This window comes from Callithrix jacchus, chromosome 10, assembly GCF_049354715.1.
Source record: "Callithrix jacchus isolate 240 chromosome 10, calJac240_pri, whole genome shotgun sequence".
Taxonomy (NCBI): domain Eukaryota; kingdom Metazoa; phylum Chordata; class Mammalia; order Primates; family Cebidae; genus Callithrix; species Callithrix jacchus.
The window spans coordinates 46,090,548-46,212,443 of record NC_133511.1 but is presented as its reverse complement, the minus strand read 5'-3'; the positions used below and the strand labels follow the sequence as shown (position 1 = coordinate 46,212,443).

The 121,896-nt window shown below is 41.9% G+C and overlaps 1 protein-coding gene across 1 annotated transcript; it reads left to right on the top strand.

Annotated features, from left to right (window-relative positions):
• The first annotated feature begins 954 nt into the window (after positions 1-954).
• Positions 955-65,053, top strand: PANX1 (pannexin 1). Its single transcript, XM_003734149.6, has 5 exons — positions 955-1,580; positions 38,129-38,268; positions 57,990-58,213; positions 59,169-59,827; positions 60,345-65,053. Exons 1-5 carry the CDS (start codon positions 1,400-1,402, stop codon positions 60,422-60,424), a joined length of 1,284 nt encoding a protein of 427 aa, XP_003734197.3. The 5' UTR covers positions 955-1,399; the 3' UTR covers positions 60,425-65,053.
• The last annotated feature ends 56,843 nt before the right edge of the window (positions 65,054-121,896 follow it).

Below are 121,896 nucleotides of genomic sequence, written 5' to 3'. Positions count from 1 at the left end.
TATCTGGCATTTCTCCCCATGCTATCTCTCCCCAACTCCCCACCCCGCACTGTCCCTCCCCTATTTCCCCCCGACAGATGTGTGATGCTCCCCTCCCTGTGTCCATGTGTTCTCATTGTTCAACACCCACCTATGAGTGAGAACATGCGGTGTTTGATTTTCTGTTCTTGTGTCAGTTTGCTGAGAATGATGGTTTCCAGGTTCATCCATGTCCCTACAAAGGAAACGAACTCATCATTTTTGATGGCTGCATAATATTCCACATTTTCTCTGTCCAGTCTATCATTGATGGGCATTTGAGTTGGTTCCAAGTCTTTGTTATTGTAAACAGTGCTATAATGAACTTACTTGTGCATGTGTCTTTATAATACAATGATTTATAATCCTTTGGATATATATCCAATAATGGGATTGCTGGGTCAAATGGAATTTCTATTTCTAGGTCCTTGAGGAATCGCCACACTGTCTTCCACAATGGTTGAACTAGTTTACACTCCCACCAACAGTGTAAAAGCATTCCTATTCCTCCACATCCTCTTCAGTATCTGTTTTGTCCAGATTTTTTGATGATCGCCATTCTAACTGGCTTGAGGTGGTATCTCAATGTGGTTTTGATTTGCATTTCTCTAATAATCCGTTATGATGAGCATTTTTTCAAATGTTTGTTAGCCTCATATATGTCTTCTTTTGAAAAGTGTTCATATCCTTCTCCCACTTTTGGATGGGTTGTTGGTTTTATTATTGCATATATGTTTTAGTTCTTTGTAGATTCTGGATGTTAGCCCTTTGTCAGATAGGTAGATTGCAAAAATGTTTTCCCATTCTCTTGGTTGCCGGTTCATTCTGTTGGAAAATCCCTGCGTCAGAGGGTGGGCCCGAGGGGCGCGGATGCAGCCGCGCCCACCCCGCCTCGCGTCACCGCGTCTTCCGGAAACTCCACGCCTCTGGGTACTCGGTTTCCCCGGATGGTTCCGGAAGAGCCCGCAGCCGCTGGCGGAGAGAGCACGGCTGGCCAGGAGTCCGCTATAGTCTGGGCGGCGCGGAGGGGCCGGGCCGGAGGTTCAAGCGCCTGCGGGCTCGCTGGAGAGCTCGCATCCGAGTGCCGCGCATCCCCGGGGACTTGCACGGGCTGAGCGCGCTTGGTGGGACGGCGGGAATCGCCGCGCCCAGGTCCCCGCCCCGCCGGCCGCGGAGGCAGCAAGCGCGAGAGCCCAGCAGAGTCCCTGCGACCCGGAGGCGCTGAGACACAAAGGCAGGCGGGATTTGGGCGCAGCCGGGGAGTGGGCAAAGGGAAAGCGAAAGCCGCGCCCCAGGCCGGTGACGGGGTGAAGGCGCCGCGGAGCTCGCCAGACGCCAGCGGTATCTGGACCTGCCTGGCTGACCCCGGCGCGCCGCAGCCATGGCCATCGCCCACCTGGCCACGGAGTACGTATTCTCGGATTTCTTGCTGAAGGAGCCCACCGAGCCCAAGTTCAAGGGGCTGCGACTGGAGCTGGCCGTGGACAAGATGGTCACGTGTATCGCCGTGGGGCTGCCCCTGCTGCTCATCTCCCTGGCCTTCGCCCAGGAGATCTCGATTGGTAAGCTTCGCCCAGGTCGGAGGGGAGGGCCGTCTGGGTCTGGCCGAGTGAGCTGTGATCTTACGATTTTACGGCTCATAGGCCCAAGTCTGGGCACGCCCAACTGTGATGGTCGTAAATGTCAGGTAGGATAGTGGCCCCGGTTTTATAGTCCAAAGTGTTCTTTGCTCAGGTGTTTCATTGGTACTCTTGTCTACCCAGCTTTCATCCCTACTCCTCAGTTTTCTTGTTCCCTGAGACCCACTGATGGGACTGTGGCTTACAGTTCATGTCCCACCTTTAAAACTAGCACCTTGCCACCAGATTTGCCAAGAATAGCCGTGTCCCCTCTTTTCTTCCCTGTCTCCTACATACCTGTCCAGCCGCCTAAAATATTGTACCAGAGAAGTTCCTGAGTGGCCACATGGAGAATGTGAAGAACGCTGTTTCATGAGAAGTGTGTTCTTTCACTGTCTTATATTTAATTGGTATTTGCTGAGATAGCTCTGCAGGGCTGTGAATAATAGGAAATATTTGCACTTGGCAGGCATTAGAGGGATCCTTCATTTGGACGGTCTTATGAATGTGAGATGAACAAGTCCCCTTCCTGTAAATTCTCATGTGAGCTTCATAGGTGTTGTTTGAGATTGGAAAGTCTTCGTGGCTGCTCTTCCTCATCAGCTGTTCTAACTTTCACACAGGAGAGAGTTTTAGGAATCAACAGGAAGGTAGTGCAGGAGGGTTAAATACAGTTCTGTGGCGGGGGAACTGCCTAGTGTGGCTGGACTTTGGGGAAACTTTTGTCAGAGGGTGGGTGGGATTTGGCTAAGCAGGAGTAAGACCTTTGTTAAGGTTTTGAGATGGCAGATAATGTTATATGTTCCTGGAAAGAGAGACACAGTGACTGTCCTAGCCGGCAGGAGGATAAGTCAAGAGTTCCTGGGATCTGAGAGTGAATATGGGCCTGGGTCAGCCTGGAATAGAAGAGTATAGATTGATGGTTTCAGAACTGTGAAGTTTATTGTTTGAGCAGAGGACAGAGTGGTTGAAAACAATAGCATTACGTAAATACTAGCCTGTTGGTGGCATATAGGGTTTGGGAAGGAGGAGAGGATGGGACCTGGAGGGCCAGGTGCCTTAAAGCAAGAAGTCTGTTGAAGTCTTGTGCACAGATGGTGTGAATGGAAGAAAATGGATGGGTGATTGCTGTAAGATCAAGGAGTAAATAAGCAGCACGTGAGTACCTAGTTTGTAATAGGCCATGAAGGGCAGTACTGGTCAAACTTGCTGTGAAGGCTGTATATCTGGGTGAGTGGAGTGTGGTGTTGAGGGTGATGGGAATAGTGAAGTTGAGGGAAGAGTTGGTTAGGAAAGAGTGACGACGAGTGTGATTGTGCAATCTGCAGCACTAAGTTGTTCAGTTTGGCAGGAAGCTGCCAAGTTCATCGTGGAAAGTTAGTTTCTAGTTTTCCTGCTCTTTGCATAGGCATAGTCATTGAGATTTTCATTCGCTTCCCATTTGACAGTGAATTGAGGCTTCCAGCTGAAAGGAAAACCACCAAATAGCGTGTGTCCTGGAGATAATCTCTCCCTTCAGTCAACTCCTCATTGAGTTCTGGCTGTGTGCTGAACTAAGTGCTGACCTCCAAGGACCTGGGAGTAAAAGAGGCCTGGACCCTGTCTTGGAGGTGCGAGTCTTGGGTCCCTGGTTGGAACAGAAAGGCAGGAAGGAGGAGTTGATCGCCCTCTGTGACCAGTCTCCACCTCTAGTGCATGTACTAGAGGGATCCCTAAGGAACCTGCACCTGTAATGCCTTAAGATACATCTAAATTGGTGGGCTGCCTGAGAGGTAATTTTGGGTGATTAGGGGTGGTTTTACCTAGCAAGGGTGTGAGCTCATGCTGTGTGCATAGCACTGTTGTGTGCTGAGGAAGACGGGAAAGGGTTTTGAGACCTTGTTCTCGCCCTGCCCTCCCTCTGGCCTGTGGCAGTTTACTATGCAGTTGGGGCACTAGAACATATCTGTTAGCAGGTAACATTGTTCAGCTGTGTGTAATTCAGCACCCAAACAGGTATTGAGCTATGAGCTCCGGCCTGGTGAAGGTTGGCAGGCACTTGGGTGAGGCGCTATCGAGCAGAGTCCCATGTTTTCTGAAGGGTTTTCAGGAGTTCCAAGGGAGGACATGTTGCATTGAACTTAGCACAGAAAATCAACACCAGAACAAAAGTATGCCAAATTGCAGGGTTTATTGCCGGCAACCACGGAGGACTCACGTCTCTCCAACCTGTGGCAGAGAAAGAAGAGTGACAAGACCTTTTTATACCCACAAAACTACCTTGGGAGTGGGGGTGAGGAGCGGAGATGGGAATGAAAGCTGTCAATCACCTCCTAGGCTGAGACGAGGGTGAGGGGGCTCCAGATATTCCAAGGGCCAGGGGACTTTTGTCATTCTGATTGCCACTTAAGTGGTTTACAGAGGTCAAGATAAACATTAGTTTATACATTATTTGGACAGTTGTGGGGTCCACATAATTTTAGGTTACTTGGCGCCAGAATGGAATTATCTGGGGGTGCTTACTTTGGTAAACAAAGGCCAGCAATTCTGGCAGTTACAGATAAGAGAAAGTATGCAGCTTTTCCTCTCTTTGCATTTTGCAAGGTAATCTTAGTAGTTTACAGAAGCCATGTCTAGCAGTCATTGTGAGGAGAATGGAAACAGTTTTCTCATTTTAAAATGGCATTGTACTGGTTCTAATTCTAGGCCAGCTATATCACATTCCCCCCTGTTCTTATAACATAAATTAAATCTTTAATAGGTGTCCTCTTTTTGACACAGAGGCCCATAGTTGGGTTTTAGAACTATTAATTTTACCGAATCTATTCTTTCCTGGATAAATTTGCAGAGCATGTTTAAAAGGCATGGTGTAAATGTTAATCTTAGGACCACTGACATCAAGGGTCCTGCTAACCCTGTGAGCAGGGATGTCAGCTAGGGGGACCAAGAGAACAGTTTTTGGACAGAAGCCATGGCTAGCAGTCATTGTGAGGAGAATGGAAACAGTTTTCCCATTTTAAAATGGCATTGTACTGGTTCTAATTCTAGGCCAGCTATATCACAGACAGACATGTGGGATGAAGTGAACAGAACCAGGGAAGATCTATTAGATCAGGTATACATTTAGATAAAACCAGAAGAAGGGCTTTCGAGAGGAGGGGAGAGGTACACAGATTAATATATGGAGTTGGTACAGTGGGAGGGATCATGTCCTGCAGCATTTAATTTTGTGTGGTTAGCAATGTGCACTTAGCCAAAAACAAACCAAAAAAGATAAGAACGACAATAAAGGGAAAGCGAAGTAATTGAAGCGGAGCTGGCACTTTGCCCACCATATTGGTCAATGAACACAGGCCCCAGGAAGACATTGAGATAAGGCCTGCAGACTTCAAACATGGCTTCATCCTCCCTCTGTTGATAATTACTCCCTCTCTCTCTGGTGCTTGCAATACTCTTTTGTTGAACTTCACACAGAGCATTATAACCTATCCATGCGTGTTTTGCATGGCCATTGAAACTACTCTAAACACGTGTTGAGTGAATGAATGAAAGGTGATAGCTTTGGCATCATCAGATGTTGTTTATTAATTCTGGTGTGCATGATACTATACTTGGCAATAGCATGTCAGATAGGACATAGAATCTGCCCCCTGGAAGCATGGTCTTGCAGAGAGGTTGAACGCCTAACCCTCCTAATGCAGGATTCATGGAATCTGGGCAGTGTCAAAGTGTGAACTAAAGCCTGGTGCTGTGGGAAAGCAGAAGGAGGGGTTTCTTCTGACTCAGGAATGGTGAGAGTTTCAGGGCAAAGTGGACCCCGGAGGCAGGATTCCAAGTGTGTGGAGCAGCACTGGCTGAAGCTGAGATGTGTGAGACAACATGTGGCCCCTGGAGCTTTAGCGGCACTGTCACCTGGAGAGGTGGAAGGCAAAGTTAAGTGTCCAGGGGCTCCACATGAAAGAGGACACAGCAAGTCCCATTGTTTTCCTGTTAGTGTTGGGCTGTGTGTGTATAAAATTAGAAACTAGAAAATCAACTGTAATTACATGTTTTTCCTTTTCCACCTGTATGATAAACTAGTATATATAAGAATTCAACTCTTGTGATAAAAATCCCCTTAAACATAAAATAAATTATATTTTCCAGTTACTTTCCAAAAACTAAATTTCCTGTCAAACGGTATTTTGTAAAATAGGATTCAAGTTGAAACTTTGTGGTGACTTTTCCTTTATAAGAAATTTCCTTTGTGCAGAACACGCATAGACAGGTTATAACGCTCTGTGTGAGGTTCAACAAAAGAGTATTCCAAGCACCAGAGACGGAGGGAGTCATTATCAACAGAGGGAGGATGAAGCCACATTTTAAATCTGCAGACCTTATCTCAATGTCTTTTTTACTTTAAAGAAAGGATTTTTTACTTTAAAGAAAACCCATTAAATCAAAAATGTGCATGGATTGTGTTTTAGATTTCAGAGCAGCTTCCCTGTTGGGTTGGGAGTGTTGCAGGTTAGAGGGAGGGAATGTCCTCATATGAGAAAATACTTGGCTTCATATTAAAGGCTTCCTGTTAGACTTTGGCCTGTTCTCTCACTAGATTCAGCCAGTCCTCGGAGGTTCTGGCTTCTTGCCTCCCACAGCAGCTCACACAGGTCCCACGTGGTAGGCACTGGTGTGGGGCTGCCTGGGCTGGTGGGACTCTGTTGGGGACAGAGAGCAGAAGGGAATCTGCCTTGTTCATTCACCAGATCTTCGTCTGCGTGCCCACAGGTTGAGGGTGACTGCAGAAGTGATGTGGTCTGGAGGGGCATGGTAGGACTGGTATCACAGTCATGGTGCAGGGCAACTTTGGTAGTCTTTGCAGCAGCCTGTGGCCTGCAGCCACTCATTGGTCCACATGTGCCCTGTGATAGTGAGAATTACAAGAAGAAACACTCTTGAGGGAGTGGCCAGGAGACTCTTCTGAGTTGTGCCTGGGAGCATTTTAAGGTTTTTGGACAGTGAGATACTAAGGGTTGAATATAAGAACTAAAGTGTGCACCTGTCTGGTTAGGCCTGATACTTCTACTCAGCCTTTCTAAAATACTGCAGGCCTGCCTCCCCTGAGGTTCAGTTGGGTAGGGGGAAAATAAGTGACACACAGCAGAAGACAGTTTAAATTCAATTGTGACTTTGGACTAGAAAGGCTGTGTGGTGGGAGCCAGAGAAGAGAGAATCTGTAGTTTCACCAGCCTTCATTTTTTCTTCCTCTCGCCATCTATCATGTCTTGCCCTCAACAAGTGTTCAATAGAAATTTAGTGAAGGAAGTGCCAGAGCTCACTAGGGAGCTCTCCCAGAATGGCTGGGCTGAGGGAATGGGGGGGACGTTCTGGCTAAGGGTCCCAGTTGCTTGGAAGTGAGCCCTCTGAGTGCCATTGAATGATACAAGTGCTGTCCGGGGTCAGGCGTGTCCTACCCCACTCCCAGGCACCTGGGAGTAAAGGATGTATGTCATCATGTTAGGTTAAGTGGTCCCACTTGATTTATAAGCTGAGGCTATATTGCAAGGCTACTTCATTTTTTTTTGTGTTATTTTTGTGATGAGGAAGAATCTGTGTTCAAAGTGCAGAATGGCTGTACTGTGGAAGAAGGATGTGTGTGATCTGTGAGGCTTGGGTACCCCGTGGGTGTTACTGTTGTGCAAGCTGCTGAGAGACAGTGCCTGGAGGCCCTTTTTGCAGGAGGAAAAATGGCTCCCTCAGCTACCACACCCTTCTGTGCTACTCATTTCTATCCTCCAGACCACAGTACCAGTTTGGGCCCTTGTTACTTCTCCTTTGCAAAACTTTGACAGCCTCACCTGGCCTCCCCCTGTCCACTCTGTGCATTCCAATCCATTCTACACATGGCTGGCAGATAAATCATCGTAAAGCACAATATGCTTCATATTCCAAACTGAGGGCAGTTTACACGTCTGCTGAAATTCTAGCACATCTGCTCTCAGATGTCACTAGAGGTGCAGCACATTTCATTGAGGGGGAGAGGTATAGGAATGTAAGCATGATAGCGTGGTGTGACTCTCAAGCTTTGAAATTCTAGAAGTATTTCTCTAAACTGTTGAAGAAACAAATTCCCTAAGTGTGCCGCAGTTATGGATTGAATGTTTGTGTCTTCCAACCCCAAAATTCATATGTTGAGGCCCTGATCCCCAATGTGATGATAATTAGAGAGCCCTTTGGGAGGTAATTCCATTTGGATGAGGTCAGCAGAGTGGGACCTTCATGATGGGATGCCCTTAGAAAAAGAGGAAGAAATCCCTCTTTCTTCTCCACCCTTCCTCTAACTCCCTCTCCCTCTCGCTACTCCCCCTTCCTCTCTTTTTCTGTCTTCCTCTCTCCGCAAATATGGCCACAAGGAAAGTTATGTGAGTACGGAAGGAGAACATGGCCATCTGCAAACGAGGGAAAGAGCTCTCCCCAGACACTGAATCTGCTGGCACTTTGATCTTGAACTTCCCAGAAGTGTGATAAAATAATTGTTGTTTAAGCTACCCAGTCTGTGGGATTTACTTATAGCAGCCTAGACTAAGACAAAACCGTCAACAGACCAGAGTTTGGATGGGATTCATCTTCGAGGGGTCTTTTGATAGGATCTCCTGTGCCCTGGGCTTAGGGCTGTACAAGGTCTGAGGCCTCGGGTTGCTTTGATTCCTTGGTGCCTAACACATACCCCCTAGGAAGGAGAGCCTGGAAAGGAAACGCCTCCTGCAAGGATGTTTCCTGCCCTGTATCTTGCTGGCTGGACCAGGTGGGCAGCTGGGGCAGCCAGTAGTCTACTAGGGAAAGGGTGTCTGGTCAACTGGGGACCCTGCCTCCCTCCTCAGCTGCCCTCCCGGTGGGCAGCCACAGTTCTGGGCATAGAGGGACTTGGTCTTTCTGAGTTAGTGTTGCTCTTTTGCTGTCATTACAGAGCAGGCATTGGGCCAGCCCCAGTGAGCCAAAGGACAGATAGAACTGCAGCTGCTTCCAATATCGTTCACTTGGAGTTCCCCTTTCACTTCCTGCAACTGAGTCAACAGCTGGGTGCCTTAAGTCATCTGCTCTGTTGCGGCTGAATTTAGGCCTGTTTTTGGGAATACCTTCAGGCTGCTTTTCAGCATGTACCAGCTGGCAGAGCAGATCGATTCTCTTCAGGGTCGTCTATTAGACTGGGCCAATATTTAGGGTTTCATGGCATGGGTCCTATAATAGCACATCTTCAACTCATACTTAGAACCAAAGAGCCAAGAGAGACTCCTAACCCCTCCAGAAGGATGCTTGCTATCCAGAGACTCTACTGTTGGATACATGTTTTACTTGGTTAATGTTTCTTGTACAAGTAGTACCTAAATACATTATCAAGGTAAAGGATTCATAAATCTCTTTCACCATGTGCTGGAGGTAGGTGGACACTTGGTGCAGCCTTATTGCTGCACTTTCTCTGCATTAATATAAAGTGTACACCTTATTTTTTAAAACAAACTGAGTCATACCATAATGGTTTGCTTTCTCTCACTTAGAATGTTTGGAGAGCTTTCTGTGCCAGTACATAGGTGTCACCTCATATCATAGAACAGTATTCCATAGCTTAGAATATTCTTATAATTTATCTAAGCAGTCCCCTAATGATGGACATTTGCATTCTTTCAAAATTTGTACTCACACATAAAGCTTGCTTGCATGAAAATCTTCATATTTCTTTCCTCTCAACAGTGAAAGGAAAGGAGACTGCAGTAGTATTGGTTTCCAGGAGGATGAAATCATTTTCCAGAATAGTTTTGCATTCCTGCGTTCCTATTTGAAATAAGTAGAAAGGAAACACTGCCCTGTACACCGTCCAGCTCTAACTCCCTCAAAATATGACCTCATTAGAAGTTTGGAAGAGGCATTTTGATGTGCCCTTGGTTTTAAGAAAGAAAGGGCCTCCTTCAAGGGGTAGAATTCCAACTTTAAGTTAAACTTCATGATACATATAACACTCTAAGTTTCCTTCCTAACATTTACCACAACTTGAAGTTAGGTAATTACTTGCATAATTATTTGTTGAATACTGTAAGTCCACTGAGGGCAGGATTATCCGTCCGTAAAACTTGATATATAGAAGTATTAGGCAGTTCTCACTTTGCTATGAAGAAATACCTGAGACTGAGTAATTTATAAAGAAAGGTTTATGTGGCTCAGGGTTCTGCAGGCTGTACAGGAAACCTAGAGGCTTCTGCTCAGCTTCTGGGGAGGCCTCAGGAAACACAGTCATGGTGGGAGGCAAACAGAGAGCAGGCATATCTTATATGGCAGAAGCAGGAGCAAGAGAGAGTGGGGGGAGGTGCTACACATTTTTTAACAACCAGATCTCATGAGAACTTGCTCACTGTATAGGACTGGTGTTGGTCCAAAACCATTAATGAGAAATCCACCCCTGTATTCCAGTCACCTCCTACCAGGCCCACTTGCAACATTGGGAACTTGACATGAGATTTGCTGGGGACACAGATCCAAACCAAATCAGCAGGCATTTGATAAAGTGTGTGTAAATAAACAAACAGGGATGTTGGTAAGATTTTAGTCTTTTTCAGATCCTCAGTATTATATTGTCTCTGAAATGGGATATTGTGTGTACTGAGTCAGTGTTGAAAAAGATTTCCATCAAAAATATTTGAAAACTCTATATAGTGGCCTTGGAGCTGACTAGAAAACTGTAATAGAGCAAGAAATATGAATTGACACATAATAAGCACACATTTAGTAATGAGAATAGTGATGAGAGTGGTTAAAAATATACTAATCTGTATATTATTTCAAAATAAATAGACAAATTACTTTGTGGGGAAAGAGTTTGTCTATTATTTTGAAATAATGGACAAATAGACAAACTCTTTTGTCTATTGTTTTGAAATAGACAAAACCTCACCACCCGTAACAAGACCTGAAAATAGGTCTTAGGACCTTCATGAACCCTAGGTTTGGATCAACAACATCCTTTTAAAAAACCATGCAAACACCTTTCTTCTGCAGCAGGTTGCTTCCTTGTCAAACCCCTAACTGAGGCAGTCAGAGCTTGGTCCAAAGTGGGGAAGGGGAGGCCATTTGGGGGCGTTTGGTCTGGCCGAACCTGGAACTTTGGGTGAGGCAGGCCCAGCTGCATGCCATGGAGTTTCTGGGGGCAGGAGGGAGACATGAGTTGCATGGGGAGAAGGGACCTAAAGAGAATCTGCCATCTGCTTGGTACTAGGCACACCTAGTTCTGTGGGGGATGAAAGGGGTGGTGGGGAGGGGACTCTTTTTTTGTTTAGTAAATTCTAAAGCTTGTGCTTCTTTTATATGTGTATATTATATAATTATAAAGATAAAACTTACTGTAGAAAATATGGAAAATACAAAAGAGAAAATAGCAGTAAATCTATAATACCACCACGGATAACCATTATTCTATCTTAGTATATTTTCCCCCAGGCTTTATGTGTATATATATACACACACACACACACACACACAGCCAGTAACTTTTTATATTTTTATTTATTTTTATTACACTTTAAGCTTTGGAGTACATGTGCAGATCGTGCAGGATTGTTACATAGGTATACACATGCCATGGTGGTTTGCTGCATCCATCCCCTGCTCACCTACATTAGATATTTCTCCTAATGTTATCCCTCCCCAATACCCCCACCCCCTACTATCCCTCCCCTAACCCCCTACCCTCAAACAGGCTCTGGTGTGAGATGTTCCCCTCCCTGTGTCCATGTGTTCTCATTGTTCAACACCCACTTATAAGTGAGAACATGCTGTGTTTGGTTTCCTGTTCTTGTGTCAGTTTGTCGAGAATGTTGGTTTCCAGCTTCATCCATGTCCCTGCAAAGGACAAACTCATCCTTTTTTTATGTCTGCATAGTATTCCATGGTGTATATGTGCCACTATTTTTTTATCCAGTCTATCCTTGATGGGCATTTGGGTTTGTTCCAAGTCTTTGCTATTGTAAACAGTGCTGCAATGAATATATGTGTGCATGTATCTTTATAAAAGAATGATTTATGATCCTTTGGGTATATATCCCTTAATGGGATTGCTGGGTCAAATGGTATTTCTATTTCTAGATCCTTGAGGAATCACCACACTGTCTTACACAATGCTTGAACTAATTTACACTCTTACCAACAGTGTAAAAGCATTTCTCTTTCTCCACATCCTCTCCAGCATCTGTTGTCTCCTGATTTTTTAATGATCACCATTCTAACTGGCGTGAGATGGTATCTCAATGTGGTTTTGATTTGCATTTCTTGAATGACCAGTGATGATGAGCATTTTTCCATATGTTTGTTGACTGCATAATTGTCTTCTTTTGAGAAGTGTCTGTTCATATCCTTTGCCCACTTTTTGAAGGGGTTGTTTTTTTTGTTGTATATTTTAGTTCTTTGTAGATTCTGGGGTATTAGCCCTTTGTCAGATGGGTAGATTGCAAAAATTTTTTCCCATTCTCTTGGTTGCCAGTTCACTCTAATGATAGTTTCTTTTGCTGTGCACATGCTCTTAATTAGATCCCTTTTGTCTATTTTGGCTTTTGTTACCAATGCTTTTGGTGTTTTAGTTGTGAAGTCCTTGCCTATGCCTATTTCCTGAATGGGATTGCCTCGGTTTTCTTCTAGGGTTTTTATGATGTTAGGTCTTACGTTTAAATCTTTAATCTATCTGGAGTTAATTTTTGTATAAGGTGTAAGGAAGAAGTCCAGTTGCAGTTTTCTGCACATGGATAGCTAGTTTTCCCAACACCATTTATTAAACAGGGAATCCTTTCCCCATTGCTTGTTTTTGTTCGGTTTGTCAAAGATCAGATGCTTGTAGGTGTGTGACATTGTGTCTGAGGCCTCTGTTCTGTTCCATTGGTCTGTATCTCTGTTTTGGTACTAGTACCCTGCTGTTTTGATTACTGTAGCCTTGTCGTATACTTTGAAGTCAGGTAGTGTGGTGTTTCTTGCTGCTTTTTTTTTTTTTTTTTTTTTTTTGCTTAGGATTGTCTTGTCTATGTGGGCTCTTTTTTGGTTCCATATGAAGTGTAAGGTGGTTTTTTTCCAGTTCTGGGAAGAAGGTCAATGGTAGTGTGATGAGGATAGCATTGAATCTATATCTTACTTTGGGCAGTATGGCCATATTCAGGATATTGATTCTTCATAACCATGAGCATGGAATGTTTTTCCATCTGTTTGTGTCCTCTCTTATTTCCTTGAGCAGTGGTTTGTAGTTCTCCTTGAAGAGGTTATTCATGTGCCTTGTTAGTTATATTCCTAGGTATCTTACTCTCTTTGTAGCAATTGTGAATGGGAGTCACTCATGATTTGGCTCTGTTTGTCTGTTTCTGATGTATAGGAATGCTTGATTTTTGCACATTGATTTTTTGTATCCTGAGACTTTGCTGAAGTTGCTTATCATCTTAAGGAGATTTTAGTCCACTAAATACACAGTCACATTGTCTGTAAATAGAGACAATTTGACTTCCTCTTTTCCTAATTGAATACCCTTTATTTCTTTTTCTTGCCGGATTGCTCTGGCCAGAACTTCCAATATTATGTTTAGTAGAAGTGATGAGAAAGGGCATCCTTGTCTAGTGCCAGATTTCAAAGGGAAAGCTTCCAGTTTTTACCCATTCAGTATGATATTGGCTGTGAGTTTGTCATAAGTAGCTCTTATTTTGAGATACATTCCCTTGGTACTAGTACCCTGCTAGTTTTATTGAGTTTTTAGCATAAAGGGCTGTTGAATTTTGTTGAAGGCCTTCTCTGCATCTATTGACATAATCATGTGGTTTTTGTCTTTGGTTCTGTTCATGTGATGGATTACGTTTGCATCAACAGATATGCATATGTTGAACTAGCCTTGCATCTCTGGGATGAAGCCGACTTGATCATGATGGATAAGCTTTTTGATGTGCTGTTGGATTTGGTTTGCCAGTATTTTATTGAAGATTTTTGCATTAATGTTTGTCATGGATATTGGCCTGAATTTTTTTTTATAGTTGTGTCTCTGCCAAGTTTTGGTATCTGGATGAGTTTGGTCTTATAAAATGAGTTAGGGAGGATTCCCTCTTTTTGTATTGTTTGGATTAGTTTCAGAAGGAATGGTACCAATTCCTTTTTGTACCTGTGGTAGAATTCAGCTGTGAACCTGTCTGGCCCTGGACTTTTTTTGGTTGGTAGGCTATTAATTGCTGCCTCAACTTCAGACCTTGTTATTGGTCTATTCTCGACTCAACTTCTTCCTGGTTTAGTTTTGGGAGGGTGTGAGTGTCCATGAATGTATCCATTTCTTCTAGATTTACTGGTTTATGTGCATAGAGGTGTTTGTAGTAATCTCTGATGGTAGTTTGTATTTCTGTAGGATTGGTGGTGATATCCCCTTTATCATTTTTTATTGCATCTATTGAATCCTTCTCTCTTTTCTTGTTTATTCGTCTGGCTAGTGGTCTGTTTTGTTGATGGTTTCAAAAAACCATCTCCTGGATTTATTGATTTTTTAGAAGGGTTTTTTGTGTCTCTGTCTCCTTCAGTTCTGCTCTGATCTTAGTTATTTCTTGTCTTCTGCTAGCTTTTGATCTTGCTCCTTAAGTTCTTTAAATTGTGACGTTAGGGTGTCTGTTTTAGATCGTTCCTCACTTCTCACGTGGGCGTTTATTGCTATAAATTTCCCTCTAGACTCTGCTTTAAATGTGTCCCAGAGATTCTAGTACGTTGTGTCTTCATTCTCATTGGTTTCCACGAAACCAATTTCTGCCTTCATTTCATTATTTATCCAGTAGTCATTCAGGAGCAGGTTGTTCAGTGTCCATGTAGTTGTGTGGTTTTGAGTGAGTTTCTTGACCCTGAGTTCTAATTTGATTGTGCTGTGGTATGAGAGACTGTTTGTTATGATTTCTGTTCTTTTGCATTTGCTGAGGAGTGATTTACTTCCTTAAAGTAAGTGCAGTGAGGTGCTGAGAATAATGTATATTCTGTGGATTGGAGGTGGAGAGTTCTGTAGATGTCTGTTACATACGCTTGGTCCAGATCTGAGTTCAAGTCCTGGGTATCCTTGTTATTTTCCCGTCTCGTTGATTTAATATTGACAGTAGAGTATTAAAGTCTCCCACTATTATTGTGTGGGAGTCTAAGTCTCTTTGTAGGTCAGTAAGAACTTGCTTATGTATCTGCATTGGATGCATATATATTTAGAATAGTTAGCTCTTCTTGTTGCATTGATGTAATGCCCTGCTTTGTCTCTTTTGATCTTTGCTGGTTTAAAGTCTGTTTCATCAGGGACTAGGATTGCAACTCCTGCTTTGTGCTATTTGTTTAGTAAATCTCTCAGCAATTGCTTGTCTGTAAAGGATTTTATTTCTCCTTCACTTATGAAGCTTAATTTAGCTGGATGTGAAATTCTGGGTTGAAAGATCTTTTCTTAATGGATGTTGCATATTGGCCCCCACTCTCTTGTAGGGTTTCTGCTGAAAGAGCTGTTGTGAGTCAGATGGGCTTCCCAACCTTTCTCTCTGTGGGTAACACAACCTTTCTCTCTGGCTGCATGTAGCATTTTTTTCCTTCATTTCAACCCTGGTATATCTGATGATTATGTGCCTTGGGGTTGATCTTCTTGAGGAATATCTTTGTGGTGTCCTCTGTATTTCCTGAATTTGAATGTTGGCCTGCCTTGCTAGGTTGGGAAAGTTCTCCTGGATAATATCCTGAAGAATGTTTTCCAACTTGGTTTCATTCTCCCCGTCACTTTCAGGTACACTGATCAAACGGAAATTAAGTCTTTTCACATAATCCTATATTTCTTGGAGGCTTTGTTCATTACTTTTCACTCTTTTTTCTCTGATCTTGCCTTCTCATTTTATTTCATTGAGTTGATCTTCAGTCTCTGATATCCTTTCTTCTGCTTGATCGATTCACCTAGTCAAACTTGTGTTTGCTTCGTGAAGTTCTCATGCTGTGTTTTTCAGCTCCATCAAGTCATTTATATTCTTCTCTAAGCTGATTATTCTAGTTAGCATTTTGTCTAACCTTTTTTCAAGGTTCTTAGTTTCTTTGCATTGGGTCAGAACGTGGTCCTTTAGCTCAGTGAAATTCGTTATTACCCACCTTCTGAAGCGAGCTTTTGTCAATTTGTCAAACTAATTCTCCATGCAGTTCTGTTCCCTTGCTGGTGAAGAGTTGTGATCCCTTGGAGGAGAAGAGACATTCTGGTTTTTGGTGATTTCAGCCCTTTTGTGCTGGTTTCTTCCCATCTTCATGGATTTATCTGCCTTTGGTCTTTGTAGTCGGTGACTTTTGGATGGGTTGCCGAGTGGACATCCTTTCTGTTGATGTTGAAGCTATTTCTTTCTTTTTCAATTTTGCCTTCTAGCAGGCCCGTGCTGCAGGACTGCTGGAAGTCCACTCCAGATCCTGCTTGCCTGAGAATCACCCACGGGGGCTGCAGAACAGCAAGGACTGCTGCCTGTTTCTTCCTCTGGTAGCTGCATCCTAGGAGGGTACCCACCAGATGTCAGCCAGAGCTCTCTTGTCTGAGGTGTCTCTTAGGATATACAGGGGTCACAGAGCCACTTGAGAAGGCAGTCAGTCCCTTTTCAGAGCTCAATTGCTGTGCTGGGAGCTCCATTGCTCCCTTCAGAGCTGCTGGGCAGAGAGATGTTTAATTCTGCTGAAGTGGAACTGACAACTTCCCCTTTTCCCAGGTGCTCTGTCCCGGGAAGCAGGGGCTTTATTTATAAACCCCTGATGGGCTGCTGCCTTTTTTTAGAGTTGCCCTGCCCAGCAAGGTGGGAGTTCAGTAACGGTCTACCTGCAGAGGCCTTGCTGAGCTGCCATGGGCTCCACCCAGCTGCTGTGTAAACTTCCTTGTTATTTTGTTTACACAGGCAAGGTTAGAACTGCCTCTGTAATGGCGGATGCCCCTCCCGGCACTGAGCTCGACAGTCCCAGGTTGAGCTCAAACTGCTGTGCTGGCTGAGAAAATCTCAAGTCAGTGGGACTCAGTTTGCTGGTCTTTGTTGGGGTGGGACTTGCCAAGCCAGATCACTTGACTCCTTGCCTTCAGACCACTTTTTTTTCAGGGGAATGGGTGGTTTTGTCTTGCAGTCGTTCCAGGCATGGGCTAAAACGGCACAGTTTTGTGCGGTAAACCTGTGGTGCTGGCTAAAATGGTGCCCTGTTTTGTGCTGGAAACCTGCCGCACTGGTGTTGGCACTGGGGGGAGTCTCCTGGTCTCTGAGCTACAAAGACCATGGGAGAAGTGCTGTATCTGAGCCACGGTGCTGGAGTGCCTGGAAAAGTCCCCGATGGCCTCCCTTGGGTAGGTGGGGGAGTTCTCTGGTCTCCTGTACTTGATTTGCCCTCCTTGGGCTACACCCACTGTCCAACCAGTCCCATTGAGATGAACTTGGTACCTGGGTTGTAGATGCTGAGATCACTTGCCTTCTGCTTCACTCTCGCTGGGAACTGTGCTTCAGAGCTGTTCCTATTCAGCCATCTTGGTGGAAGTCCTCCTAACCAGTAACTTTTTAAAAGTTTTTAAAAACCAAACACTAAGCAGTCCCCTATTATCTTTTGCATATTTTTCCAAGGGGATGTTGGTTTCTTAATGGGTTTTATTAACTGTTTCTATGTTTCAGATACTTTCTAGCTAGCCTTTATTGTAGGTGTTTTCTTTTCCAGTTGCCAAGGCCATGTCACCGTGTTCTTCAGTTGTTGTACACTTGATTTTTTTGTTGGCGGTGACATGGAGTGTTGTGCAAATGTGTCAAAATTTAACTGTTCACATTTTTTGTAATATAACCAGCATCGTGAAGAACATTCCTGTACATAATAAACCACCTTTCTAAAGATCTCAGCATTACATTGTATAATTGTAATTACAAGGTCAAAGTATACATAGACCTTTTTAAGACTTGACTGGTGTGGTTGGGTTGCTCTCTGGACAGACCCCAGTGACACTTCTTCCTGCAGCTGAAGAAGCAACTTTCCCCACAGATGGCAAAAGTTAGTGGATTATCGTCCACAGTTAAATAGGTGAACAAAGATGTGTCATTGTTTTAAATGACATTTATTCAGTTACAGCATTGAATTTTTTAATATGTATTTTTTCCATTTATATAATTCTGCAAGTTGTCAGTTCTTATTTTTCCAAGGGAATGTTGGTTTCTCAATGGGTTTTATTAACTATTTCTGTGTTTCAAATATTTTCTAGCTAGCCTTTATTGTAGATGTTTTCTTTTCCAGTTGTCAATCACCTTTGAATTCTGGTTAAGCATTTTTGTTTTTTAATTTTTTAATTAAATTTTTGTAAGTACATAAGGGTATAAATTTATTGGATATGTGAGATATTTTGACACAGGCATACAATGTCTAATAGTCGCATCAGGAGAAACTGGGTGTCCATCACCTCACGTATTTATCCGTGGTTACAAACAATCCAGTTATACTCTTTTAGTTATCTTAAAATGTAAAATTATTATTGACTACAGCCACCCTGTTGTGCTATCTTATTCATTCATTCTTATTCTTTCTATTTTTGTGACCATTAATCATGCCCATTTCCCCCGACAGCCGCCCCTCAGTAACCTTCACGGTATAAGATTTGATAAGCAGAAGTTATTTTGAATCAACAAAACCACCCATCTTTTAATTATTTCTTCAGTTCCATTATGATTAGACTGTCATAGCCTATCCTTAGATCTATCAGTTTAAAAAAATTATCTTTAATGATTTTATTTGAACACTTACCTCTACAGTGTGTTTTGTTCTTTTGATGCGGTAAGTCAAGACTCTAGCTGATAATCCCCCACTGTCATTTATTGAGGAACTCATTCCTTGCTCATTGATCTGTGATGATTTTCCAATCATATACTCAGCTCTTAAGTAAGTAAGCCCCTTTTGGGCTATTTATATTGTTCAGCTGGTCTATTAATTCTCATGAAAATAGCAGACCATTCATTTTGTCACTGCTTTCATACTGGCTTGTTTTTAGATGTGAGTAGATACCTAGGTAAAGTTATAAAATGGTTCTAATGAACCATGAGTAGGGAAACAGAAGCTCAGCAATCTAAGTGAGTGACTTGCTTGGCACCAATTGTCACAGCTCCTTAGCAGATTAATTTCTCATAACATATTAATATTTAAAGGGCTCTTGAGTTACAGGAAGAGCATCATTATCAGCAGGATACTTCCTGGAAACTTGGCAGGCTATCTCACTATTGGACTTTAAAAATATTATAGTTATGAGGAACACTCTTTTGATATATAAGAAATATTTATTTGGTCTTTGGTTTCCCAGCACTCTGCTAATTAGGTCACTGATGGCAGTGATCTCCTGGAGAGCCCTGGAAGCCAGGCTTGTTGCCAAGGGAGCCAACCATGTGTTAGAGGGTGGAGACTCTCAGTCCCAACACCTGACCTTACTGGAGAGGAGAGGGGCTGAAGCTTGAGTTGATCACTGGTGGCTAATGACCTAATCAACCATGCCTCCATAGAAACCCAGGGAGACGGTTCAGAGGGCATCCAGATTACACCCACGCTGGGAGGGTTGTGCATCCCAACTCCATGGGAACAGAAGCTCCTTCACTCAGGACCCTTCTGAACCTTGCTTTGGGTATCTCTTCACCTGTCTGTTCTTTTGTATGCTTTAAAAGATCCCTTATTTATAAATTGCCAATAGTAAGTAAAGGGTTTGCCTGAGTTTGTGAGTCACTCTAGCAAATGGATGAACCCTAGGAAGGGCTTGTGGGAATCCTCAATTTATAGCTTGTTGGTCAGAAGTTTTATTACTGCTGTTGTTGTCATTATGGGAAGCTGTAATAAATAATGGATGGGCTACATAGACTAGAAATGCTTTGAAAAAAATTACAACTTCCAGATCGGTTCAGAAAGTGGTGAATATTTTGGTATGAAGGATAAATAGGCTATACATGGACTTGGTGCTTCAGCTAACAAGACATCCGTTCATGGGTGTGGCATGGCTGTCCTGGGGTGCTCACCGCGTCAACCCCAGCAGGTCCCCCCCAACTCACTGCTGGTGTGGCAGTGGAGGGAATTTTCCAGATTAATTTTAATTTGCCAAATGTCTGTATATGTCTGTGTTAAAGTTCAGACAGTAAGAGGAAAAAGCCCTGCCCTTTTTTATGGACACAACTCAATCTCAGTTTCTTCCCCAAAGGTAACTACTGCTCCTGTTTAGTGCATGTTCTTTTACAGTGCTCATGTTTTTGCAATTTGCTCATTTATCTTTAATACGTCCCAGAGATACCTTCATGTTTGTGCATGCAGATTTGCCTCATCTTTTTAAATGTGCCATAATTTTCCATCATGTGACTACACCTCTGTTCATTTAACCGTCTGTTTATGGGCCAGTATGTTCATTCCACTTTTTCCTACTACAGACAGTGGTTCAGGGAATATCCTTACACGTGCTTCTTCATGCAGAATGTGTTTCTCTAGAGCTATGGTTCTCAAACGTTTTGATGTTAGCACCCCTTTACACCCTTAAAATGTCTTGAGGATTTCAAAAAGCTTTTGTTGTTGGGTTTTGTCTGTTGGCATTTATTATATTAGAAATTAAAACTGACAGATTTAAAAATGTTTATTAATTGATTTAAAGTAAACCCATTGCTCATGTTCAGGTGTAATATATTTTTGTGAAAAATAATTGTAAAACAAAAATGCAGTGATAAGAATGGCATTGTTTTCTATTTTTGAAAATCTACTTAATGTTTGGTTTCATAGTAGATGACTGGATTCTAGATTCTCATTCTTATGTTGTGATATCCCACAACCGTAGCCTCTAAAACTGCACTGCATACACCCATGAGAGAATGAGAGTAGAAAGGCAGATAACAACGCAGTATCATGAGTACAGTTTTAATGTCCTGAAGCTCCTGAAAGGGTCGCAGGTTTCAGGGTTTCCAGACCACATGTTTAGAACTATTGCTTTGGTGGGGTTTGAAGTCAGAGGGACAAAAGTTTTGCACATTTTAAATTTAAAAGGCACATTCAGCTGCTTTCCAGAATACCAATTTACACTCCCATCGCCAATGTAGGCCAGACCCCTTGCCCTGCTTCTTTACCAATGCTTAATACTTTCAGAGTTTTAAATTTGCCATTCTTAATGGTTAAAATGGCATCTCATTGTTTTACCTTGTAGTTCCCTATTTACGCTAGGATTTCATGAGATACGCATTTCTGGGCTCACTCTGACACTTGGCCATGTCTGGCTACTTCCCTTTCCTCCCCAGTGCCCACCTTTATCTTTGGCCTGGGACGTTTGATCCTAGAGAGACTGACAGGTCTCAGATTGTTTTCCTTGGCTTATGAAATCCCCGCTCTCCTCTGAATGAGATTGAGTTGTGTCCATAAAAAAGGGCAGGGCTTTTTCCTCTTACTGTCTGAACTTTAACACAGACGTATATAGACATTTGTCAAATTAAAATTAATCTGGAAAATTCCCTCCACTGCCACATCAGCAGTGAGTTGTGGGGACCTGCTGGGGTTGATGCGGTGATTAATAAATTAACTATTTATTAATCGATTTTTTTAAGCTAAAAGGTTAAAAAAAACCCTATTTGTTTCACTTCTGAGCCCTCTGTTTCCTGTTTAAATTTAGTCAACTATCACATACTATTTATTAGGAAATGTGAATTTGTCTGCTAAAAAGTCTTTCTTTTAAATGTTAACATCTGCTCTACATTTTATGATTTAATGTGAGGGTCCTTAAGTTTTCAAAAAGCACAGCTGCTCCCTTGTGGGGAAGTTATTTTTCAGAGAGAGACGTTCTTATTTGGCTGTACCCTCGGTTGGTGAGATTTACATCTCCTCCCTGACAACACCAGATGGTTCGTTTGCAGAAACCCTTTAAATAAGATAATATGTAGAAAGAGGCCTGACGCATACTTGGAATTCAGTAAATGTTGGTTGGCGCTGAACTCGTATAAATTAACCTCCTACAACCTGAAGGTGCTTTGCAAAATTGAGCCTCCAGCAAACCTGAGCCAGAGGCCTCATGCTTCTCTCCAGCTCCCACTCAGATTCAGGTGCCATTTGGTGGGCTCTGGACGCTCCGCTGGGATGATGTTAGCTGATAGTAACTAGGACTTGCCGTCTTCCTATCCCCAGCGTTCTAAGATAGGGAGAGTCCAGGGGCCGATGGTCTTGACATTCTTCTTCTAAATAAGGCTTCATTCCTTTTCAATAAACATCCTAAGCCTTTATGTTCCCAGTGTGTTTTCTTTGTTGCACACATTGACATGAATAGTGGAACAGAAAAATGATGCCCTTTTAAGGACTGAGGGTACGTTCTTAGGGTGCTTACTGCTTAACAGCAAGGAAGAGCTGCAAGGAGCTTGTGTGGCCAGAAGGCATCTCGCCTTGCGATCAAGGCCCCTTGTAGCATTGGAGGGCGTCATTATCAGATGTACTGCAGCACTTTTCTGACTTGGGCACTGCATACAGTTCATGCCTGCCTGATGGTAATGACTCTTTTTCCTGTTATCTCCATTCATTCATATACTTCATCGGAAATGTATTCATAGAGCATTCTCCTGTGCGCTAGGGTCCCATCATGAAGAATACAGACTTGGTCCTGGGGCCAAGTCTCCAGGGGAGATCGTTCCTCAGTCATTTCATAACTCTGGCTGTGATCAGAGCTTTGGAACAAGTGCCAAGGCAAGGGAGCCTCACCCAGATGGGGCCTTGCTGGTGGCTTGCTGAGGAAGCAACAGTTCATCTGTGTCATCCCTAGCATTGTGAAGCCTCTTGGGGAAAAATGAAAATGCCTTCTTGGAGAATCTGAAAGAGTATCGTGTTTCTGGAACCTCCTGGGTAGGAGGAAGAGTGAGTCGTATAAAGAGATTAGAGAGAGGGCCGGGGGTGTGATCAAGGAGGGCTTAGTGGGATTTGGATTTTAGAGTTATCCAGTGTGCAGTTGTAGGACTTCTGACTGTGAGTGACATGATCAAATACACATTTTTAAAAATCTCACCTCAGATACTTCGTGGAAGATGGATTAGACAGGACCAGAGCAGTTGTGGAGATGAATGAGGAGGTATTTCAATAAGTTCGGGCTTACTGACTTGTGCGAGCTTGGAGGATCGGCACTGTCATACACAGTCATGCATCTGTGATGGTTAATACTGTCAACTTGATTAGCTTCAAAGATACAAAGTATTTGTCCTGGGCATGTCTGTGAGGGTGTTGCCAAAGGAGACTAACATTTGAGTCAGTGGGCTGGGAAAGGCAGATCCACCCTTAATCTGGGTGGTCACAATCTAATCAGCCGCCAGCGTGGCTGGAATATAGGCAGGCCGAAAACTGTGAAGAGAGAGACTGGCCTAGCCTCCCAGCCTGCATGCTTCTCCCGTGCTGGATGCTTCCTGCCCTTGAACATCGGACTCCAATTTCTTCGGTTTTGGAACTCGGACTGGCTCTCCTTGCTCCTCAGCCTGCAGACAGCCTATTGTGGGACCCTGTGATCGTGTGAGTTAATAAACTCCCCTTTATATATGTATCTTTCCATTAGTTCTGTCCCTCTAGAGAACTCTGACTAGTACAGCATCCTTTAACAATGGGATACATTCTGAGAGGCATGTTCTGAGAGATGAATCATCTCGTAATTTCATTGTTGTGTGAACACCAAAGCAAACTCACAGAAACCTTGATGGTATAGTTTTTCTTTTAGACTGCAGACCTGTGAATACGGTACGCAGTTGTAACACAATGGTAAGTACCTAAATATAGAAAAGATAAAGTACAGATCTTCAGGACCACCATTGTATACGCAGTCCTTCATTGAAACACCTGTATGGGGCGGGTGTGACTGTATATGCCGAAATCCATCAGGGTACTTTGTTTCCTAAAAGTTTATCAGGACCCTTTGGTGGGAGCTCCATAGGCATGCCTGTTCCTCCGTCCTGTCCCAGGGATGCTGGTGCTGATTTTGGAGGGAACTGAGCTGGTCACATGAATGAGTCTGCTCTGAGGCGTCATGACAGTTTTTGAAGCCAGGCCAGCATGGTGGATGGTGAGGAGGAGGGCTGTGCCTGACAGCCATGGGTCAGGTCAGGTGTGGGTGCCTGGTCCTGGGTGGGTCCTAGCAGTTGGCCCTCAGTACCTGGCAGAGTACGAAATCCTGTCTGCTGAGGGCCTGTGAGAAGCTTAGCAACCCTAGAGGGCCTGGCCAGGGCCCAGGAGGTAGATAGCCAAAGTGGTGAGTATCCTAAGGGGAAACACTGCTGAGGCCCCAACTCACTCAGGCATTCACTCTTGGTGCCTTCCCCTGCTGTCCTTAGGACCAGCATTAACTAACAGCCACCCTATATTAGCCCCACTCAATGAATTACTATGTGGCTAGGTCCTTTACCCATCGTATATTTTCCCAGCAGCAATCCTTCAAAATAGATTTTTCACTTTTGAGAGACTCTGTGGAACAGTGATTAAGGCATGGGTTATAAGACCAGACTTCCTGGGTTCCAATTCTGGCATGGCACATAGTCACTGTGAGACCTTGGACAAGTTATGGAATTTCTCAGTGCCCAGCTTCTTTGTCAGTAAATGGGGCAGTAATAGAACCTGTCTCACAGGGTGAGAATTAAATAAATTAGCATGTGAAGCACTGGAATGGTGTCTGGTGCCTAGGAAGTCCTCTGCGTAGGTAGGTTAGCTACTGAACATCCCCTAATCCTGTTTTGACCCTTTGACAGGTGAGGACCTGGGTCTCATGGGGTTGGGGAATGTGTGGGGCACACAGTGGGGCTGGAGTGCATTGCTCTTTCCAGAGCCCGGTTCTCAGGCACTGGTGTGTGCTCTCTGCCGCTTTCCTGTTGTGTGTCTGAGGGACACGGGTCTGCATGGGGCAAGCTCACAGCCCAGCTCAGAAGCTGCCGGTTTATCCTGGGTCTCTGGCTGTGCTGCCCTGGGATATCTTCCCCACACCTTGGATTCCTGCTTGGGAGGATGCCTAGTCTGTTAAGCACCACCACCAACCCCACCGTCAGCTCAGCATCGCAGCCTCACTAGTCATTAGGAAAATGGGTGTATGGATTATAGCACCACTGTGGACTTGAAAACACAAAACACAGCTCCCCACCCTCACCTGCTGAACCCTCCTTGCCTTTACTCATAGATTTAAGTCTGAACTTGCCAGCATGTCACCCCAGGATGTCTTTATCTGACCCCAGCTTGACTGTGTGCTCCAGGCCCAGTGGTCTGCTGCTCCCTGTCCTAAATGGGCTGTCAGCTTTAAACTCAGTGTTTGCTTGTACTGTTTTCCCAGCCTGGACTCCCTCCTCTCCTCCTTTGAATATGAACATTTGTCATGGTTCAGCCATTACACTTAATGTGAGATTTTTATTTTTATTTTTATTTTTATTTTTATTTTTCAAGACGGAGTTTTGCTCGTTACCCAGGCTGGAGTACAATGGCGAGATCTCGGCTCACCGCAACCTCCGCCTCCTGGGTTCAGGCAATTCCCCTGCCTCAGCCTCCTGAGTAGCTGTGATTACAGGCACATACCACCATATCCAGCTAATTTTTTGTATTTTTAGTAGAGATGGGGTTTCACCTTGTTGACCAGGATGGTCTCGATCTCTTGACCTCATGATCCACCCACCTCAGCCTCCCAAAGTGCTGGGATTACAGGCGTGAGGCACCGCGCCTGGCCTGTGATTTGTTTTTATTTACAATAATTGGTGGTTTATATCCTTGGCTGCCTCCCCTGGACTGTAAGTCCTTGGAGGGCCGGGACCATGTCTTCCTTATCTTTGAATCCCTTGTGTTGCATGTACATAGCAGGTGCCCAGTGAATGCTTTTTGGGTTAAGCTCCACATCGTGGAGTTGAGTACCTTAGGGAGAATACCTGTGCTTTGTTGCCGCATGTAGAAAAGGGAAGAATGGAACGGGGGTGGGGGGGGGGAAGGGCATGCTGCTGGCACAAAGACTGTGTGGCATTAAAAACCCAGCTCTGATGAAAAAGGGTGGATGTCCCTTTTCATTTTTGAGGTTCCTTGAAAAAGCATTTGCCACTCTAGCATCTGCATCTGTCATGGGTTTTGTCTATTTAGAATGCCCTTGTTTGCAGAGAGGTCTCATGACCGGTTGTCTACATAATAGTAACAGTCATTGTAAGTCCTTTTCATTTTGCCAGAATCACCAATCTTTGATTCAGTACTAAATTTAAACACTCAAGGCCTTGTACTGCACAAAAGGGTTTCTTTGTTGCAAGAACTACAAAACTCAGCTTTTAAAAGGCATCTTTGAGGGAGAGATGATGCAGAAGGACTTAATGATCTCGTTTCAGGCTGTGTCCCCTTTAAATCTTAAGATCCGGGTTATTCAAGGAGTCCTGCTTTCATGATGTGTTTGCTGTAGTATTTTATGAGACAGATGAATAAATAAATAAATAGGAAATCAATGATAAGTGCACTGAAGTAAATAATAGTGATGCGGCAAGGGAGCCCTCCATTCTTCTGTCTCCAGTGCTTACCACAGTGCCTGACATAGAAATAAAAATACTGGTTCCCATTTACTGAATTCTTACTTTGTGCTGGTGCTATAGCAGGCCTTTTATTTAATCCTCTTAGGAATTCTATGAGGTTTTACAAATGAGAAGACCTCAGAGAGGTTAAGTAACTTGCTGGGAAGTAAAAGAAAACCAGATGTCTGTTGAATATAATGGGATCTTCTCTAAAGCAACACTCAGGTATAAAGACTCCAGATAACTTCTATTTATAGAAGACTTACCTAACTTTTCCCCTTAGTGCTAAAAATCCCTCCTCCATATCTCATTTTTTTTTTGGAGACAGTGTCTCACTGTATTGCTCAGGCTGGAGTATAGTGGCGTAAGCATGGCTCACTGCAGCCTTGACCTCTGGAGCTCAGGTGATCCTCCTGCCTCACACTCCCATGTAACTGGAACCACAGGCACATGCCACCATGGCTAGCTAATTTTTGTAGAGATTGGGGGTCTCACTTTATTGCCCAGACTGGTCTCAAATTTCTGGCCTCAAGTGATCTTCCCGAAGTACTAGGATTATAGGGGTGAGCCACTGTGCCCAGCCCCCCTCGCCATATCTAACTGGATTTCCACTTGTTTCATGCACATTAGGCCTTTGTGTCAGTGAAGACCAGCTGAAGAATCATTTTGTTCTAACCCTTCTTCTACTTGAAGAAGTCTGTTAAAGCTGCCCCTTGGCCTTAAATAGTCTGTTCCTTTAACATTTTTCTGAAGCCAATCTGTCTTCCTCCCCCTCCCCCATTTTTTCCGTCGTTCATTTCTTAAAATGGAAAAACCACGACCAAGCACATTTCCTCTAGTGGAAGTGTGACTAGTCTGGGGTTGCTTCCAGGATTCACTTCCCAGCTCTCACATGTCATATTCCTGTTGGGACATTTTTGATGATGATGTTTTTTTGATCTGGCTCTTTCCTTCCATGAATCCAGCTTCTGTCCCCACCAGGTGAACTCCCTGCTGCCAGTCCCCTCCACCCTGCCAGTGGTTTTTCTGACTCCACACAGAGTAGTCTTAGGTGCTCTGGGTAAGGTTCGCACATGCCAGCCATTGACTGCAGGTGGCTAGTCTTGTCGGCTCTGTGGTTTTTTATGCACTTGGGCCTAGAGCTCAGGACCAGGTTGCTGGGGAGATTGGTGCTGGCCCTTCCTGCTGCTGCTTGTGTTACAGACTTGCCTTCTATTCCATAGTGCTCATCCTTCTCCACTCTACCCAGACCCCATGGCCTGTCTACACCTTCTCTCCTCCTTGGCCATTCATCCTCAGGGTGTCATAGGTGTTGGGGAAAGAGTATGGCCACACACTCTTTCTGAATTGCAACTTGACCAAGTATTAGCTATCTCAGTTTACTTAATCTGTCTGAGCCTCTATTTCTCATCTATACAATGCGTATAATGATAGCTTGTTCACAGGTTTCTTTTACTAGGTTGAATAAGAGCATCTAATTCCTGTCTTATAGTAATGTTCAGTAAATGCCATCTTCTCTCCTGATTCTATGATGGGAAGGAGCTCATATGTGTGATGAGTACATAGGGGAATGATAGTAACATAATAACATATCAACGTAACTAATCACATTGGGTTGTACCTGATGTTTTCCAACATGTCAATGATTTGTGCCACCAAGTAAGAACATCTGGATGAAGCAAGCTAAATAAGACTGTAGCGGCCGGGTGCGGTGGCTCATGCCTATAATCCCAGCACTTTGGGAGGCTGAGGCGGGCAGATCACAAGACCATGCTGGCCAACATGGTGAAGCCCCGTCTCTACTAAAAAACACACACACAAAAAATAGCTGGACTTGGTGGCCTGCACCTATAGTCCCAGCTACTCGGGAGGCTGAGGCAGGAGAATTGCTTGAACCCAGGAGGCAGAGATTGCAGTGAGCCGAGATTGCGCCATTGCACTCTAGCCAGCGACAGCTCAAGACTCTGTCTCAAAAAGAAAAAAGACTATAGCGTGTACATGGTGACCCCCTTTCCCCTTGGCTCTGTTTGATCATGTGTTCCATCTTAGAAGTGCCATTATTACAATGCCCTCTGCTCTTTGCGCATTTAGTCTTTATGTTTGTAACACGGCAGCCTCAACCCTTCTTTATACACCCTTCGTTGTGCAAGTGTGTTTTGATTAGGATTCTAATTTTCTTGGTTAAAAAATAACAAAAAACTGCATAGATTTTTGAGTGATCTGCCCCAAACCTCTATGCTCCGTAAGCATGGTCATTTTCATGACTTTGCAGAACACATTTGTGAACGTGTCAGTAGTTGTATGGCAGGGATACTTGGTGTTCTTTTTTGCCTTCCATCTAGCTTTTTGCATTCTTTTTCATTTCATGGAACCAAAATCTTCAGCCTGTAACAGGCTGGGACCTAGAGGTGATAGAAGAGATTCCATGCAGACATGTGCTGTGACTGTGTCTGTCTTCATACCATCTCCTGAGTTACTGCAATAGATTCCTGTCTGGTCTCTGCTCTGTCAGTTATTGATGTAGTGTCCAGACAAAACCTTTTAAAATGAAAATCAGAAACTATCTTTGCTTTAAGAATTCTGAAATTATTTTATGTACAGTTTGGGATTGAGTAAATGAGTAACTGTATAGAGACTGTTGGGAACCAGGATTCTCACTGTGAAAGAAGAAAGAACAGACATGGGATGGGGGAAGATGAAGAAGAACCAAGTAGTAGTGGATTAGAAGTAAACATTTCCATTTCAACTTACAATTTTTAAAAAAAGATTTTCTAGTTTCTGCTAGAAAGGCCTAGTAACAATGACCTCTTAGTAACAGGGAACACATTGAGCACCCAACTAATGGTTTTAAAATGGTTTCTTTACCCACTGAAAGGAACCCAGAGCTCTTTGCAGAAATGGCCAATTGTGGAGTGGAAACAGCACAAGACAAGCCCAGAATGTTTTGTACTAGGATGCATGGGGACTGCTCAGGAACTGAGGGGAACATGTCAAAGGACACAGGTGGTAGTTTGATGGGAACCATTTGAACATCAGAGTGAATAACAGTAATGGATTATAAAATATTGAATAACGAAGGATTACATGAGTCCACGTTGATACTAAAAAATAAAGAGAAAGCTCCTCTTCATAATCCATTGCAACTAATACATGTAGAAGGAACAAATCAAATTGGAAAAAATCTTTATTTTGCAACCACATTTGAAGTATTTGATTCACCACTGGGTGAAATTGTGTTCTAGGACACAATATTGACCCTGTCTCTGAGGGAGTCTCCACAGACCACTTACCATTGCACAGGGGGAAAGGCACTTTTACAGCGGAAGAGACCTAGCAGACAGCACCTTGACTAAGTGACCACCATAGCTGACTGCACCCGGTGATGGGGGAAGGGTCATCACTGCTCCTGGGGTGCTATCCTGAGGACTCACAGCCCTTCCTCGGGATTCCTGCCGCAATGCAGAATCTGGATGGGAGCATGGAGACACAATCATACAAATGCAGTGGATTTAACAGGCAGTGCTCGCCACATACGTTAGGGTTGCAAATGACAGAGAAAGACTGTGGAACCGTTCCAGGATGAGGTGACTACAGAGTTGGGACAACTAATGCAGTGTGTTGGGCAGGACTAGATCCTGTTTGGATAAAAACTGTTGCTATCAAGGCACTTTGGGGAGATCTGACTATAGAAAATCGCTTGTATCTGGTATTTAAAAAATTTTGGTAATTGCACTAGATTATTCAAGAGCATGTCCTTGTTTTAGAAGATACACACTTTGGAGAGTAAAGGGTCATGATCTCTGCAACTAACTCTCAAAAGTTAGTTTCAGAAAAGTAAAGAATATATTATGTATGCATAGGGAGAGGGTGTGTGGTGGCAGAGTGTTAACAGTGGCTGAATCTGAGTGCTGGGTATATGAGATTTCATTGTAATAGTCTTGTAATCTTTTGGTAGATCTGAAAAGATTTTCAAAATAAAATATTTAATTTACAAAAAGAGATGAGGAAAATAGAGCAAAATGTCTGTATTGCTTTAAACTCTTAGGTGTCTGTTACATTATTTTCTGTATGTTTGAAAATCTGTATTTGTCATCTGTAATCTGATCACAAAAGTAAAATGTATATATTTACATACATTCAGTACTTCTTTTTCATCTTAATATACCAGTGAGTTCTTCTTATGCCTTTTTTCCCTGACATTCAGGTCATGAACTTCTTTTTCACTGGACAATGGTGACTTACATTGGAAGTATATTAGTTTTTTGTGTGGTTTAGACATTGTGGGTATGTGAGGGACTAGACTTGCTAACACAGGAAGGAAACGCCTCAACCTGCTACTTACTTTTCTTGTCTGTTCTTCTGGGTGTCATCCTGGCTTCGTGGTTGCTTGTGGCTGTCATCTCCAGCCCAGCCTCCTACTCATATCTGTTCCTGCATGTAGCAGGCTGCGTGGTTCACACCGTCTTTCCCTATTGAATTAGATAAGCCTTGTAGGTTCCCTTCTGAGGCCCAGCAGTGTGGTGGTTTGTTCTCTTTGGCTGTGGGGTTGCGTGGTCACACCTTCTGGACCATGTGTTTGGCAGGTATAGACTATTTATTCTTGCCTCCATCTGGCAAGGGCAGTGCTGTCTTGACAGTGCCATGTCTGATCTTTTGGACTCACAGGGGCAAACCATTCATTCTAAAATGCCCAGCAGTTATTTGTTGCTCTATTCAACAGGGATAGAGCGTAACGCTTCTGGGACTTCTTGGAATTCATTTAAAAGGAAACATTTGATGATGCCCATCTTTAGCTAAAGAGTGGGTGTTAGCCCTGATACGTTGTCTTTAAAAGCTAGGCTTAGCTGTGGGAAAGAAGGACCTGGTGAACCAACTTCGTTTAAGGAAAAAAAAAAAGGTATTTCAGTTCCATTATTTAGTTTGGACTGCAGATGGTACTTATATTTTCTCACTGGTTTAAAACGTGTGTGTGTCTTGGAGTCAGTTCCTACAGAGGAAAAGTGAAGGCAATAATGGACAATTCAGGACTTCCAGAATATATTTAATTTTATCTTTTTGAAGCTAAAGATGGGTTTGGATTTAAGTCTGCTGGAAATATGAAAGGAGAGGAATTCAGCTTGTTTTTACTAAGAGAAGTTATTCTGAGATTCTTATAACATTATTGGATTTTATGATAGTTGGAACTATAAGTATTGGGCAAGAATACCCTTTGGGGCAAACGTCATTTGGTCTTATTATGTTGGGGTCAGCGGTAATTTAAGCAAATTCAGACCTGTTTCATCCTTCTGAGTGCTCGTTGCTGTTCTCTGTGTGTTTTCAGAGCTGTCCTCTCTCCATCTCTTCTCTGTACTGTACATTCAGGATCCTCTTTGTATGATTGTTCTCACTGAGAATTTATAGTAGAGAGGTTTTCAGATCTTTTGGCAACCTTAAAATGTAGCCAGACCTTTCAAGTGTGATGCCTTATGGGTTTTAATGTAATCTACTTGGATCCCATATGTATGAGGTATGTGTGCCTATAAGGTGAATTAAACCAATTTTTTGTTTTGTAAGGTGAAAACATTTTGCAGACTTAATGTGTATATGCTAATGATTGTACTTGATATAATCATTATCATATTCTCTGTTTTCCCTGTGTGGCTCCCAGAACAGCAACCCCAGGATTTTCTGTCCCCCTCAAAGAAACTCTCCTGGCTCCTTCCTTCTCATCCCTCCATCTCTTACTTGATTTTCTTTAATAATCTATGCCTTTTGCCTCCTCTTCCTTGTGTTTAGAAGGTAAAGATAGAGAGCTGAGTTGATATCCCAGCTTCACAACCCACTAGCCACAAGATGACAGCGCCTCAGTTTCCTTATCTTTAAAATGGAGGTAAAAGTACACAGCAACTGTTAGTTCCCTTCTCCTGCCTAGGTGCAGGACCTAACCGCATGTTAGTAATGCATGAGCATGAAAGAAAGCATATTAAAAGAGAGGAACAACAACCAAAAAAGAATGGGGGACACAGATTATAGCAAAAGTAAGCCAAAGCTCCTGCTGCTGAAGTGGACAAGAAAGAGCCACCCCTTGTGGTGTCATTGAGAAACCTCTGGCTTGTTCACCCCAGCTCATGTCCTGTTTCTCTTTAGGCTATGTTACTCTCTAATCAGCTATAGGTGCAGGTCTAGGCTATACCAAGGGCCTCCTGCGCTGCTGCTCAGGCAGAAGGTATGACCAGCATCCTAGGCTCCAGGTCAAGGTACCTGGAGGAGGGTGGATGGGGAGATGTCCGTGGCATGGATTGCTTATTTAGTGGATGTTGTGGCTACCTCCTCTGGGCCTTGTGAGCACATGTTTTCTCCTTGTGATCTTTTACTATATTTGGCCGGATGCACATAAATGTAAAGCCCACAGCTGCCTCTGCACTCTCAGCCAAGTGGAAGTAGTGTTCTTTGTTGTTCTTGGCATAAACCGGAAACTTTTTTCTTTCTTTGCTGTAAAAGGCAGTGCATATCTTGCAAAATCTATTCCCTAGAAATTATAGCACACACTTGTTAAGCTGACACACGGTGGTGCAGAGCATTCAGCTGTGGCTGGGGATCACGTGGGACTCTGTTTTCTCAGCTATCAAGTTGGACAGTGATATCTTCAGGGGATACTTGAACATTAATTTAGATGGTATTTATGATAGCACTTTGAAACTTTCAAAGCACCGAACAGATGTTATTTGATACACAATGATCCATGAAGTTCAGAGACAGTATATCTTTCCTGTAAAACCTTGAACTAGTACTAGAGGAGATAGGATATATGTAGATGTCTATATGACATGCGTAAGAGTGATTTTCTGCACATCTCTGATTTAAAGGTGTGCAGGAAGGTGCTGTGGGAGGTCGGTGGGGAGGAAGCTTTGTAAAGATGGTGATACCTGATCAGGGCTTTGAAAAATGAGCCATTGAGTAAGACAGTGTGTATGGGGCATTGACTTAACAAGCGGGTACTAGCGAGAGGGCCTCCGGGCAGAGGGGATCACGTAATGTGTAGATCTGAGTGCATATCAGGCCTATACAAGCCACAGCCTTCATTGAGTTGGACTGAAGCATTGATCTGGATTTGTAACCCAGGCAGTGGGGAACCACTGAAAAATGTTGAGTCCTGGGAGTGGCAGGATAGAACTGAGCTCTAGGATGAATAACCTGGCAACAGTTTAAACAGGTGGAGAAGGGAGATACTAGAAGCTCTCCTGACTCCGAGACTACTTGGAAAACACACGAAGATCTAATCGGTTTACCTCCCAATAGTATTTTGAAAAGTAAATGAGATAGAGGACATGGAAGTACATTTGAAAAAATGAATTTGGATGTTCCCTGTCCCAAGCTTCCTGGCCCCCTGGCAGCAGCTGACCACCATGACCTGGTGCCTTTGGGAGCCTTTAGGCAGCCCGAGTGAAGGTGTGGGCTCAGAGTCCGGCTGTGCCGGACCCCCTGCACCCTCCTGCTTTGCCCCGCTCTTGACTCCTGCTCTTCACTTTCCATTTGTTGCCTGCCCCTCCCTGTCTGGCTCTTGATGTCCTTGACTTTGTTTCCCATTTCTGGCCTGGGAATACCCAATACCTGGAGCTTGATTTGTTTCTTTTTCTAAATTTGCCCTTGACCCTTCCCAAGAAGCTCTCCCCTTTCCTGCCACTTGGAGGAACCACCTACTTAGACTACCCCCATTCCAACAAAGCCCTCGTCCCCAGGAACTCCCCTAGGATGGCCTTGCAGGGGTGACTGGGTTGGAGAGGAGTGCTGAGAGAACCTGAGAGTTGGACACAGATTTAAATGAATGCTGCTACCATTCACTAGCTTGAGTAGGGGATTACTGAACCACTTGGAGCTTTGGTTACTCCAGGGAAGATAAGATCTGTCTCTCCATTTGTTGTGAGGCTTAAGTGAGGTAATGATTTAAAGGGCTGCTTGGCACTGCTCGAGGAAATAAGAGAGGATACAAACAGATAGAAAAACATTCCATGCTCATGGTTAGGAAGATTCAATATCATGAAAATGGCCATACTACCCAAAGTAATTTATAGATTCAGTGCTATCCCCATCAAGCTACCAATGACCTTCTTCACAGACTGGAAAAAACTACCTTAAACTTCATATGGAGCCAAAAGAGAGCCCTCATAGCCAAGACAATCCTAAGCAAAAAAGAACAAAGCCAGAGGCATCATGCTACCTGATTTCAAACTACACTACAAAGCTACAGTAATCAAAACAGCATGGCACTGGTACCAAAACAGAGATATAGACCAATAGAACAGAACAGAGGCCCTGGAGGCAATGCCACACATCTACAACCATCTGACCTTTGACAAACCTGACAAAAACAAGCAAAGGGGAAAGGATTCCCTGTTTAATAAATGGTGTTGGGAAAACTGGCTAGCAGAGTACAGAAAGCAGAAACTGGACCACTTCCTAACACCTTATACTAAAATTAACTCCAGATGGATTAAAGACTTAAACATAAGACCTAACATCATAAAAACCCTAGAAGGAAACCTAGGCAAAACCATTCAGGACATAGGCATAGGCAAGGACTTCATGACTAAAACACCAAAAGCATTGGCCACAAAAGCCAAAATAGAAAAATGAGACCTAATTAAACTCCAGAGCTTCTTTTGTACAGCAAAAGAAACAATCATCAGAGTGAACCGGCAACCAACAGAATGGGAAAAAAATTTTGCAATCTACCCATCTGACAAAGGGCTGATATCCAAATCTACAAAGAACTAAAACAGATCACAAGAAAAAAACAAACCCATCCAAAAGTGGGCAAAGGGTATGAACAGACACTTTTCAAAAGAAGACATATATGAGGCCAACAAACACATGAAAAAATGCTCATCATCACTGATTATTAGAGAAATGCTAATCAAAACCACATTGAGATACCACCTCATGCTAGTTAGAATGGCGATCATTAAAAAATCTGGAGACAACAGATGCTGGAGAGGATGTGGAGAAACAGAAACACTTTTACACTGTTGGTGGTGGTATAAACTAGTTCAACCACTGTGGAAGATAGTGTGGTGCTTACTTAAGGACCTAGAAATAGAAATTCCATTTGACCCAGCAGTCCCATTATTGGGTATATACCCAAAGGATTATAAATCATCCTACTATAAAGACACCTGCACCAAAAAAAAAAAAAAGAGACATGCACATGTATGTTCATAGCAGCACTGTGTACAATAGCAAAGACCTGGAACTAACCCAAATGCCTATTGACGATGTACTAGACAAGGAACAGGTGTCACATATGCACTGTGGAATACTATGCAGCCATAAAAAATGAGTTTGTGTCATTTGTAGGGACATGGATGAGTCTGGAAACCATCAGTCTCAGCAAACTGACCCAAGAACAGAAAAGCAAACAGCACATGTCCTCATTCATAGGCGGGTGTTGAACAATGAAAACACATGGACACAGAGGGGAGTATTACACACTGGGGTCTGTTGAGGGGGGCAAGGGAGGGACTGCGGGGATGGGTGTGAAGGTCGGGGAGGGATAACATGGGAAGAAATGCCAGATGTAAGTGACAGGGATGGAGGCAGTAAACCACATTGCCATGTGTGTACCTGTGCAACAATACTGCATGATCTGCACATGTACCCCAGAACCTAAAGTACAATAAAAAAAAATAAAATTAACAAAAAAAGGGCTGGTTGGTGTCCAGTGAATATGAGTTGGCCACTGCCTTTTCTTCTGAAATCTATTCCATATGAAGACCATTTCTTAAGAGCTTCACGTGTTTCTGCCCTCCTCTCTCTTATATTTTCCTTCTTCCTCTTTTGCAAAAACTTTGGTGTAAAAAGTTTAGTTATTTCTGCTCCAGGAGTTTCTACCACTACCTTGAGGGGGAAGTCCTTGAGATCCCAAGATAGAACTTGAGGCACTCTTTCTTACAGAAAGAATGTTAATAAATGTTGGATACTTACACTGTGAGACTTTGCCTAAGGAACATTCTGGGCCAGGCAGGCTTTCTTGAAATCGTAACTGCATTATTCATTTTCATGAGTAAGTACTTGGACAGATGTTCCCAAGTAAGCAGCTTATCAACAACCTTACCAGAAACTATCTGATTATAACCTGAGGACTGCCTGTCCCCTTGAATATTTGCTGTTGCTCTCATAAGCCTTGTTTGGTGGTTGGCTTAGGAAGCATTTGACAGTCACTTTGATGCGGGAGCTGTGTGAACTTAGCTCCAAGTCCTGTGCTGTCTCAACTATTCAATTTTCTATAAAATCTAAGATTTAAATTTAATGGGATAAGAGAGTCAGAAGGGACCTTGAAATATCTTACCTGTCCCCACGTCATATTTAAGCCATTCTTGCATGGCAAGAACTACCCCATTATAGAACACTTGCTGATGTTTGTGACTTTTCATGATGATTTCCTGCAAAGGCTCTTGCTGAGAAGTCCTTTCTGATGTCTGTGGGTGCAGAGGCCCCTGATGGGGAAGAAGTGCTCTGGGCCTTGTCATATACCGCTCCTACCACAAGACTGTGGTGACAACATCCTCATCACTTCTCTCTTGTACCATAAGTGTCAAGCCAACTCCCTCCCTAGGCAAAGATGACCATTGAGGCCTTTTATGTGCCAGAGATCAGGGAAGTCGAGCTCGGTGTCTTCCCACTGTCCCTATCCCCACTACATAGGGTGGAAAAGTAGAATGGTAGGCACTTCCCAGTCTTTAAGGCAATACGGGAATCTGCTTATTACTTCATCTAGAAAAATGTAACACTTAAATGGAGCAACTTCTGGGAACCAGGCACCCTAGCAAGTGCTGTGGCATGTTTTTATATTTTTAGTCACCACAACAAATCTCTAATGTGGATACACTGTTAATGTCATTCCCGTTTTAGAGATACCGGGCTTTGGAAAGCTAATAACTTTACCAGGTGTGACTCACCCAGCTGAGAGTGGCAGAGTCAAATTTAAGTATGACTCATCAGAGCCCAGGCACTGAGCACACTCCCAGGCTGTGTTGGATGTGCAAGACAGTGTGCCTATTGTGGAGCCTTAGCTCTGACCCCTATGCCTGTGACACACACACTCATATATGTGCCAGGTGGGGACAGGGGATCAGGGCTGGGTCAAGCAAGGCTTAGCATCAGCCCCTGTGATAATGGTGGAAAGGGGAGGACGTGGCTCTGACTGATCCTCACAGTCCTATTAATCAATTTCCCTCCGTGACCTGTGGGTGCCAGAAGCACAAAGAATCTTTCAGATGGTAGGTTTTACAGATGTAATGGTAGTGTCTGCAGGGACATGTAGTCTTCAGTTTGCAGAGGAGAAAACCAAGTCCCAGAGTGCCTTCCCAGAAGAGCGAGTTAACGACAGAGCCCCGAGAGGCCCCAAGTCTTCCCACTCCCCATCCAGTGCCCATCTGCTGTTGGAAGGTTTCGATCTTGAGCAATTCCCTTCCAGATATAAACCACTTGGGCTGCGGTTTGGGCCTGTTTGTCCTTTAGAGAAGGTGGAAAACTGCTGATTTCCCATCCAGTGGTCTATCGCCAAATGTTCCCTTCAGCTTTCTCTTCCTTAGGCTAAGCGTTCTATTATCCTTCTTTGTTCTAAGAGAACTTTTTTAGTCCCATTTTCTACATTCAGACACCTCACTGACCATCCCACATAACCTTTCCTTTTTCCCAATCCTTACTCCAAACTAAACCAGCTTTCTCTACTTGTCTTATGCATTTTGGGCTCTGGTTCTTTTCCTGCTTCCTTTTTCTTTTTATTGTAGTTCTTCTTCTTTTAAGAATTTTTCCCCAACTGAAGCCAAACCGCTATTATGACCAGTGTTGGCCAAAACCACTCTGTGATCCTTCGTTTTAGTATGAACTTGGGTGTTTTTCTGCCCTAACATCCCTACCTCCTGTCCTGGTGCTCCCTGTCTTAGACAAAATTAAAAACATGTGAGATGGGGACAAGGGTCCAGGTAGCTGTGTTTTCATTCATTGGAAACTATCTGTTTTTCTTCTCAGGTACACAGATAAGCTGTTTTTCTCCAAGTTCTTTCTCCTGGCGTCAGGCTGCCTTCGTGGATTCATATTGCTGGGCGGCCGTTCAACAGAAGAACTCGCTGCAGAGTGATTCTGGAAGCCTCCCACTGTGTCTGCATAAGGTAAAAGGAGACATTTTTCAAATGAAACCTACCTGCTTTATAGATAAGGAAACTGAGGCCCAGGGAGGCTGTGCCAAAGACCATACAGATATTCTAGCCAACCAGGGGTGCATCTCAGACTGTAAAACTATAGCACTTTATAGTCAAAAAGAACCTCAGAGATGACTTGATATAGGCAGCACTGTTTCACACAGTGGGGCAATGGAAGTATTCTGTGGGTTTTAGCTCTATAACAGCAGGCACCTTCTGTGTCTTGACACCTTTATGTCATTAATGCCCAGCAAGATGTCTGGTCCATAGTAGGTTCTTAGTACATTTGAGTGTCTGAATGAGCATAGCTAGACAATGGCAGAGCTAGGATTCATGCATAGCTTTCAGCTGGTGCCTTTTCTACCACATACAGGGTCTCTTGCAGAAAGTAAGGACTGACCTAGAGTTCAGTTACCTCTAGCTGATACGTTACTGGAGCATCGAAAAACCTAGTGATGAGGTCCTCTGGGGTGTTGGCTGTAGCACTGGTTTTGGAATAGATTTCTTTGCTTTTTGTTAGCTCCAGATACTGCGGGGAAGGGGAGATACTCCACAAGAGACACCAATGTCTGGGATCCACATCCCATAGAGAAGAGGTACAGTCAGGTGCTCTGTGGTCAGGGAAGTAGTGGTTTGCGTATGCATGTGGTGGGGGATGCAGTGAGGAACTTAGGCAGCACTTGACAAGTTTGTGCAGAAGAATGTTCTCTGACTTATGAAGTGACTGCATTAGGTCTTCTCTGTGCTTATGGAAGTAGGACTTTGTTTCAGCCTGTCATTAATTTCAATCACTGTTTCTTTTGTCCATTGTGAAAACAAATAGATGTGTATCTTCTGGTATTCTTATTTGCTGAAAAAAGTGTAGAATTTAGCTTCCAAAAGCCAAAAGCGAAAACTGGACTCTCTTCTGCTTTGACCTGCGGCCAGATACACCATCAGCATCCTTCTTTGTAAAAGGAGTGATTTAAGGGAGCGATGACTCAGGCTTGTTCTCCTCCTTGTTTGTTTACAGTTGATCCTTGAACAGTGTTGGGGGGCAGAGGCACTGGCTCCCTGCACAGTCAAAAACTTGTATGTAACGTTTGTCTCCCCAGAACTTAACTACAGATAGCTACTGTTGACTGGAAACCTTACTAATAACATAAACAGTCACTTAACACATATTTTATATGTTATATGTATTATATACCATATTCTTAAAATAAAATAAGGTAGCAAAAGAATGTTATTATCATAATGAAAAGAAAATATATTTACTATTTGGGTCATGCAAAAGTAATCATGGGTTTTACCATTAAAAGTAACAGCAAGGTGGGCAAGGTAGGTGGATCACTTGAATTCAGGAGTTTGAGACCAGCCTGACCAATATGGTAAAATCCCATCTCTACTAAAAATACAAAAATTAGCCAGGCATGGGCAGACACAGTTGCTCACGCCTGTAACCCCATCACTTTTTGAGGCCAAGGTGAGCAGCGGATCACTTGAGGTCAGGAGTTTGAGACCAGACTGACCAACAATGGTGAAACCCCGTCTTTACTAAAAATACAAAAGTTAGCTGGGTGTGGTGGCAGGTGCCTGTAATCTCAGCTACTCAGGAGGCTGAGGCAGGAGAATTGCTTGAGCCTGGGAGTAAGAGGTTGCAGTGAGCTCAGATCGCGCCATTGCACTCCAGACTGGGCAACAAGAGTGAAACTCCATCTCAAAAAAAAAATTACCCAAGTGTGGTGGCATGTGCCTGTAATCCCAGTTATTTGGGAAGCTGAGGCAGGAGAACATGGGCTTGAACATGGGAGGTGGAAGTTGCAGAGAGCAGAGATCACGCCACTGCACTCCAGCCTGGGCAACAGAGTGATAATAATAATATCACTCCAAAAAATAATAATAAAATAAATATATAAAAGTAATGGCAAAACCCGTGATTACTTTTGTCAACCTATTATTTATTAAGTGGAAGTAGATCATCATAAAGGTCTTCATCCTCATTGTCTTTTAGTTGAGTAGCTGAGGAGGAGGAGAAGTTGTTCATGCTGTATCAGGAATGGTAAAGGCAGAAGAAAAGCCCCATGAAAGTGGGCCCATGTAGTTCAAATTCATGTTGTTCAAGGGTCAGCTGGATTGCTTGCCATTTTTCATAGTGATGTCCTATACTGACTCCTTTCTTCATTTAGGTTTGGCTTTTCTCTTTATTCAGCTTTGCAAGGTTTAGTAGTCAAGGCAACAAAGAATAGGACTTGCAGTGTGAATGGTCACAGTGATGAAGTTTAACAGCTTGCTTTGTAAACCCAAAGTTTTGCTGTTGTGGTTTTAAGTTCATTTGTTACAGTGTTCTCATGAAAATGGAGAGTTTTAAAGAGTCACTGGACTGGCTTTCATGGATCCACAGAAGAATGTATAATCTAGGATTGTCTAGTGTAAGAATTGGAAGCGGTGTTAGTAATTATTTTAGAGCAAGAAGAATAAGCTGAAAGATTTTTTATCCAGATGCATTTTACATTTAAGGATAAGGGAACTTTGAGGGATCTAGCCTAAGAGTCTTAGGACCAGTTGTCCACCAACGGACTAGAGCTCAGATTTTCAGACTTCTAGCCCATTGCTCTTCTAGGCTAGGAAGGGGAAATCTGGGAACAGTATGAGTAGCCAAACCTTAAGTTACCTGGTACTGATGACAGTTTAAGAAGCTGTCTTTTTGGCAATGGAAGATTGCTTGTTTGAATGGAAGTACATCTGAGTGTCTCAGCAGAGCTCTTGCCAGATTCACAAGGACAGAGATTAAAGTCAGGACCGGCCACGTTGGAAGGACCCCGATTAGCACTCCTTGGCATTTGACTGGGAGTCTGAAAGGCTGTTCCTTGAGAATAAGGGGCAATCCAGAATTAATTCAGCTTGCATTAGGGACTAGAGTCCTGATTTAAATCACTGCAATAGCAGTTGAATGATGGAGATCAGGGATTGCCATTGTCTGGTCTACTTGCCTGCCAGTAGTAAAAACGAGTCCCTTTTGGAGTTTGGAGGAAGGTAATTATCATCTCTCTATATATTTTTAAAATTATTTTTCTCTTTTTTTTTTTTGAGACAGGTTCTCACTTTGTCATGCAGCCCAGAGTGCAGTGGCACAAACATGGCTCACTGCAGCCTCAGCCTCCTGGATGTAAGCAATCCTCCTGCCCTAGCCCCCCAAGCAGCTGGCACTATAGGCTTGCACCACCACACCTGGCTAATTTTTGTATTTTTTTGTAGAAATGTTCTCAAACTCCTGAGCTCAAGAGATCCACTCATCTTGGCCTTCCAGAGTATTGGATTACAGGCGTGAGCCACACCTGGCCTGTCTTTCTTATTTTTAATTTTTATGGTTACATAACAGTTGTACCGACTTGTGGAATACATGTGATATTTTGATATAAGCACACAATGTCTAATGATCAAATTGGGGTAACTGGGATACTCATCACCTTAAACATTTATCATTTCTTTGTGTTAGCAACATTCCAATTCCATTCATATAGTTATTTTGAAATATACAATAAATTATTAACGATAGTCACTTTGCTACCTAAACCTAAATTCTTTCTCTCTAACTGTATACTTGTACCCATTAAACATTCCCCCTTTCCACCACCCCTTCCTGCCTCTGGTAACCATCACTCTACTCTTTATGAGATCATTTTTTTAAAGCTCTTACATGTAAGTGTGAACATGGAGTACTTATCTGTGCCTGTCTTATTTCACTTTGCATGGCATTGTCTAGTTCCATTCATGCTCCCAAACATAACAGGATATCATGTTTTTTAATAGCTAAATAACAGTCCATTGTGTGTATATGTACCACATTTTCTCTATTCATTGGTTGATGGACACTGTCCATATAGCAAAGATTTCCATATCTTTGCTATTGTAAGTAGCTCTGCAGTAAACATGGGGGTACAAATAACTTTGATATTCTGATTTCCTTTCTTTTGGATATATACCCAGCAGTGGGATTGTGAGATCATATGGTAGCTCTATTTTTAGTTTTTTGAGGAACCTCCATATAGTTTCCTGTAGTGACTATACTAATTTATATTCCTACCAAGAGTATAGAATGTCCCTCTTTGTACACATCCTGACCAGCATTCATTATTTTTTGTCTTTTTGATAAAAGCCATTTTACCTGGAGTGAAGTGATATCTCATTGTGGTTTTCATTTGCATTTCCCTGCTCAATGTTGTTGAGCATTTTTTCATATACCTGTTTGCCATATGTATTTAGTCTTCTGAGAAGTGTCTATTCAGATCGTTTGCTCATTTAAAGTTTTTTTTAATACTGAGTTGTTTGAGTTTTTTATTTATTCTGGTTATTAATCCCTTGTCAGATGGATAGTTGGCAAATATTTTCTCCCATTCTGTGGATTGCCTCCTCATGTTGATTGTTTCCTTTGCTGCACAGAAGCTTTTTAACTTGATGTGATCCTTCTTTTTGCTGTGGTTGCTTGTGTTTTTGAGGTCTTACGTAAGACATTGCTTATCCAGACTCATGTCCTGGAGTGTTACTCCAGTGTTTTCTTCTAATAGTTTCAGGTTTTATATTTAAATCTTTAATCTATTTTGGTTAGATTTTTGTATATGATGAGAAGTAAGGATCTGGGTTTATTCTTCTGCATATGGATACTCAGTTTTCTCAGTACCATTTATTAAAGAGACTTTCATTTCTCTATTACATCTTTTTGGCACCTTTGTTGAAAATGAATTGACCATAAATAAATAGATTTATATCTGGGTTCTCTATTTTGTTTCCTTGGTCTGTGTGTCTGTTTTTATGCCAGTGTTATGCTATTTTGGTTGCTATAACTTTGTAGTATAATTTGCAGTTACATAAAATGATGCTTTGCTCTATTGTGGGTCTTTTGTAGTTCCATATAAATTTTAGGATTGTTTTCTCTGTTTCTGTGAAGAATGTCATTGATATCTTGATATATATTACATTAAATCAGTAGATTGCTCTGGGTAGTGTGAGCATTTTAACAATATTAATTCTTCCAATTCATGAACATGGAATATATTTTAATTCATTTGTGTCCTCTTCAATTTCTTTTATTAGTGTTTTATAGTTTTTATTGTAGAGATCTTTCACTTCTCTGGTGAGGTTTATTCCTAGGTATATTACTTGTAGCTATTGTAAATGGAATACTTTCTTTTCAGATTATTTGCCATTGGCATATAGAAATTCTTGTGATTATTTTTTTATGTGGGTTTTGTATCCTGAAACTTTAGTGAATTCATTTATCAGTTCTAATAGTGTATTGGTAAAGTCTAGATTTTTCTATATATAAGATCATAATGTCAGCTAGCAAGAATAATTTGATTTCTTTCTTTCCAATTTGGATGCCTTTTTTTTTAAATGTTTGAACTTTATTCTGTAAATTTTGAGCAATCTTTGACAATGTTTATGCAAGAAAGGCTAGAATCAGTTTTGCATTTTGGAAAGATAATTCTGGTTATAGTATGAAGGGCAGATTAATGAGTAGATACTGAAGGCAGTAGTCCATGTAAATAATTATAAAGGATTGTGCATTTTTAAAAATATATATTTTATTGCACTTTAGGTTCTGGGGTACATGTGAAGAACATGCAGGATTGTTGCATAGGTATATACATAGCAATGTGGTTTGCTGCCTCCATCCCCATCACCTATATCTGGCATTTCTCCCCAGCTCCCTACCCCCTACTGTCCCTACCCTAGTGCACCACAACAGACCTCAGTGTGTGATGCTCTTCTCCCTGTGTCCATGTGTTCTCACTGTTCAATACCCACTTACGAGTGAGAACATGCACTGTTTGATTTTCTGTTCTTATGTCAGTATGCTGAGAATGATGGTTTCCAGATTCATCCATATCCATACAAAGGACATGAACTCACCATTTTCTATGGCTGCATAGTATTCCATTGTGTATATGTGCCACATTTTCCCTGTCCAGTCTATCACTGAGGGGCATTTGAGTTGGTTCCAAGTCTTTGCTATTGTAAACAGTGCTGTAATGAACTTACATAGCACATGTGTCTTTATAATACAATGATTTATAATCCTTTGGATATATACCCAATAATGGGATTGCTGGGTCAAATGGAATTTCTATTTCTAGGTCCTTGAGGAATCGCCACACTGTCTTCTACAATGGTTGAACTAATTTACAATCCCACCAACAGTATAAAGGTGTTCCTATTTCTCCACATCCTCTCCAGTATCTGTTGTGTCCAGATTTTTTAATGATTGCCATTCTAACTGGCATGAGATGGTATCTCAGTGTAGTTTTGATTTGCATTTCTCTAATGACTGTTGATGAGCATTTTTTCATGTTTGTTGGCCTGATATAGGTCTTCTTTTGAAAAGTGTCTGTTCATGTCCTTTGCCCACGTTTGAATGAATTTGTTTTTTTCCTTATAAATCTATTTTAGTTCTTTGTGGATTCTGGATATAAGTCCTTTGTCAGATGGGTCGGTTGCAAAAATTTTTTCCCATTGTGTTGGTTGCCAGTTCACTCTAATGATTATTTCTTTTGCTGTGGAGTTTAATTAGATCACATTTTTTCTATTATGGCTTTTGTTGCCAGTGCTTTTTGTGTTTTAGTCATGAAGTCCTTGCCTATGCCTATGTCTTGGTGTTGCCTAGGTTTTCTTTTTGGGGTTTTATGGTGCCAGGTCTTATGTTTAAGTCTTTAATCCATCTGGAGTTAATTTTAGTGTAAGGTTTCAGAAAGGAGTCCAGTTTCTGCTTTCTGCACTTGGCTAGCCAGTTTTCCCAACACCATTTATTGAGCAGGGAATCCTTTCCCCATTGCTTGTTTTTGTCAGGTTTGTCAAATATCAGATGGTTGTAGATGTGTGGCATTGCCTTTGAGGCCTCTGATCTGTTCCATTGGTCTATATCTCTGTTTTGGTACCAGTACTATGCTGCTTTGATTACTTTAGCATTGTAAGTATAGTTTGAAGTCAGGTAGGGTAATGCCTCCAGCTTTGTTCTTTTTGCTTAGAATTCACTTGGTTATGCCAGCTCTCTTTTGGTTCCATATGAAGTTTAAGGTGGTTTTTTCCAGTTCTGTGAAGAGGGTCATAGGTAGCTTGATGGGGATAACATTGAATCTGTAATTACTTTGGGCAGTATTGCCATTTTCACAATATTGATTCTTCATAACAATAAGCATAGAATGTTTTTCCATCTGTTTGTATCCTCTCTTATTTCCTTGATCAGTGGTTTGTAGTTCTCCATGAAAAGATCTTTTACTTCCTTTGTTAGTTGTATTCCTAGGTATTTTATTCTCTTTGTAGCAATTGTGAATGGCAGTTCATTCTTGATTTGGCTGTCTTTAAGTCTATTATTGGTGTATAGGAATGCTTCTGATTTCTGCACATTGATTTTTGTATCCTGAGACTTTTCTGAAGTTGCCTATCAGTTTCAGGAGATTTTGAGGTGAGACGATGGGGTCTTCTAAATATACAATCACGTCACCTGCAAGTAGAGACAATTTGACTTCCTCCTTTCCCAATTGAATACCCTTTATTTATTTTTCTTGCCTGATTGCTCTGGCTAGAACTTTCAATACTATATTGAACAGGAGTGGTGAGAGGGGGCATCCTTGTCTAGTGCCAGATTTCAAAGGGAATGCTTCCAGTTTTTGCACATTCAGTATGACATTGGCTGTGGGTTTGTCGTAAATAGCTTTTATTATTTTTATTAAAATTATATAATATATATTTAAAGTTATTTTATAATTTCATTTGAGATACGTTTCATTGATACTTAGTTTATTGAGAGTTTTTAGCATAAAGGGCTGTTGAATTTTGTTGAAGGCCTTCTCTGCATTTGTTGAGATACTCATGTGGTTTTTGTCCTTGGTTGTGTTTATGTGGTGGATTACGTTTATAGACTTGCATATGTTGAACCAGCCTTGCATCCCCAGAATGAAGCTTACTTGATCGAGATGGATAAGCTTTTTGATGTGCTGTTGCAATCAGTTTGCCAGTATTTTATTAAAGATTTTTGCATCTATGTTCATCATGGATATTGGCCTGAAGTTTTCTTTTCTCGTTGGGTCTCTGCCGGGTTTTGGTATCAGGATGATGTTGGTCTCATAAAATGATTTGGGAAGGATTCCCTCTTTTTGTAGTGTTTGGAATAGTTTCAGAAGGAATGGTACCAGCTCCTCTTTGTATGTCTGGTAGAATTTGGCTGTGAACTCATCTGGACTTGGACTTTTTTTGGTTGGTAGGCCATTAATTGCTGCCTCGCTTCAGCCCTTGTTATTGGTCTATTCAGGGTTTCAACTTCTTCCTGGTTTAGTCGTGGGAGGGTGCAAGTGTCCAGGAATTTATCCATTTCTTCCAGGTTTACTGGTTTGTGTGCATAGAGTTGTTTGTAGTAAAACTGATGGTAGTTTGTGTTTTTGGGGTAATGGTGGTGATACCCCCTTTATTGTTTTTTAGTTCATCAATTTGATTCTTTTCTCTTTTCTTTTTTATTAATCTGCCTAGTGGTCTATTTTGTTGATCTTTTCAAAAACCAGCTCCTGGATTAATGATTTTTTGGAGGGTTTTTTTGTGTGTGTTTCTCTCTCTCCTTCAGTTCTGCTCTCATCTTAATTATTTCTGGTCTTCTGCTAGCTCTTGAGGTTTTTTTTTTTTTTATCTCGCTCCTTTAGCTCTTCCAATTTTGATGATACATGTCGATTTTAGACATTTCCTTCCTTCTCATGTGGGCATTTATTGCTATATATTTTCCTCTAGACACTGCTTTACATGTGTCCCAGAGATTCTGGTACGTGTGTCTTTGCTCATTGGTTTCAAAGAACATCTTTATTTCTGCCTTCATTTCATTGTTTATCCAGTCAACATTCAAGAGCCAGTTGTTCAGTTTCCATGAACTTGTGTGGTTCTGAGTTAGTTTCTTAATCCTGAGTTCTAATTTGATTGCACTGTGGTCTGAGAGACTGTTTCTTATGATTTCTGTTCTTTTGCATTTGCCGAGGAGTGATTTACTTCCAATTAGTGGTCAATTTTAGAGTAGGTGTGATGTGCTGAGAAGAATGTATATTCTGTGGATTTGGGGTGGAGAGTTACGTAAATGTCTGTTAGCTTTGCTTGGTCCAGATCTCAGTTCAAGTGCTGGATATCCTTGTTAATTTTCTGTCTCGTTGATCTAATATTGACAGTGGAGTGTTGAAGTCTCCCAGTATTATTGTGTGGGAGTCTAAGCCTCTTTGTTGGTCATTAAGAACTTGCTTTATGTATCTGGGTGCTCCTGTATTGGGAGCATATACATATTTAGGTATGTATTGGGTATATACATATTTAGGATCATTAGCTCTTCTTGTTGCATTGATCCTTTTACCATTATGTAATGCCCTTCTTTGTCTCCTTTTATCTTTGTTGGTTTCAAGTCTCTTTTCTCAGAGAGTAGGATTGCAACTCCAGCTTTTTTTTTTTTCTCTCCATTTGCTTGGTAAATCTTCCTCCATCCCTTTATTTTGAGCCTGTGTGTGTCCTTGCATGTGCAATGGGTTTACTGGATACTGAACACCCATGGGTTTTGACTTTTTATCCAATTTGCCAGTCTCTGTCTTTTGATTGGGGCATTTGGTTCATTTACATTTAAGGTTAATATTGTTATGTGTGAAATTGATCCTGCCATTTTGAAGCTAGCTGGGTGTTTTGCCCATTAGTTGACACAGTTTCTTCATTGTTGTCGATGGTCTTTACCATTTGGTACATTTTTGGAGTGGCTGGTACTGTTCGTTCCTTTCCATATTTAGTGCTTCTTTCAGGAACCCTTGTAAGGCAGTCCTGGTCGTGACGAAATCTCTCAGCAATTGCTTGTTCGTAAAGCATTTTATTTCTCCTTTGCTTATGAAGCTTGTTTTGGCTGGATATGAAATTCTAGGTTGAAAGTTCTTTTCTTTAAGAATATTGAATATTGGCCCCCACTCTCTTCTGGCTTGTAGGGTTTCTGCTGAGAGCTCTGCTGGGAGTCTGATGGGCTTCCCTTCATGGTAACCTGACCTTTCTCTCTGGCTCCCCTTAGCATTTTTTCTTTCATTTCAAACCTGGTGAATCTGATGATTATATGCCTTGGGGTTGCACTTCTTGTGGAAAATCTTTGTGGTGTTCTCTGTATTTCTTGGACTTGAATATTGGCCTGCCTTGATAGGTTGGGGAAGTTCTCCTGGATAGTATCCCAAAGAGTGTTTTCCAGCTTGGATTCATTTTCTCCATCACATTCAGGTACATCTAGCAAACATAGATTAGGTCTTTTCAGATAATCCCATATTTCTTGGAGGCTTTGTTCATTTCTTTTCACTTTTTTTCTCTCTGATCTTGCCTTGTTTTATTTTATTGAGTTGATCTTCAATCTCTGATATCCTTTCTTCTGCTTGGTCAATTTGGCTTTGAAACTTGTGTATGCTTTGCAAAGTTCTCGTGTTATGTTTTTCAGCTCCTTCAAGTAATTTATATTCTTCTCTAAGCTGTTTATTCTCTTTAGCATTTCATCTAACCTGTTTTCAAGGTTCTTAGTTTTTTTGCATTGGGTTAGAACATATTCTTTTAGCTCAGAGAAGTTTGTTGTTACCCACCTCCTCAAACCTGTTTCTGTCAATTTATCAGACTCATTCTCCATCCAGCTTTGTTCCTTTACTGGTGATTAGTTGTGAACCCTTGGAAGAGGAGAGGCATTCTGATTTTGTGTTTTCATCCTTTTTGCACTGGTTTCTTCCCATCTTTGTGGATTTATGTACCTGTGATCTTTGTAGTTGGTGACTTTCATATGGTGTTTCTGAGTGGACATCCTTTTTATTTCTTTCTGTTTTTTAGTTTTCCTTCTAACAGTCAGGCCCCTCTGGTATAGGACTGCTAGAGGTCCACTCCAGACCCTGCTTGCCTGGGGATCACCTGCTGCAGCTGCAGAACAGTAAGGTTTGCTGCCAGTTTCTTCTTCTGTTATCTTTGTCCCAGAAGGATACCAGCCAGATGTCAGCCTGAGCTCTCCGTTATGAGGTGTCTCATTGGATATACAGGGGTCAAGCACTTGATTGAAGAGACAGTCTGTCCCTTGTAGGAGTTCAGCTGCTGAGCTGTGATCTCTATTGTTCTGTTCAGAGCTGCTGGGCAGATATGTTTAAGTCTGCTGCAGCGGAACTCATAACTGCCTTTTTTCCCAGGTGCTCTGTCCTGGAAATATGGGGCTTTATTTATAAGTTCCTGACATGCTGCTGCCTTTTTCAGAGATGCCCTGCCCAGCGAGGAGGTAGCCTAGTCACAGTCCGCCAGCAGAAGCATTGCTGAGCTGCCATGGGCTCTGCCCAGCTGCTGTGTGAACTTCCTTGCGGTTTTGTTTATAGAGGTATAGTTAGAACTTCCTCAGCAATGGCGGTCTGCCTCTAATGGTGGACTGCCTCGGTAATGGCAGATGCCCTTTCCCAACAGAGCTGGACCGTACGGGTCCAGCTGCACTTGCTATGAAACACTCAATCCAGAGCGTTTCAGATTGCTGGTCTTTGTGGGGGTCCCAGGCATTCAAGGCGCCAGTTGAAACGGCTGCCCAGACTTGTGTGAATTTTTGTACAGAGACCCACTACACTCACTGAAACCTCCATGCTGGAAACTCGTGGTGCTTTTCAGCCCGAGAATCTCCTGGTCTGTGGGCAGTACATAACTCGTTTGGAAATGCGGTGTTCACTCATCCTCTGCATTGTTCTCACTGGGAACTGCACTCTAGAGCTGTTCCTATTCAGACATCTTGGATCGGAGATATTTAAGTACGGTTACACTGTTGTGAAACCATCACCATTATCTGTCTCCTGAATTGTTCATCTTCCAAACTGAGACCTACACCCATTAAGCAGTAACATTCCATTTCCCCAACCCCCCCAGCCCCTGGCAACCTTTATTCTGTTTTCTGTCTCTATGTATTTGCCTATTCTAGATACCTCATATAAGTGAAACTATGTAATATTTGTCCTTTTGTTTCTGGCTTATCTCACTTAAGGAAATGTTTTGGCTGCAGTATTGGTGGTAGAATATACTATAATATGGACCATCTCTATTTCTGTATTTATTTATTTCTAGACCTCAACCACAGTCTTTTTTCTCCTTTCACCTCTATTTGCTTGTAGGATGTACTGTATGTAGTCATGTGCTTTGTATTAACCTATTAGAAATCTACAGATCTGTTTTGAACTTTTTATACTGGTTGGATACTTATAATCAAAACTTTTACTAGGGTATTGAATAAATCTAGTCTTATTAGAAAATTTTAAAAATAAAATGTTTTCAAAGTTCATTCTTGTTGTAGCATACATCAAAATCGCCTTCCTTTTTCAGGCTGAATAACATCCCATTGTAAGTTTGTGTGAGACTTTTTTGTTTATCCATTCATCAGCAGACACTTGGGTTGCTTATACTTCTTGGCTGTTGTGAATATTGCTGCTGTGAACATCTGTTCGAGTCCTTGCTTTGTTTCTTTTGAATATGTACCCCAAAGTGGAATTACTGGGTTCTCTTTCAAGGATAGAAAGGTTTTCTTGTGGCTTCTCCATGCTGAGCAGACTTGGAACTGTTAAGCTGGGAGGGTCCTCTCATTCAGGCTCTGAGGACCAGAGTGGTCAATGCCTTTTCCAAGGTCCCACAGCCAGATGACAGGTAAGCCCACAGCCTCCTTCAAATTTCAGACATGTTTCCCATGTGGAAAGGTCCAGTTCTAACTTCTGTGGCTTCAGAACTCTAGTCTAGACTGTAGCCTGTGGGTGAAGGTCATTGGCTGATGAGCTGCAACTCAACACAAGGAGAGACTTTCTGGCAGAAGAGCTGACCAGCAAGGGAGCCTGCTTTTGACTCAGAAGGTCCTTAGGTCAGTGTGCTCATGGACTTGCATAGTGTCTTCCCTTCTCTGTATTCCTTACATTGTACTGTTTCTTCATGGAAAACTCGGTTCCTTAGCTGTTCTGTATACTGGCTGTGTCTTTCCCACGCCCTCCTCATTGCTGTCATTCTCACAATCACCCCTCATTCATTCAGGACTTGAGTCATGGCTCACCCTCCTTCACCACCCCAAAATGATTTCTGTGTCCTCCTGGATGGCATATCTGGCTTCAGTCTCTGTCTCATCTGCAAGAACTTTTACCTCCTTTCCACTTCTGTCATGAGTTCCTGTGGCCACCTCATTCTGAACTTGCTGTCACTTGAAACTAACTTCAGGCATCCCACTCCTGCCTTCCAAGGCCTTCCCCAGCCACTTTCAAATAAAATGGAAGCTTGACATGAGAATATCTTGCCATAATTCTGCTTAATTAATTCTTAATCTCTAAGACTGTAATTTTAAACAGGTAGAGACCATGCCCATATCTTGTTTATCCGTGTATTCCTGAGACAATGCATGGTCCATAGTGGGTGCTGGAAGAGTATGTGTGGAAGGGAAGAGGGCGGTGAGTGTAGCTTGGTGTGTCCTGTTCAGAACCAGACTTGGTTCTCCAGGAGCATACTGACAAAGGATGGTGGATTAGAGGCACAGGGTTTATTCAGCATTTCTCAATTTAATTCTGATGCGGAAGTTAGGAGAACTCAATTCCCCCAAAGTTGTTATTCAGTGTAATGTTTAAATTAGCACTGGTATGCTCAATGATGTCATTTCTCCCCCACCCACTTTCATTTCTCTTCCCTCTCCCACTCCATGCACTACTGATGGGCCCCTACGACTGTGAGGCTTTTGCTGGAGATGCAGGGGGCCGGTAGGGGGCACTCTAAGACTTCTTGAGAACGGGCTTTTTTTTTTTTGAGGGTTCTGTTGTGTTCAAGTTTAGAACGTAGGAGGCAACTGTTAGTAAGATTTCTCTCTGAAACAGCAAAGTCAGTTTTTGACTGAAAAAAACAGTAAGAAAAAAAATTAAGAGAATGGGCAAATCTTCATTTCTCTTAGGTAGATAGACTCATAGAAACCTGGTTGGAGGAATCCTCCAAGGCTTCCAGACCAGAGGCTTCCAAACCTTAGCTTTGCCAGAGTGGCCTTCTGAAAATGCAGGATCACGAGGTCATCCAGGCCATTAGGTTGGAGCCTCTGTGGTTAAGATCGGGAATGTGGTTTTTATCGGCTTCCCAGGAGATTCTGATGTGAGCCTGTCTTGCTGTGCATTGTGGGCACCAATCACCTAAACCATTTCTCAGATTCTCTCTGCATGCAGATCACCTGGGGATTTTGTTGAATTTTAGGCTCTGATTCAACAGGTCTGATGGGGACCTGCAATTCTGCATTTATAACAGACTTCCAGGTGATAACTGAGGTTTGTGGTCTATGGACCACACCACTCTGAGAAACAAGAATCCAGAGCCAGGGTTGGCAACCTATGGCACACATGCTTGAGCCAAATCAGGCCATACCTGTTTTTGTAAATAAAGTTTTACTGGAACACAGCTGTGCCCATTTGTTCACACATTATCTGTGGCTGCTTTTGCACTATAATGGCAGAGTTGAGCAGCTACAGTAGAGACCATGTGGCTTTCAAAGCCTGTAATATTTACTCTCTGGCCCTTTACAAGAAAACCCTATGGACCCTTAACGTGGAATACTCAAGCCCTCTCGGATGATCACAGACTACATTGAAAAGGGAGCTCCTTGCCTCACAGGACAATTCATTGAATTTCGTATAGATTCATGGGTAGGCTATTCCTTGTCACTTGGTTCTAATTATCTTGGTAGGCATCTCTTCCTCCTGTGAACAGATACTTCGTTCACTGTCTTCTCCAGGGCTCTCCCCATGATGGACTTACCCCAACTGCACTCCAGAATGTCACCCAGTGTAAGCCACTGCACCTTGGGTGCAGAATAGAAGCCCTGCCATCTTTATTTTCTTCCTTCTGTAAGCTTCTCCAGCAGTGCACATTAGCTTTTTGGGGTAGCCCTTCACTCTTGACTCCCCCTGTCAAGGATTGTCTATAATAAGTGTGGTATTATTTGAACACCATATAGCCAGAACAGACATCCTTCATGCATCTTTTCACTCCACTTCCCCAGTGCAGGATGTTCTTGGTTTACCTACTTCCTACTTTCTGACCATTTTCCTCCATTTCTTCCAAGATTCCCTTTTTGTCTAACCCTTAAATGTTAGAGGGTCTCAGGCCTGTCCATGGTCGTCTGGTTGTCTTCTACCCATTCTCCTTGGATGGTCTTAACCATACACTTGGCTTTGACCACATATGTGCTGCCAAATCCTGAATCATACAGCTAGATTCTTTTCCTATATTTTCAGTTATCTACTACACACCAGGGTGTTTTGACTGTAGGTATCTCATGTTGAAAATTTCTCATCTCAGGTTTGCCTCCCACCTCACTCCCGACTTCCCTCAATCTGGGCCTCTTCATTTATTTCACCTGATGGTTCCACAGCTCATGGCCTTGCATGAGCCACAAACTGGTGTGATCCTCAGTTCTCCTCCTTTTCCATCCCCCTCTTCTGTGGGACACTGAAGTACACTTTGTCTTCCCCATGTGTTGCTTCAGATCTGTCTTCCCTTCCTGCCTCTCTGCTGCAGCGACCTCCTGCCTGGTCTCTCTCCTTCCCATGTGTTTCTTCTTTACCTCTGCAGTGATTTTTCTGGAATACATTTGGTCATTCCCTCTACCAGTGGTATCCCATTGTGTATGGTGTGGGAATTTGGGGCCTTCTTAATTCGATCCCTGCTTACTCTTTGTGTGAGTTTCCTAGATCTGCTATAATAAATTACCACAACAGAAATGTATTTTCTCCTAATTCTGGAGGCCAGAATTCCACAATCAAGGAGTTGACAGAATTGACAGCTGCTGGCGGTTCTCTGTGTTCCAGAAGAAAGAGGATAGTAGATGCATCACTCCAGTCTCTGCCTCTGTCATCACAGGGCTTCTTCCTGTCTGTCTCTGTGTCTTCACTTGGCCTTCTGATAAAGACACAAGTCATTGGATTAGGGCCCACCTAATTTATCATGACCTTACCTTAATTTCACTAATTATATTTGCAAAGACCTATTTCCAAACTGTATCACACTCAGAGGTTCCAGGCAATCATGAGTTAGGGGTGGGGGATACTGTCAACCCAGCACGCCATTCCAGTCTCAGCTCTGTCTACCTCCTCACTTGCAGGGCTTGCTCACTTACCTTGGTGCTCTTGATGAGTGAGAATTCACCAGACAAACAAGGTGGAAAGGATTCCAAGCAGAGGAAAGAGGATTCCAAAGGGCCACAGAGGTGACATTATTGCTGAGCCATAACCTAAGGCTTTGTTTTATTTAATTGCCTCAGTGTACTTTAAGACATAGTTCAGGAGTTACCTCTTTGATGAAGCATCCCTGACCACTTCCACAGGGGCTTTTCTGTTTCCTCAGTACTTAGTACCTACATGGTTTGATGATTTAATTACTAGCTTGTGTTCCCACCTGTCCTGTGTGATCTGGAGCAGACTCTGTGCCTGGTCTGTGGGGGCCATGCATCCAGTCCACTGTGTGGCACATAGCAGGTGCCCAGATGTTTTGAGTAAATTTACCATCTGCACTTAACCCCATAAGATAAGGTAACATGCATTTCAGGGGAGGAATTGTCGCCTGCTAATTGGATGGTTCTTTGCCTTTGATGAGGTAGAGAGGATTTGAGTATGAAGGGAAGTTGTACTGGCTCACCCTCTGGGTTCTTTCCATCTGGAGGTTCCTGTTGTTCTAACTATAACCGCTTCCAGAAACAGCACACAGTTTTAAGGAAGACAGACTGAAAATTGTAGTTGGACAGCTGCTTGGTTCCACAATTATTTGAGTTTCCCTATTCTTGGAAGAGCTCAGTACTCACTTGAACATCATGCAGAATAGTGCCATGGTGGCTTCAAGAGAGGCTGAGCATCCCCGGCCTAATAGGGAGTTGATACAGCTTATGAACAAAGCTGTTTCCATCTGCAGATGCCCTCTCAGAGCACTGCAGCTTTTCCGTATTTCTTATTTGGTCAAAAGAATTTCCTGTTTTACTACATTTTTATAGAATCACTGAAAGTTGCCTTTTTATTTTTGATGGGAAAAAATAAAAAGAGGTTTAAGTATGGAGAAAACCAAGAGGTGGGGCATTAAATGATGATCAAGGTACAAGGATATTTTAGGGAAATTTACACCTAATATATAATTTGTTTTTGTAATTACAATAAGTTGAACTATTCATTGGCACAAATTATTGTACCACTTGGCCATGTTAAAAAAAGAAATGCCACAGACTGTAAAAAATTACTTTTTAATTTAAGGGAACAGTTTGAGGAAGAAATGTCATTATTCAAATAGCTATGAAACAAAAGTGACTTATACAAATATTTCACAAGCCCAAATTAGAAAAATTTTCTCCCTGTGGTTCCTAGATAGAATGCCTGACTTTCATGGTTATGGAAGCAGCAGAAACTCTGTGCCATGCAATTATGTTTTTAAACTAACGGGCACCCTTCTGACTGGGCAAGAATTAAATAAGCATTCCTTCTCCCCACAGCCAGCTATGAATTATTCAGCCAAAATTCAGCTAATCACATACTGCTCTGTGTGTATCATTGTGTAGCAGCCCTTTGCAAATTGGGTGAATAATTTTGAAACATCTCACCCCGTGCCAGAATGCAGAAGTAAAGCAGCTGTCTGGGTGAGAGGGCTTTGCAAAGTGTCAGGGCCATTTGTGCTTATTCTCTTCTTCCTCTGGGGCAGATATTCCTTATGTGGGTCTGTGATAGTGACAGGAGGCCTGCAAACTAGGATAGGAAAATATATGACAGCTTCATTTTTTACTTACTTCCAGCTAGAATTTAGCATTAAAAAAGATTTTATGTGGGCAACAATCCATAGTGATAATAGCAGTACCTAGGAGTTTGTCACCTACAGCAGTCACAGGTATCCTAGAATATTGTTTACTCTTCACTGCTTCAGAGTTTCAATAGCTGTTAGATCATCTGCCAGATCCTATTTTAAGTATGAATAAAGAAGATGCAAAATATTAATATTTTGATTTATATCAATGTAAATCTATTTCCTTTGTGAACCTATATGTATTATTTTGTGCATTTAAAAATATTCTGCATGAAAAACAAGACTGAAGAACTGTCACAAAACCAAGGAGTCTAGGGAGACATGGCAACTCAATGCATTAGGTACCCTGGATTGGATCTTGGAAGAGGACATTAGTGGAAAAACTTGAGAGCCAAATAAAAGTGTGAAGTTTAGTTTATGAGAATGTGTTAATCTTGGTTTCTTAGTCTTGAGAAGTGTTATCACGGACATATGAGTCATCAGCAATGGGGGAAGCTGAGTGAGGGGCTTATGGGAATGCTCTGTAATCTGAAATTACAGTGAGGGCCATGTTGTGGGGTCTGCCATCCACTCACAGAAGTGTTTCAGAGCATGGTTTCATGTCAACTTAAGGCCATCATGGCCTCTTCCATTACAACTCTGAGAAATGGTGCAGATAGATCCATCCAAAGGTAAGGAGAAGTTTTCCAGAGAAGTAAAGTAATTGAGAGTGTGTCAGATTGGGAAAAGCATTGCTCTGGAATCAGAAAGGTCAGCATCATAGTCTGATTCTTACTTACCAGCTTCGTGATCTGGGACCAGCGAGTACTCCCAGCTTTCTCTTCTCCTTTGTGGAATGGAGCCATCCGTAGTGTCCCTGCCATAGTGTGTCTATGTAGCTAACCATTTTCTGGTTACCTGGAGTGTTTGAGTGTGTATTCCCTGCCAGGCCCTTTGCTAAGCATTTTCCATCAGTTGTCTCCTTTAATCTTCATGACACTCTATTCCATGACCATTTCATAGATAGAGAAACTGAGGGTCAGAGACTCGGTGGCCTCACTGCCCAAGGCCACAGTGCTGAGCTTCAATTCAGCTGACTGCAGTTTACTGTCTTCCTAAGTCTTCTGCTGAGGCTAAGCCACCTCTCACCACCTGATGGTCCTGTTACTGCCATGCTCCTCACCCTCTCTGACATTCGAATCCCCTCCTGCTTGGTGTGTGTCTGTACCCTGATCTGGACGCTCTCCTCTTGATTTTCTTGCCTGTTGTGGATGGCTTCTGTGGGCCGCAGTTTATCCAACTATAAAAAGAGGGCATTGGACTGCCTTCAAAGTCTGTTCCACGTTCATTCTGTGAATTCAACTGCTTATTTCAGCTGTCTTATTGGGATGATTACTGAATCACTGAAGTCAAAGCTTTTCTAATTTGTTTTGGGAGAAGTTATATATTTCTTTGGCATTTTCCCAGATTCCAAAGGAGGGCAAAAATGGAGCTGTGTGCCTTAGTTGCTTTAAACCCACAAAAATTAACAACAAAAACCCCGCAGAAGCCTTTGTGATAGTTACAGGTTTCTTAATTGGGACGTTGTTCGCAGATTACTCTAAAGGAATGGGAGTAATTTTATTTTTTTCTTTTCCTTCTGTGATTAGAAAGTACACACCATGTGTCACCATACAGTTGCCAGTTACTTCAAATTAATACAAATGGAAGAAAAAAAAAGGTAGTTACCAGTGTCAGATATCACCTGGATAGGTGAATTTAGCCATAAGAAGTAGTTATTAGGTGATGAGCCCAATTTCCACAGTGTGCATTTGTCTCGATGTAAAAAAATGAGAGCATCATTTGGCACCATTAGGTTACTGCATGGGGGATCTGTTAAGCCTATGATTTGTTCTCTTGTTTTTCAGTTTTTCCCCTATATTCTGCTGCTCGTTGCAATCCTTCTATACCTGCCCCCACTGTTCTGGCGTTTCGCAGCTGCTCCTCACATTTGCTCAGACTTAAAGTTTATCATGGAAGAACTTGACAAAGTTTACAACCGTGCAATTAAGGCTGCAAAGAGTGTGTGTGACCTTGACCTGAGAGATGGAGCCTGCTCAGTTCCAGTTGTTACCGAGAACTTAGGGCAAAGGTAACTTAGCCCCAGCAGGCAGCTCATCAGGTTTTGTAGGAAAAATTCTCTGCCCTTCTACTGCCAGTCTGGGCCCAGAGTTCTCATTGCTAGGAGGCGGGGCAGGAGTGGAGGCAGGGGGACGTCATGCACCTAGTGATAGCCTGTAGGCTCCAGGCATGTCCACTCTTCCCAAATCTCACCCCCACCCATTTGTTTGTCCTTCCGTCAAGGCTCCTTCCCTTGATGAGTAAAACGTTACCATGTCATTTTAAAAATGCCGTTTTTGTAGGGGTAATAGATTGAGATACTATATGAAGCTTGCTTGCTTTATCTATTTAACTCCTAAATGGAGATGCACAGAGGATTTCAAGGCAGATAAGTCGTGTCTTGCCTTTTCACATTCTTTGGTTCTTGTTATTGACTAATTGGAATAATAATATTAAGAGCCATCGTTTTTTAATATTTCATATATCCCACACACTGTATTAAGTACATTATCTCCTTCAGCCCTCAGATCAACATTACTAAGTGCACTTGTTAACCTCCCCTCCCCTTTTATTCTGGATAAAAACACTCCCTTATAGCTGTAAGTGGGAGTGCTGGGACCTGAATCATGCCCCTTTGACCCCATAGTTTGTACCCATACCCCCTGAACTGTCCCAACCCCTCCTTGTAAGAGGCAGTGTTTACACGTATTTAGCATTTACCAGGTACCAGCCATCATTCTAAAAATTTCCATATATTAACTCATTTAACTAACTAGGCCTTATATTAAATATTAAGGGGAAAAGTCTTATTATTCCTTTTCTTCCTCTCCTTTTAAACTGATTTCTATTCTCTACTACTCTACCAAAGTTGCAGGTAGAGAAGTATGGGTGTTTGAAATCTTTAGTGTGACACTGTCTAATGTGTTTCTGCCTTTAATATTTGATGGTCTTGGTGAGTGTTTATTTTTGTTTCCTTTATTTTTTAGTTTGTGGGAGATATCTGAAAGCCACTTCAAGTACCCCATTGTGGAGCAGTACTTGAAGACAAAGAAAAATTCGAATAATTTAATCATCAAGTATATTAGCTGCCGGCTACTGACACTCACCATTATAGTCTTAGCGTGTATCTACTTGGGATATTACTTCAGCCTCTCTTCACTCTCAGATGAGTTTGTCTGCAGCATCAAATCAGGAATCCTGAGAAACGACAGCACTGTGCCTGATCAATTTCAATGCAAACTCATAGCCGTGGGCATATTCCAGTTGCTCAGTTTCATTAACCTTGTGGTTTATGTCCTGCTGGCTCCTGTAGTTGTGTACACGCTGTTTGTTCCATTCCGACAAAAGACAGACGTTCTCAAAGTATACGAAATCCTGCCTACTTTTGATGTTCTGCATTTCAAATCTGAAGGGTACAACGATTTGAGCCTCTACAATCTCTTCTTGGAGGAAAATATAAGTGAGGTCAAGTCATACAAGTGTCTTAAGGTACTGGAGAATATTAAGAGCAGTGGTCAGGGGATTGACCCAATGCTACTCCTGACAAACCTTGGCATGATCAAGATGGATGCTCTTGATGGCAAAACTCCCATGTCTGTGGAAACGAAGAGAGAGGAGCAGGGGAACCAGACAACAGAGCTCAAAGGTAGGGTTTGCTCTTGGCAGAAACTGCAGGAGCCCACCAAGAGCCTTTGAAGCAGCCTTGTGGGAATATTGACAGTCTTTACCCTGCCCATCATTTAAGCCATCTCCAGGCATTAAAAACCTTAATACCAAGGGGGAACCCCTCATTATTAGGAGAGAGAGGAAAATAATTGGAGCTGCTCCACATTTCCAAAGAAGGACAGCTTCTGTGCTTTTTCTGGTGTTTCTTTCTTGCTCAGCACTCTTCCTTGTCTTTCTTGCATATTTTTGTCTTATCTTACTGGCTTTCCTCCTGTATCTCTGATCCCCTTCTCTGTTACTCTCGGACTTTCTCTTTCAAAGAGGCCTGAAAGTTTATGGATTTGTTTTCTTGTCCTAACTTCACTGTGCTCTGAAGTTAGGCTAAGAAGCAAAACATGGTATAGATGGTGAGAGAAATTTTTTGGAAGAAGAAAAGTTGATTAGTATTGATAATTCCTGTTATTTCTGTTATAAATATTTCTTTTCAATTTTGACAGATATGAACATAGAGAGTGAGACTAAAGCAAATAATGGAGAGAAGAATGCCCGACAGAGACTTCTGGATTCTTCTTGCTGATGATTATTTTACTTGAACTGTAAATCTGTGACTTCTGTGACATGGGATTTAATTTGGCAAAAGCATCCCTGTTGGTTTTACAGCAGGTTTGTAATAAATGGTTCTTGGTGGAGATACTGAGCATGTCTTAGTCCCTAATGGAATTGTTGTTTAGTCCCAACAAAAAGCTATAGAAGAGTGGTTTATGAACTTCCCATAGGAAGCACCTCAGAGATTAGTAAACTGCAGCAAGTAACTATGTGTAAGTCCTCATCAAATGAAAAGCAGAAAGACAAGAACAATTAGTCAAGACCAGTAGCCTGTTACAGCCTTGGAACAATACCTTTCTGTACCTGTGGTGAGACACAACCTAGAGCTACTGGAAAACAAGCACTTTAGGAGATTTGTTTTCATGGAATAATAATATGTTTGGATATAATTTAACATGAGTTTCTTATGTGCCCTTAAGGACTGTCAAACCAGAAAAGCATTCACTGGCTAAGTAATGACCTATAGGTCGACCTGTGTCCTAAGTTAGGTGTAAGTCCAGTGCCTTGGCACAGACTCGAGCTCTCCTTACAGTGTTAGTTTTCAACCTTGGCTGATGGAAGTCCGGAACCACTATTTGTCGCACTGTGCCTTGAAGGGCAGCAGGTCCAAGTGCTGCTCTCTCTCAAAACCGAGTTAACAAGATGAAATCTAAAGGATATTCACAGTGACTTCAATTCAGCAAAGAATGCTTCCAAAAGAGCCCAGTGGGGATATCGGACACCACAGAAGACATTCATTCAGTCACTTTCAACGAGTTTGTCTACAGGATGTTTCTGTTATCAACGGCATTTGAAACAGGCTTTCACTTAATAATGGAACACAGGATTGTTTAAAGTGAAGAACACTTTGCCTAGATGTGACCAGGGCATGTTAGTGACATTAGCATGCTCCATATGGTGTGCTTGGAGCCAGAAAGATTTAGCAGTTTGTTTATATTTAAGCACAGCTTTAAAGAAATTCATTTTAGTTTATAGTGTCAGAATTGAGACCATTTGGGAAGAAAAGTCTAGCACTGGTAGAGAATTATAGCATAAAGATTACAAATGGTTGGATACGACAAATGCAGGCTTATTTCATAAATATGTAAAGCTTTACATATATATGTAAAGCTGATTCAGAACATGTTAAAAACTGTTCCCAGTTCCACTATGTAAATAGATCCTATGTTCACATTTCATACACACAGAAAAAATCTTTAACATCTGTGGACCTTCCAAGTTTTTTCTTAGAACGTTATCACATTGCATCAGCTGAGTAATCCTCAGGAACCTCCAAGTTTACTTTTGGCTCTTACAGACGGTTGTTTACGTAATCTCATTACTGTTTTCTGAAGAACGGAAGTTATATAAGCTGCTGTCTGCCTTTCAGAATATTCAGAAAAGCAGATTTTATTTGTGCTTCTATGATAGTTTCTGAACTGGAAAGCTAATGATACATATCAAAGTAGCAACCAGTGCTTTAAATTATTCTGTTACATGATATTTATTACTGTTGAATTATACTGTGACTTAGCAGTAACCTAAATAATTGAATTTGCCAAATTATTATATTGCCATATCTGAGATGTTTCATCACAAGTTTCTACACTGGTTTCTTTTGAAAATTTAAAAAGATTTTTGAGATATATTTTTCTAGAATATAATTTTTTTTTCCAGAGAGCTTCATCCTTTTTGTAGACTATCCTTAATTTGTATTTTAAAATGGTAAAAATTGATATTTTAGGAGACCAGGCAGTCTCCCAAGTCCTACCATGTGAAATCTTTTAATTAAGAGTTTGTGTAATTGGGGTCCTTGGCCTCTCTTTCAGTACATTTTCCCATTCCCACCAGGTTGGATGTACAGATATGCATAGGCAAGTCCCGTCCTTGAGGACTTCAGTCCACTAAAAGGCAGCAGACACCTGGTGCCTAAGAGGAGAAAGTATAGCCACGTTAAAGGCTATGCCAGAAGACGCCTAGCAAATGCTCTGTCTTCTTGGGAGAGGCTGCATTATTTTTTCTTTCCCACAGTTTAACTGCTAGTTTTGAGAATATAGTTGTCATTTTTCCCCAGAGGTAGATGACCATATTAAGGTTCTTTAGCTGCAAATCCTCTAGGTTGAATTTTGTGCAAAATAGTCACAGTGATTTTGAATAGTAAGGGGTCCAGTTGCACTTTTAACCTTCCCTCACAGGGATGAGAGAACAAGCCTCTGGAGGATATGCAGCTACTGGTGAACAACTGTCAGCGCCCCGGAAGACTGGAGGGGAAGCCTGGGGATACATTTCAGGTTGGACAGGGAAACTCATCCATCTGCTGTGAGCAGCTGGCTTGAAGGATGAGTTTTTAGGAGTCAGTTTCCTGAGGAGAAATGCTTTTATAAAGCACTCATTGCTTTGTAAAAGGGGACAAACAGATCCTAAATGACCACTCCAGGGTTGCTGATTTTGTTTCTGGCTCACATCTGCCTAGTAAGCTGCCAGGAAGCCGCTGAACCAGGCTGGAAATAACAGTGTTGCAGCTGGGAGTGACCAAGTACTCTGAAAGCAGCATTCCAACACATCTTTGTGAAGGGATGGGCAGAGACCTCCCATGTAGAGGTTCTTAAACTTCAAGGGGTTACAGCCCCCTTGCAGATATTTTTATGGCTACAGACCTTCTCCTCATAGCTACAGCCAACATTTTCAGTGCACCTTAGGAGGTCATTATAGTCCATGCCTCTGAGGGGAAGAAGCTGTGCTCCAATGGCTGAAGAGCAAGCTACACAGCAGAGAATGGGGCTCCCCCCAACACTGTAGCAAACTCAGCTATACGTTTGCTTAGTTCAGTCACATTTACGTTCTTGCAGGTGAACTGTACCTTTTGAGTACTTGCCTTCCTTTTCTAGAGTCAGATTTCACAAGGTCAGCAGAAGCTTGGACAGCAGCAGGCCTGGAAAGATCAGGCAGTGCACGAACTGCTCTCCTCTCCCTGGCCACAAGGCGTTATCTTCCTCCAGGTTCAAGTAATTGTTCCTGTTTCGCCTCACTGGAATGCGGGAAGGAAGACATAACACTATAAAATGCTGTGTCCTACCTTCCAGTTGTACTGTGAGAAAGCTGGAAACTTCCACCTGTACAGTGGGTCTGGTTTGCATGTTTATGTTTCATTTGTGGGAACTGCTTGTCCAAGAGTGAGCTCGAGTGAGCTCAGGTCAGGGCAGCAGGGCACTGACGCCTTTGTGCCTCTGAGAATTAGCTATCAGAGGTGGATTTTTTGGACACCTTTTAAAAATGTGCTAATGTTTGGTTCATTTTGTTTGTCAGTCCTGGGTCCATCAAAGGTTTGTGAGGGTGAGAATTTTTATGCACTGCTGTATTGCAAGTGCTTAAAACAGAGACTGGCCCAAATGAGGCATTCTGTAAATGTTTGTTAAAATGAATGGATAAATTCTTAGAATAAACCCTAGTTTGTTGACAACTGTGATTTGATTTTAGAAGGCAAACTGTGATTTTAGTTTAGAAAGGAGAAAGTGGGGGAGACTCATAGGAATATTTCTGCAAATGAATAGATTTCTACCTTAAGTAGTGACAGTCCTTAGCTTCTGATCATGGAGTGAGTCCTGACCACTTTCCAGGTTCAATACAAGTTCAAGATTGCCTCTCAATGATTAGGGAAATTGAAGCTTTTAAAGCTCCTGGTCTCAGTAATTCCCCAGAATAAACCTCTTAAAAGGGGATGTTGATGAAAATGTACAATTACCAGTAATTGAGGTTTTATCTGAGGGGATGGGGATGATGAAATGGCCCCTTCTGGGAGATAGTTGGCATTTTGGCCCTATTTTTCACAAGTAAAGTGAAACCATTTAAAACTATGGACAAAGATGATATTGTGTCATGTGGAATACAATAGATACTAATTTGTGGTTGGTTTTTCTGCCTGCTTTAAAGGAAATGTATTATGTTTCTGGGCTCCTCTTTTAGCTGTAAAAATACTTTGTCACTACAGCATGAAATTTAATCAGCAATTGTTTTTCAGGTTCCTGAAAGCTATAAAGGTTTCTCGTGACTTGAGTGGTTTTTTCCCTGCTCACCACAAGAGAAAACCCTTGTAGAACTTTGCATTGTTACAAGTGTTCCCTACAAAAACTGAAACCATCAGCTCCTCTTTAACAAGTTGGCTTTTTAAAAGCACATAATTACAATTTAATGGTATTCTGTAAAGCAGTGCTCAAGGCATAACTTAAATTCTTTTTAATGACTACATTTCTTCAAAACTTTGAGAGAAAAATATGTTCTTTTTGCTGCATCTTTTATAAGAAGACTGCCCACAGATGAAGAATGACTTTACAAATTAAGGGCGTCTTGGTTTCATTTCCACAAAGATGAGAACAAATCATGGTGTTAGGAAAGGATCCTTAGAAGAACACAAGAATCTTGAAAGCCCTTGGTGGTTATCACTATTATATTTTATATTTCCACAGAAGTCACTTAGCCAAGCTCTGCATTTTGAGCCTGCTGACTTTCATTTAAAGAGGGATGAAAGGTTGAAAATCCAGTCTGCTGTGTCTGTAAAGGTCAAACCATGTTTGAGTTCTTCACTGTTGTATTCACCTAAATAAAACTGTGTAAGTAATGAAAATGTCTTAATGTTTCTTGCCTTCCTTTTTGGGAGAGTCATTTCATGGAAAATGTAATTGGAGATGCATCCCAAAATGTCTTGAGGCTCATTCCTCTCTGCTGGAAACATAAAATTCAGTAGGCTTCATGCTACTTGCTAAAATCCAGCTGGCAGTAACTAAAGGAAGAAAGTCCTTGATTAAGGACCCACAGATTCTGGAATTTATAAAGCACAAATAACATGCTTTCTGATAGAGGATTGTTTGCCTGGGCTTGGGAATAAAAGATTAGCAACCATGTGCTGCTAAATGTGGGTTCGCCTGCTCACATCTCTCAAGAGGATGACTCTTGTACAATGGCCAATTAGTGCAGCTTACTATTGTGGGTAATCAGAGCCATGTGAAATTTTAGTGCCATTCCTCACATATCGCAAATACAGGAAATTCTAAGTGCTAGCTTTGACTATCTTGCTTACCAGCTGTTCTCAGGGTGGCAACCCCGATACCCTTGGATGTCATATTAGTTTTCTGTTGCTACATAACAAATTACTGCAAACTTAGCAGTTTAAAGCAATACACATTTATCATCTTGCAGTTTGCTGGGTCAGTAATCTGGACACAGTACAACTGGGTCCTGTGCTCAGGGATTCATAATGCTGTAACCCAGATGTGGAAGGTTGTGTTCTCATCTGGAAGCTTAGCTGGGGAAGGAGCTGCTTCAAAGCTGTCTTAGGCTGTTAGCAGGATTCATTTTGCCAAACTCAGAATCAACTGATTTGGGACCTTAATCACATCTGCTAAAACCCTCCACCTTTGCCATATTATCTTGGCTAGAATCAAGTCACTGTCCACACTCCAAGTGGGAGTCATGGAACCACCTTATGCTCTGTCTGCACAGATAACCTAAATCCTACCCTCTCTGTCTTAGAGAACTGTAGCTTTTCCCCCTCGACAATCTTCTGAGGCTGGCCTCTGTTCCCAGGCTCTTGTGTCTCCTGAATTCCTCTGATAGTCTTACTGTATCTAACCCAGCTAACATATTTCCTGTCTGTGAACTTTCTAGAATGCAGCTATGATCATGCAAACCCACCCTACCATCCCACCACAACTTTTAAATCCCTCCAGACTCTGTAGATCTCAGGACAAAGAATAACCTTGTTTCTTAGACCATACAAGGCCCCACCTCTTCAAGATCATCACACACCCACTACCCTCATCTCTGACACAGCCTCCTGCACTGTTTCTTAAAGGCCTCTCTGCTTTCTCAGATGCTGGCTGTCCTCACCTGCCTCATACCCTCTATTCAGAAGTCAGCTGGAATAGAAGGTATTCCAGCAGGAAGGTATTCCTCCCCAGCAGGAAGTATTAGTGACCTGCTCTCCCCTTGTCCTGACTTAGATGCCCTCTGTGCTCATTCTTGCCATTGCTCCTGGCCTCAGTGCTTAGCACTCTGCACTACCTTGATGCATTGGTCTGTCTCCCCTGCTTTGGAGGCCCGTGAAGCTAGTGGTGCCTTCTGTATCCCTGTGCTCCCAGCACCTGGCACACAGTCTGATGCCCACGTGCTGAGGGATTATTTAGACCCCCATCTGCCCCCATGAACGCCTTCTAAACATGTCCAGAGTGGATAACAGTATCGGTTAGAAGTGAATTCTTCTCCCAGGCCTTATCCACCTCTATCACAACTCCTCCAACTTTGCCCCAATTCAAAATGGCCAAATACAGCTCATCCTCTATTTCCTTCTCCCATTTTAGTGATTGAGGGCTTAACTTGAAGGCTTTTTGAAGCACTTCTAAGGAACTTTTCTTGGTGGTGGTTTCTCCCCTTTGTACTCAAGCTAATTTACTCGAAGTAGCCTCACTTTTGTAAGAGTTCTAACATTCACACCTTCATTTGAACTCCATAGTTGGGTATGTTATTGATTTGGGATACTTAATGCCATTGTAGTAAGAATGGTGATGCCTTTTCATAATTTGTATCCACCCAGGGAAGATGTTTATGAAATATTCCCTCACCCCACATCCCCCTCCTACTACCACCCAGTGCTGAGAGCAGGGCAGGACGGAGAGAAGCTGAGCTGGAGGCTACCGCCCTGTGTCCCCCTTGATAAAACCTAATTTCAGTAACTGAACTGCAGACTTGAGATAATTTGCCCATCAGATCCTACCTCTTCTCCCCTCATATAATGCTAGTGTTCTGAATTCCTGTCCTTGAAAGGGGAATGGAAAGAAAAGGCCCAAATGCTCCTGTATAGTATGCTCAAGACTGGGGAAGCCCCTCAGGGGAAGGAGAAGCACATCAAGCCCATGAATGAGGAAAACTCAAAATGGATCATCACCCTGAGAGCCCTGTTCCAGTATTGCAATGTGCCTTTTCTCAGACACGAGGAAACGGAAAGCAAAACCAAGGTGTTATCAAAAAATCACTTCCAAATTTCCAGAAATGAAATTCGCATTACCTCAGGAAGCAAAGATTCCAATAAGAAAACCCAAGCTTTCATGGAAGGTTCAGGAATTAAAAGGAAATGTTCTCATGGTAATTTCAGAGGTAGAGACCCATAAAGGGTCTCTTCTGTTCATCTTCAATATCATTTGTCTCATTTGTTCATCTTCAATATCAGAACTTACAAAGGAAGCATTTTTAAGTACAAAGGCTTTTGGAGTTTCTTATCATCTTTCTAAGTAACCCATAAGATAAGAGAAGCTTTTTTTTTAAGAGAAATTACCCAAAACTATGCCTGTGGCAAAGAAAGCAGGAAAAAAAAAGAGTAAACAGAAAAATAAGGATAGTCTAGACAGTCCATCCAGTTGAATATGAGAGACGTGTATAAGTAATTTTAAATTTTCTAATAGCCACATAAATGAAATGAGTGAAATTAATGGTTATTTTAACCTAAAATATCCAAAAGGTAACCTAATATATCCAACTTGTAATCAATATAAAAATCTTGAGATATTTTACATTTTTATACTTAGAGCACATCTCATTTCAGACTGGCATCATTTAAACAGCTCAATAGTGACATGTAGCTAGTGGCTACCATATTGGACAGAGTAGGCTGACCAGACTGTTTTATGCATCTGTTCCCACCTAATGAAGTGTTCTTTGCTGTCCCTCTGTCTTCGTCAATGTCGTTCCTTTGGCCTGGGATTCTCTTCCTTTGAGTTCTGTCTCCTTTCTGAAAGATTAAGTTGCCCTCTAAGCAGAATTGGTTAACTGGATGCATAGTCTCACCTCACAATGATGCAAACTACCTCCTCCCTTTGAAGCTTTTGAATCTGAAATAAACTAGTAAGAACTGGGCTACTTCCCCAATGCCCACACTATCTTGTCTTACTTGTCAATATTGATGTTTATTTTTTTGTTTTGTTTTGCTGCTTGTTCCTGTTCTCATAAAAGCTACAAGTCTGTTAAATTCAGGCGTCTTAGTGCCTTCTTAGTAGTCTTTGTTAAAGAAAAATTATTCGACGTGCTTGTGAAAGCACTGGACTGCAGACTGTATCCAGGCCCATTACAATAGGTGTAGGGACCACTGCAATGGGATTTCACCGCAGGAGAGATTGGGCTCAACTCTGGATACAGCATAGGCAATGAAAACATAACCAAGAAGTGGGGGGGGGGGGGGGGAGTGGTCAGTGGATGGAAAATCACTAAGAGGAACCATCAGAGGTTAATGAGATTCTGGCCAACTTGACCTAACAGTAGGAGCAAATAATCTGTCAGCTTTCCCACCTCAACCTCAGTCTAGCAACATGCTGAGCACACAGCAAGCTGAGGGGAGATGGATGGAAGCTGTAAGTCATTGTAGATGATGAAGTGTTTCACACCTCTGACAGCAAACTGTGTAGGTGCTCAGTCATTCTATATCCTGTGAAGTACAGAAAGAAAGATAGTAAGAGCACATGGTAGAGTCCCTCCAAAAGTTTTCTCCCATCAGATGAGCTTTCTAAGTAAGTCATAGACTCCCACTGCCTAAGTGGAGAAGATTCGTACCCTATTTGCTTCCAGCCTAGCGCTCCCTTCACTAGTGTGCCTTCCTCCAAGCCTGCAGTCTGTGCCAGGTGATTCATCTCCCACTTGGCCCACGGATGGTCTTTATGTAGCACATCAGCTGAGAAGCTGGGCTCCTAATCAAGCGAGTGAATCATCCCTGAGCATTGATCAGGTTGGGGCAGGGAACCAAGGGTTGCTGGCTTTTCCCTAGATAGGAAGCTCCCTATGAGGAGCTTGGCCTTCATGAGGAAATGGCCTTCATGACTTTAAACTCAATTGCAGAGTGAAATTGGTATTCATTTATTCAACAAAGGGTTTTTCAAACATCAACTATCTGGTATTGGGCATATTAAAGTGAAAACCCCAGCAAGCCTCTGGCCTCATGGAGTGTCCTGGGAATGATGGTGGCAGAAAGGGAGAGGAAGACCAAGAAAGGCTGATTCTTTGTTTCCATCTATAATTTCACTTCTCTGAGCTATTTGCCCAGTGAGGGGCTTGGACTACACAACCTCTAAAATCTAGTGGTCTGTGCCTCTGGGGTCTATGTCTTCTTTCTTCGTGTCCCACACTAGATCTCTAGGAATCCAGATGGAAGGAAGGAAGGAAATTAGCATTTGTTGAGTGACTATATGCCAGGCATTAAACAATGTATACTGGCTTATTAAGTCTTCACATTCCAATGAGGATGTTCCTTTAGTTTTGTGGTGAGGGACATAAGGGAATGGGTTCGCAAGATGAGCTGCCTGAGTTCTGGCCTGAGGCTGCCCACTGACCTGTGTGACCTGAGTTCCTGACTCCTCTCGGCCTAGGTTCCCTCCTCTATGACAGAAAGTCATGGGTTTTGATGAGGGCTGAAGTCGATTAAACAAAGGCACTAAACATAATGCTGGCACATAACAAACACTGAATCCCTCAATCTTTTTTCAGTCTAGCAGCATTTTCTTTATTCCCATCATAAGCCATGTTTGAAAGACAAGAAAATCCCTAACAATTGGGGCATTACAGAAAGCATATTGAAAAAGCTCAATTTGAGTTTTGTTATGAGAAAATCTAGCTTGGAGTCTTAGCTGTAATACTTACAAGGGGTGACCCTGTGAGTCAGCTAAAATGTTTTTCTCTGTACCAGTGTCTACTTTTCAGGGTTGTTGTGAGGATTCAATGAGAGTAATGTACACCTGGCACTCAACAGGAGCTCAACAAATAGTAGCTAGTCATCTCATCTAGAATAGAAACCCATTTACAATAGTTAAATGAAAAGACATCATTTGGAGCTGCTGCCTAGAACGCAATGGAGGTGAATGCAGCTGGGAAAGGATACTGGAAAGGCCGTTGCTAAAACAGAGAAAAACCACCTTTTCCACGAGCAGCAAGATGCCCTACCAGCAACCCCCAGGTTTTGTCACTGGGCGAGTGGCAGCAAAGATGGCAGAGTTGTGAAGGTGACTTGGGCATTTTCAGAATGACTTAAGAACATCTTTGACTCAGCACGGGCAGCAGCCAGATGGACCCTGTGGGAGTGAACCTCCTGAGCATTTGGAGCAGAGGCTGGAGAAGCTACCCGGGGAACCCCAGCCCCCAGGCCTATTGCACAAACCTGTGTGGGCCCTACAAGAGATGCACGCGCTGCCCAAGTCAGCACTCCTGTCCCCGGGCCAGGGCTGCCAGCTCATCATCCTGCCCCGCCTGGCTGGGGTGGCAGAAGGTGAATCCCAAAACAGGCCCCTGGCTCTTCTCATTTTCTACTCCCCCTTTCTCTTTTGTCATTTATTAGTTTTAGTTTTAATTTTAAAAGATGATGCAAGCTCTTGATGAGTACACATTCATTGCAAAAGAAAATCTGATAATAAAGAAATACAGTCATTCATTGCTTTACAATATAGACATAGTCCGAGAAATGCTTCTTTACGTGATTTCATCAACATGTGAACATCATGGAGAGAACTCACTACCCTAGCTACTGTAACTTAGTGAGTATAACACACCTACACCATAAGATGCAGCCTATTGCTCCTGGGCTACACACCTGTAACGCATGTTACTGAATTCTGTAGGCAATTGTAACCCAGTGTTAAGTATGTGTGCATCTCTCAATTCTAAACATAGAAAAGGTACAATAAAAATGAGGTATTATAGTCTTAGGAGGCCACTGTCGTATTTGCAGTTCATCCTTAACCAAAATGTCATCGCTATGCAGTGTGTGATTGTCTATGGAGTGAAGGTCCTCCATGCATTGCTGCCTTTCACAAGTTGAGTCTGGGCTGCCCAGTGGAGACAGCTTTCACCAGAGTGTCCACCTCTTTCCTCGTCTTGAGGTCTAATACCCTGCACCAAGCTGCCTTGCTCACCTGCTTAGTGATTTTAGGACTGAATTGTTTCAGAAGGCAAAGAGCATCATAATTTCACACACATATTTAAACATATTTTTCTATCAACATGTAACATTTCAGTCAAGTGCCACTGGTTTGAGGATTTCTTTTTCAAGTGGATTTAAAGAGGCTCAGAAGGCCAGCAGATGCAGTTTTGCTATACAACTTATGGAACTTCTTCGATCTTACAACACAACATTCAACCAAGAACTAATGATAATATCACCTACTTCAGAAGACTCTTGTGAGGGTTAAAAGAGGGAACAGATGTCAGCAGCTACAATGCCTGGCATAGGTGAAGTCTAGTGTTAGTCTGGTTATTTTATTAGAATCTGTTGTTTGCCTTACAGAACTCTCAGTAATTTTTTTTACTGTATTTTCATGTTCTTATTAATTAATTAATTTATTTTTGAGGTGGAGTTTCATTCTCGTCACCCAGGCTGGAGTGCAGTGGCGTGATCTTGGCTCACTGCAACCTCCACCTCCCAGGTTCAAGGGATTCTCCTGCCTCAGTCTCCCAAGTAGCGGGGATTACAAGTGCCTGCCACCATGCCAGGCTAATTTTTGTATTTTTAGTAGAGATGGGGTTTCACTAAGTTGGCCAAGCTGGTCTGGAACCCCTGACCTTAGGTGATCCACCCACCTCAGTCTCCCAAAGTGCTGGGATTATAGGCATGAGCCACTGCACCCAGCCTATTTTCATGTGTTTATTGGTCACCTCATAATAGGAATGCATCCAGTTGACAGTCTCCAAACGTGCCTGTAGAACTCAGGCTTGTGATAATCCAGAGTTTAAGTCCATAGGAGTCAGTTCCAGTGCACAGGACTTAACAATGGGTGTATACATTTTCCGGGTTATTCTCCCCTATGCGCTCATAGGGGAAAATTTGGAGAGTACACACAAATAATAAAAATCACTTGAAATCTGTATGGCTTGACCAGGCCATTTGACAGGCGTTATGGTGTTGGGGTTTTATTACACGTCAGACATGGTGCCAAATACTCTTCAGACATGGACTCCTGTGATACCCATAACCACTGTGTGAGATAGATACTGTCAACCCCAGTTGTACAAATGTGGAAAATGAAATTTATAGAGCTTAATTCAGACAAAAGCAAGCTGCTTTTAAGGGAAGAGGCAGAATTTGGATTCCAAAGCCTGTGCTCTTAACTGCCATTCCAGGATGATCTTTGAAATATGAGGACTCTGAGGTTCTTGTAGCAGAATCAGCTTAGTATCATCTGTTCACTTGAACAAACATGTTCAATAGAACAACATGTTGTACTTTACCTCTGTATCTAGCACTGTAACATACACGGGGGATGAGTCAGACCCAGTCCCTGCCCTTAAGGGCTCACAGGCACTCTGAACTTGGGCCTGGAAGTAAGAGGATAAAGGGGGAATTCCAGTACAATTTATTAAGTGCTTTCAAGAGGTATACACACCACCACTGGAATACTTAGGAACACAGAGAGGGGAAACTTCACAGAAGTGGTTACCTTTGGGTTGAGCCTAGAAACATGGCTTCTAACTTACCAGATTAAGAAGCCCAGACAGTGGTGGCATTCCAGGCAGGGGGCCTACTCAAGAACAGGCACGTAGGTGTGAAAGATGAGCGCATGTGGCCTGTGCGTCAGGGAAGAGTTAGAGGCCTCTTGATGAAAAGCAGCAAGGGCCAAGGCTAGCAAAGGGGTAGCTGGGAAGTCTCCCAGCCCTAGGAAAAGAGCTTCCTTCACTAAGCACCTGCTGCGGTAGGTGCTCTGCTAAAGCATGCAGTCTAAATAACTAGTTTACTCCTTACTACCTAATAATGCATAGGTTGGCACCCTCCCCAGAAGAGTAAACAGAAGCCTGGGAGCCTCCATGTCCTGCCCAAATCACACTGCCAGGCCCTAATCCTGGACCAGCCTGACTCCAAAACTCAAGTCATGTCAGTGTTAACCATGACCAGAGGACTGCTCACATCAGAACGTGGACATGCTAAAGGCAGATTCCTGTTAAAAAGGAATGTTAAAAGGCAGATTCCTGGGCCTCTACACAGACCCACTGAGTCAGGACCTCTGGGGCAGGGCCTGGGGATGTGCATTTATCACACCTTCCTGGTAACTCTGAAACATACCAAGATTTGAGAATATCTGCCCTGTGCTGTACTGCCTGTCTGTGCACTGAACCAGGGGGACCCAGCAGAAGACAGCTGGGAGAAGGGAAAGTTGTTCCAGAAGAATCAGAATCTGCTGACGTCTCTTTATTAGGAAGACCTAATGGAGCTTTTGGGAACCAAAGGAGCAATGAGGATCCCTGAGGACACCCCCACTCTAGGCCATGCTAGAGGCCTGGTACCCTGCACACATTTCTAGCTTCTTTCTCCAGTTCCAAGAAAAGACAGTGTTCTGAGAGGGCACATGTGTTCACAGAAGCCATAGCACCAGCTGTGGCCCACTGGACTATCTTGGCTGCCCACCCTGACCCAAGGGCTAGGCATCCCTGATGGCCCTGTGCACCCACCCCCACGACTATAGCCCACTCTGAACTAAGGCTAAGTGCTGCCAATGTGGTCGGCTCTCTGATAGGGTTTGGTTGTATCCCCACCCAAATCTCAACTTGAATTGTATCTCCCACAATTCCTACATGTTGTGAGAGGGACCCAGTGGGAGGTAAGTGAATCATGGGGGCCAGTCTTTCCTGTGCTAGTCTCATGATAATGATTAAGTCTCATGAGAACGGATGGGTTTATCAGGGTTTTCCGCTTTTGCTTCTTCCTCATTGTCTTTTGCCACTGCCAGGTAAGAAGTGCCTTTTGCCCTCTGCTATGATTGTGAGATCTCCCTAGCCACGCTGGACTGTAAGTCAAATTAAACCTCCTTTTCTTCCCAGTCTCGAGTACATCTTTATCATAGCATGAAAACCAACTAACACACCATCCTTAGTTGGAAGGGAGCCAGAGGGGTCAGAAACATCCTTTATGTTGGTTGTCTAAGTCAGTTTGGGCTGCTAGATCATGAACAGCATAGACCGGGTGGCTTAAACAACAGAAATGTATTCCTCACAGTATGAAGGCTGGGAAGTCCAAGATCAAAGTGCTCGCAGATTTGGTTCTTGGTGAGGGCTCACCTCCTCGTTTGCAGAGGGATGCCTTCTCACAGTATCCTCACGTGACTAAGAGCTAGCTCACTCCCTGGCTGCTTCTTAAAAGACACTCATCCCATTCATGAGGGCTATACCCTCATGATCTAATTACCCCCAAAAGGTCCAACCTTTAAACACTAACCCATTGGGGATTACAGCTTCAAACATAAATTTTGGTGAGACACATACATTGGCCCTAGCACTGATGTCATCTCATTTTGTATTCCAATAGCAGGAAAAAGAGAGTCAACTATTCCCATTTTACAGATGAGGAAGATGAGTGCCGAGACAGGGTAGGGAGGTAGAGTAGAGGGGGAAAGAAGTTGGATGACGGATGTCATATCCCCTAATTTGTCCTGAGGTAGGGAGGAGGAGAGCTGGTAGCTGTCACATGAGTGGTCACTACATGGATAGTGGGGTCCACTTCCAGGGAAGGACTCAGAAGCACTAGTGGAGGGTCCAGTCCAGAAAAGGGACTCCACAAATGATGCCACTGCAATTATTGTCTGATCATCTATTCATCGCACATTTTCTGAGAACATCCTCTGTGCCGAGCACTGCTCATATGTTCTTTATCCTCATGGACACAACACCCCACTTAGCCTGAGGTGGCTGGAGATCTGGGGAGGGGTCATATCATAGCTTCTAGACCCACCCTGGCATTAAGGTTAAATGCAACTTTAGGGCCAGCAAACTTGAGTACAAGCCTTATTCTGCCTCTTACTAGCTGCAGGGCCTGGTGCGGCACTTGGCCTCCCAAGGGAAGGTGCTCTTCTCCCCATTTTACAATTGAGAGGACAAAGTATGAGAGGTGAAAACAGACTTTCTTGACTAGAATTCATTCTCCCAACCACCATGCACACTAATGTTTCCCAGAGGAGGTCCCACAGACTTCAAGACTCCAAACACGTTTGTGGGCTGTTTGGAGAGTGCAGATTCCTGACCCCTCCTCTGACTCAATGAATCTTGGCAGTGAGGCCCAGAAATCTGAATTATCCACAAGCTCTGAAGGTGATTCCTATAGGTGTTGGGGCTTAAGAACTGACTCTTCTGCTCCCGCATTTCCAGACTTTAAACAGAGATCTGCATAACAGCAGGCAGCAGAAGTAGCCAGCGCTCTGGAAATACAGTTGGCAAAGGCTCTGTCCCTTAAAGCTAACAGGGAGAGAGCTACCTCCATGACTGGCATGACATCTATGGACAAAGGAAGTGCCAGGGCCACCAAGAACTGCTGTGGGCCATTTAGAGCAACAGAAGGCCAGGTCCTAGCCTTCCAGGCTGAGAATGTTATCCATTGCCTAGTGACAAGGAACTGGAGATGCCATCAGGGCTGCTGGTAGATTTCAATTTTTACAATGTATTAAATTCACCATTCCTTAGAGTATGTTTAATTATCCTTAGTCTTTGTTCTGCTTATAAAATCCCCATTTAAAAGGCAAAATAACATGTGCTTAAGAGCTCTTTAAAAAATACTTATGGTCAAGAACAGGGGAGGGCATAGCTTAGTCCCACCTAATCAGACCTGTCCACGTCCCAGCCATCTGAAATTTAAATTTAAGTAAAAGTCAGTATTCTTTCTAAATAAATGCAGTTTCACAACAAAACCTTTAGCCCACGCTCAAGCAACTCTATGGCTGCCCCTAATTCCTCCTCTATTGACATTCAGGAGCTGACAGTTTCTGTGAAAGAACCTGAACACAGTGGATCGACCAACTGTGGCTCTGGGGTTTAGAGTTTTGAGCAGCAGCGCAGAATGATGTCTATCTGCCTTTCTGAATCACAGTCAACTTCTGGCCTCTCTGCACAGATTTGGTGCAGGAAACTAGTCATACCCATACCCAAACCCACAGCTCGCCCTGTGCCTCCTTCATCTTCATAATTCTGCTCCCACCCTCTTCCCTCTTCCTTGCCCCTCAGTTGCAACACTGAGCTAAGTTTACAGATGATGCTCAACAATTTATTGTTGATTAACTGATTGACTCTGTGGCTATGGAAACCATCAGATTCTAGTGCAACAGTGGGATTCCTTCCTGACTTTATGCTTGGCAAAATTCTGACTCTCTGGGCTTGCTTCTCCCAGCTTGCCACCTCCATCTGGGTCAGAAGAAGCAACTGGAAGCAGAAGCTCCTAGAGAAAGGTGAGAATGTTAGTAAACTCAGCTGAAAAAAAGCAACGAGGAGGGTGTGTGGCCCTGAGATATGGAAAATTCCATCAGAAGCAGCCTACACAGTGATTATAGGTATCAGAGCTTTAAGATCAAGCTATATACCTGGGTTCAAAGCGCACTTTCTCCACTTATTAGGCTTAAGCTTAATTAAGCCTTTCCTCATTTGTTAAAATTGAAATACTGTGTCTTTAGGTTGCCTGGGGAAATTATGAAATGATGCAAGGAAGTTAGAAAGAAGAGTGCCTGGTACCTACAAGTGCCTTGCCCAGGCCAAGAGGGATGCAGGCCTCTCATTTTTTAAGGCTCTTAGATAGAAAATGAATAGCAACAATATTACATAAACCAGGGAAGAGCTTTATGTATACATTTTTGTGAATTACCACTCTTAGTACAAAAACAATGCAAGATTATAGGAATTCCAGAAAATAGTAATTCAAGGGTTCTAATGACTCTGTGTCTAGAAATTGGACACAAGAATGATGACTGTCTTCTCAGGAAATCTTTGTGATTTTATTTATAAAGTGTTTGAACATTACACCATAGTTGAAACTTGTGGTCCTTTGTGAATGAACTGTCCAGGTAACCATTCTGCCTCAACAAACCTCCCTGGGCACAGAGTAAGTGTTCATTTAGCACTGGCTGACACCTGTAATCCCAGCATTTCGGGTGGCCAAGGCAGGTGGATTACCTGACATCAGGAATTTGAAACCAAACTGGCCAACATGGTGAAACCCCATCTCTACTGAAAATACAAAAAAATTAGCCTGGCATGGTGGTGCATGCCTGTAATCCCAGCCACTTAGGAGGCTGAAGCCAGAGAATTGCTTGAAACTGGGAGGCAGAGGTTGCTGTGAGCCAAGATCATACCACTGCACTCTACCCTGGGCAACAGGAGCAAAGCTCCATTTAAAAAGAAAGAAAGAAAGAAAAAAAACATTAGTAATTTAAGCATCACCATAATGTCTCCAGTGAAACTGAAACCCCCATATATACTGCAGATGGAGTCTTACCAACACACACTGTACAATGATGGGGACCCCTAGGGCACTTCTGGACAGCATGAAGGGGAATGGTCTCCCAGTAGACTGACCTCCTAGACCCTGTGCATCAGTGTGACTAGTGTAAGGATTTCATGACTCAGTTCAAACAGCAGCTCCTCTTCTAACAGAACCCCAGCCGCCCACTCACAGTAACACCATTGCGTGTGCTCCCAGTGCAGCTGGTTTATACATCTATGCAATAATCACCAGCTGCTTCCAGTTTTCCCTTTGCCCCCTTGGAGTTAAATTCCTCCCAGACCTTTGGAGTTAAGTATGGCCAAGTGATTTTGATGAAGCAAACGTAAGTGAAAGTGATATGCTCCTTAAGAGCTAATGAACAGTGTGCTAGGTCCCTATCCCTCTGCCACAGCAATCAGCAACAGCTTCTAAGTCAGCCTGGACCCTAAAATCAAACTAATATGAGTGAAGGCCATGGACATGTAGGCCAAGCTTTGTTGATTAAAAACCTTGAAAGTGGTGGGTTGTTTGTTACTATAGTATTAACTGACCTATACTGATTGATACATTCTGTTTTAGAATATTCTGTAAAAATTGTTTATATATCTGTCCTCATAATGAAAAATTCTAGACTATATTGTAAAAATTCTGTTTATATGTCTGTCCTCATAATGAACAATTTTTTAAGGATACAAGCTGTGTCTTACTCATTTCTGATTCTGGAGCTCCCAGCACAGTGACAACATGCATTCATATATACATAATAGATGCTTATTAATATGTGTTTGCTAGACCAACTTTAAGTGCGGTCTGTTTGAGACATTGCTACATTCATTGATGGCTTCATGACACTGACATATATATGCTTTTTTGGAATAGGGTCTTCATATTCCATTTCTTTATCTATTCTCATGGTCTTTTTATATAAGAGGTTATCTGGCACCATATCATGGGTTATTCCCACATCTTTAGCAACTCTCCTGATAGTTTCAGACATCCATTCATCCATTCATCCATCCGTCCATTTATCCATCCATTCATCCATCTCTTTACTCATTTATATGTATATTCATTTCTTCATCAAATATTGTCTGAATGTCCACTGTGTGCCAGGTACTTGCCAGACTTGGAATATGGATATGTATAAAATGTTATTTGTCTCTCTCTTTCTCCTCCCCCTCTCCCCTTCCTTGTGAGGGCACAGCAAGAAGCTCCAAAAGAAAAGTGGAAATGATGGTAAATCTGAATGAAAAAAAATAAGGGGGAGGGCAAGGAGGTCACCTGTGATGTAGAAAATTCCATTAGAAACAGCCTATGCAGTGATTATGGGTATTGGTACTTTAGGTTCAACCTAGACCTGGGTTTAAATCTCAGTTCACTTATTAGGCTTACGTTTAGTTAAGTCTTTTAGTATCTATGTCCTCAATTGAAAAACTAGAATAGGCCGGGCACCGCGGCTCAAGCCTGTAATCCCAGCACTTTGGGAGGCCGAGCCGGGTGGATCACGAGATCGAGACCATCCTGGTCAACATGGTGAAACTCCGTCTTTACTAAAAATACAAAAAATTAGCTGGGCATGGTGGCATGTGCCTGTAATCCCAGCTACTCAGGAGGCTGAGGCAGGAGAATTGCCTGAACCCAGGAGGCGGAGGTTGCGGTGAGCCGAGATCGCGCCATTGCACTCCAGCCTGGGTAACAAGAGTGAAACTCTGGCTCAAAAAAAAAAAAAAAAAAAAAAGAAAAGAAAAACTGGAATAATACCTGCGTCTTTAGGTTGCTGGGAGAAATGAATGAAATGATGTGAGTAAGGTAGAAGGTAGAGCACTTTCTACAAGCCAAGAAGTGGCCCCTGACCAGATACCAAGCACTGGACCTCCTGGTGCCTTGGTTTTGGGCTTCCCAGCCTTTTCCAGAACTGTGAGAAAATAAGTTTGTTGTTTAAACCACCCAGTCTCTGGTATATTCGTTATGGCAACATGAACAGACTAAGGGGAAAAAAGACAAGCAAACAGATATGAAAAATGTATTATGTAACTAAAAATGTTTATTTCAATGCTAAGTCTAAATTGTTTTTATGAGCAAAACTTTTCAAGTTTGAAAAATACTTCCCTAGTCTAATCATCTTGTTTCTCAGACAAAGAAACTGAGGATTTGCTGGACCAGGGAAGCAACTCTTTGCTTAGAACTCTGCTAGGTGGCCTAGGGTGCTTAAGAAACATGAGGGTCCAACCCGACCCAAGAAAGAGGAGCAATTAGGACTAGATCTCAGCCTAAGCTTGTCAGTCTGGCTTTCCAGATCCTCTTCCATGATACAGCACTGATGTCTGTTTTCAGATGACATGATCATAATTAGAAACCCTAAAGATTCCATAAAAACTAATAAGCATATTCAGTATAACTGCAGGTTACAAGATCAATATATAAAAATTATGTTTCTATATACTACTATTCAAAAAAAGAAATTAAGAAAACAATCCTATTTAAAATAGCATGAAAAATAATGAAATACTTAGGAATATATTTAACCAAGAAAGTAAAAGACCTATAAACTACAAAACATTGATGAAAGAAATTGAAGATGACTCAAATAAATGGAAAGATACCCCATGTTCATGAATTAGAAGTATATGTCAAGTGTCCTTACTACACAAAGTAATCAATATAATCCTTATGAAAAATTCCAATGGCATTTTTCACAGAAATAGAAACTACAACCCTAAATTTCATATGGAAATACAAAAGACCCTAAATAGCCAAAAAAAAAAAAAAAAACACACACAAAGCTGGAGGCATTATACTATCTGACCAAAATATGTTAGAAAGTTATGGCGATCAACACAGCATGGTACTGGCGTGAAAACAGATGTAGAGACCAATGGACAGAGTGGAAAGCCCAGAAGTAAACCTATGCATATATGGTCAGCTAATTTTTGCTAAAGATGCAAGAAGTCACAATGGGGAAAAGACAGTCTCTTCAATAAATGGTGTTGGTAAAACTGGATATCCGAAGAAAGAGGTGAGGAGGGGACTCAAGATGGCGCTGTGAGAACAACCCAGGATTGGAGCCCGCATTGAATTCGCAAACGGTGAGTCAGTGCTGCATTTTCAGACTGATCTTTGTTGCCCACAGAACGGGGAAACTCCCAAGTATAAAAAGACACGGGACGCCAGGCAGTAGGTCTGCCTGGTGAAGCCGGCAGCCGGGGCGGCGGCGGCCGGCCCTACCCAGCAATCCCCACAGGGCGCGCTTGTCCGGGTGCCTTGTTGAACCGGCAACCTGAGACTTGAGAGGGCTGGACTTGAGACTGAACGAGACTTGCACAGTAGCCCAGCCCAGGGGATTGCAGGGACAGATCGCTTGGGATACCCAGTGGGACGAACAAAACTGCGATTTCAAACTATCCCGGGCAGACGATCCGAGACGCTCTGTGGGGGAGGGGCGTCCACCACTACGGAGGCAACCTGCCCCAACTGATATACACGCCCACTGCTGAGGCAGCCAGCCGTTGCCGAGGCAACCCGCCCCAACTGAGATACACGCCCACTGCTGACGCAGCCAGCCGTTGCCGAGGCAACCCGTCCCTACTGAGATATACGCCCACTGCTGACGCAGCCTGCCGTTGCTGAGGCAACACGCTACAATGAAGAGACTCCGCCGCAGGGCGTGGCGGAGACCACAGCAGAGCCGGCAGGAACAGCGCGAATCACACAACAGCAGGGCGGAGCCTCGGCAGCCAAACAGTGGCTAGTCTGCCTTCAAGCTGGGCAGGACACCTGATCGGACATCCAAAAATAAAGCCCAAACCCCTCAACACAGAGCATTTGAGGAAAAAAAAAGGGTTGTTTAATGAGCTGTGTTGCAGCAGAATCAAACATAGCAGCCTAACAGCCCTGAATGAACAACAGAGTGCACAGCTCAGCAATTAAACCCCTATAAAGTACAAACTGTCTCCTCAAGCAGCTCCCTGACCCCTCTATACCCAAAAGACTGTCATTAGGCAGGCATCATCCTGGGACAAAGAGAGCAGAAAAAGAAACTGGTAGCATCCCTCGCTGTGCCACGGCTACTAGAGGTGCACCCCAGACAAGCAGGGTCTGGAGCGGACCTCAACAGTCGTACAGCGAAGGGGCTAGACTGGTAGAAGGAAAACCAAGCAACAGAAATACTTCATCATCAACATTCTGGGTGTCCACTCAGAGACCCAAACGAAAAGTCAGCAACTACGCAGACGAGCAGCGGACAAATCCACAAAGATGGGAAGAAACCAGCGCAAAAAGGAGGAAAACACCCGAAACCAGAACACATCGCCTCCTAGAAAGGACCAAAACTCCTCACCAGCAAGGGAACAAAGCTGGATGGAGAATGACTGTGACAAAATGACGGAATTAGACTTCAGAAGATGGATAATGAGAAACTTTTGTGAGCTAAAAGATCATGTATTAAATCAATGCAAAGAAACTAAGAACCTTGAAAAAAGATTTGAAAAAAGATTCGAGGAAATGATAACAAGAATGGATACCTTAGAGAGGAATATGAATGAATTAAAGGAGCTGAAAAACACAATACGAGAACTTCGCGAAGCAAACGCAAGTTCCAATAGCCGAATTGACCAAGCAGAAGAAAGAATATCTGAAGTCGAAGACCAACTCAATGAAATAAAACGAGAAACCAAGATCAGAGAAAAAAGCGCAAAAAGGAATGAACAAAGTCTCCAAGAAATGTGGGACTATGTGGAAAGGCCTAACCTACGTTTGATAGGTGTACCAGAAGGGGACGAAGAGAATGAATCCAAGCTGGAAAATACTCTTCAGGACATCATCCAGGAAAATTTCCCCCACCTAGCAAGACAAGCCAACACTCAATTGCAGGAAATACAGAGAACACCACAAAGATATTCCGCAAGAAGAGCAACCCCAAGGCACATAATCGTCAGATTCAACAGGGTTGAAATAAAGGAGAGAATACTAAGGGCAGCCAGAGAGAAAGGTCGGGTCACCCACAAAGGGAAGCCCATCAGACTCACAGCAGATCTCTCGGCAGAAACACTACAAGCCAGAAGAGAGTGGGGGCCAATATTCAACATTCTTAAAGAAAAGAACTTTCAACCCAGAATTTCATATCCAGCCAAACTGAGCTTCAGAAGTGAAGGAAGAATAAAATCCTTTGCGAACAAGCAAGTACTCAGAGATTTTGTCACCACCAGGCCTGCTTTACAAGAGCTCCTAAAAGAGGCACTACACATAGAAAGGATCAACCAGTACCAGCCATTCCAAAATCACACTGAATGCTAAAGAGCTTCAACATAATGAAGAATCTACAACAACTAACAGGCAAAACAGCCACTTAGAATCAAAATGGCAGTATCAAATTCACACATAACAATATTAACCCTAAATGTAAATGGACTAAATGCACCAATCAAAAGACACAGACTGACAAATTGGATAAAAATCCAAAACCCATCAGTGTGCTGTATCCAGGAAACCCATCTCACATGCAAGGATACACAAAGGCTCAAAATAAAGGGATGGAGGAAGATTTACCAAGCTAATGGAAAGCAAAAAAAAGCAGGAGTTGCAATTCTCATCTCTGATAAAATAGACTTTAAAGCAACAAAGATCAAAAGAGACAAAGAAGGCCATTACATAATGGTAAAAGGATCGATACAACAAGAAGAGCTAACAATCCTAAACATATATGGACCCAACACAGGAGCACCCAGATACATAAGGCAAGTTCTTAATGACTTACAGAAGGACTTAGACTCCCACACAATAATAGTGGGAGACTTTAACACTCCACTGTCAATACTAGACAGATCAACCAGACAGAAAATCAACAAGGATACCCAGGGCTTGAACTCAGACCTGGAGCAAGCAAACCTGGTGGACATTTACAGAACTCTCCACCCCAAATCCACAGAATACACATTCTTCTCAGCACCACATCACACCTACTCTAAAATTGACCACATAATTGGAAGTAAAGCACTGCTCAACAAATGCAAAACAACTGAAATCATAACAAACAGCCTCTCAGACCATAGTGCAATCAAGTTAGAACTCAGAATTCAGAAACCGACCCAGAACCGCACAGCTTCATGGAAACTGAACAACTGGCTCTTGAATGTTGACTGGGTAAACAACGAAATTAAGGCAGAAATAAAGAAGTTCTTCGAAACCAATGAGAATGAAGACACAACGTGCCAGAACCTCTGGGACACATTTAAAGCAGTCTCTAGAGGAAAGTATATAGCAATAAGTGCCCATATGAGGAGAATGGAGAGATCCAAAATTGACACCCTATCGTCAAAATTGAAAGAGCTAGAGGAGCAAGATCAAAAAAACTCAAAACCTAGCAGAAGACAAGAAATTACTAAGATCAGAGCTGAGCTGAAGGAGATTGAGACACGAAAAACCCTTCAAAAAATCAATAAATCCAAGAGCTGGTTTTTTGAAAAGATCAACAAAATAGACAGACCACTAGCCAGATTGATTAAAAATAAAAGAGAGAACAACCAAATAGATGCAATAAAAAATGATAAAGGGGAAATCACCACAGATTCCACAGAAATTCAAACCATCATCAGAGAATATTACAAACAACTCTATGCGCATAAACTAGTAAACCTGGAAGAAATGGATAAATTCCTGGACTCCTGTGTCCTCCCAAGCCTAAACCAGGAGGAAGCTGAAACTATGAATAGACCAATAACAAGGTCTGAAGTTGAGGCAGCAATTAAGAGCCTACCTCACAAAAAAAGCCCAGGTCCAGATGGGTTCACAGCCGAATTCTACCAGACACACAAGGAGGAGCTGGTACCATTCCTTCTAAATCTATTTCAAACAATCCAAAAAGAGGGAATCCTTCCCAAATCATTTTATGAGACCAACATCATCCTGATACCAAAACCCAGCAGAGACCCAACGAGAAAAGAAAACTTCAGGCCAATATCCATGATGAACATAGATGCAAAAATCTTCAATAAAATATTGGCAAGCCGATTGCAACAGCAAATCAAAAAACTTATTCATCATGATCAAGTAGGATTCATCCCGGGGATGCAAGGCTGGTTCAACATACGCAAGTCTATCAACGTAATTCACCACATAAACAGAACCAAAAACAAAAACCACATGATTATCTCAATTGACGCAGAGAAGGCATTTGACAAAATTGAACAGCCCTTTATGCTAAAAACCCTCAATAAACTCGGTATCGATGGAACGTATCTCAAAGTAATAAAAGCTATTTATGACAAACCAACAGCCAATATCATACTGAATGGGCAAAAACTGGAAGCATTCCCTTTGAAATCTGGTACTAGACAAGGATGCCCTCTCTCACCACTCCTATTCAATATAGTACTGGAAGTTCTAGCCAGAGCAATCAGGCAAGAAAAAGAAATAAAGGGTATTCAAATAGGAAAGGTGGAAGCCAAATTGTCTCTATTTGCAGACGACATGATAGTATACCTAGAAGACCCCATCGCCTCAGCCCAAAAACTCCTGAAACTGATAAACAACTTCAGCAAAGTCTCAGGATATAAAATCAATGTGCAAAAATCACAAGCATTCGTCTACACCAATAACAGACTTAAAGAAAGCCAAATCAAGAGCGAACTGCCATTCGCAATTGCTACAAAAAGAATAAAATACCTTGGAATACAACTCACAAGGAACGTAAGGGACCTCTTCAAGGAGAACTACAAACCACTGCTCAACGAAATCAGAGAGGACACAAACAGATGGAGAAACATTCCATGTTCATGGTTAGGAAGAATTAATATTGTGAAAATGGCTATACTGCCCAAAGTAATTTACAGAATCAACGCTATCCCCATCAAGCTACCATCGACTTTCTTCACAGAACTGGAAAAAACCACCATGAACTTCATATGGAACCAAAAGAGAGCCCGCATAGCCAAGTCAATTCTAAGCAAAAAGAACACAGCGGGGGGCATCACACTACCGGATTTCAAAGTATACTACAAGGCTACAGTAATCAAAACAGCATGGTACTGGTACCAAAACAGAGATGTAGACCAATGGAACAAAACAGAGGCACCGGAGGCAACACAACATACATACAACTATACAATCTTTGATAAACCTGACAAAAACAAGCAATGGGGCAAGGATTCCATGTTTAACAAATGGTGTTGGGAAAACTGGCTAGCCATGTGCAGAAAGCAGAAACTGGACCCTTTCCTGACACCTTACACTAAAATTAACTCCAGATGGATTAAAGACTTAAACATAAGACCTGGCACCATAAAAACCCTAGAAGGAAATCTAGGCAAAACTATCCAGGACATAGGAGTAGGCAAGGACTTCATGAACAAAACACCAAGAGCATTGGCAACAAAAGCCAAAATAGACAAATGGGACCTAATGAAACTCCACAGCTTCTGCACGGCAAAAGAAACAGTCACTAGAGTGAATCGGCAACCAACAGAATGGGAAAAAATTTTCGTAGTCTACCCATCTGACAAAGGGCTGATATCCAGAATTTACAAACAACTCAAGCAGATTTACAGGAAAAAAACAAACAAGACCATTCAAAAGTGGGCAAAGGATATGAACAGATACTTTACGAAAGAAGACATATATGAGGCCAACAATCATATGAAAAAATGCTCATCGTCACTGGTCATCAGAGAGATGCAAATCAAAACCACATTGAGATACCATCTCACGCCAGTTAGAATGGCGATCATTAAAAAATCTGGAGACAACAGATGCTGGAGAGGATGTGGAGAAAAAGGAACACTTTTACACTGTTGGTGGGAGTGTAAATTAGTTCAACCATTGTGGAAGACAGTGTGGCGATTCCTCAAGGCCTTAGAAATAGAAATTCCATTTGACCCAGCAATCCCATTACTGGGTATATATCCAAAAGACTATAAATCGTTCTACTATAAGGACACATGTACACGAATGTTCATTGCAGCACTATTTGCAATAGCAAAGACCTGGAATCAACCCAAATGCCCATTGATAATAGACTGGATTGGAAAAATGTGGCACATATACACCATGGAATATTATGCAGCAATCAGAAATGATGAGTTCGTGTCGTTTGTAGGGACATGGATGAATCTGGAAAACATCATCCTCAGCAAACTGACACAAGAACAGAAAATGAAACACCGCATATTCTCACTCATAGGTGGGTGATGAAAAATGAGAACACATGGACACAGAAAGGGGAGTACTAAACACTGGGGTCTATTGGGGGGAAAAGGGGAGGGCCAGTGGGAGGGGGGGTGGGGAGGGATAGCCTGGGGAGAAATGCCAAATGTGGGTGAAGGGGAGAAGAAAAGCAAAGCACACTGCCATGTGTGTACCTACGCAACTGTCTTGCATGCTCTGCTCATGTACCCCAAAACCTATAATCCAATAAAAAATTAAAAAAGAAAGAAAAAAAAAAAAAAAAAAAAACTCGATATCCACATGCTGAAGACGAAAATTAGACTCTCATCTCATACCACATAAAAAGTCAATCAGGATGGATTAAAGACTTAAACATAAGACTTGTAACTGTAATACTAGAGAAAAACATAAAGGAGCTCCATAACATTGGTCCTATTTTAGGATATAACTTCAAAAGTATAGGCACAAAAAATGACAATAGACAGATGATATCAAACTATAAAACTTCTGAACAGCAAAGGAAAAAATCAACAGAGTGAAGAGACAACAAACAGAATGGGAAAAATATGGGCAAACCACATATCTGACAAGCAATTAACATCCAAAACATATGAGGTATTCAAACAACTCAAGAGCAAGAAAACAAATAACATGATTTTTTTAAAATGAGCAAACATCCTGAATGGGCATTTCAAGAAAGAAGGCATACAAATGGCTAACAGGTATATGAAAAATGATCATCACTAATCATCAAGGAAATGGAAATTAAAGCCACAATAAGATATTACCTCACACCAGTTAGAATGGCCATTATCAGAAAGACAAAAGACAAGAAGTGTTGGTGAGGATGTGAAGAAAAGGGAATATTTGCACACTGTTGGTGGGAATGTAAATTAATACAGCCATTATGAAAAACAGTCTGGAAGTTTCTCAAAAAATTAAAAATAGAACTATTGTATAATCCAGCAATCCTACTACTGGGTATGTATTTTAAAAATAAAATCAATATGTCAAACAGATATTTACACTTTATGTTAATTGCAGCATTATTCACAATAGCCAACATATGAAATTAACAAATATGGAATCCATTGTCCTTCAATGGATCAAAGGATAAAGACAATTACATATACACACACAATGGAATACTATTAAGCCTTACAAAAATAAGGAAATCCTAACATCTTTTACAATATGGATAAATCTGGAAGACATTATGCTAAGTGAAATAAACTAGGTACAGAAATATAAATACCATATGATCCCACTTATACGTTTAATTTTAAAAAGACATACTTATAGAAACAGAAAAACAATGTACTGCCTTATTGAAAATTGCTCAAGGAAATCAGAGAGGATACAAATAAATGGGAAAATATTCCATGCTCATGAATAAGAAAAATCAATATCATGAATATGGCCATACTTTCAAAAGTAATTTATAGATTCAATGCTATTCCCATTAAACTGCCATTTACATTCTTCACAGAACTAGAAGAAACTATTTGAAAATTCATATGGAACCAAGAAAGAGCTCATATAGCCAAGACGATCCTAAGCAGAAAGAACAAAACTGGAGGCATCATGGTGCCCAACTTCATACAGTAACCAAAACATTATGGTAATGATACAAAAACAGACACAAAGACCAATGGTATAGAATAAGAACTCAAAAATAAGACTGCACACCTACAACCATCTGATTTTGACAAAGCTGACAAAAGCAAGCAATGGAAAAAAGATTCTCTATTTAATAAGTGGTGCTGGGAGAATTGCTAGCTATATACAGAAAATTCAAACTGGACTCCTTCCTTATACCTTAGGTAAAAATTAACTAAAGATGAATTAAAGACTTAAATGTAAAACCCAAATCAATCAAAGCCCAAGAAGAAAATGTAGGCAATACCATTCAAAACATAGGCATGGGTAAAGATTTTATGATCCAACACCAAAAGCAACTGCAACAAAAGCTAAAAGTGACAAATGGAATCTAATTAAACTAAAGAGGTTCTATACAGCAAAAGAAACTATCATCAGAGTGAACAGACAACCCTCAGAATGGGAGAACATTTTTGCGGTCTACCCATCTGACAAAGATCTACTATCCAGAGTTTACAAGGAATTTAAAACAAATTTATAAGAAAAAAACAACCCCATTAAAAAGTAGGCAAAGGACATGAACAGATACTTCTCAGAAGAAGACATTCAGGCAGCCAGCAAATATATGAAAAAGAGCTCAATATCACTGATCATTAGAGAAATGCAAATCAAAACCACAATGAGATACCACCTCATGCCAGTCAGAATGGTGATAACTAGAAAGTCCAGAAGCAACAGATGCTGGTGAGGTTGTGGAAAAAAAGGAATGCTTTTACACTGTTGGTGGGAGTCTATATTAGTTCAACCATTGTGGAAGATATGTAGCGATTCCTTAGAGAAGTAGAGGCAGAAATATCATTTGACCCAGCAATCCCATTACTGGGTACATACCCAAAGGAATATAAATATTTTCATTATAAAAATACATGCATGTGTATGTTCACTGCAGCACTATTCACAATAGCAAAAACATGGAATCAACCCAAATGCCCATCAATGAGAGAATAGATAAAGAAAATGTGGTGTATATACACCATAGAATACCATGCAGCCATAAAAAAGAATGAGATCATGTCCTTTGCAGGAATGTGGATGGATCTGGAAGCATTATCCTCAGCAAACTAAAGCAGGAACAGAAAACCAAACACTGCATGTTCTCACTTATAAGTGGGAGCTGAACAATGAGAACACATGGACACATGGGAAGGGAACAATACACACTGGGGCCTGTGGGGGGTAGGGGTGAAGGGAAGGAGAACATCAGGAAGAATAGCTAAGGAATGCTGGGCTTAACACCTATGTGATGTGATGATCTGTGCAGTAAACCATCATAGCACCTGTTTTACTCCTGTAACAAAACCGCACATCCTGCACATGTACCCCAGACCTTAAAAGTTCAAGGAAGAAAACCAGAAAATCACTAAGAGTAGATTTTAATGTTCTTTCTCACCATAAAAATTTTAAGTAGATGAGGTAATGCATGTTAATTAGCTCAATGTAGCCATTTCACAATGTACGTATTTCAAAACGTTGTTACATAATAATATATACTTTTTTGTTAGTTACACCTCAATAAAGCTGAGGAAATCAAGAAACCAACTTTGGATTTGAGTGTGCCCAAACCAATGGCTGAAACCAGATTTTTGTGTGTGTGGTTAGCTCTACCTACAATTTTTTTCTATCTATACAGTTGAAACCACTAAGGATACAGAGTGTTTGCTTTGAAGCTCATTACAGATTCCAGCAGTTTAATTTGGATGAACTGCTTGGCTTCAGGAAAGAGACATGGATTGCAGCCAGGCACCCCATGTGCACAGTTAACAGAGCCTATTCAAACAGTGAAACATTAAAATGTAGGGAAAAAAAATCTTCTATGTTTCATCCAGAATTTTATAGGCCTCTAAAGCCCAAACTGACCATAGGAATCACTTTTTGGGACCCAAATATGATCCATCAAAAGGATGTGATGAAGAGAAAATTCAGGGAGTTCTGAACCAGAGCCAGAGGAGACTGTGTCAGAAGCTATGTCTCAGCTTTTAAGATATTTGTAACCATAAAATGACCATAACATCCAGAAACAATCTTGCCAGAAGTTGAGAATAACTGACAAAGGTAAATAACTGTGCATTGTTTGAACCAGCAAAGACATTTGAAATCTGCTTGTTCTCAAAATCACTGTGCTGCCCTAGGCCAGGTCTCAGGCTTCATCATGGCAGGATCAGGTCAGGTGGGGACTGATGGTGGAGGGGAACTCTGTGTACTCTAGTGCCAACCTCGATCCAGAATTGACCATCATTTGAAAGTTGAGGGAAAGCCGAGAATCTACATGAGACATGTATAAGATAATCAGGACCCAAACTGTCCAAGGGCAATCAGAATAAAGCATCCACACAAGATGACATGGGCAACTTCTCACATAGAGACATTTTCCTAGAGCCATTATGGAAAACATGTGACTGCCCTCTCAGAATGTCTCATTATGAACTGCACAGTCTCCATTCGTAGTATGAAAGGGTAGAGATCCAGTGGGGTTGATTCTCATGATCTGAAAACCATTGAACGCATAGTGTTTAAAGCCACTGGGTTTGCTCCATTCTAAATCTTTTCAGTAGATTTTGACACTGTTAAATTATGGATTCATGCATCCATTCACTTCTCAGCAAATATATATTGCCACTACATGCCTTCCATCTTGAAATGGCCTAACCCCAGCTTCCATCCCATATTGGACAACTTCCTCTTTTATTCTTTGTAATTCCTTCTCCTTTCTGCCCAGAAAATTTCTTTATGGTAAGCATTGTGGTATAATTTATACAATGTCCATGATCTGTCTGATGTGCTATGTACTTGTTTTTATCTATAGTTTCTTTTATGTAATATGATAAATGAGTATGATATGGAGAAAAAGCCAGAGATTAAATTTGAAGGTTTGGTAATGCAGAATATAATCAATAGCCTGTTCCTAGAGCCCAATGAATCTTCATTATATCCTTTAAACCAATATTAGAAAAATGCTGCTCCTTTGACTACCTCCTCCGCCTCAGCCCTACACCCCATGTTTTAATGGGCATCACCTTTCTTGACTGTATATTATCTTCAATCCATTTTTCACCTGGGGTTCCTGGAGGTAAACCTAACCCTTAACAGCTTTCTGGTGTCTTTCTACAGGAAGAGGAGAGATGACTGCCTCTCAAATAATCTCTTAAATTTTAATCTAGGCCATGTGACTCACTCTTTTAAGACCATTCAGTAACTTATTACTTTAGGATAAGTACATACTTCTTTACTTGACATTCCAGGAAAGCTGGATCCTCTTTACCTCTCCCGAATTCCCTACTGCCCTACACATACTGTTCATATTCTGTTTTTCTTATTCTGAAAACAGAAAATAGGATTTTCAAACAGTCACACCAGTGATTCTCAAAGTGTAGTCTGTGGACCAGCAGCTACAGCATTACCTGGGAGTTTGTGAGAAGTACAAACCATTAATCTTTATTCCACATCTACTGAATTAGAAACTCTGGGGGTTAGGCCAACTATTTTAATCATCCAGATGGTCCTGAAGCTTGAGAACAATAAATTTTTTGTGTGTGATGGGGGCAGGAACAGGGTCTCACTCTGTCTCCCAGGCTGGAGTGTAGTAGTGGGATCACAGCTCACTACAGCCTCAATTCCTGGACTCAAGAAATCCTCCCACCTAAGCTTCCCAAGTAGCTGAGACAACAGGCATGCACCACTATGCTTGCTAACTTTTTATTTCTTGTTAAGGTATTGTCTCACTATTTTTCCCAGGCTGGTCTCAAGCAATCCTCCTACCTTAGCTTCCCAAAGTGCTGGGATTGCAGGCATGAGCCACCATACTGGACCAAGAACAATGGATTTAAACCATTTCACAATGATGGAAGGCATCAATTAAACACATACAAAATGTCTGCTTAGCCTAGTCTAAGCTGATGAGGATTGGTAGACTTTAATTTCCTTGGGAGGTCTTCCAGCAGGTTACTGTGGCTTTTATCCTGCCTTCTCACTTTTTGGAAGCTCTCAGAAGATGGAAGTCCTTCAGATAGAGAATATCGTTCTCCTGTCCAATGTTCTCATCCCTCCCATTTTCCCATGCCTCTGCTTGTCTGCCCTCTGTGCTACCTGTTTGGTGTTCCTACACCCATGGGAAATAAAACGTAGTTGCTTCCCACAAAAATATGAGAATGCTCTTCAAAGTAAAAGTGAAGTCTTTAAAAAACCTGCATTGAGGTATTGCGTTATCAACCCATGATACATTACCTGAGGGGAATGGAGAGGAAAGAGATACCTTCATTCACAGAGTCAATTAATTGAAAAGCTCAATATACACCAAACTGTGTCTTTATGGGTTCCACCACACATCTTGGAAGGAAATTTCAAAGCTCATTTAAAGTCAGCCCTTCACATAGCCCTGCTTGTCTGTCTTCTGAACGTGATTTCAGAAGTAAAACCAGGCCAGGGGATGGGACTCCGAGGTGAGAGTCATCTGAAATGGCAAGCCAGGAAGTCATGAAGTCATAAGTCCCCTGCAGTAACAAAGTCTCTTCTCAAAGAAATGTCAGCAGTGCAGAAACCACAGGGGTTGTTTATCTCTTTCCTTTTTCTTTTCAAACATTATAAAAATAACACAGCAATTTTTAAATGTCAAAAGAGAGAGAAATAAAACTATCCAGAATTTCAAAAGCCTATCCCAGTAACTACTGTAGGTTTCTGCCTGAGCTTTTTAGGTTTGGGCCATTTGTGCTCTGTGCTGATATATGCATTGTGTTTTAAAGTTTATGTTTCATACATTTTCCCCAGATTGTTGCCAGGCAAACCATGCAATACAGAATTACAGGCTATCAGAGCTATAAAGGGTTTTGGGGATCATTTTCTGAAGCGATTATTAATTGGCTCTACAGAGATGAGCTTTCAGCAGTTTGTGTTACCCCTGAAACTATTTGTGAAATACTGCACTGAGCATGTGCATCTTTCTAGAGAGAGTGTTATCCCTGTATATTTCATTAGATGTTCAGAGTAGTCAGAAGAGAAGATGGCCATTTAGGAACAGCTCAGGATTGCAGCTACCAGTGAAAGTGCAGAGGGTAAGTGGACGCCGCATTTTCAGATGGATCTTTATGGCCCACAGACCAGGAGATTCCCAGGTGGAGGAGCCCCATGGGTCTCCAGCACAGCTGTTTTGGCCAGCGTGGCTGTTTTGCCGGTGCCCCGGTGCGGCAGTTCTCCATACAAAACAAACTGGTCTGGTTGCCCTTTTAAGCTGGCAATTGGAGCTACAGGAAGGCAGATTTGCCCATTCATCTGATTAAACAGGGGACTCAAACAGGGAGCCAGGCCAGGAGATTCCCAGGCAAAAAAGCACCAGGAATCTCAGCGCCATTGTTTCAGCCAGCACAGTGGGTCGCCACAGGGGAAATCACACAGATCCCAGTGCCTTTTCAGCAGGCGACTGGAACACTTGGGAGAGAGTCAACCATTCAACTTAAAAAAAAAAAAAAGGTTCTGAGGCAGGGAGCCAGGTGATCAGGCTTGGTGGGTCCCACCCCCACAAGAACAACAACCAAAAAAAAAACCCCAGCAATTGGAAACGCCCTAGGTCGAGAGTTTCACGGCAAGCACACCTGAACCCAGGATGGCGCAGCTCTGTGGGGGAGGGGCGTGTGCCATTACTGAGGCACTCCACCCCTATGGAAGTAGTCTGCCATGCTGAGGCAGCCTGCCATTGCCAAGGCAACCCACCATAACAGAGAGAATATGCCATTACCGAGGCGGGCCACCATTGCTGAGGCAGTTTTAACCACACCCATATAAACAGGACTGCAGGGAAGTTCACATGGCAGCAGAGTGGAGCCCACAGCAGCTCAGCAAAGCCACTGCAGGCAGATAGTGACTAGGCTGCCTCCTTGCTGGGCAGGGCAGCCCTGAAAAAAAGAGGCAGCAGCACAACGGAAACTCATAAATAAAACCCTAACCCCCAAGGACAGAGCACCTGGGGAAAAAAAGGGGGGGGTTATGAGTTCTGCTGCAGCAGACTTAAACGTTATCTGCCTAGCAGCTCTGAATGAACAACGACACTCAGAGCTCAGCACTTGAGCTCCTATGAAGGACAGACTGTCTCCTCAAGCAGTTAAATGACCCCTGTATATCCAAAGAGTCACCTCACAAAGGACTGATCAGACTGACATTTGGCAGCCATCATTCTGGGACAAAGATAGCAGAAGAAGAAACTGGTAGCAACCCTTACTGTTCTGCAGCTGCTGCAGGTGATCCCCAGCCAAGCAGGGCCTGGATTGGACCTCAGCAGTCCTACAGCAGAGGGACCAGACTGTTAGAAGGAAAACTAAGAAACAGAAATAACTTCATCATCAACAATCTGGACGTAAACTCAGAGACCCAAGCTGAAAATCAGCAACTAGAAAGATGACAGGTGGATAAATCCACAAAGATGGGAAGAAAACAGCGCAAAAAGGAGGAAAACACCCGAAAGCAGAACACTTCTCCTCCTACAAGGGATCACAACTCCTCACCAGCAAGGGAACAAAGCTGGGTGGAGAATGAGTGTGATGAAATGACAGAATCAGACTTCAGAAGGTGGGTAATGAGAAACTTCTGTAAGCTAAAAGAACATGTTCTAACTCAATGCAAAGAAACTAAGAACTTTGAAAAAAGATTTGAGGAAATGATAACAAGAATGGACAATTTAAAGAGGAATATGAGTGAATTGATGGAGCTGAAAAACACAACACGAGAACTTCATGAAGCATGCACAAGTTTCAACAGTCAAACTGACCAAGCAGAAGAAAGGATATCAGAGGTTGAAGTTCAACTCAATGAAATAAAACAAGAAGGCAAGATTAGAGAAAAAATGGCAAAAAGGAATGAACAAAGTCTCCAAGAAATATGGGACTATGTGAAAAGACCTAATCTATGTTTGATAAGTGTACCTGAATGTGACAAAGACAATGAATCCAAGCTGGAAAATACTCTTCAGGACATTCTCCAGGAAAACTTCCCCAACCTAGCAATGCAGGCCAGTATCCAAGTCCAGGAAATACAGAGAACAGCACAAAGATATTCCTCAAGAAGAGCAACCCAAGGCACATAATTGTCAGATTCACCAGGGTTGAAATGAAGGAGAAGATGCTGAGGGCAGCCAGAGAGAAAGGTCGGGTTACCCACAAATGGAAGCCCAACAGACCCCCAGTAGAGCTCTCAGCAGAAACCTACAAGCCAGAAGAGAGTGGGGGCCAATATTCAACATCCTTAAAGAAAAGAACTTTCAACCAAGAATTTCATATCCAGCCAAACTAAGCTTCATAAGTGAAGGAAAAAATAAAATCCTTTGCAAACAAGCAAGTACTCAGAGATTTTGCCATCACCAGGCCTGCTTTACAAGATCTCCTGAAAGAGGCACTACACATAGAAAGGAACACCCAGTACCAGCCATTCCAAAAACATACCAATTGGTAAAGAGCATCAACAAAATGAAAGATCTGCATCAACTAATGGACAAAACAGCCAGCTAGCATCAAAATGGCAGTATCAAATTCACACATAGCAATATTAACCCTAAATGTAAATGTGCTAAATGCACCAATCAAAACACACAGACTGGCAAATTAGATAAAAAGCCAAAACCCATCAGTGTGTTGTATCCAGGAAACCCATCTCACATGCAAGGATATACAAAGGCTCAAAATAAAGGGATGGAGGAAGATTTACCAAGCAAATGGAGAGCAAAAAAGAGCAGAATTGCAATTCTCATCTCTGATAAAATAGACTTTAAAGCAACAAAGACCAAAAGAGACAAAGAAGGACATTACAAAATGGTAAAAGGATCAACACAACAAGAAGAGCTAACGATCCTAAATATATACCACCCAATACAGGAGCACCAAGATACATAAGGCAAGTCCTTAATGATGTACAAAGAGACTTAGACTCCCACACAATAATAGTGGGAGACTTTAACACTCCACTGTCAATATTAGACAGATCAACCAGACAGGAAATTAACAAGGATATCCAGGACTTGAACTCAGACCTGGAACAAGCAAACCTGATAGACATTTACAGAATCTCCACCCCAAATCTGCAGAATATACATTCTTCTCAGCAACACATCACGCCTACTCTAAAACTGACCACATAATTGGAAGTAATCACTCCTCAGCAAATGCAAAAGAATGAAAAGCATAACAAACAGTCTCTCAGACCATAGTGCAATCAAGTTAGAACTCAGAATTCAGAAACTAACTCAGAACCGTACAGCTTCATGGAAACTGGACAACTGGCTCTTGAATGTGGACTGGATAAACAATGAAAAGGAGGAGGAAAAAAAGAAGTTCTTTGAAACCAACGAGAATGAAGACACAACACGCCAGAATCTCTGGGACACATTTAAAGCAGTCTCTAGAGGAAAATATATAGCAATAAGTGCCCAGATGAGAAGAAAAGAGAGATCCAAAATTGACAACTTATCATCAAAATTGCTAGAGGAGCAAGATCAAAAAAACTCAAAACCTAGCAGAAGACAAGAAATAACTAAGATCAGAGCAGAACTGAAGGAGATAGACACACAAAAAAACCTTCAAAATATCAATAAATCCATAAGCTGGTTTTTTAAAAAGATCAACAAAATAGACAGATCAGTAGCCAGATTAAGAAAAAAGAAAAGAGAGAATAACCAAATAGATGCAATAAAAAATGAGAAAGGGGAAATCACCACAGATTCCGCAGAAATTCAAACCATCATCAGAGAATATTAGAAACACCTCTATGCACATAAAATAGTAAACCTGGAAGAAATGGATAAATTCCTGGACACTTGCCTCCTCCCAAGCCTAAACCAGGAAGAAGTCAAACTCCTCAATAGACCAATAACAAGATCTGAAGTTGAGGCAGCAATTAAGAGCCTACCACACTAAGAAAGCCCAGGTCCAGAGGGGTTCACAGTCGAATTCCACCAGACACACAAAGAGGAACTGTTACCATTCCTTCTGAAACTATTCCAAATAATCCAAAAAGAGGGAATCCTTCCCAAATCATTTTATGAGACCAACATCATCCTGATACCAAAACCCAGCAGAGACTCAACAAGAAAAGAAAACTTCAGGCTCACATCCATGATGAACATAGACACAAAAATCTTCAATAAAATACTGGCAAGCTGATTGCAACAGCACATCAAAAAGCTTATCCACCATGATCAAGTAGTATTCATCCCGGGGATGCAAGGCTGGTTCAACATACGCAAGTCTATAAATGTAATTCACCACATAAACAGAACCAAAGACAAAAACCACATGATTATCTCAATTGATGCAGAGAAGGCATTTGACAAAATTCAACAGCCCTTTATGCTAAAAACCCTTAATAAATTAGGTATTGATGGAACGTATCTCAAAATAATAAAAGCTATTTATGACAAACCAACAGCCAGCATCATACCGAATGGGCAAAAACTGGAAGCATTCCCTTTGAAATCTGGCACTAGACAACGATGCCCTCTCTCACCACTCCTATTCAATATAGTATTGGAAGTTCTAGCCAGAGCAATCAGGCAAGAAAAAGAAATAAAGGGTATTCGAATAGAAAAGGAGGAAGCCAAATTGTCTCTATTTGCAGATGACATGATAATATCTCTAGAAGACCCCATCGTCTCAGCTCAAAATCTCCTGAAACTGATAAGCAACTTCAGCAAAGTCTCAGGATATAAAATCAATGTGCAAAAATCACAAGCATTCCTATACACCAATAACAGACTTAAAGAGAGCCAAATCAAGAACGAACTGCCATTCACAATTGCTACAAAGAGAATAAAATGCCTAGAAATACAACTAACAAGAAACATAAAGGATCTCCTCAAGGAGAACTACAAACCACTGCTCAGTGAAATAAGAGAGGACACAAACAGATGGAGAAACATTCCATGTTCATGGTTAGGGAGAATCAATATCATGAAAATGGCCATACTGCCCAAAGTAATTTACAGATTTAACACTATCCCCATCAAGCTACCATTGACCTTCTTCACAGAACTGGAAAAAACCACCTTGAACCTCATATGGAACCAAAAGAGAGCCCGCATAGCCAAGTCAATTCTAAGTAAAAGGAACACACCACTGGACTTCAAACTATACTACAAGGCTACAGTAATCAAAACAGCATGGTAATGGTACCAAAACAGAGATATAGACCAATGGAACAGAACAGAGGCATCGGGGCAACACAACATATTTACAATCATCCAATCTTTGACAAACCTGACAAAAACAAGCAATGGGGAAAGGATTTCCTGTTTAATAAATGGTGTTGGGAAAACTGGCTAGCTATGTGCAGAAAGCAGAAACTGGACCCCTTCCTGACACTTTACACTAAAACTAACTCTAGATGGATTAAAGACTTAAACATAAGACCTGACACCATAAAAACCCTAGAAGAAAATGTAGGCAAAACCATTCAGGACATAGGAGTAGGCAAGGACTTCATGACTAAAACACCAAAAGCATTGGCAACAAAAGCCAAAATAGACAAATGGGACCTAACCAAACTCCACAGCTTCTGCACAGTCATTAGAGTGAATTGGCAGCCAACAGAATGGAAAAAAAATTTTGCAGTCATCTGACAAAGGGCTGATATCCAGAATCTTCAAAGAACTCGAACAGATTTACAGGAAAAAACAAACAAGCTCATTCAAAAATGGGCAAAGGATACGGACAGATACTTTACAAAAGAAGACATACATGAGGCCAACAAACATATGAAAAAATGCTCATCATCACTGGTCATCAGAGAAATGCAAATCAAAACTAAATTGAGATACCATCTCATGCCAGTTAGAATGGCGATCATTAAAAAATCTGGAGATAACAGATGCTGAAGAGGATGTGGAGAAATAAGAAAAAAGAAAAAACCATCATCAGAGAATATTAGAAACACCTCTATGCACATAAACTAGTAAACATTTTTACTAAAAAAGGTTTAGAACATGCAAGATAGTTGCATAGGTACACACATGGCAGTGTGTTTTGCTGCCTTCCTCCCCTTCACTCACATCTGGCATTTCTCCTTATGCTATCCCTCCCCAGCTCCCGCCACACTTTTACACTGCTGGTGGGAGTCTAAATTAGTTCAACCATTGTGGAAGACAGTGTGGCGATTCCTCAAGGACCTAGAAATAGAAATTCCATTTGACCCAGCAATCCCATTACTGGATATATATCCAAAGGACTATAAATCATTCTACTATAAAGACACTTGAACACGAATGTTCATTGCAGCACTGTTTACAATAGTGAAGACCCGTAAACAACTCAAATGTTCAAACAGCCCATCAATGATAGAATGGACAGGGAAAATGTGGCAAATATAAACCATGGAATATTACGCAGCCATCAAAAATGATGAGTCTGTGTCCTTTGTAGGGACATGGATGAACCTGGAGAACATCATTCTCAGCAAACTGACACAAGAACAAAAAATCAAACTGCATGTTCTCACTTATAGGTGTGTGTTGAACAATGAGAACACATGGACACAGGGAGGGGAGCACTACACACTGGGGTCTATTGGGGGAATAGGGGTGGATCAGTGCGGGGTGGGGAGTTGGGGAGAGATAGCATGGGGATAAATGCCAGATATATGTGAAGGGGAGGTAGGCAGCAAATCACACTGCCACGTGTGTACCTATGCAACTATCTTGCATGTTCTTCACATGTATCCCAAAACCTAAAATGCAATTAAAAAATTAAATAAAACACAGAATAATAATAAAAAAATCTTAAAAGTGGTTTACATGCCCAAAAGGTTGTCTGTTCTTCGTATGCAGTTATTCTATGCGTAGTCATTCATGTTGTGTTTTACTCAACTTGTTGTTGGAAGGAAAGGGGAATAGCACGTAGGCTATAACATCCTCTAGGGTTGTGCAGTACACTATTGCACAGCCATGGATGGTGGGCCTACATTCTAATCCATCCTTATTTTATGGTTGGCACCAAAGAGCTGAGAAGTAATTTGCCCCGTTTCCATAGCTCTCTGCATACATTTCTTTAAACACAGTTGCATTATATTGAAATGATTTGAGAGGATCTAGCTCTCTAATTCTAGTACTTAATGCTAAGAAATCCAATTACATACACTAATGCCATGTTTAACAACATCAGCTTTATTACTAACAAAATTTACATTTTATTTTTCCTCTGCTTTACTTCTTTCTATTTTTAAATTCATTCCAAACTTAGAAAAGAGGGATAAAATTCATCATCCCTTAAACTTGTATGTGATGAGTCAATCAACAATTCATAAATAAAAGAACGTAAAAAAAGCTATATAAGACAGTGAGGACTAAGAACCAAATGAAAAATTAATCCCTCTCTTTTCCTAACTGCTAGAAATATTTCCCCTGAGGTTATTTTTGTATTTTGTCATTTCTCTTTAGAAACCTCAGCTCCTTCTTCTATTAAATTTTGCAAGGGCTTCTTATAATCTTAACAATTAATAGCTAATGCTTACAGTTCTCAAAACACTTGCAATTACATTAGCTCATTTGTGTATCCACAGGAACAGGTGTCATCTCTATTTTACACAAAGGGAAAAAATAACTCAGTGAGCTTGAGTGATTTGTCCCTGCTTGTGGCAGGGCTGGGGCTCAAACACAGTATGTCTGACTTAAATTCATTATGGAAAGGCCCAATGCCAATGTGGTAGACCCTGCCAATAGGTGCCAATATCTGGTTTTACTCTACATCCAGATAAACAAGACTGTGCTTCCCTGCCCCCTTAAGGTTGGCTCTGTTTGTGTGACTAGATATGGCCAATAAAATGAAAACAAAAGGAATGTGTGTTGCTTTTGGACCAAGCGCTTAAGTCTTGGTGGCCAATTCACCAGTTTTCCCTCTTTCCTTGCAGAAGCACTTTAAAAAATTCAACTTTTATGTTAGATTTGGTGGTACTTGTGCAGGTTTACATTGTGTGATGCTGAGGTTTGGGGTCCAATTAATCCCATCATCCAAGTACTGAGCATAGTACCCAATAGTTCATTTTTCAAGCTTTCCCTCCCTTTTCCGTGCACCTCTAGTTGTCCCCAGTGTCTGTTGTTTCCATCTTTATGTCTATGAGTACCTAATGTTTAGCTCCCACTTGTAAGTGAGAACATGTGTTCTGTTTTCTGTTCCTGCATTGATTCACTTAGGATAATGGCCTCCAGCTGCATCCATGTCTCTGCAAAATAAATTATTTCATTAATTTTTGTCTATGCAGTATTCCTTGGTGCATATGTACCACATTTTCTTTATCCAATCCACCACTGATGGACACTTAGATTGATTCCATGTCTTTGCTATTGGGAATAGTGGTGCAATGAGTATACATGTGCACGTATCTTTTTGTTGGAAAGATGTGTTTTCCTTTGGGTATGTACCCATTATGGGATTGCAGGGTCAAATGGTAGTTCTGTTTTCAGGTCTTTGAGAAATCTCCAACCTGCCATACACAGTGGCTGAACTAATTTACATTCCCATCAACAATGTAGGCATTACCTTTTCTCTGCAGCCTTGACAGCATCTGCTATTTTTTCATCTAAAATAATCATTCTGACCGGTTTGAGATGGTATCTCATTGTGGTCTCAACTTGCATTTCTCTGATGATGAGTGATGATGAGCTGTTTTTCATAGATTTGTTGGCCACTTGAATATCTTCTGAGAAGTGTCCATGTGTTTTGCCCATTCTGTAATGGAGCAATTTGTTTTTTGCTTGTTCAATTGTTTAAGTGCCTTATACATTCTGCATATTACATCTTTGTTAGAAGTCAGGACCACGTAAGAGAGGAGATGTGCTTAACTTTTTGGGAGCTGATTCAGCACAACAGACAGATCCCATGGGCCCTCTCCTCTCATGATTATTTTTTCTGGACAGCTCAATTTTCTTAAGTTAGCTTTGCCGTTGAAGAGTCCTTATTGGCCTCCAAATGCCCAGTTCCTCCTAAGTGAGGACTAGTAGTGCTGTAGGCCAGAAGTGTCATTAAGTATTTATTCCAGGAGGTCAGGTAAATATTCTCATGCATAACATAATATGGAGAAAAGTCAGTTGTGAAGCACCTGTTATGGTGAAGGTTCAGCTTTTCCTAATCATGAACACTGGAGATTTTGTGTGATTTTGCTTCAAAACTCAGTCTAGCTGAGTTGCCAGAGTTCCCCATCTTTTGCTATACTTAACAATTGAGATTCCTGTTTTACCTCTTTTTATATATGTTAGTGCACAAGAGTGGTTCTCAAGATAAAGTCAGGGTTCAGCAGGGCCCAGAGCAGCATGCCTGGGTGATCCTGAGCTGGTTTATTGCTTATACTGTAATGTGAAAAGGTATGTGCTTTCTTTGTGGCCAAACCTTTCTCTTCTCACCTCAAGCAAATCATATTTAAGGCCTCTGCTCCCATTGTTTCCTCTTTCAGTGATGGCTTTCTGCTCACTAACTGCTTGGCCAGTATCAGCACATTTTCCAAATCTCAGCTTTACTTCTATGCTGAGGCCCTTTCTGACCCTATTCCTTTGCAAGGTAGAATTGACCTGTTTTGTGCCTCTACTGTGCACTATATACACCTGTTACAGCACTGATCATACTCTACATCATATCTCTTGTGCCCCACAAGGTGCGGTATGGACACAGCAAATCCTTGTGGAGTGAGCACATGCATCTGCTGTTATGGAAAGAGCCCTGTGCTGTGGGCCAGCAAGCCTAGGCATTGGTACTAGCTTTCACTGATAAATGTGTGAGCCCGGCCAAGCCATTCCACATCTCTGAGCCTCATTTTTCTCTCCTCTAAACTGTGGAAGTTAGAGTTGATAAAACCTAAGGTAACTTCCTGCTCTAAATTTATATTTAGAAGGCAAAATGGAAAGAACTTTGTGATGGTTTTCTGATACATTAATTTGGCTAGTCTACAGTCCCAATTATTCCATCAAACATGAATCTAGGTACTGCTGTGAACGTATTGGATAGATGTGATTAAGATTTAGAATCAGTTGATTATCCTAGATAATCTGGGTGAGTCTGACTGAGTTAAATGTCTTTAAGAGTAGAGCTGAGGATTCCTTGTGAAGAGGACATTCTGCTTGTGGATAGCAGCATCAGCCTGTGCCCAGGAGTTCATTCCTGACCTACACATACCCAGCTTGTCTAGCCAGTCCCCATAATTGCATAACCCCATTGCTTTAACTAATATATTTAAATATATCTTCCTTTGGTTGAACTCACAACCTTTATACTTTGGTTCAAGTATATACTTTATACTTGGTTCAAGCCCTGGATCTATGACTTATTAGCTGTGTGATCTTAGGAGAGCCAGTGAATGGCTCTGAGGCCCTGCTTTCTTATCTGTAATGTTAGGGTAACAATAACTATTCCAGAGTGAATAATAAAAAGGATGCTTATTTTATTTGTTTTAGAGCACTACTTTTTTGACATTTTCTATGAACCGGTTTCTGTGCTTATTGCTTTACAACTCATTTGCTCTTCTTTAAACCTTGTAGTACTAAATGACATAAAGCATATTAGTAATGAGAAACACAATCATGCCTGGTACATTTAAAGTGCTTAGTAAGAGCTAATTCTGAGTTTTCCTTTCCTTTGCCTCTATAATATTTCTGAATAAGCCATCTTAAGGCAAATTTATTTTAAACAATGGTTTAGACTGTGTATGCAACGTAAAGGAACCAAGCAATGGTATTAGAACACACGGTTAGTTTAGTTCACTCCCTGTTGTCTCCAGGTTGGTTGGAATTAAACCAATATTAAGTTACCTTGGAATTCCATAGTACCTTCTGTATGAGGATTTATGGAAATAATCCAGATGAAGCAGGGAAGAACAGGGGCTACCCCTTACTTGATAGAAAATGTGAAGCACCAGAAATGTTCTGCAGTTAAGTTGGAAAACATCAGTTTTCTAAATGAACCAGACATTTATTTTATACTATCCAAGTCAGATTTGAAAATATTATAGACAAAATATTAACAGATTGTTTAGAGCTGGGATAGGAATTGTGAGGGAATTTAGAAGTCTCTACCTGCCAGTAAGAGGTATAGTGACTTCTAGAAACTTAACAGCACTTAAATACAACCAAGCCCACTTGTTTATTCTTGAGCAGATATAGGCCTACCCACTGCCTCACGTCTTTGTACTCAAACATTGAGGAAGAGAAGGAAACAGAGTAGTGAATGAGGTGAGTAGAGATTGGTGAGTGGCAGTAGAAGGTTATTGGGTACATAGCTTGGAAAGATAAAGCTTGGGAGTAAGAGTGGTAAGTAGATGTACAGGGAAAAAAATGTGTGAGAATGGGAGAAAAAGATTAGGCAAGTGACCCCAGGATGCAAGTTCTATACTTGATCCCCAACTCCCATGTCAGCCTGGCTGTCTCTCCAGGCACCTGACTTCTCATAGTTGACCTCCCCAATGCCTAATCCTGCAGCCTCTGTTGTACCCTATTTTCTTAAGCCAATCCTGACTGTGGTAGGAATCTAAGTTTTAACTGTCTGTTACAAAAATTTAAAACATGTAGAGAAGTAGAGAGAATGGTATGATGAACCCCTATGTAACCATCCCCCAGATTCAAAAATTTTCATCTCATGGCCAGTCTTGTTTCATTTACCACCCACCACCCCATGGATTATTGTGAAGAAAATTTGAGACATAATTTCATACATCAGTATTTCAGTATGTCTTTCTAAAAGAAATATAAAAATAGCTATAATAAATTTATTTTACCTAAATGTAAATCATAATTTTTTTTTTTTTTTTTTTTTTTTTTTTTTTTTTTTTGAGACGGAGTTTCGCTCTTGTTACCCAGGCTGGAGTGCAATGGCGCAGTCTCGGCTCACCGCAACCTCCGCCTCCTGGGTTCAGGCAATTCTCCTGCCTCAGCCTCCTGAGTAGCTGGGATTACAGGCACGTGCCACCGTGCCCAGCTAATTTTTTGTAATTTTTAGTAGAGACGGGGTTTCACCATGTTGACCAGGATGGTCTCGATCTGTTGACCTCGTGATCCACCCGCCTCGGCCTCCCAAAGTGCTGGGATTACAGGCTTGAGCCACCGCGCCCGGCCTGTAAATCATAATTTTTAAATTTCAAATATTCTGTCCATGAAATGTCTCTTTAGATAAGTGACAAATAGATGAAAGATAGATAGAGCTTGTTTGAATCAGTTCAATTAAGAGACAGTTATTAATTTCTATGAATATATCTTTTTGATCTAGTAATACCCCTTTTAAGTGTTTTCCTCTCCTTGCAATTATTTGTTGAAGAAACCGAGTTTTTATTCCTATAAGATTTCCCAGTCTTCATGTTGCTGATTCATCTTCACGATATCATTTTTCATTTATCATGAACATGTTTCTCTGTTAACTATGTTTTCTGCAAATAGGTAGGTAAATCTAGAGTCTTACACAGATTCACATTTGTGTGTGTGTGTGTGTGTGTGTGTGTGTGTGTGCATGCTCGCAGACTATTTCATAGGTGGTGGTATTTCCTTCAGGTAGCACATAAGTTCTGATTGTTTCTCTTTCTGTGATACCAGCAGTTGCTGCTGATCATGACTTAGATCTGTTAATTCCTTAGGGTTACAAAAGTTGATGCTCTAATTCTATTATTCCTTCTTTGTTTTTATATAGAGAAGTTTCACTTCATTGACTGTTTGTTACCAAAAAGAAAATGTGCTTGATTATTTCCTTTTATTTGCCAGTTTTCAAATAATATGTGGGGTTTTAGAGCATCCTCTAAAGATGATCAATGACCAATTCTGTATTATTATAAATCATGGACTTAAACATACTTAACATGTTTAAATTCATTTTAGTTTTTATTGTTATTGTTGTTCAAGCTGTTTCATCTTTGGTCGAGGCTCCTCGACTTAGTTCCCGAGTTCATTTGAAAATGTCCTACTGGTTTTTGATAGATTCCTTGCTTTCTGGCATGACATGATGTTTCAGACTCCCTGTATTAAATTTATAGAACTGCCATATCAAAGTACCACAAATAGAGTGGCCTAAATTTATTGCATCACAGTTCTGGAGGCTAGAAGTCCAAAAGCAAGGTCCTAGCCAAGCTATGCTTCCTCTGAAGGCTCTAGTGAAGAATCCTGCTATGCCTCCTCCTAACTTCTGGTGGTCACTGGCAATCCCAGGCATTCCTTGGCTGGAAGCTGCATCATCCCAGTCTCCGCCTCTGTTGTCATACAGCCTTCTTTCCTGTGTTTGTCTGTTTCTGTTTTTCTTCTTACAAGAACACCAGCCACTGAATTAAAGCCCACTGTAATCATGTATGACCTCTTCTTAATTATATTTTGCAAATACTCTATTTCTTAGTAAGGTCACATTCTGAGAATTCAAGTGGATGTGAATTTGCAAGAAAAGGCTAATTTTGGTCAGGAGAAGCACACATTGTAAAGTTCCACCACTGAGATTTGTAGTGACTAAATGATGACAGAAAAAGAATCAGCAAGAAGAATCAAATTGTCTTCAAAAGGAAACAAAAGCAGTAATTCAAGAGGAGAAACCTTGGTTTGGCATTGAGGTCTAACAAGCATTTCTCTCAATGGCTGACAACACGCACACAAAATCACACACTTAGGAGCAGTCCATGTTTTCAGCAGTAAGTACAGCACCTTGACAGCTCAGACCTCTCTCTTTTTTATGACAGCTCTGGGTGGTGGGCAGAGTGGAGGTTATTCCCTTCTTTGTGCAGATGAAGAAGCACAGGAGAAAGGAAAGAATAAACTGGCTACAAGTGTGGTGTAGCTTATAAAAAGGAGTGGAGAAAGATAAGAAAGAACAACATTGAAACAAGAGGCTTTCCTGGATAGGGAAATTGAAGAATGAGCCTTGAAAGGCAGAGTCAAAAGAGCAAAATGTTGGTACCAGAAAGCCCTCTGCTACTTACAAAACCGGTGACTTTGAATGTGTTTCACAGTTTCTTTGAGATTCTGTTTTTTAACTGAAAATCAGGAATAATAGTATCCACAATAATATGCTTGCATTTATTCATGTTTTCATCAAGCATCTTCTACATGCCAGGTACTGTTATAGGTGCTGTGGGAAAACTAGACAGAAATATGTGTCTCATGGCTTTCATTCTAGTGCAGGTAGTTGTGAGGTACAAGTAAAATAGCAGATGTGAACACTGGACAGGTAAGTATTCTAAAAAAAAATTAAATTTTCTTCACCTGTCCTAATGCTGGGCTACAGATTCAGAGATTGACAGAGCACTTAACAGTAATTTATGTGAGTGAGGACTCCCCTCAAAGAAAGAAACCACAACTCAAAGATCCCATCATGTCCTCAGAGAGTAGGGCAAAAAAAAAAAGGTCCACTTGGTATAAATGTCAGTACTTGTACTTGGGAGTAGTTGGGGAGATTTGTTTTAATCTTAGGAATTTTTGTTTGCTTGTTTGTTCTTGTTTTACTGTTCTAGTATGAATGCTGAGAAGTAAAAAGCTAGGAGGTTCCCTAGTTAGATACTATTACATTTTCTCTCAAAAAATATATTGGCTCCCTATAAGGTGATGGGATATTGATTATTGTCTGGCCTCAAGTTTCCCCCTACAAAAGCTGCTGAATCTCCCAGGCCCCTGTCTATGAAGCAGGTGTTTGGAATTGGAGGACAGATTTTGTATTAAGTCCCCACCAGGAAGATAGTTGAGTGATCACCGGGGCTGAGGTGGGCCTCTTATCTGCTCAGCCTTGATGTCTGGAAGGATCTTCCAGGAAGCGCTGAAGAAAGCATTTATGCTCACTTGGACTAGCGGCACCCAGGCACTGTTTTTGGTGTTGTCTTCCCAAATACTGAGCCCTTTGGAAGGATGCTGGGATAAAACTCTAGACTTAACTTTTTGCTTCTAGTTGGAAATTTGCATTTCAGGTGCTGCACAGGTGGACAGGCCATATCCAAGGTCTATCAAGTCCTAATGAAATTTTGTTTTTGCTTCCCTGAAAGACTGAGCAATCACAGATAGATTGAGCAATTACAGGCCAATCAAGCCCCAATGGAATTTTTTCTTTGCTTCCCTGGAAGATTGAGCAACACAGGAAGGTATACTCACATGTGGAAAGGGTGATGAACTTGGAGTCTCAGTACTACAAACTTGAAACCCATCATAAAAGGCAGTGATGATGTCAACCAAAGTACCTGCTGCTACACCAGGAATAGCCTTTGACTCTTAGATCAGGTAAAACTCCTAACATGGCAGAGTTACAGTGGATCACTGCTTTTTTGTCTCTCTTTGAGAATGTTATTATATTCTGTTTAATTGCAGCAAAAAAAAAAAAAACCTCTTATATTTAAAATCAAGAAAGTGGAGTCAGAGACCAGTTATAACCTCTGGGAACCCGAGAGTTTACTGAAGATACCATTTCTCTGGGAATTTTAAGCCATATTATGGGAGGAAAAGTTTCTAGAATGTTACTCCAGTCTCCTTTTGGGAAAACCAGTAATTGAAAAAACACAGTTACTGGTATGCACGCTGCTGATATATAGGCATATGTTGTGCTTTCACTCTTTTTCCCCACAGTCTTATCTCTCTGCTTCTGACTTGAGGAAAGAGCAAATAGAGAGGTTGGCGGGACAACCAAGGCCTTTCTTTTTTTTCTCTTCATTTTTTTTTTTCACCACAAAATTGAACCTGGACTTTTTTTTTTCTTGGAATGAAGGAAAGAAAGAGAAAAAAGGAGTGAAGGAGAGGAAGAAAGAGGAAGAAAAAGAGGAAGAGAGAATGGGAATATTGCTTTATTCTAAAAATGGGTATTAATAATGGCCGATCAATATTTTGCGTAAAGTAGAGAATATATATTTTGTGTATTTAAAATGGAGAGCTCTATAAATATTTATTAAGTTTACTTGTTCTGGATCTGAGTTCAAGTCCTGGTTGTCCTCATCAATTTTCTGTCTCATTGAGTCTAAATCTCTTTATGGGTCTTATGTGTCTGGGTCTTAGGATCGTTAGCTCTTATTGTTGCATTGATCCTTTTACCACCATATCTTTGTTGCTTTGAAATCTATTTTATCAGATGTGAGAATTGCAACTCCTGTTTTTTATTTATTTATTTATTTATTTTTGCTCTCCATTTGGTTGGTAAGTCTCCATCCCTTTGTTTTGAGTCTCTGTGTATCTTTGGTTGTGAAATGGGTCTGGATGCAGCATACCATTAGGTTTTGGCTGTATCTTTTGATTGGGGGATTTAGTCGACTTAAATTTAGGGTTACTGCCATTTGATATTAACTGGCTATTTTATCCATTCATTTATGTAAATTCTTCTTTATGTTGATGCTCTTTACTTTTTGGTATATTTTTAGAAAGTCTAATACTGGTTGTTCCTTTCTATGTATAATGCTTCTTTCAGAAGCTCTTGCAAAGCAGGCCTGGTGGTAATAAAATCTCTGAGTACTTGCTTGTTCATAAAAGATTTTATTTTTCCTTCAATTGTGAAGCTTAGTTTGGCAGGATATGAAATTCTGGGATGAAAGCTCTTTTCTTTAAGGATGTTGAATATTGGCCCCCACTTCCTTCTGGCTTGTAGGGTTTCTGCTGAAAGATCTGCTGTAAGTCTAATAGGCTTCCCTTTGTGGGTAACCTGACCTTTCTCTCTGGCTGCCCTTAGTATTTTCTCCTTCATTTCAACCCTGGTGAATCTGACAATTATGTGCCTTAAGGTTGCTCTTCTTGAGGAATATCTTTGTGGTGTTCTCTGTATTCAAGGCCTTTCCCTTGAGAATATTTAAGCAGGCAACTCAAATATTCTTTCCTACTGCAGAAAAAAAAAAAACCCAGGAAAGTGGAAAACAAGCTGAAGACAGACCTCTGAATGTGCTCCTAAATATTTCTAAAAATTTATTATTCTAATAAAAAAGGCCCAGAGTGAGTTAGAAGAACATGTTCTGCTTGGCTTTGAAGAATAAGCAGTGATTACACTTAATTAATGAGAACTGTACCAGATGATATGTCATTTATATTTAATTCTTGCTTTAAATGTTATATCACTTAAAAACATAGTAATTGGTCATGGTAGATACTTAACTCATTTACTCAGCACATATTTATTATGTATCTACTATGCTAGCTACTGACCACAACAGTCGTAAACACACATGATTCCTGCCCCTGTGAGGCTTATAGTCCAGGATGAAGAAAATCTTAATAAAATCATCTCATGAAAAACATGTAAAATTTCTGAGGAGGACACCAAGATGGCTGGCAGAAGACAACACTGGAATGCAGCTCCCAGCGAATGAGACGCAGAGGGCTAGACAACTTCCCAATTCCTAAAGAGGTGCAGGATTTGTTTTGAAAATAGGCCCAGGGAAGAAGCCGAAGGTAGAGAGCCACTCAGGGGGGCAAATCAAGAGAGGGTGGGGGGCATCCCACCTGAAAAGTACACCCGGCTCAGAGGGTCAGGGCACTTAACCCGCTCGGTGCTCCAATTCAGACGCGGTGCTTACCTCATCCCTCCTGCAATCCATGGTACTTGAAAGCACTGCCAAACAGTGGAAGCAAATCTGAGCAGTAGCTACTGCTGCCACTGTCCCTACTGTTGCAGGGACCTGGGCGGGAGTTTGGACTAACACCAGTGGACCGTCCCACAGAGTGAGGCAGAGTTGAAAGCAGGGAAAGAGACCATAAGGTCTGGCAGGGCCCACCTCAACAGAACTCAAACTGAAGCCCTCATTAGAGAGCTTCACAGCAAATGCACCAGTTTGACCCCAACCATGAAGATCCAGGTGGGGAAGGAGAGATGCCATTGGGAAGGCAGGGCCAATCTCACCTGCAAACAAACTCCAGGGAAGGACTACCCACCCAGCAACCTGACTGAACCTGAGAGAGCCCATCGACAGGCCAAAAAAAAAAATAGCTCCAACATCAACAGAAAAAAAGTCCACTCAGCGACTCCTCCTGAATTCATCAACTTCAAAGATCAAAGGGAGATAAATCCACGAAGATGAGAAAAAAACAGTGCAAAAAAGATGAAACCATCAAAGAGCAGAACACCTCTTCTACTCCCAGGGATTACAACTCCTCACCAGCAAGGGAACAAAAAGAGAGAATGAATCTGATGAATTGAGAAAAGCAGGCTTCAGAAGGTGGGTAATAACAAACTTCTCTGAGTTAAAAGCCCACGTTCTAACCCAATGCAAAGAAACTAAGAACCTTGAAAGAAGGTTAGATGAAATGCTAATGAGAATAACCTGCTGAGAGAAGAACATAAATGACTTGATGGAGCTGAAAAACACAGCACAAGAACTTTGCAAGGCATACAAAAGTTTCAACAGCTGAACAGATCAAGTAGAAGAAAGGATATCAGAGATAGAAGATCAAATCAATGAAATAAAACGAGAAGGCAAGATTAGAGAAAAAAGAGTGAAAAGAAATGAACAAAGCCTTCAAGAACTATGGGATTATGTGAACAAATGTAATCTACGCTTGATCAGCACACCTGAATGTGATGGGGAGAATGAAGAAGTTGGAAAACACTCTTCAAGGTATTATCCAAGAGAACTTTCCCAACCTACCAGGGCAAGCCAACCAAGGCAATTCCATTCAAATCCAGGAAATACAGAGACCACCACAAAGATATTCCTCAAAAAGAGCAACCCAAGGCACGGAATTGTCAGATTAATCAGGGTGGAAATGAAGGAAAAAATCCTAAGGGCAGCCAGAGAGAAAAGTCGAGTCACCCACAAAAGAAAGACCATCAGACTCACAGAGGATCTCTTGGCAGAAACTCTGCAAGCTAGAAGTGAGTGGGGGCCAATATTCAACATCCTTAAAGAAAAGAACTTTCAACCCAGAATTTCATATCCAGCCAAACCAAGCTTCAAAAGTGAAGGAGAAATAAAATCCTTTACAGACAAGCAATTGCTGAGAGACTTGTTGCTACAAGACCTGCCTTACAGGAGCTACTGAAGGAAGTAATAAACAGGGAAAGGAACAACCAGTATGAATCATAAGCATACCAAATGGTAAGAAATAATGACACTGGGGGAGGACTCAAGATGGCGCTGTGAGAACAACCCAGGATTGAAGCTCTCGCTGGATGCACGGAGAGGGTAAGTTGGGGAAGCATTTCCAGACGGATCTTAGTTGCCCATAGAACGGGGAAATTCCCAGGTATAAAAGAGACGCGGGACGCCAGGCAGAGGTCTCCGGTGGCATAGCCAGCAGCTGGTGCAGCTCCGGCCCGTGCCGGAGCACAGAGGCACTCCACAGCGCTCCATACAAAAGCGCACTGTTATGGGTGCCCTGTTGAACTGGCAAACTAAGACCCGAGAGGGCTGAACTTGAGACTGAACGGGTCTTGAACTGTGACCCAGCCCAGGAAATCCCAGGGACTCAGCGTTTGGGGGAGTGCAGTGCGACAAACAAAACGGCGATTCCAAATGCTCCCAGTGAAAAGGTTTTTTTAAAGCGCAGCTCCACGGGGGAGGGGCGTCAGCCATTACCGAGGCAATCAGCCCCTTCTGAGGTACACGTCCATTGCTGACACAGCCTGCCATTGCCGAGGCAACCCGGTACAACAGAGAGACTCCGCCACAGGGCATAGCCCTTGGCAACAGGGCGGAGACCACAGCAGAAGGGCAGAGCCTGCAGCAAAAGGGCGAACCTCACACCAGCAGGGCGGAGCCTCAGCAGGCAAAAAGTGACTAGAGCCCTGTTGAACCGGCAAACTAAGACCCGAGAGGGCTGAACTTGAGACTGAACGGGTCTTGAACTGTGACCCAGCCCAGGAAATCCCAGGGACTCAGAGTTTGGGGGAGTGCAGTGCGACAAACAAAATGGCGATTCCAAATGCTGCCGGTGAATAGGTTTTTTAAAGTGCAGCTCCGTGGGGGAGGGGCGTCAGCCATTACCGAGGCAATCAGCCCCTACTGAGGTACACGCCCATTGCTGACGCAGCCTGCCATTGCCGAGGCAACCTGATAGAACAGAGAGACTCCACCGCAGGGCATAGCCTGTGGCAACAGGGCGGAGACTACAGCAGAAGGGCAGAGCCTGCAGCAAAAGGGCGAACCTCACACCAGCAGGGCGGAGCCTCGGCAGGCAAAAAGTGACTAGACTGCCTCTTAGCTGGGCAGGACAGCGAGGTGGACACTCACAAGGAAAGCCCCAACCCCCCGCCCCCGACAGAGCATCTGAGGAAAAAAAGGGGTTTTCTTATGAGTTAGGTTGCAGCAGAACTAAACATAGCAGCCTAGCAGCCCTGAATGAACAACAGAGCTCACAGCTCAGCACTTGAGCTCCTACAAATTACAGACTGTCTCCTCAAGCAACTCCCTGACCCCTCTATATCCATAAGACTGACATTCAGAAGACATCATCCTGGGACAAAGATAGCAGAAAAAAACTGGTAGCATCCCTCGCTGTTCCACAGCTGCTCCAGGTGCACCCCAGACAGGCAGGGCCTGGAGTGGACCTCAGCAGTCATACAATGAAGGGGCTAGACTGGTAGAAGGAAAACCAAGTAACAGAAATACTCCATCATCAACAATCTGGGTGTCCACTCAGAGATCCAATCGAAAAGTCAGCAACTACGCAGACGACAGGTGGATAAATCCACAAAGATGAGAAGAAACCAGCAAAAAAAGGAGGAAAATACCCGAAACCAGAACACCTCGCCACCTAGAAAGGACCAAAACTCCTCACCAGCAAGGGAACAAAGCTGGACGGAGAATGACTGTGACGAAATGACGGAATTAGACTTCAGAAGGTGGATAATGAGAAACTTTGGTGAGCTAAAAAAACATGTTTTAAATCAATGCAAAGAATTAGACTTCAGAAGGTGGATAATGAGAAACTTTGGTGAGCTAAAGAACATGTTTTAAATCAATGCAAAGAAACTAAGAACCTTGAAAAAATATTTGAGGAAATTATAACAAGAATGGATACCTTAGAGAGGAATATGAATGAATGAAAGGAGCTGAAAAACACAATACGAGAACTTCGTGAAACATGCACAAGTTTCAATAGCCGAATTGACCAAGCAGAAGAAAGAATATCAGAAGTCAAGGATCAACTCAATGAAATAAAATGAGAAACCAAGATCAGAGAACAAAGCACAAAAAGGAATGAACAAAGTCTCCAAGAAATGTGGAACTATGTGAAGAGACCTAACCAACGTTTGATAGGCGTACCAGAATGTGATGAAGAGAATGAATCCAAGCTGGAAAATACCCTTCAGGACATTATCCAGGAAAATTTCCCCCACCTAGCAAGACAGGCCAACACTCTTTTGCGGGAAATACAGAGAACACCACAAGGATATTCTGCAAGAAGAGCAACCCCAAGGCACATAATCGTCAGATTCAACAAGGTTGAAATAAAGGAGAAAATACTAAGGGCAGCCAGAGAGAAAGGTCGGGTCACCCACAGAGGGAAGCCCATCAGACTCACAGCAGATCTCTCGGCAGAAACTCTACAAGCCAGAAGAGAGTGGGGGCCAATATTCAACATCCTTAAAGAAAAGAACTTTCAACCAAGAATTTCATATCCAGCCAAACCGAGCTTCAGAAATGAAGAAAAAATAAAATCCTTTGCGAACACGCAAGTATTCAGAGATTTTGTCACCACCAGCCCTGCTTTACAAGAGCTCCTAAAAGAGGCACTACACATAGAAAGGAAAAACCAGTACCAGCCATTCCAAAATCACACTAAATGCTAAAGAGCATCAACATAATGAAGAATCTACAAAAATTAACGGGAAAAACAGTCAGCTAGCATCAAAATGGCAGTGTCAAATTCACACATAACAATATTAACCCTAAATGTAAATGGACTAAATGCACCAATCAAAAGACACAGACTGGCAAATTGGATAAAAAGGCAAAACCCAACAGTGTGCTGTATCCAGGAAACCCATCTCACATGCAAGGATACACAAAGGCTCAAAATAAAGGGATGGAGGAAGATTTACCAAGCAAATGGAGAGCAAAAAAAAAGCAGGAGTTGCAATCCTCATCTCTGATAAAATAGACTTTAAAGCAACAAAGATCAAAAGAGAAAAAGAAGGCCATTACATAATGGTAAAAGGATCAATAAAACAAGAAGGGCTAACGATCCTAAATATATACAGACCCAATACAGGAGCACCCAGATACATAAGGCAAGTTCTTAATGACTTACAAAGAGACTTAGACTCCCACACAATACTAGTGGGAGACTTTAACACTCCACTGTCAATATTAGACAGACCAACCAGACAGAAAATCAACAAGGATATCCAGGGCTTGAACTCAGACCTGAAGCAAGGAAACGTGATAGACATTTACAGAACTCTCCACCCAAAATCCACAGAATATACATTCTTCTCAGCACCACATCATACCTACTCTAAAATTGACCACATAATTGGAAGTAAAGCACTGCTCAGCAAATGCAAAACAACTGAAATCATAACAAACAGCCTCTCAGATCATAGTGCAATCAAATTAGAACTCAGAATTCAGAAACCAACCCAGAACCACACAGCTTCATGGAAACTGAACAACTGGCTCCTGAATGTTGACTGGATAAACAACGAAATGAAGGCAGAAATAAAGAAGTTCTTCGAAACCAATGATAATGAAGACACAACATGCCAGAATCTCTGGGACACATTTAAAGCAGTCTCTAGAGGAAAGTATATAGCAATAAGTGCCCATATGAGAAGAATGGAGAGATCCAAAATTGACACCCTATCATCAAAATTGAAAGAGCTAGAGGAGCAAGATCAAAAAAACTCAAAACCCAGCAGAAGACAAGAAATAACTAAGATCAGAGCTGAACTGAAGGAGATTGAGACACGAAAAACCCTCCAAAAAATCAATAAATCCAAGAGCTGGTTTTTTGAAAAGATCAACAAAATAGACAGACCGCTAGCCAGATTGATTAAAAAGAAAAGAGAGAACAACCAAATAGATGCAATAAAAAATGATAAAGGGGAAATCACCACAGACTCCACAGAAATTCAAACCATCATCAGAGAATATTACAAACAACTCTATGCACATAAACTAGTAAACCTGGAAGAAATGGATAAATTCCTGGACTCCTGTGTCCTCCCAAGCCTAAACCAGGAGGAAGCTGAAACTATGAATAGACCAATAACAAGGGCAGAAGTCGACGCAGCAATTAAGAGCCTACCACACAAAAAAAGCCCAGGTCCAGACGGGTTCACAGCCGAATTCTACCAGACACACAAGGAGGAGCTGGTACCATTTCTTCTGAAACTATTCCAAATAATCCAAAAAGAAGCAATCCTACCCAAATCATTCTACGCGACCAATATCATCCTGATACCAAAACCCGGCAGAGACCCAACAAGAAAAGAAAACTTCAGGCCAATATCCATGATGAACATAGATGCAAAAATCTTCAATAAAATATTGACAAGCCGATTGCAACAGCAAATCAAAAACCTTATTCATCATGATCAAGTAGGATTCATCCCGGGGATGCAAGGCTGGTTCAACATACGCAAGTCTATCAACGTAATTCACCACATAAACAGAACCAAAAACAAAAACCACATGATTATCTCAGTTGATGCAGAGAAGGCATTTGACAAAATTCAACAGCCCTTTATGCTAAAAACCCTTAATAAACTCGGTATCGATGGAACGTATCTCAAAGTAATAAAAGCTATTTATGACAAACCAACAGCCAATATCATACTGAATGGGCAAAAACTGGAAGCATTCCCTTTGAAATCTGGCACTAGACAAGAATGCCCTCTGTCACCACTCCTATTCAATATAGTACTGGAAGTTCTAGCCAGAGCAATCAGGCAAGCAAAAGAAATAAAGGGTATTCAAATAGGAAAGGTGGAAGCCAAATTGTCTCTATTTGCAGATGACATGATAGTATACCTTGAAGACCCCATCGCCTCAGCCCAAAAACTCCTGAAACTGATAAACAACTTCAGCAAAGTCTCAGGATATAAAATCAATGTGCAGAAATCACAAGCCTTCCTCTACACCAATAACAGACTTAAAGAAAGCCAAATCAAGAACGAACTGCCATTCACAATTGCTACAAAAAGAATAAAATACCTTGGAATACAACTCACAAGGAACGTAAGAGACCTCTTCAAGGAGAACTACAAGCCACTGCTCAACGAAATCAGAGAGGACACAAACAGATGGAGAAACATTCCATGTTCATGGTTAGGAAGAATTAATATCGTGAAAATGGCTATACTGCCCAAAGTAATTTACAGAATCAACGCTATCCCCATCAAGCTACCATTGACTTTCTTCACAGAACTGGAAAAAACCACCATGAACTTCATATGGAACCAAAAGAGAGCCTGCATAGCCAAGTCAATTCTAAGCAAAAAGAACACAGCGGGGGGCATCACACTACCAGATTTCAAACTATACTATAAGGCTACAGTAATCAAAACAGCATGGTACTGGTACCAAAAAAGAGATATAGATCAATGGAACAGAACAGAGGCATCAGAGGCAACACAACATAGCTACAACCATACAATCTTTGATAAACCTGACAAAAACAAGCAATGGGGAAAGGACTCCATGTTTAACAAATGGTGTTGGGAAAACTGGCTAGCCATGTGCAGAAAGCAGAAACTGGACCCCTTCCTGACACCTTACACTAAAATTAACTCCAGATGGATTAAAGACTTAAACATAAGACCTGGCACCATAAAAACCCTAGAAGGAAATCTAGGCAAAACTATCCAGGACATAGGAGTAGGCAAGGACTTCATGAACAAAACACCAAAAGCATTGGCAACACAAGCCAAAATAGACAAAGTGGGACCTAATGAAACTCCACAGCTTCTGCACGGCAAAAGAAACAGTCACTAGAGTGGATCGGCAACCAACAGAATGGGAAAAAATTTTCGCAGTCTACCCATCTGACAAAGGGCTGATATCCAGAATTTACAAAGAACTCAAACAGATTTACAGGAAAAAAACAAACAAGCCCATTCAAAAGTGGGCAAAGGATATGAACAGACACTTTACGAAAGAAGACATATATGAGGCCAACACTCATATGAAAAAATGCTCATCGTCACTGGTCATCAGAGAGATGCAAATCAAAACCACATTGAGATACCATCTCACGCCAGTTAGAATGGTGATCATTAAAAAATCTGGAGACAACAGAAGCTGGAGAGGATGTGGAGAAAAAGGAACACTTCTACACTGTTGGTGGGAGTGTAAATTAGTTCAACCATTGTGGAAGACGGTGTGGCGATTCCTCAAGGCCTTAGAAATAGAAATTCCATTTGACCCAGCAATCCCATTACTGGGTATATATCCAAAAGACTATAAATCGTTCTACTATAAGGACACATGTACACGAATGTTCATTGCAGCACTGTTTACAATAGCAAAGACCTGGAATCAACCCAAATGCCCATTGATAATAGACTGGATTGGAAAAATGTGGCACATATACACATGGAATATTATGCAGCAATCAGAAATGATGAGTTTGTGTCGTTTGTAGGGACATGGATGAATCTGGAGAACATCATCCTCAGCAAACTGACACAAGAACAGAAAATGAAACACCGCATATTCTCACTCATAGGTGGGTGATGAAAAATGAGAACACATGGACACAGAAAGGGGAGTACTAAACACTGGGGTCTGTTGGGGGGAAAAGGGGAGGGCCAGTGGGAGGGGGAGGTGGGGAGGGATAGCCTGGGGAGAAATGCCAAATGTGGGTGAAGGGGAGAAGAAAAGCAAAGCACACTGCCATGTGTGTACCTATGCAACTGTCTTGCATGCTCTGCTCATGTACCCCAAAACCTAAAATCCAATAAAAATTAAAAAAAAAAAAAAAGATCGAGACAATCCTGGTCAACATGGTGAAACCTGTCTCTTACCAAAAATACAAAAAATTAGTTGGGCATGGTGGTGCATGCCTGTAATCCCAGCTACTCAGGAGGTTGAGGGAGGAGAATTGCCTGAACCCAGGAGGCGGAGGTTGCGATGAGCCGAGATCGCGCCATTGCACTCCAGCTTGGGTAACAAGAGTGAAACTCCGTCTCAAAAAAAAAAAAAAAAAATCTAGTATTTGATAGCACAACAAGGTGATTACAGTTCCCAATAATGTATTGTATATTTAAAAATAACTAAAAGAGTATAATTGGATTGTTTGTAACATAAAGGATAAATGCTTGAGGTGATGGATACCCCATTTACTCTGATGTAATTATTATACATTTTATGCCTGTTTCAAAATATGCCATGTATCCTATAAATATATATACCTACTATGTCCCCACACACAAAAAATCAGACTGAAGGATTAATTTATATAAAGTCCACAAACAGGCAAAACATATCTATGCTAATGGAAATAAGAAAGTGGTTGACTGTGATGGAGGAGAGGGGTTGGGGGTGGTGAGAAAGGAATGGGTTGAATTGACTGGAAAATATCATCAGAAAGCTTTCCAGAGGGTCAGAAATGTTCCAGATCTTATTTTGAGTACATGATACATACAGTTGTCAAAACTCAGTGATCAGAATACTTAAGATCTGTGCATTTTAGGGTATGTAAATTACACCTTGTGGCAGGCAGCCTCTACAATGATCCTTGATTCCTAGTACTCACACTCTTGTGTAATCCCCTCTCCTGGACTGTGTGTGGGACCTAGTGACTCCCTTTCAACAGACAGACAGCAAAAAGGACGCATTGTCACTTCTGAGATGAGGTTACAAAAACACTGTGGCTTTCGGGTGCTCTCTTACCCTGCTTGCCTTTCTTGCTCCCTGTTGTGAACTGTCCTATGAAGAGGCCCACATGGCAAGGAACTGATGATTCTAACAGCCAGTAAGAACTTAAGGCCTGGCAGCAGCCTCATGGTGAGTTTGAAAGCAGCTCTTCCCCCAGCTGAGCCTTGAGAGGAAACCACAGTCCCTCCTGGTATTTTGATTGTAGCCTTGAATAAGACCCTGAGCCAGAGCCGCCCAGTTAGGCTATGCCTGGATTCCCAACCCACAGAGACTATGAGATACTAAATATTTGTTGCTTTAAGCCACTGCATTGTAGGCTAATTTATTCTCTGGCAATAAATAACTAATGCACTGATGAAATCAGCTCTGTGTTTAAAATGTTTAATGCTCATTAAAAAGGAAGTGAAGCACAGTGCCTAGTGAGCATATGCTTCTGCTCTTTTCCTTGCCCAGAGGATCTTCTCTGACTATTGTGATTCACTCAGTTGCTCCACCCAATTCTTTCCTGGAAAGCCTTCTTACAGAATAGCAGTTTTACAATATTACAATGACTAGGACACACAGATGTACTCATAGAAGACCTTCTCCAAGGCATGGAAAGAGAGATTCTCCATTCTCTTATGAGAGCACTCCTAGCTCCGAGCTGCTAGGGAAATTCAAACATCCTGGCACCTGGAATGGACAGAGGTGGGAGGAAGCTCTGTCTCTTCACTCAGATGGATGGTCTTTGCCCACAAGTCCCCCCTCACATCTCCACCTCTCTCAGCTGGTGAAGGCTGAGAGTGATGCAGCCTCCTTGGCCAGCATCACTTTTGCTGGAAGGATAGCACAGAGAGTGTGAACTCTGGAACACATGGACCTGGGTTCAATTTTATGAGCTAGGTGACCGTTAGTGGATAATGAATCTTCTTTGAAGCTCTTGGGGACCTTGTCTATGAAATTAAGAGAACTCTCACCTTGAGGAGTTATTGTAAGAATTAGAGACATGCCCCAATATGGATGTGTCAAAAATGCAATATACTAAGGGAAAGAAGCCAGATTCAAAAGGCTACATTACATGACATTCTGGAAAAGACAAAACTATAGTAACAGATCAATGGATGCCAAAGGTGAGAGATGGGAGGAGGGGTAGATTACAAGGCCCACAGAATAATTTTTTAGGGCAATGGAACGGTTCTCTATCTTGAGTACAGTGATGGCTACATGAATATATGTATTTTTCCAAAAATTGCAGAACTGTACACTAAAAAGGATGCATTTTGCTGTTTGTAAATTACACCTCAACAAACCTGCTTTTAAGAATAATGGAAGGAAGTAAAAGGCGAACACAAAATAACTCTCTCAGTCTAGCCCACCAAGACAGCTATATAGGCTTAGTCACAGCTCCAAGCTTGCTGAGGTACTCAAGGTCTTAGTCATGCTCTGAGGTCCCTGAGTTAGTGAAGGTATTATAAGTCAAGATTGTCATTCCCATAACCCTCCCTCATCAGCCTCTAAGACTGCCTGCCAACTCCTCCCTGCCAGGGGGACTTGTTGCTTTAGGGTAAACAGACTCAGCCCCAGGGGCAGGGCTAGGCATCACCAAGTATAGCTGGGCAGCTCAGAGCCACCATGAAACAAAGGCAATGTTCTGTTTTTTGTTTGTTTTTTTTTTAATTTTTTATTGCATTTTAGGTTTTGGGGTACATGTGCAGAACATGCAAGACAGTTGC

Coding starts and splice junctions, on each gene's coding strand:
- PANX1 (XM_003734149.6), top strand. CDS start 1,400: ATGGCCATCGCCCACCTGGCCACGGAGTACGTATTCTCGGATTTCTTG. Junction 38,269..57,989: donor TCCCACTGTGTCTGCATAAG/GTAAAAGGAGAC, acceptor CTTGTTTTTCAG/TTTTTCCCCTATATTCTGCT. Junction 59,828..60,344: donor CCAGACAACAGAGCTCAAAG/GTAGGGTTTGCT, acceptor CAATTTTGACAG/ATATGAACATAGAGAGTGAG.